Below are 144,179 nucleotides of genomic sequence, written 5' to 3'. Positions count from 1 at the left end.
GGTGTAACAGGTGCTACAGGTATAATGTAACACTAATTTGCTAAAGTTTATTTATGAGATTATCAATGCACTAAGAATACAGATCTAAATTACTTACCTTTAAAAGTAAGTCTGATGTATAGTTGTTCATATTCCTTATGCAGACAATCATAATCTCCCTCATCTTCCTCAGTCAGGTGTGATATGAGTAGAGAGAGATTTCCTGGAGAGTGAACAATACCCAGCTGAACTCTGTTTCTGTACTGTTCACTCTCACTGGAGATCACTTCCCATGTTTTACTGTTTGGGTTGTATTTCTTCCAGGTGAAATTTACAGGTTTGGCGTGTAGGTCTGTGCAGCTGTAGGGTAGCAGTACTGAGTCTCCTGTGTGTGCAGTGATGTGTTTTGTCTCCCTGTTGTGTTCCAATACTCAACCTGTAGAAACACACCCCACTGTCAGACTCCACCACATTTGCTTGTTAGATTAATAAATATTTACTTTAATATTATATGATTTTAGCATTGTTCTAATGACATTGACTATCCTTATAACAATGATAGTTATAGAAACATTTATTACATAAATGACAGCGGCACTCACACGTATTACAAACGATAATATGAACATGAAACGAGTGACATTTAAACAAACACGATGAACACGCATACGCTTTCACAATGACGAAGAAACATTAACACATTACATCAACATGTTACATAGACAATGATCAACAACGCCGCACACCCTGACGTGAGTTTGAATACACACAGATGGTGCGAAGTACAGGTGTGTGTAGGCGTGGCCACAAATGAAAGTCCTCCCACTGCACGTGGCTGGCCAAACCACGTGCCTCGCGGGAGGCGAGCGTTCCGTGACACTAAATACACATTAATAAAGGCTGATTCTGTCAGACAGCTGTCATACAGTCTCTTTATAACACAATACTGTCAGTTGGTTAGTTGACATAACACTTCATTCAAGAACTATAGGTTGGGGTTTTTTTTGTTCGTTTTTTTTTACATAAGTTTTAAATATGTTTGCAGTTAAAATAACATAACTAGACCCCCCCAGGAGACAGAGTCGGCTGAGAATGAGTACTGCCACTATAACCACCCCAATACCCCCAGAGGAAAATCGGGGCTGATGACCAATACCGTCACGGCATCAGACCGTGGAGGCAGAACTGGTTGAAATATCATATAACTTTATAACTGCTGACTTTGTAGCTCAGTGTATTTCAGGCATGTCCAGCATATAACATTAATGATCAGATGTTGCTTACCAAGTGAGGTGTGACATCTTAGAACAGGCCAGATGCTTGCGGACAGCCGAGTTTTATTTGTAGCGGATTAAGCAACAATTGTAAAGTGAAACAGGCAGGGTAATAGCCAGATATAAACACACCAGGGAATTGCTCAGTACATGCGATAGAACAGTGATAATACTTGACAGGGAATTAATGGAACCAGAAAGAATAAATAGTGTAGCAAAGATGAGACATAGGAAACACTAGTAAACTGGTGATGAGGGAGTTGCAAACACAGACTGAGGGCGGTTGCGGTACATGAGATTACTAGGAAACCTGAACAGATGTGAGCACCTCAAACCATGTAGTACCTTCCTGTTCTTGACACTGGCTTGGGAGGCTGAAATAAAAAACCATATGACTCTGTTATAAATGAACGCTTTGACAATGACACTGTGTTGAAAGTGTTCTGGCCTGGTCCTTAAATAGAGTGTTTTATTTTGTTACTAATAAAATGGTGATTGATCTCTAATGCCACGCCAGTCTACCAGTCAAAGAAAGATCAGACAATATATGTATAACTCTGTGATAGAGCGTCAGTGTGGAAGCACTAGAATTCTTTATTTCAAGCCATTGATCAAGTACCACATCCAACACATGATACTGATCACATTATTGAAGTGCTCGTCTTTGTTCACTTTTCCACCTCGCCTCCCTGAGTTTGTCTGTGTGTTTAGTGAGGGGTTTGCCATTGTGTCTATACAGGCAAAGGTCTGAGTAGGAACAATTTTAACAGAAATGGAAACTTGTAGAGATGATCCAGTTAGATTCCCATTCCATATAGATTCCCATTTGTCATGATCAGTCCCTTCCATGTTCCGTGTTTTCCATGTCGTTTGGTTCCGTTCCATAGTTTCATTTTGTCCTCACAGTGATTGCGTACACCTGTCCCTCATTTCTAAGTTCATGTATTTAAACCCTGCTGTGTGCCTTGGTCGTTGTTGTTTATTGTTTGTTTGTTCAGAGGTTTGACTGTTTGTTTCATTTTGAATTAATGTTTGAATGTTTGATCCTTGTTTCTTTGTACTCCGTGTCTGTGTTTCCTAGCTTTAGTTCCTAGTTAGCCTTTGTGTGTTTTTGTTTTGTAATGTTTCCCAGTACTCTCCATGTCAGCTCTGTGACCCTGGACTGCTTTAATGACCCTGATTTTGGATTTTCCCCTATTAAATCTCGCCCCTCTTAGCACATGCGTCCGCCTCCTTACCGCTCAACGTTACACCATTCTCATCTTTTTGAAGACTTAAGCGTCTGTCACATCTAACTGCCACATCACTCCTTTTTTGCCTGAGTGGAGCAAAATCCGGTGATTGTGGGCGGTCTTGATATTGTGTAATTTTGGAGGTAACATAAGATAGGTGGTTAAGGTACTTGACATGTAATTGGAAAGTTGTTGGTTCAAACCCCACCCTGCTAAGTAGCCACTGTTGGGCTCCAGGCACTCAATTATTCAAGTTGTACTTGGTTATAGTTGTAAGTTGCTTTGGATGGAAGCATCAGTTAAGTCTAAATGTTTATTGTAATCAGCTTGTTGTTTTGAATATTTTAACATTCTGTTTCTAATGTTTGATCATTCATGATCACCCATCTAATTTTTACATTAGGCTACTTATGTTAGTTATGGGACAATGTTGTGCTAAGTTAACAATTACAATACAATACAATAGTCGCCTACAATAAAATACAATATTATAACTTGGAGTTCCAAATTTAAAAAAAAAAGGTTTTTATCAACAGAACTGGGGGGGGGGGGGGGGGTCAAGCCTGTCACACACACAGTTGATTGATACATGTTTATGTGTCATCACAGTAAAAGATCCAATACTGCCTCTTGCCTCATGATCGTAACACTGCCAGAATGCAATGTAGACAGAAAAGGTGGGTTACATAAAGTATCCAGTCTCTGCACCACACATTTAGTAGGTTAAACCCAAAGTTAGGCTGACTGAATGGAAAAGCTGTGAGAAAGCAGGATATATTAGGACTAAGGAACCTAGTTACACATTTGAACATAACACATGTTAGGCTTTACATAAGAGGATGCTCTTCATAATATAAATTGTATTTACAGGCTTAATTTGAAAGCAGATCATTTTTTTTAAGTTTTATGTGCATTAAACCTTTGTCTTCACCTCTGCCCTTGGTTTTAAGTACGATGCAGTAAATAATTACATTAACAAAAACTCTAAATATGTCACTTCATATATCAACTTGACATCAGAGTTGACTGTCAAACTTTTGTGTATGTCTATTTGCAACTTGTCATAGCAGAGCATTACCTACTTTTCAAATCAAAAATCTAAAATAAAACACATTAGTGATTTTGATCCAGCTGGTCCACCTACATTAATGATCTGCACACTGTGCAGTTTTCAGAATGATGAGCTGAAACCTGCCTAGGCGACAATTTACAGAGTAAGTGTGTTAAAGTAATGAAACTCTTACTTACACAGGACAAGATATTTTTACCATTTGGTAACGCCAAACATGACTTGGCAATAAGTCTACAAGTAACTCAGACAACCAAGACTTTGCTAGTGTATATCTAAGAAAACCCTAGAGCTGGATTTATTGAGATACATTTATTCATACAACCATTATTACAGTTGGATTTGGATAAAAAGTGTTTCACCTTTAATGGTGAGTTTGATGTTTTTATATTTCCACTGGTTAATATAACACCTGTAGACTCCCTCATCCTCTTCAGTCAGGTGTGATATGTGTAGAGAGAGATTTCCTGGAGAGTGAGCAGTACCCAGCTGAACTCTGTTTCTGTACTGTTCACTCTCACTGGAGATCACATCCCATGAGTTTCTGTTTGTGTTGTGTTTCTTCCAGGTGAAACTCTCAGGTTTGGTGTGTCCGTCAGTACAGGAGCAGGGCAGCAGTACTGAGTCTCCTGTGCATGCAGTGATGTAGTCTGTCTTCTTTTTCTCTACCAACATGCAGCCTGCAGAAACACACATGATAAAGGCCTTCAGTATTAAACATGGCTGCACATGTAAATCTCAAATGGTTATTATTATATATGACATGCTTAACTATTATTATAATGTATGACATAATTATTACATATGACATACTTTAATGGTTATTATTATATATTATAAACATCTGCTGAAAAATATTTACTACACTCCTTCAAACCCGGGATCTTATGGAGGGGTCGAGAGTCTGCAAAGGTCCGTGGTGGATGAAAGCGGTAAACGGGTTGGTGAGGTGATAAGGAAATAAAAAACTGGTTAGCAGATCAGGATGCATACACACTACATAAACCAATCTGTATAAAATTGAAAAGAAACAGAGTCATTGTAAAAAAAAAAAACATAGATGAACAATGGCAGGCCGATTTGCTGGACATGACCAACATAACGGGAACATGAAAGTTAGGCTAACGTGCTAACTTTCCAAGTATGCTTGGGTACGCGTGATGAAAAACAAAACTGGTGCCGAGGTTACCAAAGCCTTTGTATCGATTCTAAAAGAAGGCAGAGTTCCTAAAAAACTTCAGCCTGATGAAGGGAAATAATTTTTAATAAAAGCTTCAAAACATTAATGAAAAAAACATAACGTCAATCACTTTGCTACCGGGACGGGACAAAAAGATTAAAGTTTAGAGTCGGCGATACCGTCAGAATTTCACGATTAAAAAGACATTGTGAGAAAGGGTACGAGCAGAACTTTACGGATGAATATTTGAATATTTTACCGTTTTTGAATGTCTAAGGAAAGACCCTCCCATATCAAATTACGGAATTTCGATGGGGAAAATGTAGATGGGACCTTTTATGAACAGGAGCTGCAAAATATTTTAGTGGGAAAAGATAAAGCCTTTAAAATAGAAAAAAATATATCTGAAAAAACTAGGAACCGATAAAAGATGTGCTTGATCAGGTGGGTTGGGTGGCCCAATAAATTTAACTCCTGGATTCCGGCCGAGGACGTCCTTAACATTGTGAAAGGTTAAAAGGTGGGGTGCTAAATCAAAATGAAATTATAATCCAATCACCATGGAAGAGAGCGGATTCTACGTGACTCTACTGAGCAACGCCTCCAAAGACATTTACCCCGATAATAAGATTTCGTGCTACACAACCAAATTTCTGAAGCCTATAGAGTTGGTGGGGGGATGGGAGGTCGCACTCACCGAGGTACAATACCCACACACGGTACTCGCTGAAGGAGCTAGACATTTTCACATTACCTTACACCCAAACAAGTATCAAAAAGTACACATACGTAGAAATCCCACTGCTTTCAGCCATTTCCGACAATTCTCCGATCGAATTTTATGTGGCAGGCAATGGTGATGATTATCTGGAGTTGAATAACACCGTTTTGCATCTAAGATGTAAAATCACAAACCTCGACGGGAGTAACATTGCTAACGATACTAAGGTCGGCGTGGTAAACTATCCTATAGCGTCTCTGTTTTCACAAGTGGATGTTATGTTGGGTGACCGTTTCATCAGCCAAGCGAGTAACACGTACCCCTACAGAGCCGTCATTGAATGTCTTGAATTATAGTAGGGACACCCTGGAAACACAATTTTCTGCCGGGTTGTTTTACAGAGACACAGGACATATGGAGGCTACGGACCCGACGGGGCATAACCTTGGACTCAGGACCAGAGACGCTTTCAGCGCCGAAAGTAAAACCTTTGAATTTATCGGACACATTCATTCTGACATATTTTTTCAGGATAAACTTTTACTGAACGGCGTTGATATGAAAATTAAAATGGTGTGGAGTAAAGATGAGTTTTGTCTAATGAAAGAAGGAGCCGGTGATTATGTTCTAAAAATACTCATGGCTTCTCTGTTTGTGAAAAAAAGTGTCCGTTTCACCAGCTGTTAAATTAGGTCACGCACTGGCTCTTTTAAGCGCCACCGCCAAATACCCCATCGACAGAGTTTGTATGAAAACCAACCTTCAGTTTACCATCCGGGGGTCGTGTGTGCACCCAAGAAAACCTCTTCCTCGGACTGCTCCCTAAAACTCTTATTATTGGGATGCTTGACAATGAGGCTTACAGTGGAGCCTACCATAAAAATCCTTTTAATTGTGGCCACAAATGAAAGTCCTCCCACTGCACGTGGCGGGAGGCGAGCGTACCGTGACAGTGAGTAGCTTCTCATTTGTTAAACAACCATGTGGAAAGACACATCCTGTGGTCGTGGAAAAAATGTTAAAACCCAGTGACAGAGCAGTGCAAGAACAGGTGACTCGAGCACTAGATAATGCTTCATATCAAAAAGTCAAAAATGAATGCTCATTGGGGGTGTGATTTTGTGCAGTAATACATTTAATCTGTTTTGTGAAAATAAGATAAGGCATTAAAAAACAAAAGTAATAAATCAGCGAAGGTTTAACAAGGATACACATTGTCACTGATGCAAAATGCCACCGTCACAGTATCCCTCCTGTATTTCTTTCTCAGTAGCTCCACCTAGTGGAGAATTTAGTGCTGGGTAACCTTGAATGAGTATGTGCAAATACAAATACAAGATTTTTATAATCCATTCATATTTTAATAAAACTGATGAAGATCTTAAACTGAACCGCTGGCCGAGCCAAAGACTGTCAGATGGAGTTTTTTAATTTTTTTATTTTATTTTTATAAAGAATCTAAAGTCATCTAGTCAATTGACCAGACAAACCGTTACACTGATAGAATTCAGCTGGTTGCTGCTCCAGGAAATTTCTCTCTATTCATATCTGGTCTGACTAAAGAGGACGGGGGACAGTACAGGTGTAGCATCAGCAGTCATCATCTTATAGAGGTCAAACTCCAAGTAACAGGTAAACCAACCTCTTGTATATTTATAGTATGCATGAAATGTTGACTACCCTTAGTGATTGGTCTGTACCAATGACTATCGTACTATGAATAAAAATACAGTCAACTAGACAAATATGGAATGCTATTCTCATCTAAAATATGAATCTGAACCCACTGATGCAACACTAATAGATCACAGACCTGAAACACTCAGAAATAAAATATGACATTCTGTTTGTGCTTTATTTTAATCTCTCCATATTTAGTCCAAGGTGCCTGGGTCATGTGGTCAGAAACTGACCAGTGATAAAATAGTGGATCTCTAACACAAAATATTCATGGCCACAGATAGGCTGTACTTTCTAACTGTGGACATACTAGGTGTTTCTATTAGAGTATAAACACCCTGGAATTGTGGCTGACATGAGGCATATAAAGACATTTAGATTTCTGGTTGTTTGAGCACCAAGTTTCAAGAATCATTGAGAAAATAAACTGCCTGACCAAAAAAAAGGTCACACACTCTAATATTTCATTGGGCCGCCTTTAGCTTTGATTATGGCATGTGTTCGCTGTGACATCATTTCCACAAGCAAGTCACAACATTTATTTCTGTCCAGAGTTGCATCAATTTTTCCCCAAGATCTTGTATTGATGATGGGAGATTTGGACCACTGTGCAAAGTCTTCTCCAGCACATCCCAAAAATTCTCAATGGGGTTCAGGGCTGGACTCTGTGGTGGCCAATCCATGTGTGAAAATGATGTCTCATGCTGGTGAACCACTCTTTTACAATTTGAGCCTGATGAATCCTGGCATTGTCATCTTGGAATATGCCCATGCCATCAGGGAAGAAAAAAATCCATTGATGGAATAACCTGGTCATTCAGTATATTCAGATAGTCAGATGACCTCATTCTTTGGGCACATAACGTTGTTGAACCTAGACCTGACCAACTGCAGCAACCCCAGATCATAGCACTGCCCCCACAGGCTTGTACGGTAGGCACTAGGCACGATGGATGCATCATTTCAGCCGCCTCTCTTCTTATCCTGATGCACCCATCACTCTGGAACAGGGTAAATCTAGACTCATCAGACCAAATGACCTTCTTCCATTGCTCCAGAGTCCAATATTTATGCTCCCTAGCAAACTGAAGCCATTTTTGCCGGTTAGCCTCACTGACAAGTGGTCTTCTTAAGGTTACACAGCTGTTTAGTCCCAATCCCTTGAGTTCACTTCACATTGTGCGTGTGTAAATGCTCCTACTTTCACTATTAAACATGTCCATGAGTTCTACTGTTGTTTTTCTTTGATTTGATTTCACTACACGTTTAAGTGATCGCCGAGCACAATCATTCAAGATTTCTTTCCGACCACATTCCTTCTTCGAAGATGATGTTTCCCCGCTGTCCTTCCACTTTTTAATAAGGCATTGGCCAGTTCTTAACCTGATTCTAGTAGTTTCAGCATCTCCTTAGATGTTTTCTCTGCTTGATGTATGCCAATAATTTGACACTTCGGAAACAGATTAACATCTTTTCCACGACCACAGGATGTGTCTTTCGACATGGTTGTTTAACAACTGAGAAGGTACTCACTGCATCAGTTAGGGTTAAATAACTTGTTTCCAGCTGAAACATAATCACCTATGCAGTAAGTATCCAATGGGAGGCTCTTACCTATTTGCTTAGTTAAATCCAGGTGGTGACCTTTTTTTTTGGACATGTAGTGTATGATTCACAGTATTAAGTCCCACCTCTTTGATATCTGCAATTATTTGATTCTTTCACAGAAAATGATTGATTTGTATTTAAAAGAAAAGGCAATTTGCTTGCTTCAGAAAGGAAACACTGCACCTACAGAGCCCTGTAGCCTCAGACTAAGCTGTTGTATTACCAACACTGACACACAGCAAACTGACACACAGGAAACTGAACATTTCTGCTTGTACAAATTGTAAATCCATCAGTTCTGTAGTATAAAATCTAAAGCTAAATGTACAAAATACATAACAGCCCTGAACCCTCATTAAAGTAAATAAAACTTCCGAGTCTTAAACGAATACGTACCACCCAGTCTTTAATGTCCGCTCCGCTGCCGGTCATGTAGTCATACTCAAACTTGCGTATGGGTCTCGGGTGTGTGTGTGTGTGTGTGTGTGTGTGTGTGTGTGTGTGTGTGTGTGTGTCTCTCTCTCTCTCACTCACCCACTCATTCACCCCTCCCACTCCCTCCCATTGGTTGATTCTCTAGAGGTTACACCGCCTCACCCCCCCCCCCCTCCCCCCAACATGCAGGAAAAACTTTCTGACAAAATATGATATAAGGTGGAAAAAAAACCTCCTCCCAGGGTCAGAAATACACTCCTCATTTGACTCCTCAATTTTGCCGCCTTTTCTTTCTACCCAACCACCCGGTCTGACCAATCCCGTGCAGCGTGCAACTCCTCCCACAAAACCAGACCCTCGTACCCGCTCATTTAAATTTAGCTGTACCCCAGATGTTTGAGTAGGAATCATTGAAATAATTCTTTAATAGTGAAATAATGTGATTAAAGAAAATAACATTTTTTAGTCTCATACTACACCAGTTTGTCTCCACTTTCTCTATCTGTTCAGTGTCCTCTCTGACACACACTCTGCAGTCAGAGGTCATTGACTCTCTCTCTCTCTCTCACACACACACACACACACACACACACACACACACATCTCTCCCACGACACCTCTTCACATCTTATTTGCCAGATGTATTCAAACAAGGCAATAAGCAAACTTTTCAGAAAACATCACAAAGTTTTAATTAATTAATTTTTTGTCTGATCTCTAACCATTGTGGTTACTCTATAAGTTTTATCACACAAGGTTTTTGTCCGTTATCACACGTTGTACTCTTACCACTTTCAGTGCATTCCACAACTGAGAGCGGTGTTGGGGGAGGGACGTAATTTACAACTTCTATCCGAAAACCATTTCTATCCCCACCGACTTTTTCTTAAAGCCGTGTTTTCGGTATTTCACTCCTTTAGTTCACAACAGGTAAGCAATTCAGTAATGCTTAACTAATTCATGCTATACCTTATATTAGTATAAGTTACCAAAAAGGCTGACGTGTATTTAGCTATTTATTTAGCTAATGGATGAAATACTTTATCGTGCGTTGTATGATTTAACTCAGTGGGGCTTAGCGTCGTAATTAATTTCAGGTCTAGATAAAACATACATTTTAACAATCAATGCGTATTATCTACAAGCTATCGTAAGTATTCTTTTGCGAGCTATCTAGGAAAGGATATTGTCAATGTCTTTATTCTGATGATTAATGGTCAATATGTAATATGACCGCTATGCCATAGAGTACGTGAAACATTTTGATCGACTAAAACTCTTTTGATCGACGGCTATTCTTATTCTCAGGGCTAGCTAAATAGAAAAACTTTAGCTTCGAAGTGGGTGAATCTATTTACTTAAATTAACCAGTACATGACCTGACATAAATGCGGTTTTGGTATAAAGGATATCATTATGGTGATCTTTTCTACTCATGGTCTATAATTCTGTTCTATGTATTTCCATAGTTTCCGACGTTCACGACTTCCTTGACTCTGGAGAGAATTGCCGACCAAGGTAATTTCTTATTTGTGAACTTTTATACATTTTAATTGTATATATTTTATTTTGTTTACATTTTTGTTACTTTTATTTGCAGATATAAGGAAACAAGCTGATGAAACAGTTCATATATTGAATGAGTTGTTACAAGGTAATCTTTTCTAGAGTGCGTCTACCATATGATAAAAGATCGCTTTATGTCTAAAAGTTTATGCAGTGCGTTAATTTGTCACACAGGCAGAGGGGGTGAATCCCTCTACTGTCATCCACTATTCATCGAGCCCTCTGGCGGAGCTCACAAATATTTCACCTGTTACAACCGGCAACGTCTACAGAAACGTATACAGGTCACTGTGGCTTATAACATACATCTAAATAATTCTAGGCCTATTCACGGTGTTCAACCACACTAACCTGTAGGCCACCATCTCCACGTAAGTATATTTTTAAAAGCATGTTTATTAATCATATTTATACTAGAATAATTGGATCAACTTTCTTTTCTAAGATGACTCGGACGACGAGGATGATTGACAGCTGTCAAATCAACCAATCAAATCAAGCAATAAATCATTTTGACGGTTAGTAAATACCATTACTCTCTCTGTTCACAAATAGCTGCCATTTTATGCAAATTTCGTGGGTATGTTGGATAGCCTAAAATGGGTTTTACGAGCAGATGTACTTAAAATTTAAATGGTTTACAATTCTAATTTTTCAGAAATATCTGATTCAAAGTTGCAGAAAAAAATGCTGCTTTCCAGCATTTGCTCATTTTTGGGGCTTGAAAATCATAGTTTTAAATCTGGCTAAGCAGTATGACTTCTCAAGCATTAGGATGCAAAATTCAGACAACCCCACCAAAGTTCTCTTGTTTCTTACCCTTCGAGAAACAGACTGTTGCTAACTGGGCATAATATGAAGAGTTTTACTTTATCTCTGTAGTTCTCTCATTGGCATTTAGAGCATAACCTATTGCACAAATTCTGTATGCTTGACATTGCCTTGCAAGGATTTTTTCTTTGCCATAGACTTGATGAAAGTAACTTTTAAAATTGAGCTAATCAGCATAAACCTTTTTAGGAAACAAAATAAGGACACACTCACTAAAGTTTATACTTCCTGTACTAATGTTTGAAAGTCTTGAATTAGCATAGACATTATGCTACGAGTTTTAATTAATCAGTTTGGCGATTAGTTAAGGAGCCTGACTTTGCTCTGTGAAGAACAGCCCTCCATTCAACTGTAAGGACAGCAGTTACACATTTACCAAGAAAAGTGTTTCAGCCTGGTATTGAACCAGGTACTTTCTGCCTGTAAAACAAACATGATAACCACTACACTACAGAAACCATACAGCAAGGGGACTTCTGGATCCATCCAGCATTTCCTCCTTTTTGGTGCCTGAAAGGCATAGTTTAAAAACTGGCTTGAATTGTCTTCTCCCCATTAGGATGCAAAATTCAATCCCACAAACCAACGTTTTCTTGTTTCATTGCCTTTGAGGGACAGAATGTTACTCTCTAGGAATAATATGATGAGCTTTACGTGATCACTGTAGGCTGTTGCCTGCAGTGTTTACTCTGCTCAGTAAAGCCATACATTTCTAGCGGCATGCGACTCCCATCTTGCCTGCTTCTCAAAACTAACATTATGGTTTAATATATATTTGAAGTACAGTTGTTTTCTATTGATTTTGATTAATCAGCATTTCAAGAAACGTCAGTTGTACTGCGTTTATTTCACCATCGTCTCAACAACATATCAGCAAGAATGTGTTCTGATTGTCATTAAGAACATAATATGATTCGATTTATAGATCAAAACAACAATTAATCAAATTATATTTATCAAATGGAGCAAAATGAAGCTTGTGAAGAAAATACTAATATTTTCTTAATACACTTTCAAGAAGTAGTGGGGACAATGTAACGCAGTTCAGAAATTGATGGGGACAGGGTAAATTGCATCTGGCAGTTGTCTCGGGTATTTCCAATGCTGTGCCTCATGAGCTGAAAACTAACTTTGTGGTGTACCATGTTACGCAGGTTTTAAACTAACATGGATTTTCGCTGAAACAGAATCCATCCTTATAACCAACGACATAGACATCGGCACCATTCCCCCACATCACAGTGTCACCCCTTTCCACATGGACACCACAAGGCGGCAGATGAGGAGATGATGGGAGAGTGGCTGAGGAAGATGAGGGAGGAGCAGCAGACACTGAAGGAGGAGAGAGACATGGCAGGTTCTCCTGCAGATGTGAGTAAATGTATCTATTTTCATCCAGCATTCATTTTATGCATCATCTATAGGTTTTCTGTTTATCTGTCTGGAGTTGGTATTCTCAAAGCATTCCATTCTTAATATCATGGTAACCAGAATGAAGTCATTTTAATGACTTAAGATGTCAGAATAATCTTGGCTCTGCAATGGGAAGCACTCATTTTTGTGTTAGATATGCAGGTAGCAGTCTATAGCAGACTATAAACTTAAGAGAACTCGAATGAATAGTGAATCTGAGAAGATATGGTAGTAGGAATAACACACTTTAATAGCAAAAGCAAATCCATTCACAGCCACTTATAAAAACATCTGTTTTCCTCAACACACAATCAGCTTTTTCATTCATGAAGCAAAGTGATGGAAATCAGGAACCAGTTCCAAATTGCCCGATCCATCAGAATTATACGACTCCGAGATGAAGACTTCTTTTTGTGCATTTTTCTGAATTAGGCATTGTGCAAAACTAACACTGAGTGTCATGATTTCAATCTCTTACAAACATGCAAGAAGGTGTCATGGAGGAGAGGCGTGGCTTCTTTTCATGAAAAAAAGATAACAGAGGTGCATGGATTGTCTGGAATATGACCATTTCAAGTAAGAGTGGAATCACAAGACGTATGTCGAAACATCTTTCGATGCAACTTGGTCCAACATTCCAGAAATACCATGTGCTGCTGCTTCCCAGTCGAGCAGGATGTCCCATCCCCCAGATAAATATGCTGCATTAGAATAAAGTTAACACTATGCTGCCAGGCTTAGCAGGTTATTTCTTTGATTAAATGAAAATGAACACTGTACAAACCTCCTCTACTTTCATGCATATTAGATGAGGATGGACACACTGTTGCTCCAGCCAGCTGGAAGACTCAACATCAGCCCCCAGCTGAAAGCTCCATCTCATGCTTGCTGCACAGTGATGGAGAGTGAACATAGCAGGGGTGAATGCATCACTGTGCCAGACAGGCAGGCAGGGAGGCAGACAGGCAAGTAAACTGGGCAGGCAGGTGGGCAGGTGGCAGGGTAAGCAGAGAGGCTGGGGAGGCAGGGAGGCAGGGAGGGAGGGTGCACAGGCAGGCAGGCAGGGAGGGTGGTAGGCTGGGAAGACAAGCAGGCTGGCAGACAAGCAGGGAGAGATGGAGGGAGGGAGGGGGCTGAGGAGTGAGGGAGACAGGCAAACAGGGAGGGAGGCAGACTGGCACATAAGCTGGGCAGGCAGGCAAGTGGGTGGGCAGGAGGGTAAGCAGAGAGGCTGGGGAGGCAGGTGGGGAAGGCAGAAAGGGAGGGAGGCTTTGGAGGTAAGCAGGTAGGCAGGCAGGCAAGCTGGGTGGGCAGAGAGGCTGGAGTGAGGCTGGGGAGTCAGGCAAGCAGGCTTGGATGGAGGGAGGCAGGGAGGGTGGGGAGGCAAGCAGGCAGGGAGAGAGCAAGAACACTGGGTACACTGGGGAGGAAAGGAGGGAGGCAGGAAGGGAGGGAGGGAGACTGGGATTACATGTGGCCAGATGAACAGAATGTATTCCAAACCTCCCCCAGGAGTCTGCGTCTCCATTCAGATCTACCGGCCATGGGTAGCCCCAGCCTCCCCTCGGTGTCTGGGTCTCGATTCTAATCATGTGGCCACATGTATTCTCAGCCTCCCCTGGAGTATGGGTCACATGCTGCTTGTCTGGCCTCATGTATCCCCAGCCTCCCTCCCGCCTACCTGCCTCACTGCCTCCTGAGCCTCCCTCACTCCCTGTCAGCCTCCCTGCCTCCTTCTCTCCCCAGCCTCCCTCCCTCCGTGCCTGCCTGCCTCCCCAGCCTTTTTCTCTCTGGCCTGCCTGCCTACGCTCCTCCCAGTGCCGCGCCTGCAAACCTCCCACGCCTTCCATCGCTGAGTGCAGCCGCACCTCCAGACCTCCTGAGCCTGCCATCGCTGAACGCAACCATGACTCGGCACCCACATCGGACATGCAGGTGGACGCTCAGGACACGTCAGACGTGCTCGTGAACGCTCAGCTCATGCTCCACTGGTGCCCACGCCCTACGACACTTCTGTAACTGCATCTACATAATGTATCTATACCTGTTTGTGTGAACTTGGTAAAAACCTGTTACCCTGCCTTGTGGCATCGGTGTTCCTTTACCTGTTCCAGTAGCTGCACTCATGCCTGTTGTTTATTTTGTTGCTGTGCCTGTCTCAGTTTTGTTTAACATAATTACGTCTGCCTTTGCTTCTGTGCCTGTCCCTGTTCCCGCAGCTATCCCAGTATTTCTCCTCTCCTGTCTCTGTGCTCGCCTCCTGTTCTAGCCATGTTGCCAGTCCCACTCCTTTTCCCTCAGTCTGTCCCAATTCCTGTGCCTGTCCATGGTTTACAGTCTCGTCTAGCATAAGTAACCTGGTTCTGTGCTTCATCGTTGTTCTCCTGTTAGCCGTTCCTTAGTGTTAAGTTTCCTTAGTTGCCTTGTTATCAGCCTCGCCCTGTTAGCCTGCTTAGTCTTCTGATTCTTTCCCTCATTCTATTCTGTGTTGTTTTTCTTGTTCATTTTTTTATATTAAACTTGTTATTTATTTGTTAATCCTGTCTGTTCGTTTACTCATTCTCATTAGGGTTTGCCTAGTCATTGTTCCAGTTCACTCTCACATCCGAGGCATTGTTACTTTGTATATGTGTTCACCCTCAGCCTCCCAACCATTACACTCATGTGGTTCCTTATTTCCCAAAATCCAGATGTATTATTAAGTACATTTTAAATAGAAAAATAAAGATGCAAACTCGAGAATTAATTGAAGAGAATAGCAGGCCCTGTGTTTTTGCTGTTCGATATAACATAAAAACAAGGCATATGGTAAATATGCTGCGTTAGAGTAATGTGAACGCCACACAGGCAGGTTTAGCAGGTTATTTCTTTGACTAAATTAAAATGAACGCTGTGCAAACATTCTCTGCTTTCATCCATTTTAGATGAGGATGGACAGACGGTTGTTCCAGCCAGCTGCAAGACTCACCGTCCCCCGCCAGCTGAAAGCTCCATCTCATGCTTGCTGTGAGTGTGGCAATGGTGAACACGTCACTGTGCCCATCACTGCATCACGGAAGAGACACTGAGACACTGTGATGAAGAGGAGGAAGAGGACTACACTCAGATCATTATTATGATCATGTGGCATGGTTTAAAACATGAAGCTTCAATAAAGCCATTAAACTAAACCATTTGGTGGTACTAATATAATAATAATAATAGTAAACTTTAGTTGTATACAACTTTTTAAAATTATAGAACAAGATAAGAGTACACACAATCAAGATTAAAAAAAAAACAGTTCAAACAACGATAAAACACTGGATAATAAAATCATAGAACATAAAATATGTTCAATATAAACAGTGTATAATATAAACAGTGAAATAAATTTGGTAACAGAGATAAAACTAGACAGATTTACAATATAATTTTTTTTTTTACGTTCCATGTAATTTTCATACGCCCAAACTGTGATGGAGTTTGCAGATCGGTGCCCTTCAAAACTATTTAGAAGGAAAGAGCTCAATAGCATTTATGGCAGACCCCACCCACCAGGCCCCACCCCACAATCTTTACATTCACTGTATATAAAAGATAAATAATATTAGATTCTATGTTATATATGTAAAGTATAATAATGCTATAAGGATGGATGAAATAAAGGGTCAGTATCACTGCCCAGACAGAACACATATTGCATCTGAGAAAGAAAGGTCAGACTACATCAGGAATCCACCAGAGCCAAACTGTAATGTGGACATTTTGTGGTCCAGCTGTGACCATGCAGATGATGGTCATGACTAAGGTAACTACTGTCATCCACTGCTTGAGGCTCACCTAACTTTGTGGTAAGCTACCATCAGAAAGTATGCTCACAAATATAAATGCAGCAATAAGCACAATACCAACAACCTGTATAACTGAAACCAACAAACTGGTATATACCACTGTAGTAGTGAAGCTCAAGATCCTAGCATACAGAATGCAAGCAACAGGCCACTTCCACTATGCCCCCTGGAAACAGAGGCTTGAAACCAATATAAAGCCAACTTGAAGTCAGCTAATTGACAGATCTTCAGAAGGAGATAAAGACCAAATATGTGGCCTGGTTACAGAAGAAATACAATGGGTGGCCCATAACTTAGGATCTAGAGTCTGGTAAACAGAGGTCAAGAGGCTTTTTATTGTCTTTCTCTGACGGCGGCGGGTGAATGGAAGCGAGAGGTGGGTCAGCAGCGAGGTAATCTTTATTCTCCATAGGTTGTCCGTGATGGAAGCATGGAACCTCAAATACAAATACAGAGGAGCTAGTCTTCCTCTAGACAATTGATCATGCATGGTTCGACTAATCTTAGTAGCACCGCTAATGTGCAGCTCCGTCTCCTCGGATCTGGGGGTTAAAATAGAGCAGGGAGTGAATGTGGAATGGGTGAAAGTAATGAGTAATCAGGGGATTGTGAACGGGGCAGGTGCGATGAGTAGTCCTTAGCAGGGGTGGGTGTGTCTCCCCTGCTAACTGGCTGACCAACCGTGACACTTTCTAGCTATAAACAGGTAATTAAATAATGCGCCTACAGTACCATGATGCAACACAAAAGGAGAACATGTGTAAACAATAAATATGAAATACAGCACAAATATTAACATATAGGCAACTCCAACCAGTGCACCACACTGTGACATATAAACAAATACGCTTATAGCATACAGCAGTCACTGAGGTAACAGTACATTCATTTAAGAACACAGTATTGTTAAATGGAATACAATTTTTATTGTAAGTCTCTGGGAGTTGAGGAATCTGATGGCATGGGGGAAGAAACTGTTGTGCAGTATGACTGAAAACAGACATGTTTTGTACCTCTACAGAGACAGTAAGATAGAGAAGAGTTTTTGTGAGTGGAGTGTGGGCTCATGTCTAAGGCTGGTAACTTTGCGAAAGCAGCGTGTGTTGTAAATGTCCATGATGGAGGGGAGAGAGACCCTGAGGACCTTTTCTGCTGTTCTTACTATTCTCCTCAGGGTTTTGCGGTCTGAGTCAGTTCCTAAACCAGGCAGTGAAGCAGCTGCTCAGGATGCTGTCTATTGTGGAACATGGTGAGGATAGTGGCAGGGGATGAGCTAGAAGTAGGAGTTACTGATGGGTTTTCTTGGCTATGGAGCTGGTATTGAGGGTCCAGGTGAGGTTCTCTGCTAGGTGGACACCAAAGAACTTGGTGCTTGTAATGATTTTCACAGAGGAGCTGTCGATATTGATCGGAGAGTGAAAACTACATACTTTCCTGAAGTTGACCACCATCTTTTTTGTTTTTTTCCACATTCAGTGACTGACAGGTTCTGAGACATCCTCTCTGAACGCTGACTCATCATCACTGCTGATGAGACCCCACAGTCTTGCCATTAGTGAATTTGATGTGGTTCAAGCTGTGCATTGCTGCACAATTTTGGGTCAGCAATGTGAACAACAGTGGACTGAGCACACAACACTGGGGAAGCTCAGTGCTCAGTGTGGTGGTGCTGGAGACAGTGATCCTGATCCAGACTGATGGGGCTTTCCCACCAAGAAAGTCCTGGATCCAGCTGCAGAGGGAGGAGTTCAGATCCAGCAGTCTCTTTTCAACCAGACACTGAGGAATGATGGTGTTGAATTCTGAGCTGCAGTCTATGAACAGAATTCTATCGTATGTGTCTTTGTTCAGCTTTATTCAGTTTGTTTTTGAACACAAACATTTTTTCAAAGCAGATTTGCATCTTTAACTGAATAATTAACTGATACACATTAATTTTATATTTATTTCATATTTCACTGCACACATGCATCTCACTGTAAATCACCATAATGCTAGTCCCTAAAAAATTACTAACAAACTAAAAATGCAAGAGAAGGGCTGTAGAATTTAGCTGTAACTCTAACAGGTAAAGGTTTGTAAAACAGTGCTGATGCGAGCTAACATTCCATGTTAATAAAGTGTGGAATAATTGAATACTGTCAAATTGAACTTACCAAGCATTAAAGAGATGAGTTTTCAGCAGTCTGGTCCTTTAGTTGTTGAGGTGCATTTTAACTACACTGTTCACTGCTGCTATCTGACAGCTCTGTCTCAGTATACTGCAGAAGTGCTGAAGGCTGTGTTTCAGTGAGGCTACATAGCAGAATTTCCTGTCCTTTTTTAACTTTCATTTCTTTATAGAGGGAAGAAATCAAAACAGCCAATAAGAAAACCACAACCAGTCTTATTGAAATCTACACTTGGTCATTTGTAATGGCCCGAGTGCCGCAGGGCAAGGAGCATGACTAACAGACTCCCTCGATGGAGACAGACATTTATTAAAGCACGCAAAAAACAATGGCACTCACATGTAACGTAAACAGCATACATGAATACAAACATGGCTAACGTGAACAACATGAACACACACATGAGCAAAGGCAACATGAACAGTGACCGACACCGATACACACACCAAGAGGGGTTTAAATACATACAGACATAACGAGACTAAGCCAGGTGCAGGTGTGTGATAAACAACATGGGTGTGGTTACAAACAAGACAAGTCACAGTCAACGAGAAACGCCCACTGCACGTAACGGGCTGTACCACGTGATCAGCAGGAAGGGGAGCGTTCCATGACATCATTCTAAAGTATGGAAATCCAGAAAGGCCATATGTGACATCTGGGGTTGGTTGCGTGACATCATAAGTTAACTATTGTTTGTCTCGCCTTATGAACTATCTAACCTAGGTTAAAATTACTCTTAACTAAAATAAGTAATTAAAGAGAAAATACAGTACTTAATTAATTAAAGAAAAATACTTTTGAATAAAATCAAGCAGTCAGACTTGATTATGGAAAAGTAATAAAATATTATGGAAGAACTGAGCGATGGGAAATGAATTATGTTTAAACCAAGAATAGGCCTACATAAGTTTGTGTTCCATGTTCGTAAGTTGAAGTAGAGGAGACTGAAGAACAGAATGCACATTTTGGCCATTAGGGTAAAAACAAATGAACAGTTAAATAGGAATCAGGCGTGCGCTAGAATTCCGGTGAGTCAGATCGGGGGGGGTGTGCAAGTGGGCGTGGCTGTGCGGAGCTGATGGTTGTTCCTGGGGTTCATAATAGGCTTTCGCATGTTGTCTCTATAACATTGAACTGAACCACTTAACTAACAATAACAACATTCTCACTGATGATGTGAGAATATCTGATAGATTACTGACTGCTAAGGAAGAAAGGAAGCTGTACCAAATGACAACTTACAGAAACATTTGGTGTGTGTGTTGGGGTTAGAGGTTTGTCAAAATTTCATTTGAATACACTTCCTCTCCACTGTAAGTGTAGAACATTCAGTAGAGTATACTTCTAAAGAGTGTGTCTTGTACTGTGGGTTACTATGGAGGTCAAGGCCTGTTTGATACTCAAAAAGGATGGCAGAGGCCCTCATCCTGGGAAATTTGAACTGTTTCCATCAGGTGTTTTTCATAGACTGCATATTAATTTGGGGAACCAAAAGGGTCATGTGGGAGGGTCTGTCTTACTGACCTGCTCCTGGACTGAACATCACATACCACACACTGTTAAATGGACCTTCAGAGAGAAAGAAATCTACCCCACTGACCAGACTCAGGGTTACACAGGCAAAGTTCAGCATCTTAAAGATTCTCCAGGAAATCTCTCTCTACTCATATCACCCCTGACTGAGGATGGGGGAGTGCCCACCATACCTGTGTAAACACTGCAGTCCACTTCCTCCCACTGACTGGACTCTGGCTATCAGGTGTTTCCCTCTGACTCATGTTGCTTTTATCACTCCAGGATGGCACTGCCATCCTGTGGGAGAAACTGACTTGGAAAACCGAGATGGATGATGCTTCTCCACAAACTCTACTACACTGTACAGTCTCAGCATGTCTAATAACTACTTCTTTGTGCTATATTCTGTGCAAATGACTTTTTGATTGGGGCAGATGTATAGAGAAAAACATTTTTTTTTTAAATTTCCATCACTCATTCAGTATGTTTTTGATTAAATCTTTCCAAGAGATGACATGGGGGTTTAATCATGAAGTTTGCACCTTGAGATGTAGATATCAGTAAAAGGACTGAATAAGGACAGCCTTTAGTATAACATGTTCAGAGCTGTTGACCAATTGCTGTGGCAAAACATATGGGAGGTGACAGGGATGCATGCTGGGAATTTTCACATTTGTAAACTCATTGCTTTGGCCACAGATACAAAAAAAAAAAAAAAAGACTAATTAAGAAAACTGTCTTTAAATTGGAGTCACTGGAGTGAATGTGACAGAAACCATGCTGCCATGGTGCCATGTGTGTGTGTGTGTGTGTGTGTGTGTGTGTGTGTGTGAGAGAGAGAGAGAGAGAGAGAGAGAGAGAGAGAGAGAGATCGAGATCACAGATAGTGGCATATCCAACTGCTGTCAGTGAACTGCACTCTACACATTCTGCTGTCAAACTGCATCACACACACACCTTCATGATGTGTGTGGTTATCAGTGGGTGTAAACAGAAACCACAACTCTCTGTCCTGCTTTGGCTCTTTATTTATGAAACAACAATAGATACACAGTGGAAGTGATGCGTACAGCCAACAGTTTGGCATTTGACTTTAAAAGGCATGATTAAGAACAGAAAAAAATATGCTGCTATTTAAAATTCAAATATCAAAAAATCCTTCAATAGACAAACACACATAAAATGCAGAAAAAAATATTCTTTGGGAAAAATACGATAATGTAATAATAAAACGCAATACATTTTTTACAGACACAATACATTTTTTTACAGACAAGCAAAATGATGCTTGTTGGAGTCAGAATTTAGTTCTAGATTGTCCTGCCCCTACAAGTCCTACTTTATGCTAGTATCTAATTAGCAATTAGCAAGTAATTAGCACCGGTTCCTCTCTACCGGACCGAACCACAACGCAGATTTCATTTCCACTTAACGCTGATCAGATGTGTGCGGCAGGTCTGTTAAACAGGTGTGTAGGTCTGTAGCTGGTCTGTTGATTTCTCTTGGTTTTCTTCTCTACTACAGACTAGCTGTTCCATCTCCACCAGCAGTGTTATAGTGAACTCTGCTCATTTCTGACACTGAAGCAGGTCACATGAACAAGAACAACTCAGTTCATTCAGGATCTGACTCTGCACATGGTAAAATGGATGTTAATGGACACAATGAGAAAACAATCTGATTATAACAGCTTGCTAATGAAATTTTTACCTTTGTTTCTCTTGGTGTAATAAACCACAGCCACGATAATGTGGAGGAAGATCACAGTGACCAAAGCAAAGGGGATGTAGGGCAGAGTCTGAGGAGAGACTGTAACAACACAACAAACACTGACCCCAGTCTTACACAGCAGCAGAATACATTTATTTAGCACAGCTGTGAACTGTTTACTCTTCCAAACACTCCCTCTTAAACTAAATGTTAAACTAAATGTCGTTTACTACTATTATTATTAGTAGTAGTAGTATTCGTAGTAGTAGTATATAGTGGGGAATCATTTTATGGAGTTGATGGGAGAATATTATTAAACAAATGCATCTTAAATTCAGTGGTAGTTGATGAACAGAATGAATGTGGGGCCTCTGCAAGAATAGAAAATATGATGAGTTGAAAGTACTGAAGGTTCTGTGCTTTCATGCGTTTTACATGTTTACATTTATATTTTGTACTACAAAACTGATGTATGTACAGTTTGTAAAAGCAAAAGTCTTCGGTTCACAGTGTTACTGGTGGTTAATAGGATGGCTAAGTGTGAGGTTACAGGTTCTGTAGCTGCAGTGTGTCCTTCAGTCATTTTCTGTGAGTGAATGAAACAGGGACTGCTGGGTCAAGTCCTCTTGGGGTGGATTAGTCTTCACCTGAGCAGAATAGCTGTCCCGGGGGGGGGTCTCTCTCTGTCTGTCTGTCTCTCTCTCGCTCTCTCTCTCTCTGAAGACATTCTCCCTCATTCCTGGCCTGGCCACCTCCTGTCACATCTCTGTTGTGCTTGGACTGACACGACTTTTCATTGTTACCCTACCAGTCCCAGTGTCTGCCTTTGTCTGTTCCCATTCCTGTCTTTGTAACTGTCCCAATCCCAGCTGTGGTTCGGGTTGCTGTTATCCCGTCTCCTGTCCTGCCCGTCTCCCGGTCCAGGCCTATGCAGGGTCCTGCTCCTACTCTCAGACGGGCTCCCATCCATCCCGCTGCCCAAGCTGGAACCCAGTCGTCTCCTGTCCAGCCTGCTGTCAGGTCTCTGGTTGTGGTACAAAGTCCTGTTTCCACCCCTCACCCGATGGACTTCCCCCTTTTTTTCCTCCTTTCCCACCTGTCCTTGTCCAGGTTCTCCAGACCCTGCTGTGTGACGCCGGGCTCGGGCTCCCTTGTCAACTGTTATGCACGTCAGGAGCCCCGTGTTAAGGAGGGTGTGGGTGCTACTGTAACACCCCTCACCACCATCACACAGGAGCCCCGTGTTAAGGGGGGTGTGGGTGCTACTGTAACACCTCTCACCACCATCCTCCTCCCCATGTGCTCCTTTGTTTGTTTTTATTCCTCCACATGCTTTGTGTTGTTCATGCCCTCACACAGGGGTCCTGTGTTTCCCCTTTCACTTACCTCCGTCGCCTGGGTCTAGTCTCACCCTCATTATTTACCCTATAAAGCCCAATCCTGTACAACCACTAATTTCAGTTATTTTGCCTTAATCGCTTGTATTACCTTGTGTATGCAACATTAGCACAGTATGTTCATGTGTGCTTTCATTTTCATTAAAAAAAACAAAAAAAACCACACACATCACACCAGGCTAACTCATGCTTGCATCCTGCCCCACACTCGTTAAACCAATGCATGTTACCGCCATTGGTAGTCGATGGACTGAATGTCTTATAACCATTTGGAGATGTCTGAAGCTGCAGGGTTCGCGCTCTCTCTCTCTCTCTCTCTCTCTCTCTCTCTCTCTCTCTCTCTCTCTCTGTCTCTGTCTCTCTCTCTCTCTCTCTCAGTGCATTTCAGTTCAGTAAGCTTTACTGGCATGACCATATACCACTATAGTATTGTAGTATTGCCAAAGCAGTATTATAACATGAACATTACACAACATTACAACCTTTGCAATTATGGAAATTAAGAATTCTGTTATGATAAAGAACTTGAAGAGAAACTGTAATTGGTCTGAAATAATAATAATTGGAAGAAGTAAAAGGTAAGAAGTGAAAAGAAAGAGAAATAAATAATAAGGATGGAAAATAATAAATAGTTAATAATAATAAATAGTTAATAATAATAAATAGTTAGGTAACTTTTATAAACTGGGTAATATAGTCTGTTTGTGTTTGTGTGTGTGTGTGTGTGTGTGTGTGTGTGTTTGGGTGGGTTAATCACTGTCCCTCATCTTATGGCAGGCAGATATGTATCACCCAGCTAAAGCGCTGCTTTCCTTCTTTTCGCCCAGTAGGATGGGCAGTTTCAGTGTTAGACAGACACTTAAAGTTGGGGTGGACCGTCTCAGATTTTGTAAAATAAATTTGCCATATTTGGATGAATTTTTCACATTCAGTGAGGAAGTGCGGCTCTGTCTCTACAGTGTCATATTTACATTGCTGACAGAGTCTCTGTTCTCTGGGCAGCCATGACATTTATATCGGCTGGTCTGGACGGCCAGGCTGTGTTCTCTGAGTCTGGACTTTGTCAACGTGGTTCTGTGTTTAATGTCAGTCACTGTGTACAGGTCGTCTGCTACAGTGTACTGACGTTTTAGGGCCAGATAACGTTGCATTTTGCTTTGTGCTTGTGTTTGTGTTCCAGTGGGTGATGTAGTTTAGTTTGTGAAGTGTAATAATTTGGTTTGGTCTGATTGTTTGTACTTCAGACTGGTCCTGATGTGTTAGTGTTAGTGTGTGTTAATGAACTCAGTGTCAGCACCAGCTGTGAGAGGAGACTCTTCTCTCTGCTCTTCTTTTTTTTTGTTCTCTCTCTCCCTCTCTGCCTCCCTCCTTCTCTCTCTCTCTGCTTCCCTCCTTCTCTCTCTCTTTATGCAATAGTTTATGCTCCATCACATTTGATAAATATGAATGGTTGAGAAAAATCTTGTATTTGTAGAGTCAGTGGTTCTAGCCCATCTGGACTATTACACAGTTAGTGTTAACGATCCTCCAACTCCAGTCATGATCAGTGTCTGACCACTGAAACACTGCTGGCTGGATATCTTTCACTGTCAGAACACTCTCAGCCTACCAGTAGCACTGAATCACCGCCTGCAGTTGAAGTCACTTTTTGTTTTGTAACCACGCCCCCATGATGGCACACACCTGCCCCTGGTTTAATGTTGTGTGTGTGTGTGTGTATTTAAACCCCTGTTGGTGCGTGCATTAGTGTTGGTCATTGTTTGTGTTGCTAGTCCTACGTGTATTCATGTTAAACGTATATGTTTGTGTTGCCGTCGTTAGTGTTCCTGCAGTGTTACGTGTATTCGTGTTATCCGTTTATGTTGTGTGAGTGCCGTCGTCGTAAGCATTAAGTATCAATAAATGTGTGTCAAAGTCGAGGGAGTCTGTGCGTCCTGCTCCGCGCTCTGCGGCACTCCAGCTGTTACAGCAATCAAGTGGCACATACAACAAATGCTACAGATTCTTGAAGTGCTGATGTTTGTTCAGTTTTCCACCTGATCTCACTGAGTTTGTCTGTGTGTCTAGTGAGGGGTCTGGTGTTGTTTGTACAGGCAAAGGTCTGAGTAACAGAAATGATCCAGTTAGATTCCCATTCTAATTAGATTTCCAATCCCATCATGTATGAAGACTTAAGCGTCGGTCACATCTAACTGCCACCTCGCTCATGTTTTCACATGGGTGGAGCAAAATGAGGGGATTACAGGCGGTCTTGGTATTGTGTAATTTTGGGGAACGTAGTCCTTCAGAAAACAGCTAACACTACTTGCGACATTGTTTTAATAATTAGTATAATAATAGCAGCTGCTTTCCTTTCAGAAAGAAGCAAGTAAAGCTCTTGCCCCTTCAAGTGAATGAGGTTTTTCACCAGGCAGATTTTTCTCGTGTTCGGTGTGAAAGATTATTTATACTGCAGATTTAGTGTCTGATGCTGCCTTTAAATTGAACCTAAATAAGATGCCTTAGCAGGCAGCATATGTCAGAGGGAGAACAGTGATCACACATTTATTCAACAGTCTTGGATCTGGAAGCATATTGGTCAGTATTTCCATAGACATTCCAGAAAATTCTAATTTAAAGCCTCAACCCAACCAGCTACAAAATTAAGATTAAAAAAGAGCAAAATTACAAGTCTTTGGACATAAATGCTTCATGAACTACAAATTCCATAATGCCCTCATACAGGTATCTGAGATATGTGTACACTGAGAGAGACTGAGCTACAACGTCATTTGTCATGGCATACTATGTCATTTCAACCAAGAAAATCATAACATATTGATATGTGTAGGCCAAACTCTCGATTATGAAGTCTTGTTCTTGTTTGCCCCAACTGCTGTGGTCATCTGTGGTCTCTTGCAGAGATATTGTTATTCATCAATTGTTATTCAGGACAGAAAATCACCCTACCAGCTGTGGGTTCCTCTCGGATGTGCTATGACAGGGATGCTGCTCGTATGTGGTCACTCTTTGATTAGTCAGTGTTGGACAAACTCTGCTGTTGATCAATCAAGATAAGACTAAAGAAATTGTGAACCATAAGGAGTTAATGCTGGAGCAGAGTTGGTGGACTGAAGACGTACATTTGGAGAAATCTCTCCCTTGGGCTTGTGCTCTCTCTCTCCCTCTCTCTCTCTGTCATGCTCTCTCTCAGTCACATTCTCTTTCTGTCTCTCCTTCTCTCTCTCTTTTTTCTGCTTGGATGCCCCAGCAGACATGCTCTACTGTTCCTGGCCTGGCCACCCACTTCACCTTCTTTAATGTCCATGTTGTCTTTCTCTCAATCTGGCACTTAGGTAACATTTAGAAAGTATTTTCTGTGCCACATTTCTGTAACTTATTTACAGAGTTTCATTGTAATATCTATTTTATTCTAATTGGTTTCATTATAATATCTATTCTCTTCTATTGTGTATCTACTTCTCTTCTATTATGATAATTAAGCCCTTGCTACACTGAACTCATGAAGCTCGGCTCTCCGTGTAGTATTTGTAATGAGACTGATGGAGTCCAGACACTCGCAGATGATGTTAATCACTGATAATTTATTAAGAGAGAGGAAATCTAAAGGTGTAGTCAAAATTCTCTGCACTGGTGGATTGAGGCCGAGTGAAGAGCCAGCTATATTTTTCTATATATGTAGAGTGCTGACACCGGTTTCCTGTAAAGTATCCAATCTCTGCACTATAAGTTTAGCAGGTCAAATCCTATGTTAGGTTGACAGAACCGCTGACAAAGCAGGATGTATTAAGACAGGAATTTCAGAAAGGTGGTTATGTATATTCTCATAACACGTTAGACAGTGCAGTAGGGCATTCTCTTCAGAATATAAATTGTAATTACAGGAATAATTTGGAATCAGATACATTTTGTAGTTTTATGTGCATTAAACCTTTGCCTGCACCTCTGCCTTTGGTTGTAGGTAAGTGGGACAGGGGTAAATAATTACAGTAACAGAAGCTCCAAATGTCACTTGTAATGTCAAGCTGACATCAACATTGACTAAATCAACTTTTATGACTGTTTGTTTATGCCCATTTGCAACTTTTCATAGCAAAGCCTTGCTTCTTATTTTAGATGTTTTAAATCAAAAATCTAAAATAAGAACACATTAGTGATTTTGATCCAGCTGGTCCACCAACATTACTGATTTGCACACTGTGCAGTTTTCAACACAATAATGTAACGCAGAGGCAGAGGCAGACAGGACTTGACGCATGTAAATGAAAGTTCTTCATTTGCAAAACAGGTGGACACAATGGCAAAATTAACAAAATGATGCAAACTAAGCACTGACTAAATGGAACACCAAAAAGGGAGAAAAACGATACAGGAACTGTGCAGAAACAATAAAATTGTGATGTAACATTTAATACTAAGTCATCGAAGTTCATATCACACAATGTACCGAAGCTTGTATCAGTTACTATTACCACTAAAGTTAATATTACCATTAATATTACCACTAAAGTTACTAACAACACGTGACTAATGATGGTCGGCGCTTCAGACGTCACTGAAGCACAGGATGAGGGTGAGACTGTTTCATAAGTTTGGCAGTGTCCTATAACTTGGAAGCTTTATCTTTTTACTAAAAAAAATTGGAAATGTGCTAATTATAGAAGTCAAAAGTGAGAGTAAACATTTCATAACGCCAACCTGTTGTTTTTACATAAAAGGGAAACAATGATTTTACACAAATTATTTCAGAATTTAATTACTAAACATCATTACTGATCATCCATTTTTTTTTAATGACATATGAAGGCGGTGCAGTGTTGTATTGTTTATAATGCTGCGCAGTTTTGAATCTTTTGCTGCTATAATTTCTGAACACCACTAGGTGTCGCTGTTTTGTCACCAGATTTCAATGCTCCAAAGCTTCGAATCATTTAGCAGTACAATACGGAAGAACCTCAAACGCTTCACAAGACTTCGTCTGCACATCATTACCAAGAAGGAAGTTAAACAGTAAACACTAGATTAACGAGCAGGCTAATAACGTTACCAAACAACAATAAACTCACGGGAGGACGAGAGAGCGCACATTCAGATACCCACAACCAAGACGATAAAACAAGGGATATTTATACAAAGATTAACGAATGCAAACTAGACAAAGATGAAAACAGTGACAGGAAAACCAAACGAGGGGTCGGAACAGAAAAACCAAAACAAAGAAGCATGTGTGTTAAAAACCTGAGAAATTCTTACTTGAACTGCCAAAGATATTTGTTACAATTAAAGGAGTATTTGACCATCACTGAACTAAACGTTACTGGTAATGGGCACAGATGACAGCACAACAACAAATATGACAGCAGAAAGTCTACAAGTAACTCAGACAACCAAGACTTTGCTAGTGTGGATACATAAGAAAACCTTAAAGCTGGATTTATCATTTGCAGTTGGATTTGGATCAAATACAGTGTTTTACCTTTAATGGTGAGTCTGATGTCTTTATAGTACTGGTTAAGATAACACCAGTATTCTCCCTCATCCTCTTCAGTCAGGTGTGATATGAGTAGGGAGAGATTTCCTGGAGAGTGAGCAGTACCCATCTGAACTCTGTTTCTGTACTGTTCACACTCAGTGGTGATCACGTCCCATGAGTTTCTGTTTGTGTTGTGTTTCTTCCAGGTGAAACTCTCAGGTTTGGCGTGTGGGTCAGTACAGGAGCAGGGCAGCAGTACTGAGTCTCCTGCGTATGCAGTGATGTCGTCTGTCCTCAGACTCCCTTGCAGCATGCAGCCTGCAGAAACACACGGGATAAAGGCCTTCAATATTAAACATGGCCGCACAAGTACATGTAAAATGGTTATTATTACATATGACATACTCCATTATTATTATTATATATGACATACTTAATTATTATATATGACATACTTAATTATTATTATATGACATACTCCATTATTATTATATATGACATACTTAATTGCTGCAGGTCCAGTCACCTGATGGTACTGATGGTACCAGCCAACTGATGATGGTACTGGAAATCACTAAGAGATTTCCCAATAGATGTTGGTATGATGGATGCATGACCATCAAGTTATAAGATGTAAATGTCTGATTATACTGATTATAGATTGTCTTTGCCTCCCTCTCACTCCCTCCCTCCTTCCTTCTCTCCCTCCCCACTAAAGTTATTACCACTAACATTACCACTAAAGTTACTAATAACATGTGACTAATCTTGTTTGAAGCTTCAAACATCACAGATACACAGGATGACGTTGAGACTGTTTCATAGGTTTGGCACTCTCCTATAACTTGGAAGCTTTATCTTTTTATTAAAAAATTGGAAATGTGCAAATTATAGAACCCAAAAGGGAGGGTAAATGTTTCATAACGTCAACCTGTTGTCTCCCAGTATAGTTTTGTACTATGTTTTCACATAAAAAGGGAAACAATGATTTTAAACAAATTACTGCAGAATTTAATTACTAAACATCATTACTGATCATTATTTTTTTGATGATGGAGTGTTGTATAGTTCATAGTTCTGCGCAGTTTTGAATCAATGGCTGCAGTAATTTCTGAAAACCACCAGGTGTCGCTGTTTTCTCACCAGCTTTCAATGCTCCAAAGCTTCGAATCATTTAGCAGTACAATAAGGAAGAACCTCAAACGCTTCACAGGACTTCGTCTGCACATCATTTCCAAAAAGGAAGTAAAAACACATCTGCAGATAAAAACACAGCTGCATTCTACAACACACTACACACAGCTACAGCAGTAACGCTGCTACACATCTTATACACTCTACAAAACTACAGTGTACTGAATGCTCTGAAAACTGCAGGTCAGACTACAGTCTGTCTGTGGGAATCACCATACAACTATGACCTGGAACTCTACAACTCTCTCAGTAGAACTCCACTGAAATTCTCCACCCACTAATATCCACAGTAGAGGAGACGCGTGTTCAAGTGCAAAATAAATTATTCCTCCACTTCTTTCTCTCTCACATACAGACTAAATCTAACAGTGAAACAGTGTCTTTCTAGTGTCATCACTTCCTCCTGAGCTGCCCAGTGTTCAGTCCCCATCCTCAGTAAAGTGATCCTGCAGTAAGAAGTAGTGCTACACAGTGATCCCCCTCAGCACTCTTTGGACACATCATTTCACTCCTGCACTTAGTGATCAGAGGACCAAACTGAATGTGTAGCTTAGCAAATATTAGACAGATCAGACAGGAAGAGCTCTAGACTACATGCTGATCAAAATAAAGATTGATCATTTAATCAGGTAAACATGAGGATGGTCTGATAACGTTCATATTATTAATGAAGTACAGGTGAATGCAGCAGTCTATGATCATGTTGTAGTTTTCATACTATTTTACTAAAAACTACTTAAGAGAAGCTATGAGAGCCACCACTGAGACAGAACCACTAAAGGAGTCAGCATGGGGTTGTGCTCCTTATGTCCAGCGTGGCTCTGTGACTCCTTTGTGACTGTGACTGTGAGGACCATCACTAAACACATTTGCTAATTACAACAGTTTCTGATAATGGCAGCCATCTAAAGACCACTTTGGAGGTGGACAGTACAATGTCCCCACAACCCAACAGTTATCACAGGAAGTATAAAGTTTTTCTCTCCTTTCTCTTTGGTATTTTGTCAAAATCTATTTAACAACTGTTTGATGATGGTGAATATCTGTAACATAACTAATTTAGGCTGTGGGCTAGTGTGCACTGCAGTGTAACAACAACAAAGTAAAATAAAAACTGGAAAAAATGACCAAAAACATCAAAATAGTAATAAATATATGTATAAATTAGAGAAAAATAGGGAGAGTGGGCATCCTTGCCTAGTGCCTTTGTGCTTTGTGACATTTTGTGATGTTATTATATTAGCACTGATCGTGACCTTTGGTGTATAAAGGATTTTACAGAATGCATTACATTAGTACTTACTGTGGCCTTAGGTGTGGTGTTAAAAGATTTTACGCACTGTGAGGAGAAAAACGTCCAGTTTCCTTTATCAAAGGCCTTCTCTGCATCCTATGACTACAGCATTTTGTAATATGTGGAGTGAAGTGTAATGCATTAAGTTAAGTAGTCTACCATATTAATGGTTGAATGAAACCTTTGATGAAACTGGTTTGATCAGGGTGTATCAGTGATGGAATAATATGTTCTAATCTAATGGCTAATACTTAGATTTTTTTTTCTCATTTTTTGTTTCCATCTTTCCAAGAGAGGATATAGAGGTTTACCTAGAGTTGGGTTTGTACTTAGACATGCAGATTTCATTAAAAGGACTGATTATGGACCGACTTTAGTAAAACGTGTTCAGAGCTGTAGACCAATACCACAGTCTGACTGCTGTCCAAGGTGCTGAACTGGCACCCTTCAGCCAGGTTCAGAACCTGTGCTGTACACAGCTGCCCTCTATATGGCTGCCCAGTGAGACCCAGACAGGAGCCCCTGGTGCTTCCTCAGCTGTAGCTGTAGCCACTCACCTTCCCATCTCACCAAATACACCAAAAGGTCTTTAGAGGGGGCGCATATCCTACATTTATCCTTTATTTTATAGTTTTCTTTGGTGTCCTCTTACAATGTTTGTTTGGCTTAATCTTCCAAAAAAAAGTCAGTTAATAATTCAGTTTTACACAACAATTTTCTAACCTCCCTTTATCCCTAAGAATTAAACAGACAGTTTCTGTTGCTGTGCCTTTAAGATGTAAGATAAATGAGCTCTGTTCTGATTGGCTGCCCTGTATTGTGCTTCATTTAAAAGCAATAAGAGCTGAAATATGTCTGAAAACTGCAATGTAAGTGGTAGAGGATAAACTGCTGTAGGCCGAAGAGGCGGAGATAAGTAAATGAGCTGGTTCTCATGACATCAGAGAAACAGGGATTTTCAAAACGGGATATTTTACAGATTAGATTCCATATATGGTCCATAAGGAATGGGAGCTGGACCAGTTGTCTTGCCAAACGTATTTATTCAACACTAGTCCAACTCTTTATCCTGTAGGTAGTGAGCTCTGCCCCTCATGAGGTCTCCATGGTCGTATAGAGTAGTACTGTCCTGGATTTGATGGATATGTTAGAATTCATGAGATCAGAACTCACTGTAGCCTCTCCACCAAATCCACCCCCACTTCCCACTTAGTAAAACACACAGAAGCACCAAACACATACATCATACACCACATGTAAAGGACTGTACCACATATACAATCAACCACAATGAGGTGTGACCTCTGTCACAGGCAGCTGGATACAGAAGTGGGTAGCAGACAAGAGATGCATCATACACAGAATGAACAAGTGAGGAATAAATAACACAAACACAAATAAACATGTGAGCACATTTCACATACCAAACCATAAATAAAACAACAACAACAAAAAATTGTTTTTATAAATGTAATGTCTTATAGAGCAAAATGATTCTTGTAAGAGTGACAATACTCTGTTTCTTAACTTTGTCAGTCTTAGTAATGTCCCTACAATTCCTACCTTATGCTGGTCTGAAGTAACTAATTAGCAATTAACAAGTAATTAGCACCGGTTCCTCTCTACCGGGCCGAACCACAGCGCAGATTTCAGTGCCAATTAACGGGAAAGATCGGCGAAGAAGCAAATTTACTTGCCAACAGCAAAGATAGCTAATAGGATTTGTAAATAAGTCAGATAGCGAGCTACATGTCCTCAAACCTCATCCAGGTCGCTTCCCGGTGACGTGTTTCTTCACTTGTCTAGTTCACAGTTATACGACCCACGGACTAGTCTGGGAGACATGTGGTTTGATCAGCTTGAGAAATGTTTGTGGTCATGTATTTACGAAGGCTATATTTGAGTTGCTGTTGACTTCCAGTGTTTGTTAGCAACATTAGGATTTAACAGCTTTTGTTCTAAACTAAAGAGGCAAAAATTTGATTTCAAACATTTCTTAGTCGATAGACCGAATCTGGGATAAGTGGTGAGCTGCTACTCTCAGCTGATCCCAGATATAAATACCTTTGTGCAAATGAACGTATGAGTATGACAACACCTGTAGAGAGAAGGTAACACTCACCATCAGCAGCGTGGAGCACAAGGAGCAGATAAACACACACCTGCATTCTTACTGAGTTACACGCACACTACACACAGCTACAGAAGGACTGCTGATACACACCGTACACTCTTCAATACAGTCTACTGAATGACTTCACAAGTACACTTATATTGGAGAGGAAGTGAATTCAAATGAAACTCTGACAAACTTCTATCCACAACACACACACACACGCGCACACACACACACACACACACAGACACACACACACACAAACACACACACACACACATGCTTCCTTTCTGGGTTTGTGAGTTTAATTAAAATTCCGCTGTGCTGTTCCTCTGAGTGGTGTGTGAATGACATATTTACGTCTTTCACTCACCCATGAAGATTGTCAAACAGTCTCCAAATCCTCATCAGTGTCAATTATCCAGTTCTAAACTTCATGGTTTAATCAGTCAATCACTAAATGACTCTAGCAGCATAAATTCACTCCAGTGACTCCAGGTTAAATACTGTTTTCTTATTTAGTCCTAAGTTATTCTGATGTCACTGTAGTCATGGCTACCAGTTTACAGATGTGAGAATTCCCAGCATGCACCTCTTCCTCCTCATATATGTATTGCTAATCTGGGTGCACTGGGTACTATGTGTGAAATGTGCTCACTTGTTTATTTCTGTTTGTGTTATTTATTCCTCATTTGTACGTAACACACACACACACACACACACACACACACACACACACACACACACACACACACACATAAACATGCACAGCTTCTGCAGGATGGCCAGACCCACATTTGAAGGACCTGGATAAAGACATAATTTTACAAACATAGTAAATGTACATTCAAAGTGATAAACCTGCTAAAGTGATACACCCCTACCCACCACAAAATATATATATATATATATATATATATATATATATATATATATATATATATATATACACACAAGCACCCACACACACCACTGTGGCAACAGCTACCAGTTTACCGATGTGAGTGTTCCCAGCATGCATCTCTTCCTCCTCACATATATATTGCTAATCTGGGTGCACTTTGGTGAGATGTGTGAAATGTGCTCACTTGTTTATTTCTGTTTGTGTTATTTATTCCTCACTTGTTCATTCTGTATATGATGCAGCTCTTGGTCCACTTGGTCAGGAAAACTGGACAGCTCATGCAGATACACACACACATACACATGACCATGCTACTTTTTGAAATTCATGGGCTTTAAGCTCTGCTGTGATCCAACTCTGAACTTCATGGTGTAATCAGTCAATCACTAACTGGCTCAGTAGGGATTTTGAGGAACAATGTCACATTCACTCCAGTGACACTGTGATGTTTCAGAGAAATCCAGATGCTCGAGGATAAAATTAAACATGGTTTTTTAATCTGAAAAGGATAATCCACCATGGTCAAAACACAGGCAAGGGTCAGAGCCTGTACTATAGGATAAACAGAGCCAGGGAGCATCACAGAGATGAGCTACAGTCCAGGTCAAAATCTAGAGAGACAAAATATCCAGGCAGACAAATCCAAGAGGGGCAAAAAATAGAAGTAAGAAATCAGAAATGGTTCAGAGATCCAATCAGATAAAACATTTACCTGATGTTTTTATCCAAAGCAATTTACAGTTATGACAATTTGAGCTATTGTAGGTTAAGGGCCTTGCTCAGGGGCCCAACAGTGGCAACATAGCAGCATAGACAATGCACAGACAATACAAGTGGCAATATTTCCCAAAATGTCTCTCACAGGCAGTACTACTCTATCCTCATTCGTGTTGTCCTTCTGCTGCTGGGACTCATCCTACTGGACGGAAAGAGGTATTTACATATACCAGTACACACACACAAACACACAAATACATGTATACACATCAATAACTAGACCCACACACCTTATAAAATCAAAGCCCATCCTCCTCTGGCCAACAACGGTCACCACAATGATAATTTAGTAACAATTTTATGAGAAAAATAAATAAATAATAATAAAATGAAAAAATAAGCAGTTAATGTCTAGTCTGGTTCTCTAGAGGTCTTAGTCTTGTCCAAATGTGTGCACATGTCCGAAACCCATCCCACAAGAGAATGTCCATCAAAGGCAACGGAGAATTAGTTGGCTGGGGTGGAGGTGTGGTGGGCTACAACAGGGGACATCAGTGGGTGGAGGGAGTAGCCATGGCAGATGAGACGGGTGTAGGCTCAATAACATCATGACATCAGGGGTAGGTGAACCTCAGCAGAAAGAGAGACTAAATTATTAGGCATGTCCACGTACAAGGGTGTGTATATTAGGGAACTATAATGATCATACCATCCCGTGTCGAACAGAAGAGGATGAGCCTGGATTCTCGATCTCTTAAAGCTGATTTATGTAATTGTTGCCTTGTGATAACACCTGCTGAGAAACCCATTATAAAAATACATTTCTATGGAATTGAATAATGCAAGGCTACAATATAATTTCTAAGGATGGAGTTCCTCATAAAAACACTGTTATTGAACTGATTAAGAATAGCATGGTACTAGGGTTTTGGTTGAGATTATCTGAGGTTATCTGACGTTATCCGGCCAACCCTCGATGGAGACACTGAGCATGTGGTAGGCAAAACTCACATCCTTTTTCTCTTGATGATAAGCCAGTGAAAACATAGTCACTGTGTGAGTAAGTATGTGTGTGTAATGCGAAAACCCACTGGGAAAGCAGTACACAGTCAGGCTAGTCATGCTCTGCACATATGGCTTTATTAAATATGTTTATTTATTTAATTTAATTGGGGGGGTGGGGGTCGGCGGCTCAGGAATGATCTCTCAACAGTGGCCTGGTAGCAGAGGCCTGACACATGTGACCTCAGACTCTTTGTCACGTACATAGTCATACATGCTATAACTGGCAGTGAAATGCTTTATGTAACTGCTCTGTCCATGGCTGAGGAGAGATACAGGGTAATGGAGAGTGGTTTAATGAATAAATAAATATGTTATGATGAATGAAGACAGGATGTATACTATGCATATATACAATGTACAATTTCCAGTTTTTACAATTTACAATTCACAGTTTTTTTTTTGTTTGTTTGTTTTGTTTTGTTTTATGATGTTTGTGGACATCATACACAGAGTAGTCCCTTCAGTTCCATCAGTTGGCCTGATTCAGGGCCCAAATGGCCTGCGAGAAGAAGCTCCTCTTCAGTCTCTCTGTGTTGGTCTTCAGGGAGCAAAAGCGCTTCCCTGACCTCAACAGAGAGAAGAGCCTATTGTTGGGATGGGTGGATTCCTTCACAATCCTCCTAGCCTTGGTCTGGCACCACTTGTATTAGGTGGTCCACAGGTCAGGAAGTTCCATATGAAGTTCCGCTCTGCTGAACGCACCATGCTCTGGAGTGCTTGTCTGTTTTGCTTGGTGCAGTTCCCAAACCAGACTCATGTGAGGATGCTCTCAATAGTGCATGCCAGGGAGTTGGTGTGGTGGGACCAGGACAGGTCCTGCGAGATGTGAACTCCAAGGTACCTGAAACTGTCTACTCTCTCCACCGTGGTTCCATTAATCCTAACAGGTTGGTAGTGCCGCTCCTGCTTCTTGCTGCAGTCCACAATCAACTCCTTTGTCTTGCTGACGTTTAGGAGGAGATTATTTTCCTGGCACCAGTTTTCCAGGTGTTTAATCTCCTCCAGGTAGGCCCTCTCATCGTTGTCCGAGATCAGACCCATGACGACAGTATCGTCAGCAAACTTGGCATTGATGGTAGAGCTGGAAGTGGCCACACAGCGTAGGTGTACAGTGAGTAGAGCATGGGGCTTAGGACACAACCCTGGGGAGCTAAAGTGCTGAGGGTGAGGGTGGATGAAACATAGTTGCCCACCCGTACTGATTATGGTGTCTCATGTGAGTTTTGTCTCTTACCCCTCCCAGTAATTGTTCCCAGATATTTCCTGTTTGTCTCCTGCTGTATAAATACCCTAATGCTAATGTCTGCAGTCATAGTCAGTGTATGACCCTACTTTCATGTAAATACTTGTGTCATGAAATAACTCAGCTTAATGAATACATCAAATATAACATCCAGGCTCCACTTTTACAGCAGTGTTCTTAATCTATTAGTGGTGTGAGAAAAATATGGTTTGTGGACTAAATTGTGGTAGAAAAGTATTAGAAATGTGTATGCATTTTAATGTGAATATGTGCAGTTTTTAAAGTCAATAAACATTTTGGTCTCAAAACACCTTATGAACACCCCAGAAAAAGGAGGAGACTGTTCTGGTCTGAGAGCTCAGGATGTCTGACGTCTGCTGCAGTTTCATTTCTCACAGTTCCAACCAGTGGGCAGTGGGTACCGGATCAGAGTCTAAAGCCCATTTTAGACCAGAAGTGACAACCGTGTTGCTTCTGTCCCTCTGCAGCTAAACTGTGGTCACACACTCACAAGCTCAGTTTCCTTCTAGTCTATTTCTTGCCTTATGCCATGACAGGCTTATCAGTGGTTTCTAGCTAGAAATAGTACAAAATACTACTTTTATTCGGTAAAGTGTAGTTTAATAATCAAAACAGCACAACTCTGACTGCTGGGTCTATTCTAACGTGAAATTGGGATAAAGGATGATGTTTTAAACACAGACTAAAACTAGAACTAGGCTCCAGTGTGTTCTCAATGGCAGGTCTAGTTTGAATTTAATTTAGTACAAAACAGGTTTAGTATGTGTAGGACTGGTATGGTTACTGATAATTTGGGGAATATTGTGTACTGTGAGAAGAGATGTCAGTACTTCACTGAGAAAAGGGACTGCTCATGTACTACCCAAACCATGTCTATGTTCAAAGGCTGATTAACAGAGTTTATCAAAGTTCAAATAGGTTCTTATTGTGTCTTATTGTTTTTGACTCATTCAGTAAATTCAGAACTTCATATTACTCACAAAAAATCTTAAAGAACTTTTCTATATAAGCAATGGTCAAAAGAAATTATTGTGATGTGGAAACTGAAAAACCAAACAAAAAGCAGGTCCTCTCACTATCTATAAATTCTTAAATGTGTGTGTGTGTGTGTGTATGTTTGCATGCTTATAGACTCTGAAGACAAAGCACACAGCATTCTGTAGTGACAGTGCATAATAGTTCAAAGTATATTTACCAATAAAACAAATTTGATACAATGAATAAAATATTAAGTACACAGGACAACATAAGACAGTGCAAACCTAAAATATATCAAGCTATGAAAAAGTAGTGCAAAAATTTGTATATGCGCAAGCTTTGAGGTGATTAACTCTATAAACTGCATTTTAAAACTATAAACTTAGAAAGAGGAGTTTGAGAATAAGAGCGATGGGATAATATATGTCTGTTTGTTTCTCTCCTCTACATCAGACTCCACCCCCTTTGCTTTATAATGAGCATGTGTGTCTCCTATATGGTTTCACAGATGCAGCATCATGGTCAGTGTGGGATTGTAGGATACATCACAAAGGAAGAAACAACCAGAGACCTCACAGGTCAAAGGACATGATGGCACTGTGTGTGGTTTTGTATGTCTCCGTAAAGCTGGTGATGTGAACTTGAAAATAAACATAAGAGCTCTGGCCAAGTTCATTTGTTCCCAGTTCCTCTCTGCTGGGTGGACATTAGGGTCTGGAGTAATGAAGTAATGCTGTGAGAATTCTGGAGTCAGTGTATGTCCACAGTGGTAGTGGAGATCTAGGTGTAGAGTTGTCAGTGTGTGCTGGGAGTTCAGTGGTGTTTCCATAGAGACAAGGATGCTAAGTTTGTGTTTTCTCTTTACTGTACTTCCTCTCACTAAAGGTGAGTGTGAAATTTTCTCTTAATGCTGAGTGACATGAAACTGTACATATATGTGATAATCTAAAAATGTTATTAAAGTGAGTTGAATCATTCAAGATTTATTTGGCTGAATTAGAATCATAACCTGGCTGGTTTTAGAATGAAAATATGATTAAAAGGTCCAGAATGCAAACAAACAAAATATTTGCATTAAGTAAAATTTATTAATCAGAAATAAATCAAAAAGTCAAAAGATGTTCAGAAAATGAAAAGACAGGTTGGGGAAAATGAAGGGAAAAAAGAAATACAAAATAAATTGGTAAAAAGACCTGGGAAAAGTTAAAGAGTAGGGCTAATTTTGTTGGAGCGCTTGGCACAGGACAAGGTGCTTTTTATAGCCTGCCATGCTCGTCTGAAGAAGATGCGTACTCTCTTCAACTTCTTGCATTCTGAGCCTTTATATTTGAAATAAAAGTAGAATTTTTAAACTGGTGTCCATGGAGTGGATGTATGTAAACTCTGATTATTGATGTGGTGCTTTGATGCTACTCACCAGCTGGGGTGTTCTCCACTTTGACTGCCTCTGTAATAGATTCCCCTACTCCATCCAGATCCTCTCTTACATCTACAGATGTTGTTTTTTTCCCCAAAAAATCAATAAAAATGCAATTACATAACAAAGTACAGGAACATATTTAAAGTGAGCAAACATCATGTCCTACTGTGTGTTCTTAATGTAAAGCTAGATTTATGCAAGAAAGTACATCTGCACCTTCTACATGTACACTGTGGTCCAAAGAGCAAATCTCTCCCGTTGACTCTATGATCATAATGTGTTCAGCAGTTATGCTCCGGATGGTACGAACCTCCTTACAGTCCTCCTGTTTCTTGAGTGAGAAATGAGAAATAATCAGTGATGAATTGTAAAGGAAATGAATCATCCATTGACCCCACCTGGGCAGTGGAAACTCCACTAATGGACAGCATATTTTGGATTGCCATCTGTACAAGTCAGGAAAATGTGAAGGCAAAATAAATAAAACCGTGGATGCAGTAAAAAAGATGTAGACACTTACACTTTCTCCCAGATTGGCACAGTAATGTTGCTTAAACCAAGCAATGGGAGCAGGGTCTCTATGACTCTTCTGGCTTCTGGTAATAATATTAATAATGAAGTTGTCCCTTGGCATCTAGAAAGGGCAGAAGAAAGCTCTACTGCACTGAATGATAATAAAGCTGTTTAGTTTCTTTTAAAAAGTTGAAACAGTTTGCATGTGTTTTTGGATATTTAAAAAAAAACCTTTAATTTTTAAGAATTAAAGATTTAGTCCTAAGAAGTAATTAAATTTGAAATGAAAATTAGGCTTTGATTACAACACAGTTTTCTACAAAACAAGGCTTATTTTACATGCATTTGTGCACAGGATTACCTTTGTACCCCAGTTTCATATCTCTATATGGAAATGAGAAATCAAAGCCTGTAGACTTTATATATTTATATACAGTTATTATGTAACCGAACAAATGGCCACCCGTAGCTCAATTTCTTCTACAAATGTTAATAAATGTGAAACAAAGGTTGTCTGTTGTGCGACAGTGCATAATGGCCACACTCGTGGTCTTACAAAGGCTTTTTTAAAACAAGCGCAGAAGTCACTTTCCCTTGTCTCAGTCAACGCATTTCATCTAATGGAGTTCAGTTACGCGAATATTTTCAGCTACGTCTCCTTTTATTCATCAACGTTTCCTTTTAGTTAGTTCATTCTCTACTCACTTATGCCGCATTTTAAAATATTTGTGTGGTCCGTTAAATTAAACAGCTGAGACGGCCCGAGTGCCGCAGGTCCCAAACTCCCTTGACGTAGACAGACGTTTATTAGACGAACACGAATAACGAACACAGTGGCGCTCACACGAAACGGGCAAGATGAACATGAGCAACGTTGAACACAGCTTACAAACATAAAGTGCACCACGTACGTGAACATTAGCGAGAACACAGACCGACAGGGATACACACACCAACCGGGGGATAAACACACACAGACATTAGGAGAATAACCCGCTGCAGGTGTGTGTGACTACATAGTCGTGGTTTCACACAAGACCATGAACTCCCACTGCAGGCGGCGGGCCGTACCACGTGACTAGTGGGGCGGGGAGCTCACTATCAGCCCACTAATTAGTTCTCCGTTCAGTCAAAAGTTCTCTATCATTAAAATGTGTGTTCTCATTTTAAATTCGCATATTGGCTACTTGTTTATAATACGATTCCGTTATCAAATATTTAGTATCTGCCTTTGTAAATAAAACTAAATTCTACTTACGTTTTGTTTTCGCTTCTCAGTATCTCTTATGCGTGAAGAATTGTTTGTAGTCTCTGTTGATGTTTTGTCTAAAATGATCGTCATCGGCAAATCCACTCAATAAACTGATCTGGGGTCAGAAATAGAATGACACACATTATGACATAATGGAGCGCTAAATTCTGTTCAGTGGCTGTTTAGAACAATGAAAAAAGTGCAGCTGAAATGACATTATAGTCTCATATTATAAATCACATTTTAAAATCATTTCCCCCTCTTTACGCTATCATTTTGTTATCAGGCTCAGATTAAAAAATCTAAATAAATAAAGTAAATATAACCTATACATGTAAACTTTATATTAATTAATTAGTAATCATTCCACATAGGTACAATTCACTCACTCTGTATTCGTTATAATCCAAAGTCATTTGAACACTCATTAAGGATCAAAATGCAACCTAAACAACAACTATAATAATAAATTCTTAAGAAATTATACAATTTTAACTGAAAATTAGGCTTATTGATCACAATACAATGTTCAACAAAACAAGGCTCATCTTTCTCGGGTGTTTCAGTACCAAGGCTATGCAGTTAGGCAAACACTTTCTTGCATAATATATGCTTATATTATGAAATTGAGCCACTAGACAAACAGAATTAAATGCTCCGTTCATTACCGCTTCAAATGGTTTATTATTTTTTAAAAGTGCAGGATTGTAGCCCCAGGCACAAAGAGCACGAAGTGTGCCCTGGGTCAGCACTAATTTGCTGGGCATGACCGTGTGACATCTTGGGCCTGGAAGTCTGTTTCTAGTTTTATTTAAAGGGTCAAACTGCATGAAGTGTGCCCAGGCCCAGAGCTACTTTGCTGGGCATGACTGTGTGACCTCTTGGGACAGGAAATCTGATTGTAGTATTATTTAAAGGGTCAAACTGCGTGAAGTGTGCCAAGGCCCAGAGCTACTTTGCTGGGCATGACTGTGTGACCTCTTGGGCCTGGAAGTCTGGTTGTAGTATTACTTAAAGGGTCAAACTGTATGGTCTGCCCAGTCCCAGAGCTACTTTGCTGGGCATGACTGTATGACCTCTTGGGCTTGGAAATCTGGTTGTAGTATTATTTAAAGGCACAAAGTGCATGAAGTGTGCCCTAGCCCAGCACTACTTTGCTGGGCACGACTGTGTGACCTCTTGGGCCTGGAGGTCTGGTGATTCCATTATATAAAACGTCAAATGGCCTGAAGTGTGCCCAGGCCCAGAGCTACTTTACTGGGTATGATTCTGTGACCTCTTGGGCTTGGAGGTCTGTTTCTAGTTTTGCTTAAAGGGTCAAACTGCGTGAAGTGTGCCAAGGCCCAGCGCTACTTTGCTGGACATGACCGTATGACATCTTGGGCCTGGAAGTCTGTTTCTAGTTTTATTTAAAGGGTCAAACTGCATGGTCTGCCCAGGCCCAGAGCTACTTTGCTGGGCATGACTCTGTGACCTCTTGAGCCTTGAAATGTGGTGCTTTGAATGATTTAAAGAGTGAAACAGTCTGAAGTGTGCCCAGGTTTAAAGCAACCTTGCTGGGCTTGACTGTGTGACCTCTTGGGCCAGGAAGTCTGTTTCTAGTTTTATTTAAAGGGTCAAACTGCTTGAAGTGTGCCCAGGCCCAGAGCTACTTTGCTGGCTATGATTCTGTGACCTCTTGGGTCTGGAAAGATTTACAGAGTGAAACGGTCTGAAGTGTGCTCAGGTTTAAAGCAACCTTGCTGGGCATGACACTTTGAACTCTTGGGCCAGGAAGTCTGTTTCTAGTTTTAATTTAATTAAGATTTAATTAAGAGGCAAAAAGCAAAAGTAAAAATAATGTATATGTAACATGCTGCAACCGTCCCTGATCTGTGCTGAGACCGTCCCCAGGATTGAGGTCAGTTGCAACATCTGACTTCTTCTATTCAACTAAATAAGTGGATGTCATGTGTAATCATTTTTAAATGGCATGACTAATTAGAAGACAGATGTAAGCTTTATATGTAAAGAAGTGGTTGGTCTAGTCCAAACAGTCTCTGAGTAACTGAGAGAAAAAAGTGTTGCACTCATCTCATTCTACCTGTACATGCAATGACAAGAAATGACGAGAAACACTATTCATTAGAAAAAGTCCTTGAAGTCCACAGGTAAGAGTGCTTATGTTTATTATGATAAGTAAAACTTTTCTTCAAATAAATTGAACCAAATGCACTTTGACCTTTGCTGGGAGGTACGGGAGGATTTTCTGAAGAGCTAAGAGACTTTAAAAGTATTACCTCTGAACTTACATCTGCAAAGTGTTACATCTGAACTTGCAACAAGTTGATCTAATAAAGACATTTTTACAACAAAGTAGGCCTTAAGCCCATTTCACACCAGAAGCAGTGCATCGAGTGTTAAAATGAAAGCTAAACTGGCTAAGTTATAAGTATATAAGTCTATAGACTACTAACAAAATGTCTACAAAGACAGACTGAATTGTCTGAATAAATTTAAAGAGGCAGTATGTTCCAGGTGACTATGTTGTCCTCTACACTCTGTCAGAAACCTTGGCCTCACCATGGAGAAACAATTCCATCTGGAGGACTAAAAGAGAATTTCATTTTGATGGACTATTAATCTAACAATGATTAATACATGTTTAAAAATAGTGTATAAACAGTGTATATAAAAAAGAGGAACTATCAAAACAGTACTTTACTGGAGAAGGTAAAAATGTTAATAAATATAATACCCCTCAGAAACTGCAATGTCTCATTTATATGCACTGTAGTGTAACTGAACTTTAAATTTCAATAAAAATGAATTGAACAGTTGTTCATCTATACAGTGCAGGCTATACAATCTCTAGAGATACTTTGATGGTTATTCGCAACATCTATTCACCTATCCTATCTATACTATAATTCCTTGCTTTTAGTTGATGAGGAACATGCAGTCTATTGGTGAAATATAAGACATGCTGAAAGATAGATAAGCCTCTACTCACATGTTGTTGAGAATTGGTTAATAAGATATTCATAACTTTGAACAGTCAATAGTCTAGAGATGGTCTGTTGAATGTCTAAATGCAGACAATCCAAATAAAGGGTTACCCAGATAGGATCAGTTGTGTAGCTCTTTGGCTGTCCTTCTGATCAAGTATTTAGGTCCATAGACGGTACATTGAGAAAGTGTGTAGGTCTGTAGTGGGCCTGTTAATGTCTGTTGTCTGTTCCATCTCCATCAGTGTGGCAGGAACTGATGCTGAGGTAAAATGGATGATAAATTCTTAATTTCAGGAGGCATGGTGATACTACAACAGCTTGTTTATGTTGTTTGTAGCTTTGGTCCTCTTGACCAAAGCAAAGAGGGATGTAGGGCAGAGTCTGAGGAGAGACTGTAACAACAGTGAGGAGTGAGGGGTGGTGCAGCGCAAAGACCACTCTGAATGTTGAAAATGAAGATGAAATAATCCTTTTGCTCATTTAGGAGACAGTTGGCCCTGAGCCATATTGCACACATTATCTCTAGTCATTATTTAAAAGCTATGCTATGTTTAAAAAGTTTTTTTTTATGGGCATTTTTAAACATACAAGCCCACTGATATATATATTATGTAATGTTTTATGTTGTACATTGAGCCTAATGTATCTGTTTTGAGCTCCTTTATGATTGCATAAGTACAGCCCGCCATCCTCCTCAGTCAGGTGTGATATGAGTAGAGAGAGATTTCCTGGAGAGTGAGCAGTACAGGTGAATTCTGTTTCTGTACTGTTCACTTTCACTCCACGTGTTTCTGGTTGAATTGTGCCTGGCACAGTGTAACCTCCCAGGTCTGGCGTGTGGGTCAGTGCAGGAGCAGGGCAGCAGGACCGAGTCAGGAGCAGGGCTGCAGGACCGAGTAAGCAGTGATGTTCTCCATCTCCACATTCCCTGCCAAACTGCAGACTAAACCACCACAGACACCCTCCATAAGCTCATGTAGACCCAACAGGAGGCCTTGCTAGTTTGGGGTAGGTTTTCGATTTCAAATAAAAAGCTAAATGACACCACCTAAATGCTTTGACCCAGATGCTTCATCTGGAGTGATTTTCTGCAGTGATCACTACACTCTCAGAATGGAGAAGTGAGAGAAGCTTGTTCAGAGAGAGTTTTATGTATTACGTGTGTTAACGGCTCAAGTAAGTTCATAGCTGCAGTTTTAATCTAAAATTAAAATTGCCATCTACTACCTCAGTGCTGACTGCTTGCAACCCTAATGGCATTCATTACAACATGGTGGTGCATTTGAGTAACATCTGGATAAAGTACTGCTCTAAACATGGCTTAACACAGAAGGTCTGGAACAGTCAAAGGTTGTGGGTTCAGTCTAATGATGACATTATCACTGTGCTTGATAGAGATTTAACGGTGAGTACGGTGTCTTTATATTCTCTCCTTTTAAGATGACACCTTACCATCCCCAAACCCCTTCAGTCAGGTGTGATATGAGGAGAGAGAGATTTCCTGGAGAGTGAGCAGTACCCAGCTGAACTCTGTTTCTGTACTGTTCACTCTCAATGGAGATCATGTCCCATGTGTTTCTCTTAGTGTTGTGTTTCTTCAAGGTGAAACTCAGATTTTGTGTGTAGGTCAGTGCAGGAACATGGCAGCAGTACTGAATCTCCTGTGTAAGCATTGATATTTGATCTCCCTTGTGCTGTCCAGTGTGTAGCCAGCAGAAACACATTAATTTATGCAACTAATGAGAGAGTTTTGCTTTAACCACAGTAGTACATAAACACATCATTGACTAATTTAGGTTCAGTTTCAATGTACAGCATTATATTGTTAGGAGTATTTAAAGTGGCACTCTGCTCTTTTATGTTATTGCATCACTCTGTTGGGAAACTGACTCCAATTTGTAGAATTAGGACAAGCCTATGTACAAAATATCCCTGATAAACATAAGTAAATACCAGCAAAATTACCAATAAATTTGATGGCAGTTGGTTAACTGAACCAAATAATTCTAATGTATTCTCATAAACCAGATTGCATCATGTATTTTTAAAGTTTAGCTCATTTTGGACGGCTTAACACACTACTTAAAGTGATGCATCACAGTCACATGTAATCAGCTCTTGCCAAATTATATTGTCAAAGTCTATCTATCTATCTATCTATCTATCTATCTATCTATCTATCTATCTATCATTTCACTGACAGTGTTGCCATCCTGTACCTTGTGTACATGGTGTCCTTTTTATTAGCATCTTTCATATTATTTTAATGGTTTTTTTCTTTGTTGCTACTATATATTTGTGCAAAGCACTTTGAATTGCTATTGTGGATGAAAGGTGCTGTACCAAATTACATTGTCTTGCTTTTCATAAGTGATGTGTGTTTGACCAAAGGGGAAGTGTTATCTAGATACTTCTAATATACATTTATTCTGGAAACTTGAAGCACTTCTGCACTTGAAGATTCTTGGGAAGCAGCTGCAAGGTACTGTAGTTAAAGATGTCGAGTGGATATCTATAGAAAAATATACAACTTCTTAAGCACTTTGCTTGCACAGCTTATGAAGGGTCGCTGTCTGAAATATATATATGTGTGTGTGTGTGTGTATAATCACTACAGTTAGTAAACTAACAAACAGGCATGCCTTTAAAGACAGGTAAATGACCCGTTGAATAATAATAATAATAATAACTGGTACTGTAGCCTGCTCTAGATGTGCTTCATAAAACCTTATTAACAAAGACAATAAAATAACTAGAACAAAAGGATCCGTTTTTATCACCTATTCCTCCTCATGCATTACTACACGAGTGGTCTATTTTATCTTTTGCAAGAGATGTATTCATCTGTATATTGGAGGAACCAAGAGAATGTTTGCTGATTGTTTTGTTCAACACCTTTGGACCATCAGAATTAAGGATTTGTCATTTCCAGTGGCAAGACATTTTAATGCTAATGGAATTTGCAATAATTTAGGTAATTTGATGAAAAACATCCCACCTACACTTTCAGAGATTTAGAAACCCATGAAACAGTGTCATGTCTTATAGCCTAAACTAATTCTACAGTCATAGCTATGGAGCAGGTGTACATATAGACTGGTAACTCAGTACACAGTCTAAACTCATTTTAGTGCCTCACCTCTATAAAGGTGTAATGTGTCATTTTAAGCAGGTAAAAATCGAAACCACACTCATCTGGCTTTTGCTCTTTATTTTTAAAACAGAAATAAATTCTCACAGTGAAGTAATGGCTACAGTCAACAATAAAGCACTTGACAAAATGATATGCACATTTATGTAACGACGGAGGCTAGGCAGGACACACGAATGAGCCGACAAAAGTTACGTTTATTAACACCAGACAACAGACAATGTAGCACATAGGCTAATACATGGTCAATCAATAACAACATACACTACTAAACAGGAGAGTTATACTCACGCACAGTAATGACACAAAATGAGGAGCAGGTGTGAAACACAGGGCGACACACACAGAGAAAGACGTCTGGGAGGAGGGGCCGTACCGTGAACATTTACACATCATTTTTTATTTCATTAAAGCCAAAAGCACTACTACTAATAAATTACATGCAAAAAAGCTAATAATTCACAGAAGTATTCAAATCATCTTTCAGCAGATTAACCCCTAATGAGGCATTTACAGTGAAGAAACAAATAAAATACTTGCTATTTACTGGCTACCATATATGTTTTTGTATGTTTATTTTTTGTCCATTTGCTTGATTGCATTTGTTTGTGTGTGTGTGTGTGTGTGTGTGTGTGTGTGTGTGTGTGTGTGTGTGTGTGAGAGAGAGAGAGAGTGTGTGCTTAATTTGAATTTAATTTGATGGTGGCATATTCTGTATAATCTGCATTATCCATTGGAGTGGATGCTAGTTTGGTTTTCTGACTGTGTACTACAGTGGAGTAAGTGACATCATCCTGTAGGAATAACACATTAACAATTGTTACATAACACACATGTTTACAAAACACACATTCAGTATGATGCACACCTGTTCTTGTGTTGTTTTGCATTTCGCTTTTCGATTTACAGTTGCGTATAGGACACACGAATCTTCCTGTAGAAACACAGAAATGGAAAATTAGCAAACTTGTGTAAACACTAAAGCACACTTTCGAAAAAATACTGTATATAAGAGTCTATACATACACACAAATGCACAATTCAAATGCACCAATAACCTTTATGCACCTATGACCATCATGCAAAGGGCAACAACAATATGCTATATGTGGTGTGAAATCACTGGTACATGTCCAGAAGACCCGTTTTCATATGAATGCAGTGATAAGAGCTGTGCTCCATAAGGGCACAGGTGAAGTGAAACACATGTAGAATTTAATGGTAAATAATCCTTGTCCAAAGAAGGACAATATAACCAGCCTTAATACCTACAGGTCAGAAGCTTTAACATCAGTAGTCATGAAATGCTTCGAGAAGCTGGTTCTGTTTTATGTCAAGTCCATCACTCCCACCTCCTTGGACTGATATAGTTTGCATACAGAGCAATCTGCACTATGCACAGTCACAATCAACACTATGTCTGTACTCATCTGGACCTTCTAGGATCCTATGACAGAGTCATGTTTGTAGACTTCAGCTCTGCTTTCAACACAACTGAGAGTGGAACCCTGTGTCTGTCAGGGTATTTTCAACTACCTGTGAGATAGAAGGTAGCTTGTGTGCCTGGAACCTTATCTGTCAGAGCCCCTATCCATCAGCACTGGGGTTCCTCAAGGCTGGACACTCTCAGTCCTCCTCTTCTCCTGCTACACCAACAAGTGCATCTCCAGCTATCATCAAGCAAATGACCCTAACAGGACTCGTTAGCAACACTGACGGGACTGCTAGTGGAGTCAAGTGGCTCGTCTGGCTTTGTGGTGCACTGAAAACAACTTGGAGGTCAACATGCAAAAAGCAGTAGAGATGGATGATACATTTCTGAAATAAGACAACTGTCCATCTCCCTTTGTAACTCAGTACAGTAAGTGATGTGGAGTCTGAGCTTCCTACACACCACCATCTCCACTGATTTCAAACTGGAGATCACAACAGCCATCATCAAAAATGTTCATCAAGAGCTGCTTTGTATCAGAAACTCACCATGGACCCCACACAACTAGGGAAGCCCACACACTATCTGTATAAAACCCTCTGCTCAGGTATTTGGTACTGCTTCAACAAAACCTGAACTTCACAACCTGTGTTTTCTCAAAGATGGTTTTCCTTTAAAAAATAAAAAAACCATGAAAAAGGTGCTGTATGTGATATATGTGATCCCTTATTTGAACTGTATTGTACTAATTGTATTGTATCATCTGAACCCCCAGGATTCAGATACAAAGTAGCACTCACCTGAACAGGTGAACAAAGCACAGCAAAACAATCCTGTAAAAACACACACACACACACACACACACACACCATGGAAGATTTGACCTTGAAGGACATGTGCCAGTAATGATGTGGAGGTTGTTTTTCTTATGTTACAGTGGATGGTATGTGAGCATTCACCTGTGTCTCCTGCTCTCTCTTCTCTTCTGTTTGCCCCTTTCTTAGCCTCGTTTGTCCATGTCTCTGGACTACATTAGAAAACCAGACAGTGTGACCCACAACTTGTATGCATGCATGCATGCATGTGTGTGTGTGTGTGTGTGTGTGTGTGTGTGTGTGTGTGTGTACGTACCTTTGTATCTCCAGCACAAGACCCCCACGAGACCCAGCAGCAGGAGGAGGACAGCTCCCACAGCAGTAGTCATGAGGATATATAATAGATCACCAGCAGGGTTTTGGACATCTGAAGGCAAACGTTATACAAATGTTATGTGTATTTGTGTGCGTGTTAGTGTTTATGTTTTTACACAGCATGCATTTTAATTGCTTTTTAAGATATTAGGAGACCATGTTGATATGCAGTAAATGCATGTTACCGTCAGTCAGAGTCTTTGCACTGTCAGTAGTGGAAGCGTCAGCTGGAGCCTTTGCACTTGTTTTGCCATCAAACCTTGATGTAAATTCTGTTGTTGAAATTCCTGGAGAGGAACATGTGTTTGTTAGCATAAGATGGTGTACTGCTTTAGTACTACTTGTGTTTGCAAGTATGGCTACAGTACTGACCCATTATAAATGTGTATAGGAACATTCAGGGTGGTTTACATTCGTGACACTAGTAGACATGTGACTGTGCCTGACTGGGGGGCAGGTGAACAAGCTCATCAGCGCATGTTTAAAAGTTGTTTAAATCTAATTATAATGAAGCCTTGACTTTCCAAGTAATGATGTTATATTAGAGTCAGCACTAATGCAATGGAATTATCCCTCTTGAGCATCGTGATATGGCCACAAAACAAATGAAATTATGTCAAAATATAATTCACAATGAAGTATTAAAAGTATTTAAAATATATATTTTAAATTTGTTTTGTATGTTGACCAAAAAGCTGTCAATGTGGTTGTATAGCCTGTAATTAGACTTCTGTGGTTGGGAAATACAGTTTTGCACTGTCACTTTATTGACAGTGTCATAGTCAGGACACATGAAGAAAAATGCCATTTTCAGGTAAAACGTGTCTTTGGACAATTGGGAATACATCCAATACTGGGTGAGATGAGTCAAAAACAGATCACTTCTGTCATTTTCAGTAAAGCCTTTGGTCAAACTAGTGTGACTGAGAAATAGCTTGATGCTGGTAGTTTCTTAGGACACATGAAACTTTCTGAAAAATACAATTTTGAGGTAAAACTGTCATTTTTCAATTTTCTTAAAGTATTGTGAAAACATTTTACATCACAATTGTATTTTTCATAAATGTTGACATGTCCTGACTATGACAATATCAAAGTGCCAGTGCAAAACAGTATTTCCCCAACCACAGTAGTTTGAGGTTTCAGTTCACACAGTTCCTACTTACTGTTTGTGGATGGTCATAGTTAGGATGCATGACTCTTTAAGAAAAATGTCATCATGAGGTAAAATAGATAAAATAGTTCTTTGGACAACTGAACACATCTAGTACTAAGCAATGAATCAAAAACAATACATTTCTGTCACTTTGGGTGTATAAGATGTAGTGTGGCTGGGGAACAATTTTACACTGGAAGTTTATTGATACTGTCATAGTCCAACTATACACTTTAGAAATAACATGAAAGACAAAATGAGGCTCAGTGACATTATGAATTGTTTCCAGAAGATTAAGTCATAATTTGTCATTGTCTTTGTCTTAGAGTGGCTCGCATGGTTTCTGGTCAGTTCTCGTTTGGTCGCTATCATTGCGTTTCTAGTTCGATCTCATTTGTTCTCCGTGTTTAGTCCGATCTGCTGCATGTTGCTTTCCTTGTTTAGTTCTGTATCTTCGTTGTCAATATTGTTTGTTCATCTTACATAGCCCGGTTCTGTGTTGTTCCCGTTTGTCTGTCTTTATGCTCACTGTTATGTTTCATTATTGTTGTTCTCCGTTAGTTTTCCCTTAATGTTGTATTCCCTTGTTGTTCATTTCTCGCCCTCACCCTGTTATCATATTATTATTCTTCTGTTAGCCTGTTTGTTCTTCATTCTATAATGTGTTGTTAGTCTTTGTCGATTATTAAACGTATTATTTATTTATTCTATGCAATCAGTTTGGTTCGTTATGGCGTCGTCACTTCACACGAGTGTTCGCTCTCCACCCCTCCCGCGTTACAATTAGTTGTTGCTTACCAAGTGAGGGGTGACATCTTAGAACAGGCCAGAAGCTTGTGGACAGCCGAGTTTTATTTGTAGCGGAATAAGCAACAATTGTAAAGTGAAACAGGCGAGAGTAATGGCCAGATGTACACACACCAGGGAATTGCTCAGTACATGCTGATAGACCAGCGATAATACTTTGCAGGGAGTGAACGAAACCAGAGAGAATAAATAGTGTAGCAAAGATGAGACACAGGTGATACTAGTAAACTGGTGATGAGGATCTGGTGAGGTTGTGCCGGGGAAGACGGGAGTTGCAATCACGGACTGAGGGCAGTTGTGGGAGGTTACTAGGAAAACTGAGCAGATGTGAACACCTCAAACCACGTAGTACCTTCCTGTTCTTGACACTGGCTGGAGAGGCTGAAATGAAAACTCCCATATGACTTTATAAATGAACGCTTTGACAATGATTGTCCTGACACTGTATTGAAAGAGTTCTGGCCTGGTCTATAAATAAGGTGTTTTATTTTATTACTAATAAAATGTAGGTTGATCTCTAATGCCACACCATTCTACCAGTCACAGAAAGATCAGACAATATATGTATAACTCTGTGATAGAGCATCAGTGTGGAAGCACTAGAAATCTTTATATCAAGCCAAGTGCCACATACAACACATGCGACTGATCACATTCTTGCAGTGCTCGTCTTTGTTCAGTTTTCCACCTCGTCTCATTGAGTGTCTGTGTTTAGTGAGGGGTTTGGTGTTGTCTATACAGGCAAAGGTCTGAGTAGGAACCATTCTAACAGAAATGGGACCTTACAGAGATGATCCAGTTAGATTCATGTTCTAATTAGATTCCTGTTCCCATCTTTTTGAAGACTTAAGCGTCTGTCACATCTAACTGCTACATCACTCCTTTTTCGCCTGAGTAGAGCAAAATCTGGTGTTTATGGGCAGTCTTGATATTGTTTAATTTTGGAGGTAACGTAGTATTACAGAAATCAGCTAACACTATCTGACTCATTAGTCTGGTTTTTGTGACTTTGTGTGAACGGATGAGCAAAATAAATAAATAAATAAATAGATAGATAAATAAATACCTAGTAAAATGATTGCAGCTATTTTTTTATCTCAGAAAGAAGCAAGTACAGCACCATCCTCTGGTTTTATATTAGCTCTCACTTCCAAACTGCATTAAATCAGAAGGTTTCAGCTAGATGAACTCAGTACGAACACGGATCTTTAATGTAGATATATAGGCCTCCATTATAGATCATTAAGCGAGATTACTCGCTACCAGAAGCGAATTTCCACAGCGTCTCCCATCACCGAGCAGATTTTACTCGCGTTTGGTGTGAACACCAATTTATACTGCAAATTTAGTCTCTGATGTAGCCAAATATTTAACCAAAATAAGATTTCTTAACAGGCAGCATGCGGCATGGGGTGAACAGTGACCACACACTATTCAGCAGTCCTGGATCTGGAAGCAAGTTAGTCATTACCTTCATAGACATTCCATACATTTCTTTACAAATTTAAAGGCTCAACCAAACCAGCTACAAGATTAAGAAAAAAAGAAAATTGGAAAGAAAACAAAACTACAAGACTTTGTACATAAATGCTTCATTAGAATTATAAATTCTATAATGCCCTCATGCAGGTAGCTGGCTATACACTGAAATACACTGAGCTACAAAGTCAGTTGTCATGACTATGTCATTTAATCTAGAAAGTTAGAACATATTCATACATGTAGGCCAAACTCTCATCTATAAAGTTTTTGTTCTTGTGTAAACTTAATCCTGTGGTCATCTCTGGTCTCTTGCAGAGATGTTGTTATTAAAACTACATAATACACCTAACAGCTCCAAATGTGTCCGCACACACAAACCGCATAATACACACAGGTAAGAGATACAGATCGCAAAATTAATGAAATATTTAATTGTTTGGGTGAAATTCATGAGACAAATATTCACATGTTTATGTTAATGTGTTACATTTACAGGAAACTGCTGTCAGCAGTTTATAAAAAATAGAGTTCTTCACTCTAGTTACCTAATACTACCTAAAAAGCTGAGTTTCATATAAGTTCAAGGTAACAAAGGGTTAAACCTTTGCCTGCATGTCTGCCATTGGTTGTAGGTAAGTGGGACAGGGGTAAATAATTACAGTAACAGAAACTTGTATTGTCAAACTGACATCAACATGGACTAAATCAACTTTTATGACTGTTTGCTTTACGCCTATTTGCAACTTATCCTAGCAAAGCATTACCTTTTATTTTAGATGTTTTAAATCTAAAATCTAAAATAAGAACACATTAGTGATTTTGATCCAGCTGATCCACCTACATTAATGATCTGCATACTGCAGTTTTCAGAACGATAATGTAAAGCGGAGGCAGACAGGGCTTGATGCACATGTATAAACAAAAGTTCTTTATTTCCAAAACAAGTAGACATAACTTCAGAAGTAACAAAATGATGCAAACTAAACACTAACTAAACAGAACACCAAAAAAGGGAGAAGAACGATACAGGAACTGTGCAGAAACAATAAAATTGTGATGGAACGTTTGATACTAAGACATCGAAGCTCATATCACACAGTGTACTGAAGCTTGTATCAGTTACTGTTACCACTAATATTACCACTAAAGTTACTAATAACGCGTGACTAATGATGTTTGAAGCGTCAAACGTCACCGAACCACAGGATGAGGGTGAGACTGTTTCATAAGTTTGGCACTGTCCTATAATGTATCTTTTTAATAAAAAATTGGAAATGTGCAAATTATAGAAGCTAAAAGGGAGAGTAAACATTTCATAACATCACCCTGTTGTCTCCCAGTATAGTTTTGTATCAAGTTTTCACATAAAAATGGATACAATTATTTTAAACAAATTATTGCAGAATTTAATTACTAAACATCATTACTGATCATCCTTTTTTTTATGACATATAAAAGCGGTGCAGTGTTGTATTGTTTATAATGCCGTGCAGTTTTGAATCTATAGCTGCTATAATTTCTGAACACCACCAGGTGTCGCTGTTTTGTCACCAGCTTTCAATTCTCCAAAGCTTCGAATCCTTTAGCAGTACAATAAGGAAGAACCTCAAACGCTTCACAGGACTTCGTCTGCACATCATTACCAAGAAGGAAGTTAAACAGTAAACACTAGAATAACGAGCAGGCTAATAACATTACCAAACAACAATAAACTCACAGGAGGACGAGAGAGCGCACATTCAAAGACCCACAGCCAAGATGATAAAACCAGGGATATTTATACAAAGATTAACGAATGCAAACTAGACAAAGATGAAAACAACGACAGAAAAACCAAACCAAAACAAAGAAGCACCAGACACGAGCGAACAAAACCAAGAACACCTAAACAAAGCATGCGGAAAAGAATCACCCAATTTAGATTACATCAAGGTTATGAAATAAGCTGTAAATCAGTCTATGTTGGTGCCCCACATTCCTGCATATGGTGTATCTATATAACTGATTACGTACAATAGCAGACAAAATGAAACACTCAGCTTCACTAAACCTGCATTCTTCCACAAAACACTACACACAGCTACAGCAGTAACGCTGCTACACATCTTATACACTCTACAAAACTACAGTGTACTGAACACTGAAAACTGCAGCCCAGAATACAGTCTGTCTAGTGGAACCACCATACAACTATGACCTGGAACTCTACAACTCTCTCAGTAGAACTCCACTGAAATTCTTCACCCACTAATATCCACAGTAGAGGGGAAGTGTGTTCAAGTGCAAAATAAATTATTCCTCCACTTCTTTCTCTCTCACATACAGACTAAATGTAACAGTGAAACAGTGTCTTTCTAGTGTCATCACTTCCTCCTGAGCTTCCCAGTGTTCAGTCCCCATCCTCAGTAAAGTGATCCTGCAGTAAGAAGTAGTGCTACACAGTGATCCCCCTCAGCACTGTTTGGTCACATCATTTCACTCCTGCACTTAGTGATCAGAGGACCAAACTGAATGTGTAGCTTAGCAAATATTAGAGAGATCAGACAGGAAGAGCTTTAGACTACATGCTGATCAAAATAAAAACATTGATCATTTAATCAGGTAAACATGAGGATGGTCTGATAACATTCATATTATTCATAAAGTACAGGTGGAATGCAGCAGTCTATGATCATGTTGTAGTTTTCATACTATTAAGAAAAAAACTACTTAATTGAAGCTGTGAAATCCACCCACTGACATAGAACCACTAAAGGAGTCACCAAAGTAAAGACCACTTTGGATGTAGACAGTACAATGTCATCACAACCCAACAGTTATCACAGGAAACCCTGTTAATGGTTGAGTGTCTCCTTTGATGAAACCAGTTTGATCAGGGTGCATCAGTGATGGAATAACATTTTCTAATCTAATGATTAATGCTTTGCTAATTTTTTTTTCCCCCCATTTTTTATTTCAATGTTTCCAAGAGATGATATAGAGTTTTACTTAGAGATGGGGTTTGTACTTAGAGATGTAGATTTCATTAAAAGGACCAAATAAGGACAGACTTTAGTAAAACGTGTTCAGAGTTGTAGACCAATACCACAGACCAAACATCTTTCAGCTCCAAGACAGTCTGACTGCTGTCCAAGGTGCTGAAACTGCACCCTTCAGCCAAGTTCAGAGTTTGTGCTGTACACAGCTGCCCTGTATATGGCTGCCCAGTGAGACCCAGACAGGAGCCCCTGGTGCTTTCTCAGCTGTAGCTGTAGCCACTCACCTTCCCATCTCACCAAATACTAAACGTCTTTAGAGGGGGCGCATATCCTACATTTATCCTTTCTTTTATAGTTTTCTTTGGTGTCCTCTTACAATGTTTGTGTGGCTTGATCTTCCAGCAAAAGTCAGATAATAATTCAGCTTTACACAACTATTTTCTAACGTCTCCTTATCCCTAAGAATTAAACAGGCCATTTCTGTTGCTGTACCTTTAGAATGCAAGATAAATGAGCTCTGTTCTGATTGGCTACCCTGTGCTTCATTTAAAAAGCACTAAGATCTGAAATATGTCTGAGAACTGCAATGTAGGTGGTAGGGGTTAAACTGCTGTAGGCCGAAGAGGTGGATTCTATAAGCAGAGTCAGTCTGCACCATTTGTATTTGGTACCTTTTGTGGTGCTGTGATTGTTAAGGTGCAGTTCCATCTCTGAATCAGCGTCTCACCTACTTCACCTTCAGTCTTGTTGCTACACTTGTATTCCACATTATGTTTGATTTACTGTTTCTTTTGAAGAACACAGAAGGGAAACGTGTGCTACAGTTTACAAACTTGATGCAAATTCCTGAACGCTATACAAATTCAGAAAACACTTTATTCAAAATGACATGTGTGCTATATTTTGGAAATGTGAGGCAACTTCAGAAAACACTTCCATTGTATTGTGACTGAGTTTGCAGCATTTCTGAAGTTGCACTGCATTTCGGAACTGTAGCGCACGTGTTTCCATTCTAATGAATTTGCTTTTTTTAATTTATGCATTTTCTGCAGAATGGGTCTTCACACCCACCGTAGAGCTGGACCTGGATACCTCACTTGTCTTGCCAAATGTATTTATTCAACACTAGTCCAACTCTTTATCCTGTAGGTAGTGAGTTCTGCCCCTCCTCAGGTCTCCATGGTAAGACAGAGTAGTATCGTCTTGGATATGATGAGTATGTCAGAATTCATGAGATCAGAACTCACTGTAGCCTCTCCCTGAAACCCACCCCCACGCCCCACTTAGTAAAACACACACAAGCACCAAACACATACATCATACAGCACATGTAAAGGACTGCACCAAATATACAATCAACCACAATGAGGTGTGACCTCTGTCAGAGGCAGCTGGATACAGAAGTGGGTAGTGGACAAGAGCTGCATCATATACAGAATGAACAAGTGAGGAAAAAATACCACTAACAGAAACAGTGTGTGTGTGTGTGTCTGTTTGTGTGCGTGCAGCAGCATGGGCTGTCCAAGCCTCCTGACCAATTGATGAACAAATGAGGAATAAATAACACAAAACAGAAATAAACAAGTGAGTACATTTCACACGTAGCACCCAGTGCACCCAGATTAGCAATACATATGTGAGGGGGAAGCGGTGCATGCTGGGAATTCTCACATCTGTAAACTGGTAGCTATGACTATGGTGACATCAGAATAACTTGGGACTAAATAAGAAAACAGTCTTTAAACTGGAGTCACTTGAGTGAATGTATGCTGCCAGAGTCAGTGATTGACTGATTAAACTATGCGGTTCAGAGCTGAATCTGTCACTGATGAGGATTTGGAGACTGTTTTACAGTCTTCATGGGTGAGTGAAAGAAGTAAACATGTCGTTCACGCACCACTCAGAGGAACAGCACAGCAGATTTTTAAGCTCACGAACCCAAAAAGGAAGCATGCGCATATGCATGTCTGTGTGCGTGTTATTTATGTATTGCTCAAGTGCACCAAGTTTAGCAATACATATGTGAGGAGGAAGAGGTGCATGCTGTACTGTACTTTATGGTTTTATTTTTTATTTGTTCATTTTTTATTTGTAAATTTTTCTAAACCTCTAAGATAAGAGGAAGAACATAGGAGAACTTGAAGCCCAAACACCCAACAAGAAAAGAGAGAGAGAGATATAGAGTGTGTGTGTGTGTGTGTGTGTGTGTGAGAGTGAGAGAGAGAGAGAGAGCAGGGCACGAAGGTATCCCTTTGAATGTACATTTACTGTGTGTGTAAAATTGTCTTTCTCCAAGTCCTTCAGATGTGGGTCTGGCCATCCTGCAGCAGCTGTGCATGTTTTTGTGTGTGTGTATACGTGTGTGTGTGCGTGAGAGAGAGAGAGTTAGTTATTTAGTTATGTATTGTTAAATTGTTAAAAAGTGCTCCAAGTTTGGTAGGAGGAAGAGGTGCTTGCTGGGAAACTGTACTGTTTTTGTGATATTACAGTTTTTTGCAAGACACAAAAACAGGGACATGTGACACAATAATTAAAACCACTAACTCATGTAGCCCATCTCCTGACCTTTTATACTAAACCAAAAGCACCTTCTGATTTACACTCTTTTTGTATTCCTAAAACACATTTTTTCAATACGCTAAACACAATTCTCTATATTGGACACATCATTCAACAGAAATACCTGTTTCTTATGGAAAACCCTCAAATACAAATGATGCATCCATTTATCAATTAACCAAACCCAGTACTCATTGACCAATTTGACTAATGGCACTTAGAAATCAGAACCTGAGCACTATAAAGAGGCCACAGGCTCGATATCTTGGTTGGATATCAATGGAGGTCAGTATTGGAGAGTGAGGATGAGGAAGAGGATGAGGGGGAGGAAGAGCAACCATCACGGATGAGATCTGGGCCACTTTGGTTGACCATGTAGTTAAGCATGGGTTGTGTTTCAGGAAAGCTGAGCAGGGGTCCAGCGTAATCTGGGTCACTACACTGTAGGAAGTGTCAGCAAGTACTATAGTCAGTGTCGCTGAGCAACGTGGGGGTAAACCATATAAATAGGCTAAAACAAACAAACAAACACTGTCTAAATGTGGGAGACAGCTGTCTGGATGAAACCCTCTGGGAAGTCCTGATAGCTGAGACCTCTTGACTGAAATGGATTTATTCAGTACCAGTCCAGCTCTTTAACCTGCAGGTAGTGACCTCTGCCCCTCCTCTGGTCTCCATGGTAATATAGAGTAGTACTGTCTTGGTTGACTGCTAGCTCAATAAGAGATACGATGGGCATGTCAAAATTCATGTGATCAGAAACCTCTGTACTCTTTCCCCCAAACCCACCCATACTCAGGAAAACACACAGAAGCACCAAACACATACATCACACACCACATGGAAAGGACTGTACCACATATACAGTCAACCACAATGAGGTGTGACCTCTGCCACAGGCAGCTGGATACAGAAGTGGGTAGTGGACAAGAGCTGAATTATACACAGAATGAACAAGTGAGGAATAAATAACACAAACAGAAATAAACAAGTGAGCACATTTCACATACCACACCATAATAAAAAACGTTTTTTATAAATGTACAGATTTATAGAGCAAAATGAGCCTTCTAAGAGTCACATTACTCATGTACTCTTCCTGTTTCTCAATTCCATCAGTCTTAGTAATGTCCCTACAATTCCTACCTTATGCTGGTCTGAAGTAACTAATTAGCAAGTAATTAGCACCGGTTCCTCTCTACCGGACCGAACCACAGCGCAGATTTCAGTGGCACTTAAAGGAACAAGTCGGCGAAGAAGCAAATTTACTTTATTCTCCCTTAACTCGGGTGGACAAGACATGTTTGGAGTCCATATTTCGCTCCATTAGAACAAAAAGCTGCTAACATTGCTAACAAACACTGGAAGCCAACAGCAACGATAGCTAATAGGATTTGTAAATAAGTCAGATATCGAGCTACATGTCCTCAAACCTCATCCAGGTCGCTTCCCGGTGACGTGTTTCTTGACTTGTCTAGTTCACAGTGAGTTATACGACACACCGACTAGTCTGGGAGACATTTATTAACACTTGGATGCCGTTTGACCGGCTTGAGAGAAGTTTGTGGGCATGTATTTACGAAGGCTATATTTAAGTTGCTGTTGACCTCCAGTGTTTGCTAGCAACGTTAGCATTTAACAGCTTTTGTTCTAAACTAAAGAGGCAAAATTTGGACTTCAAACATATCTTGGTCGATAGACAGAATCTGGGGTAAGTGGTGAGCTGCTGCTCTCTGCTGCTCCCAGATATAAATACCTTTGTGCAAATGAATGTATGAGGATGACAACACCTGTAGAGAGAAGGTAACACTCACCATCAGCAGCGTGGAGCACAAGGAGCAGATAAACACACACCTGCATTCTTACTGAGTTACACACACAGCTACAGCAGGACTGCTGATACACACCGTACACACTCTTCAATACAGTCTACTGAATGACTTCACAAGAATAATTATAGTGGAGAGGAAGTGTATTCAGATGAAACTCTGACAAACTAAGCTCAACACACACACACCAAATATAGAGATGCGGTAGGTTTTGTAAGTTGTCATGTGGTACGTCCTCTTTCTTTTTTATCAGTCAGTGATCTATCAGATATTCTCACATTGTCAGTGAGGACGGTCTCATTCTTAGTTAAGCGGCTCTGTCCTTTGTCATAGAGACACGATGTAGAAGCTCAGGGGGTGAGACCCAACATAACCTCCCTCACTGCTGTTTGGTCAGTTCATTTCACTACGACACCCAAAGTACTTCAAAGGCTTATTAATGAAAACAGTGTAACGCTTCTTACCTGGAGTGAGGAACAGGTGCTACGGGGTAACCGCGATGCGTGGAGTTAACATGGAGTGACACACACACACTGCTGTGGGCAATCTGAAAGACTTTTATTCTCTCCTGGATCACTTCAAGCCAGGTCACACGGCTACCATCATTGTATTTACACGTAAAGAAAACAGTAAAAAGCACCGTACAGCGTTACCAAAGAAAAAGGAGTGTTGAGAAGGCGAGCAGAAAGGTGACGGTTCTCCCCTCAGACTCACTCTCTCTCCATAACCATGAAGCTCCCTCTTAAAGGCGCAGTACAACTGTGTCTGTTACAACAGCAGGTGGAATTACAGCAGCCACAGAACTGGCTACCTGAGACTTTAAAAAAGTTTGAACAGATGTTTAAAGGAGTATTTAATTTCAAAACATTATTTTTTTTATTTTTTTATACATAATGCAGTGCATGAAACATAAGTCAGGGTGTATTTTAATTGCACATGTTCAGTTTGAGTAGTGTGGTTCAGTTTCAGATTTGATATGGAATTTGTTTGCAGGAGTAACGTGTTTGTTGGCCAAAAAACTGGTCCTCCTTCTGTAAGAATGTCACTCCACCACTAGAGATGTGAACTCTACTCACACCACAAATGTACTGTGGCTTTCACACTGGACTGTCCAATTAAAATGAAAGCTAAAATAACCAAGTTGACCGTCTATAGACTATTAAATAAATGTCTACAATCATGGACTTAATTCTCCAAATAAAGTGAAAGCTGCACTATGTAGAATGTATGTTGTCCATTACACTCTCTCACCAGGAAGATACAATGTCATTGTGAGGACTTACTGTGCCCTGGGCCTACGTGGCACTGTGTTTACGTCCCCTCTGCCCTGGTGGCACAATGTTTACCATGCCCTGGGCCCTGGGTGGTGCTGTGTTTACTGTGCACAAACTCAGGCATCTGAATGGTAATAAAGGTTTTGAGTGAGACCTGAATCGGTCTTCATTTGTTTTGACAGACCAATCATAGCAGTCTCTAACACACAAATCAGGGGCAGTTATAACATTAGGCATGTTGGTGATATTTGTCATTGTTTCATACACATATTACTTAAATTATGGAAACTATGTAATTCTAAAACAAATGTGGCAATGTGACAAATATACATTAACCTCGAAACTCTCTGACTTACCTGTGACTCATTTATAAATGAGTTCTTTCAAATCAAAGTGTATTTATATAACGCTTTTTACAACAGATGTTGTCACAAAACAGCTTTACAAATGATCAAGTCCAAGCTCTCAGGGAGCAAGCCAAGGGCAACAGTTCTAGACAAATCTCCCTAGAGGAAGAAATAAGAGGAAGAAACTTTGAGAGGAAGCAAGACTCAAAAGGGGGGCCCATCCTCCTCTGCTCAACAATGGTCACCACAATAATAACAATTTAAAAAGAAAAATAAATGTAACAAATTTAAAAATAAGCAATTAATGTCTAGTCCAACTTTCTAGAGGTCCTGTTCTTGTCCCGAGGTGTGCATTCCTGGTGTGTTGTCTTGTATGTTAATTCACTATGATGATCTTATCACAGCAATTGGTGCAACATCCAGGCCCCTCTGAGTCTGTCAGTGTTCAAAATCAGATTTATCACCTCTGGTTTGGTGTCAGATAAAGTAATAAGAATCACAGTAACACTGCTTCTAAGCCAGTAAGTGGAGGGGCCATAATTGTAAAAATATGTATACAGTTCTGGTTTGACCATTTGAACAGTAACTGAGTCAGAAATCAGACTTCAAAATGCTGTTCTCAATTTAAAGAATGTACGATGTATGGTAGCTAGGTCTGACATTGAGGATTTTAGAGGGGATCTCTTTTTTTTAAGATGGTGAATTAGAGAGTAAGAATTTTAGTTCTTTTTTCAAATGTATTTGATCTTATAGGATTTAATGTCTGTACTGGATCTGAAAACCCCCTTGTCCTGTAACAGATAACTTTATTATATATCTCTAGGATTAGGTAAAACCATGCAAATTAAATGCAATATGTTTTAAACCATTTTATTCTTAGATTTAGTGCTTAGATTTTTACCAAGACCCAATCCCCTCTCATTTTTCCTCCTACTCCTTGTTTTCAAGTGTCATCTTGCCCCTTGGGACTGAGTTACAAAGGGTAGTGGTTGAAATCTTCCCCCTTGCTTCTGCATCCATTTTATCAATGATTCACAAGGGATTCTGAGACCTTTCACACTCAATTTGGAGTGTGACTCTGAAAACCTTCAGTTTGGAGGGCCATTTAGCACTAACAGTGCACCCTAGCCCTCTATCGGACACCCAACCCTTACTTATGAGCACCGCATATAGAGGGCCAGGGTTAAGTGGTAGGGTTGAGGAGTGATATGTGATTGGGCCCAAGTGAATGTGTATGAGGCACAGGAACATGATAAATAATGATGTTTCTGTGGACCACAATGACTGGATTTAGAACATCTGTGCTAGCTGAGCTGTTTTTGAAAAGAAACACGTGGCCTGAGCGAACTGTTAGTCGTGGTTTTGGTCCTTGTGGTTTTAACCAGCGCTTTTTAGTATTAAGTGTAACGGCTCATAGCAAAGGCAGAGTCTAATTATAACTGATCACCCAGGCTCTCTTTAACTGGCTTGTCAAATATCTTTCAAATACATAATAAATAGAATAATACAAATATTTACACTTTATTACAAGAAAATATGATTTGTGGTGGAGGGGACATCCATAGTTTGAAACACCATTCATTACCGAAAAAACAACCCGCTCTATTGCTGATTTTATATATTTATGCTGTATGATATTTGCTGTATTTATGTATTTTATGTTTATAAAGTGTTATGGCTACACTATAAGTAGCCTATGCAGTTTTTGTCCACCAGTAGACTGGCTGTGTTATATGGCTGCTTTAACGGCAAGGTGTCAACAAGCAGCCTTTTCCAGCCTTCTGGTGGTTTCTCAAGCTTCGTCTTTCTTCCCCCACAGACACCCCCACACTGAAACCACAACATGCATGTCTAGTTCACAGAGGCACCAGGGGCCCTGTGGGCTCTGTGAAACTACACAATGAAAAAACAGACCTCAGGTGTTCTCAGGACTCACAAGACACTACATTACTGTATTGACATCCTTGTGGACGTCAGTGAAGTACTGCTGAGAGTTCTGGACTGATCTCTGGAGTCAGTGTGTGTCTACAGTGGTAGTGGAGTTCTGGGTGTAGAGTTGTCAGTGTGTGCTGCTGTTTCCATAGTGATAAAGCTGCTGAGTTTGTCTTCTCTTCACTAAAGGTGAGTGTGAAATTCTCTTTTAATGCTGAATTGCATTAAATTGTACATTTATTTGTTAATATAAAAATGTTATTTAAGCAAGCTGACTTTTTTCAGGTAGAACTGGAAAAATATTTTGCTTAACAAATAATTATTAAATATTTCTGCATATCTTATGATTCCATCTTATGAAGTCTGTGTACTTTTTAATATAGTTAAAATATAATTGTCCTATATTTCCTGGTATATGTTTCTATAGGCTACACTGTAGTAAAGAGTAGAAGACAATTGCATGTTATTGCTTTAGTACGTCTTTGTCTCCATGTGCTTTTGTATGTTTTAGTTTGTAGCTCCTCCCCTGCTCTGCCGCTTGACATGTGTCTCATGTGAGTTTTGTCTCTTACCCCTCCCAGTAATTGTTCCCAGATATTCCCTGTTTGTCTCCTGCTGTATAAATACCCTAATGCTAATGTCTGCAGTCATGGTCAGCGCATGACCCTACTTTCATGTAAATACTTGTGTCATGAAATAACTCAGCTCAGTGAATACATCAAATATAATATACAGGCTCCACTTTTACAGCAGTGTTCTTAATCTATTAGTGGTGTGAGAAAAATATGGTTTGTGGACTAAATTGTGGTAGAAAAGTATTTGATATGTGTATGGCATCTTAATGTGAATATGTGCAGTTTTTAAAGTCAATAAACATTTTGCTCTCAAAACACCTTATAAACACCCCAGAAGAAGGAGGAGACTGTTCTGGTCTGAGAGCTCAGGATGTCTCACGTCTGCTGTGGTTTCATTTCTCACAGTTCCAAGCAGTGGGCAGTGGGTACCAGATCAGAATCTAAAGCCCTTTTTAGACTAGAAGTGACAACTCTGTTGCTTCTGCACCTCTGCAGCTAAGCTGTGGTCACACACTCACAAGCTCAATTTTGTTCTAGTGTATTTTTTGCCTTATGCCATGACAGGTGGTTTCTAGCTAGAAATAGTACAAAATACTACATTTATTCTGTAATGTGTAGTTTAATAATCAAAACAGCACAACTCTGACTGCTGGGTCTATACTAGTGTAAAATTGGGATAAAGGTTCTAAGATGGCGCCGGTGAGGTCGGCTGCCGTCACGACTGCTCCGTCCACACCTGGCACTTTTTTCGCTCTTTTCGCTCTTCCCGCTACCCCTGACTTCTCCGCAGCCCTTCTCTACACACCACGGCACGTATCTCGTACAGCAGAGACGCCATTATTTCTCTTAATCTACATAGCACTCACCTCAAACCGTCTGTAACCCCGGACCCAAGATGGCCGACGGAGATCCTGAGGGAAAACAGAAGACGCGGCGCGAGGAAAAGGCCGCGAGTACATGTTCGAGTACAAGTCCGCACGAGTACGAGTACCTCACGAGTACAAGTCCGCACGAGTACGAGTACCTCACGAGTACAAGTCCGCAGCATACGGAGTGCGCAGGGCGGTGAGGGAGGCGAAGCGGCGCTACGGGAAGAAACTAGAGACACAGTTCCAGCAGAGTGGCTCTAGATCCCTGTGGCAGGGACTACGGATGATCACGGACTACAGGAACCCACCCTCTGGACTGATGAGTGCGGATGAGTCTGGCGAACGAGCTGAATACATTCTTTGCTCGCTTCGAGGCTACATCTAGCAGCGCCAATGCTAACAGCGCTAGTGCTAATGGCACTATTGGCGCAGCCAATGGCACATGCGCGGGGCCCACCATAGAATAGCGCCCTCTCATCATCACTGAGAGTGACGTGAGGAGAGTGTTTAAAAGGGTGAATACCAGGAAGGCGACGGGACCAGACGGTATCTGCGGGAGGGTCCTCAAAGCCTGCGCAGATCAGCTAGCCCCGGTATTCACAGACATCTTCAATCTCTCCCTGACGCTCGGTATCGCCCCGTCCAGCTTCAAGCGGTCCACCATCGTCCCCGTGCCGAAGAAACCTCGATCCTCCGACCTCAATGACTACCGCCCTGTCGCCCTCACATCAGTCGTGATGAAGTGCTTTGAAAAGCTAGTCAGAGACTTCATCACATCTTCACTGCCAGCCTCCATGGACCCACTGCAGTTTGCATACCGCCACAACTGCTCCACTGACGATGCAATTGCACATCTGCTCCACACTACACTGACTCACCTGGACGAAGGGAGGGGAAATTATGTTAAAATGCTATTTGTCGACTACAGTTCAGCATTTAACACTATCATCCCCTCCCTACTCACTACTAAGTTGGGAGATCTAGGACTGCATACATCCCTGTGCGACTGGATCTCCAACTTCCTAACAGACAGACCACAATCAGTACGGGTAGGCAACTGCGCCTCATCCACCCTCACCCTTAGCACTGGAGCTCCTCAGGGTTGTGTCCTAAGCCCCCTGCTCTACTCACTGTACACCTACGACTGCACAGCCACTTCCAGCTCTAACATCATTGTCAAGTTTGCTGACGACACCGTTGTCGTGGGTCTGATCTCGGACAACGACGAGAGGGCCTACCTGGAGGAGATTAAACACCTGGAAAACTGGTGCCAGGAAAATAATCTATGTATAATAATAATAATAATAATAATAATAATAATAATAATAATAATAATAATTGTATAAATTATTATTTATACAAAATAATAATTTTGTATAATAACATATCTACAGTTGTTGTGTAACAAGGTAATTGAGTATAAATCTATATATACAGATGTACAGATATACAGTCATGTTACATGGTGATGGTGGTCCCCACAGTTTATTCAGTTTCCCTGATTCAGGGCCCGAATGGCCTGTGGGAAGAAGCTCCTCTTCAGCCTCTCTGTCTTGGCCTTCAGGGAGCGGAAGCGCCTCCCTGACCTCAACAGAGAGAAGAGTCTATTGTTGGGATGGGTGGGGTCCTTCACAATTTTCCTGGCCTTGGTCTGGCACCGCTTGTAGTAGATGGTCTGCAGGTCAGGAAGTTCCGTGTGAGTGATGCGCTCTGCTGAACGCACTACCCTTTGGAGTGCTTGTCTGTCCTGCTTGGTGCTTTTCCCAAACCAGACTGTGATGTTCCCCGTGAGGATGCTCTCTATAGTGCAGGTGTAGAAGTTCCGCAGTACTTTGGAGGGCAGTCTGAAGTCTCTTAGGCGTCTGAGGTGGTAAAGACGCTGACGCGCCTATGTTCAAAGGCTGATTAACAGAGTTTATCAAAGTTCAAATAGGTTCTTATTGTGAGTAATGCAGGTTTTTGTTGTTTGTTTTTGACTCATTCAGTAAATTCAGAACTTCATATTACTCACAAAAAATCTTAAAGAACCTTTCTACATAATGGTCCACAACAAATTATTGTGAAGCAGAAACTGAAAAATCACCAAACAAAAAGCAGGTCTGTAAACTACATTTTAAAACTATAAACTTAGAAATAGGAGTTTGAGAATAGAGTGACAGGATAATACTGTTTGTTTCTCTCCTCTACATCAGACTCCACCCCCTTTGCTTTATAATGAGCATGTGTGTCTCCTATATGGTTTCACAGATGTAGCATCATGGTTAGTGTGGGGTTGCAAGTAAGTAAGTTAAGCTCATTTCACACATTGCACCCAGTGTACCCAGATTAGCAATACATATGTGAGGAGGAGGAGATGTTTGCTAGGAACTCTCACATCTGTAAACTGGTAGCTGTTGCCACAGTGACATCAGTGACACTGTGTGTCTGTGTGTATGAGAGCATGTATTTGTGAGTGTGGGTGCATGTGTGTGTGTGTCCTTCAAATGTGGTTCTGGCCATCACACAGCAGTGTGTGTGTGTGTTGCGGACAGAAGTTCATCAGAGTTTCATTTGAATACGCTTCCTCTCCACTATAAGTGTTATTGTGAAGTCATTCAGTAGACTGTATTGAAGAGTGTGTACGGTGTGTATCAGCTGTCCTGCTGTAGCTGTGTGTAGCATGTGTGTAACTCAGTAAGAATGCAGGTGTGTGTTTATCTGCTCCTTGTGTTTCACGCTGCTGATGGTGAGTGTTACCTTTTCTCTACAGGTGTTGTCATCCTCATACATTCATTTGCACAAAGGTATTTATATCTGGGATCAGAAGAGAGCAGCAGCTCACCACTTACCCCAGATTTGGTCTATCGACCAAGACATGTTTTAAGTCCAAATTTTGCCTCTTTAGTTTAGAACAAAAGCTGTTAAATGCGAACGTTGCTAACAAACACTGTCGGTCAACAGCAACTCAAATATAGCCTTCGTAAATCCATGCCCACGAACTTCTCTCAAGTTGGTCAAACCGCATCCAAGTGTTAATAAATGTCTCCCAGATTAGTCGGTGTGTCGTATAACTCACTGTGAACTAGACAAGTGAAGAAACACCTCACCGGGAAGCGACCTGGATGAGGTTTGAGGACATGTAGCTCGATATCTGACTTATTTACAAATCCTATTAGCTATCGTTGCTGGTGGCTTCCAGTGTTTGTTAGCAATGTTAGCAGCGTTTTGTTCTAAAGGAGCGAAATATGGACTCCAAACATGTCTTGTCCACCTGGGTTAAGGGAGAATAAAGTAAATTTGCTTCTTCGCCGACTTGTTCCGTTAAGTGGCACTGAAATCTACGCTGTGATTCAGTCCGGTAGAGAGGAGCCGGTGCTAATTACTTACTAATTGCTGATTAGTTACTTCAGACCAGCATAAGCTAGGAATTGTAGGGACATTAGTAAGACTGATGGAATTGAGAAACAGGAAGAGTACAAGAGTAATGTGACTCTTACAAGGATCATTTTGCTCTATAAATCTACATTTAAAAATAACGTTTTTTATTATGGTGTGGTATGTGAAATGTGCTCACTTGGAGAAAGACAATTTTACACACACAGTAAATGTACATTCAAAGGGATACTTGTAGATGCAAAAACACCTTCCTGCCCTGCTCTCTCTCTCTCTCTCTCTCTCTCTCTCTCTCTCTCTCTCTCTCTCTCTCTCTCTCTCTCACACACACATACACACACTCTCTCTCTCTCTCTCTCTATCTCTCTCTTCTTGTTGGGTGTTTGGGCTTCAAGTTCTCCTATGTTGTTCCTCTTATCTTAGAGGTTTAGAAAAATTTACAAATAAAAAATGAACAAATAAAAAATAAAACCATAAAGTACAGTAGAGCATGCACCTCTTCCTCCTCACATATGTATTGCTAAACTTGGTGCACTTTAGCAATACATAACACACACAGACATGCATATGCGCATGCTTCCTTTTTGGGTTCGTGAGCTTAAAATGCTGCTGCGCTGTTCTCTGGTGTGTGAACGACATGTTTACTTCTTTCACTCACCCATGAAGACTGTAAAACAGTCTACAAATCCTCATCAGTGACAAAGTTTCAGCTCTGAACCTCATGGTTTAATCAGTCAATCACTGACTGGCAGCATAAATTCACTCAAGTGATTCCAGTTTAAAGACTGTTTTCTTATTTAGTCCCAAGTTATTCTGATGTCACCATAGTCATAGCTACCAGTTTACAGATGTGAGAATTGCCAGCATGCACCGCTTGCCCCTCACATATGTATTGCTAATCTGGGTGCACTGGGTGCTACGTGTGAAATGTGCTCACTTGTTTATTTCTGTTTGTGTTATTTATTCCTCATTTGTTCATCAATTGGTCAGGAGGCTTGGACAGCCCATGCTGCTGCGTGCGCACACACACACACACACACACACACACACACACAGTTTCTGTTAGTGTTATTTATTCCTCACTTGTTCATTCTGTGTATGATGCAGCTCTTGTCCACTACCCACTTCTGTATCCAGCTGCCTGTGACAGAGGTCACACCTCATTGTGGTTGACTGTATATGTGGTGCAGTCCTTTACGTGTGGTGTATGATGTGTGTGTTTGGTGCTTCTGTGTGTTTTACTAAGTGGGGAGTGGGGGTGGGTTTCAGGGAGAGGCTACAGTGAGTTCTGATCTCATGAATTCTGACAAGCTCATCATATCCAAGACAATACTACTCTGTGTTACCATGGAGACCTGAGGAGTGGCAGAGCTCACTACCTACAGGATAAAGAGTTGGACTAGTGATGAATAAATACATTTGGCAAGACAAGTGAGGTATCCACGTCCAGCTCTACGGTGGGTGTGAAGACCCATTGTGCAGAAAATGTAAAAATAAAAAAAGCAAATTCATTAGAATGTAAATATGTGCGCTACAGTTCCGAAATGCAGAGCAACTTCAGAAATGCTGCAAACTCAGTCACAACACAACAGAACTGTTTTCTGAAGTTGCCTCGCATTTCCAAAATATAGCACATGTCATTTTGAATAAAGTGTTTTCTGAATTTGTATAATGTTCAGGAATTTTCATCAAGTTTGTAAACTGTAGCATGTGTGTTTAGCTTCTGTGTTCTTGAAAAGAAACAGTAACTCAAACATAATGTGGAATACAAGTGTAGCAACAAGAGTGAAGGGGAAGTAGGTGAGACGTTGATTCAGAGATGGAACTGCACCTTAACAACCACAGCACCACAAAAGGTACCAAATACAAACAGTGCAGACTGACTGCTTATTGGTTTTGACAAAGTCATATCTGGGCCCCTACCATGGAAAACTGAATGTCACTCACTTTATTGAAATAAAAATGTTTTAAGTAATATGTAAATATTGTTACATTTTCAAAACACATTGTTTACTCTCTCATTCCTTATGGTCTATATATGGAATATAATCTGTAAAAATAGCCTGTTTTGAAATCACTGTTTCTCTGATGTCATGAGAACCAGCTCATTTACTTATCTCTGCCTCTTTGGCCTGCAGCAGTTTAACCCCCAACACCTACATTGCAGTTCTCAGACATATTTCAGCTCTTAGTGCTTTTTAAATGAAGCACAATACAGGGCAGCCAATCAGAACAGAGCTCATTTATCTTACATCTTAAAGTCACAGCAACATAAACTGCCTGTTTAATTCCAAGGGATAAAGAGAGGATGGAAAATAGTTGTGTAAAACTGTATTATGACTCTTTGGAAGATTAAACCACACAAACATTGTAAGAGGACACAAAAGCAAACTATAAAATAAAGGATAAATGTAGGTTTTATGCCCTCTAAAGGCCTTTTGGTGTATTTGGTGAGGTGGGAAGGTGAGTGGCTACAGCTACAGCTGAGGAAGCACCAGGGGCTTCTGTCTGGGTCCCACTGGGCAGCCATATACAGGGCAGCTGTGTACAGCATAGGTTCTGAACTTGGCTGAAGGGTGCAGCTTCAGCACCTTGGACAGCAGTCAGGCTGCCTTGGAGATGAAAGATGTTTGGTCTGTGGTACTGGTCTACAACTATAAACACGTTTTACTAAAGTAAGTCCTCATTTGGTCCTTTTAATGAAATCTACATCTTTAAGTACAAACCCCATCTCTAAGTAAAACTCTATATCATCTCTTGGAAACATTGAAATAAAAAAAAAAAAAAAGAAAAAGCAAAGCATTAGCCATTAGAACATATTATTCCATCACTGATCAAACTGGTTTCATCAAAGGAGACACTCAGCCATTAACAGGGTAGACTACTTAACCTAATACTGTGACGGTGGCAGTTCAGAGGAAGTGAGAGGCAAGGTTGCACCAAAGTGCTCTTTATTTTCCACTCAATATGTGACGATACCACCAGTAACGACAAACACTACTCTGTTCCAATAGTCCTTGTAGCGATGTACACGTTGGGAGTGAGCAGTCCGATGGGCCACTAATGTGCTGCACTCTCTCTTGACCTGTGAGTTTAAATAGAGAGAACGAACAAGGAACAGGTGAAGGTGATTAGTAGGCAGGAGACTGGGAATGAGGCAGGTGTTTAGTGTGATCCCTAGCAGGAGTGGGTGTGTCCCTCCCTCTGGCTGCCCGGCCAACCGTGACAAATACAGTACACCTCACTCCACATATTAGAAACTCCTATGCAGAGAAGGCCTTCAATAAAAAAACTGGAAGTTTTTCTCCTCACATTTTATCTGTAACACCACACCTAAGGCCACAGTCAGTATTAATGTAATAACATCACAAAATGTGCATAGAGGTACTAGGCAAGGAAACCCACTCTCTCTATTGCTGTTCTCAGTTCTTATATTTATACATTTTTTATTACCATTTTTGCTTTTTTTGGGGGGGGGGGGGGGGTTGTCTTTTTACAGTTTTTATTTGTTGTTGTTGTTGTTGTTGTTGTGACACCGCAGTGCACACTAGCCTACAGTCTCAATTAGTTACTTTACAGCTATTCACCATTTAGCATTTATACATTTTTTATTACAATTTTTGTTTTCTGGGGTTTTTGTCTTTAACTTTTTATTTTATTTTATTTGTGTTATTACAGTGCAGTGCACACTAGCCTATAGCCTCAATTAGTTACTTTACAGATATTCAGCATTTAGCAAACAGTTGTTAAACAGCTTTTGACAGCTTTAACAACAAAAAGAACAAAGTAACAAAGAGAAAAGTAGAGAAAATGTTTCTACTTCCTGTGATAACTGTTGGGTTGTGATGACATTGTACTGTCTACATCCAAAGTGGTCTTTACTTTGGTGACTCCTTTAGTGGTTCTGTGTCAGTGGGTGGATTTCACAGCTTCAATTAAGTAGTTTTTTTCTCAATAGTATGAAAACTACATCATGATCATAGACTGCTGCATTCCACCTGTACTTTATGAATAATATGAATGTTATCAGACAATGCTCATGTTTACCTGATTAAATGATCAATGTTTATTTTGATCAGCATGTAGTCTAGAGCTCTTCCTGTCTGATCTCTCTAATATTTGCTAAGATACACATTCAGTTTGGTCCTCTGATCACTAAGTGCAGGAGTGAAATGATGTGACCAAACAGTGCTGAGGGGGATCACTGTGTAGCACTACTTCTTACTGCAGGATCACTTTACTGAGGATGGGGACTGAACACTGGGAAGCTCAGGAGGAAGTGATGACACTAGAAAGACACTGTTTCACTGTTATATTTAGTCTGTGAGAGAGAAAGAACTGGAGGAATAATTTGTTTTGCACTTGAACACACTTCCCCTCTACTGTGGATATTAGTGGGTGGAGAATTTCAGTGGAGTTCTACTGAGAGAGTTGTAGAGTTCCAGGTCATAGTTGTGTGGTGATTCCCACTAGACAGACTGTAGTCTGGGCTACAGTTTTCAGTGTTCAGTACACTGTAGTTTTGTAGAGTGTATAAGATGTGTAGCAGTGTTACTGCTGTAGCTGTGTGTAGTGTGTTGTGGAATGCAGGTGTGTTTTTATCTGCAGATGTGTTTTTACTTCCTTTTTGGAAATGATGTGCAGACGATGTCCTGTGAAGCGTTTGAGGTGCTTCATTAGTGTACTGCTAAACGATTCGAAGCTTTGGAGCATTGAAAGCTGGTGACAAAACAGCGACACCTGGTGGTTTTCAGAAATTATAGCAGCCATAGATTCAAAACAATACAACACTCCACCGCTTTCATATTTCATTAAAAAAAAAAAAAAAAAAAAAAAAAAAAAAGATGATCAGTAATGATGTTTAGTAATTCAATTCTGCAATAATTTGTTTAAAATCATTGTTTCCCTTTTTATGTGAAAACATAGTACAAAACTATACTGGGAGACAACAAGGTGACGTTATGAAACATTTACTCTCCCCTTTGGCTTCTATAATTTGCACATTTCAAATGTTTTAGTAAAAAGATAAAGCTTCCAAGTTATAGGAGAGTGCCAAACCTATGAAACAGTCTCAACCTCATCCTGTGTATCTGTGATGTTTGAAGCTTCAAACAAGATTAGTCACATGTTATCAGTAACTTTAGTGGTAATGTTAGTGGTAATAACTTTAGTGGGAGTGGAGAGGGAGAGAAGGAAGGAGGGAGGGAGGGAGAGAGAGAGATGAAGGGAGGGATGGAGGGAGCCGGAGCGAGGGAGAGAGAGGGAGGGAGAGAGACAATCTATAATCAATATAATCAGACATTTACATCTTATAACTTGATGGTCATGCATCCATCATACCAACATCTATTGGGAAATCTCTTAGTGATTTCCAGTACCATCATCAGTTGGCTGGTACCATCAGTACCATCAGTTGACTGGACCTGGAGCAATTAAGTATGCCATATATAATAATAATAATAATTAATTATGCCATATGTAATAATAACCATTTTACATGTACTTGTGCGGCCATGTTTAATATTGAAGGCCTTTATCTCGTGTGTTTCTGCAGGCTGCATGCTGCAAGGGAATCTGAGGAGAGACAACATCACTGCATACGCAGGAGACTCAGTACTGCTGCCCTGCTCCTGTACTGACCCACACGCCAAACCTGAGAGTTTCACCTGGAGGAAACACAACACAAACAATAAAAGCAGAGACACATGGGACGTGATCACCAGTGAGAGTGAACAGTACAGAAACAGAGTTCAGATGGGTACTGCTCACTCTCCAGGAAATCTCTTTCTACTCATATCACACCTGACTGAAGAGGATGAGGGAGTCTACCGGTGTTATCTTAACCAGTACTATAAATAGATCAAACTCACCATTAAAGGTAAAACACGGTATTTGATCCAAATCCAACTGCAAATGATAAATCCAGCTTTAAGGTTTTCTTATGTATCCACACTAGCAAAGTCTTGGTTGTCTGTGTTACTTGTAGACTTTCTGCTGTCATATTTGTTGTTGTGCTGTCATCTGTGCACATTACCAGTAACGTTTAGTTCAGTGATGGTCAAATACTCCTTTAACTGTAACAAATATCTTGTGCAGTTCAAGTAAGAATGTCTCAGGTTTTTAACACACATGCTTCTTTGTTTTGGTTTTTCTGTTCCAACCCCTCGTTTGGTTTTCCTGTCACTGTTTTCATCTTTGTCTAGTTTGCCTTCGTTAATCTTTGTATAAATATCCCTTGTTTTATCGTCTTGGTTGTGGGTCTTTGAACGTGCGCGGTCTCGTCCTCCCGTGAGTTTATTGTTGTTTGGTAACGTTATTAGCCTGCTCGTTATTCTAGTGTTTACTGTTTAACTTCCTTCTAGGTAATGATGTGCAGACGAAGTCCTGTGAAGCGTTTGAGGTTCTTCCTTATTGTACTGCTAAATAATTCGAAGCTTTGGAGCATTGAAATCTGGTGACAAAACAGCGACACCTGGTGGTTCTCAGAAATTATAGCAGCCATAGATTCAAAAGTGCGCAGCATTATAAACAATACAACACTGCACCGCCTTCATATGTCATTAAAAAAAATGGATGATCAGTAATGATGTTTAGTAATTAAATTCTGAAATAATTTGTGTAAAATCCTTGTTTCCCTTTTATGTAAAAACAACAGGTTGGCGTTATGAAATGTTTACTCTCACTTTTGACTTCTATAATTAGCACATTTCCAATTTTTTTTAGTAAAAAGATAAAGCTTCCAAGTTATAGGATACTGCCAAACTTATGAAACAGTCTCACCCTCATCCTGTGTTTCAGTGACGTCTGAATCGCCGACCATCATTAGTCACGTGTTGTTAGTAACTTTAGTGGTAATATTAATGGTAATATTAACTTTAGTGGTAATAGTAACTGATACAAGCTTCAGTACACTGTGTGATACAAGCTTCGATGCCTTAGTATCAAATGTTACATCACAATTTTATTGTTTCTGCACAGTTCCTGTATCGTTTTTCTCCCTTTTTGGTGTTCCATTTAGTCAGTGCTTAGTTTGCATCATTTTGTTAATTTTGCCGTTGTGTCCACCTGTTTTGCAAATGAAGAACTTTCGTTTACACATGTGCGTCAAGTCCTGTCTGCCTCTGCGTTACATTATCGTTCTGAAAACTGCACAATGTGCAGATCATTAATGTAGGTGGACCAGCTGGATCAAAATCACTAATGTGTTCTTATTTTAGATTTTTGATTTGAAATATCTAAAATAAGAGGCAAGGCTTTGCTATGACCAGTTGTCAGTGTTGATGTCAGTTTGATATTACAAGTGACATATTTTGAGTTTTTGTTACTACAATTATTTACCCCTGTCCCACTTACCTACAACCAACAGCAGAGGTGCAGGCAAAGGTTTAATGCACATAAAACTACAAAATGTATCTGATTCCAAATTATTCCTGTAATTACAATTTATATTCTGAAGAGAATGCTCTACTGCATTGTCTAATGTGTTATGAGAATATGCATAACCACCTTTCTAAAATTCCTCAGTCTTAATGCATCCTGCTTTTTCAGCGGTTCTGTCAAACTAACATAGGATTTGATCTACTAAACGTGCAGTGCAGAGATTGGATACTTTACAGGAAACTGGTGTCAGCACTCTACATATATATAAAAATATAGCTGGCTCTTCACTCAGCCTCAATCCACCAGTGCAGAGAATTTTGACTATACCTTTTGGATTTCCTCTCTCTTAATAAATTATCAGTGATTAACATCATCTGCGAGTGTCTGGACTCCATCAGTCTCATTACAAATACTACACGGAGAGCTGAGCTTCATGAGTTCAATGTAGCAAAGAGTTAATTAGCATAACAGAAGAGAAGTTTATATAGAATAGAATAGATATTATAATGAAACAATTAGAATAAAATAGATATTATAATGAAACCAATTAGAATAAAATAGATATTATAATGAAACTCTGTAAATAAGTTACAGAAATGTGGCACAGAAAATACTTTCTAAATGTTACCTAAGTGCCAGATAGATTGAGAGAAAGACAACATGGACATTAAAGAAGGTGAACTGGGTGGCCAGGAACAGTAGAGCATGTCTGCTGGGGCTTCCAGGCAGAAAAAAGAGAGAGAAGGAGAGACAGAAAGAGAATGTGACTCAGAGAGAGCATGACAGAGAGAGAGAGAGGGAGAGAGGGAGAGCACAAGCCCAAGGGAGAGATTTCTCCAAATGTACGTCTTCAGTCCACCAACTCTGCTCCAGCTCCACTCTCAGCTCTGCTCCAGCATTAAATCCATATGGTTCAGAATTTCTTTAGTCTGATCTTGATTGATCAACAGCAGAGTTTGTCCAACACTGACTGATCAAAGAGTGACCACATACGAGCAGCATCCCTGTCATAGCACATCCGAGAGGAACCCACAGCTGGTAGAGTGATTTACTGTCCTGAATAACAATTGATGAATAACAATATTTCTGCAAGAGACCACAGATGACCACAGCAGTTGGGGCAAGCAAGAATAAGACTTCATAGTCGAGAGTTTGGCCTACATATATCAATGTGTTACGATTTTCTTGGTTGAAATGACATAGTATGCCATGACAAATGACGTTGTAGCTCAGTCTCTCTCAATGTACACATATCTCAGCTACCTGTATGAGGGCATTATGGAATTTGTAGTTCATGAAGCATTTATGTACAAAGTCTTGTAATTTTGCTCTTTTATTAGCTTAATTTTGTAGCTGGTTGGGTTGAGGCTTTAAATTAGAATTTTCTGGAATGTCTATGGAAATAGTGACCAATATGCTTCCAGATCCAAGACTGTTGAATAAATGTGTGATCACTGTTCTCCCTCTGACATATGCTGCCTGCTAAGGCATCTTATTTAGGTTCAATTTAAAGGCAGCATCAGACACTAAATCTGCAGTATAAATAATCTTTCACACCGAACACGAGAAAAATCTGCCTGGTGAAAAACCTCATTCACTTGAAGGGGCAAGAGCTTTACTTACTTCTTTCTGAAAGAAAAGCAGCTGCTATTATTATACTAATTATTAGAACAATGTCACAAATAGTGTTAGCTGTTTTCTGAAGGACTACGTTCCCCAAAATTACACGATACCAAGACCGCCCATAATCCCCTCATTTTGCTCCACCCATGTGAAAACATGAGCGAGGTGGCAGTTAGATGTGACCGACGCTTAAGTCTTCATACATGATGGGAATGTAATTAGAATGGGAATCTAACTGGATCATTTCTGTTACTCAGACCTGTACAGACAACACCAGACCCCTCACTAGACACACAGACAAACTCAGTTAGATCAGGTGGAAAACTGAACAAACATCAGCACTTCAAGAATCTGTAGCATTTGTTGTATGTACCACTTGATTGCTGTAACAGCTGGAGTGCCGCAGGGCGCGGAGCAGGACGCACAGACTCCCTCGACTTTGACACACATTTATTAACACGTAACGCTTACGACGACGGCACTCACAAAACATAAACGGATAACAGGAATACACGTAACACTGCAGGAACACTAACGACAGCAACACAAACATATACGTTTAACATGAATACACGTAGGACTAGCAACACAAACAATGACCAACACTAATGCACACACCAACAGGGGTTTAACTACACACAGACACACACACAACATTAAACCAGGGGCAGGTGTGTGCCATCATGGGGGCGTGGTTACAAAACAAAAAATCACTTCAACTGCACGCGGTGGGCCGTACCACGTGACCAGTGGCGAGGGGAGCGTTCCGTGACAATTGCTGACTTAATATAAAGAATTCTAGTGAAGGCTTCCACACTGATGCTCTATCAGAGTTACATATATTGTGTCTGACCTTTATTTAACTGTTAGTTTTGTGGCATTACTTAAGACATTCACAATCATTTAATAGTGAAGGCCTTTATCTCTTGTGTTTCTGCAGGCTGCATGCTGGTAGGGAATCTGAGGACAGACGTCATCACTGCATACACAGGAGACTCAGTACTGCTGCCCTGCTCCTGTACTGAAGCACACGCCAAACCTGAGAGTTTCACCTGGCAGAAACACAACACAAACAGAAACTCATGGGACGTGATCTCCAGTGAGAGTGAACAGTACAGAAACAGAGTTCTGCTGGGTACTGTTCACTCTCCAGGAAATCTCTCTCTACTCATATCACACCTGACTGAAGAGGATGAGGGAGACTACAGGTGTTATATTAAAGACAATGAATACACATACATAAGACTTAATATTTCAGGTAAAACATTATTAGCAACCACATTCCTAATATCAATGAAAACCTCATAAGTCGATTTAGTCTCTCCACCATGAACTTACTTTTTAAATATACAAATAAATGTAATATAAATACATTCACCACACACTTTATTAGACACACATACATCAGATATTACTAAAATTCAAAAACAGGACATTTAAAAGTAGAGAAACACCATTACATATTGATGTATCTAACATGTGGACCACATTATCCTCAGATATTAGTCACCAGACACCCTCTGTCACCAGTCTAGAAGAGTTAAACACAACTAACATACATTTCACCTGCCCTCACTGAACACTTTCAGTACCTCTAATAAGTGAATGTGTAGGTATAATTATAGACTGTGTCCACCTGGTGTCTTACACAGTTTGTGTGTCACCCTGCACCCAGGACATCACTGGTCAGTTTCTGACCACAGATGTCCCAGTATATGTGGATACTGAACCATTATCCATACATCAGTCCCACTACAGTGCTGAGGCTTGGTAATGGGTGTTGTGCTGGTATGAGTGGTTCAGTTACAGCAGTGTTACTGGATTCATTGCTACTGGTAGGTTGAGAGTGTTCTGACAGTGAAAGATATCCAGCCAGCAGTGTTTCAGTGGTCAGACACTGATCATGACTGGAGTTGGAGGATGGTTAACACTAACTGTGTAATAGACCAGATGGGCTAGAACCACTGACTCTACAAATACAACATTTTTCTCATCCATTCATATTTATCAAATGTGATGGAGCATAAACTATTGCATAAAGAGAGAGAGAAGGAGGGAAGCAGAGAGAGAGAGAAGGAGGGAGGCAGAGAGGGAGAGAGAGACGAAAAAAAAAAAAGAAGGAGAGAGAAAGAGTCTCCTGTCACAGCTGGTGCTGACACTGAGTTCATTAACACACACTAAACACTAACACATCAGGACCAGTCTGAAGTACAAACAATCAGACCAAACCAAATTATTACACTTCACAAACTAAACTACATCACCCACTGGAACACAAACACAAGCACAAAGCAAAATGCAACGGTATCTGGCCCTAAAACGTCAGTACACTGTAGCAGACGACCTGTACACAGTGACTGACATTAAACACAGAACCACGTTGACATAGTCCAGACTCAGATAACACAGTCTGGCCCGTCCAGACCAGCCGATATAAATGTCATGGCTGCCCAGAGAACAGAGACTCTGTCAGCAATGTAAATATGACACTGTAGAGACAGAGCTGCACTTCCTCACTGAATGTGAAAAATTCATCCAAATATGGCAAATTTATTTTACAAAATCTGAGACGATCCACCCCAACTTTAAGTGTCTGTCTAACACTGAAACTGCCCATCCTACTGGGCGAAAAGAAGGAAAGCAGCGCTTTAGCTGGGTGATACATATCTGCCTCCCATAAGATGAGGGACAGTGATTAACCCACCCAAACACAACACACACGCACACACACACACACACACACACACACACACACACACACACACAAACAGACTATATTACCCAGTTTATAAAAGTTACCTAACTATTTATTATTATTAACTATTTTATTATTATTAACTATTTATTATTTTCCATCCTTATTATTTATTTCTCTTTCTTTTCACTTCTTCCCTTTTACTTCTTCCAATTATTATTATTTCAGACCAATTACAGTTTCTCTTCAAGTTCTTTATCATAACAGAATTCTTAATTTGCATAATTACAAAGGTTCTAATGTTGTGTAATGTTCATGTTATAATACTGCTTTGGCAATACTACAATACTATAGTGGTATATGGTCACGCCAGTAAAGCTTACTGAACTGAAATGCACTGAGAGAGAGAGAGAGAGAGCGAGCCCTGCAGCTTCAGACGTCTCCAAATGGTTATAAGACCTTCAGTCCATCAACTACCAATGGCGGTAACACGCATTGGTTTAAATTAAAGAGTGTGGGGCAGGATGCAAGCATGACTTAGCCTGGTTTGATGTGTTTTTTTTTTGTTTTTTGTTTTTTTAATGAAAATGAAAGCAAACATGAACATACTGTGCTAATGTTGCATACACAATGTAATACAAGCGATTAAAGCAAAATAACTGACATTAGTGGTTGTACAGGATTGGGCTTTATAGGGTAAATAATGAGGGTGAGACTAGACCCAGGTGACGGGGGTAAGTGAAAGGGGAAACACAGGACCCCTGTGTGAGGGCATGAACAACACAAAGCATGTGGAGGAACAAAAGCAAACAAAGGAGCACATGGGGAGGAGGATGGTGGTGAGAGGTGTTACAGTAGCACCCACACCCCCCTTAACACGGGGCTCCTGTGTGATGGTGGTGAGGGGTGTTACAGTAGCACCCACACCCCCCTTAACACGGGGCTCCTGTGTGATGGTGGTGAGGGGTGTTACAGTAGCACCCACACCCCCCTTAACACGGGGCTCCTGTGTGATGGTGGTGAGGGGTGTTACAGTAGCACCCACACCCCCCTTAACACGGGGCTCCTGTGTGATGGTGGTGAGGGGTGTTACAGTAGCACCCACACCCTCCTTAACACGGGGCTCCTGACGTGCATAACAGTTGACAAGGGAGCCCGAGCCCGGCGTCACACAGCAGGGTCTGGAGAACCTGGACAAGGACAGGTGGGAAAGGAGGAAAAAAAGGGGAAAGTCCATCGGGTGAGGGGTGGAAACAGGACTTTGTACCACAACCAGAGACCTGACAGCAGGCTGGACAGGAGACGACTGGGTTCCAGCTTGGGCAGTGGGATGGACGGGAGCCCGGCTGAGAGTAGGAGCACGGGATACGGGATAACAGGAACCGAACCACAGCTGGGATTGGGACAGTTACAAAGATATGAATGGGAACAGACAAAGGCAGACACTGGGACTGGTAGGGTAACAATGAAAAGTCGTGTCAGTCCAAGCACAACAGAGATGTGACAGGAGGTAGCCAGGCCAGGAATGAGGGAGCATGTCTGCAGAGAGAGAGAGAGAGAGAGAGAGCGAGAGAGAGAGAGAGACTCCCCCCGGGACAGCTATTCTGCTCAGGTGAAGACTAATCCACTCCATGAGGACTTGACCCAGCAGTCCCTGTTTCATTCACTCACAGAAAATGACTGAAGGACACACTGCACCTACAGAACCTGTAACCTCACACTTAGCCATCCTATTAACCACCAGTAACACAGTGAACCGAAGACTTTTGCTTTTACAAACTGTACATACATCAGTTTTGTAGTACAAAATATAAATGTAAACATGTAAAACGCATGAAAGCACAGAACCTTCAGTACTTTCAACTCATCATATTTTCTATTCTTGCAGAGGCCCCACATTCATTCTGTTCATCAACTACCACTGAATTTAAGATGCATTTGTTTAATAATATTCTCCCATCAACTCCATAAAATGATTCCCCACTATATACTACTACTACGAATACTAATAATAATAATAGTAGTAAACGACATTTAGTTTAACATTTAGTTTAAGAGGGAGTGTTTGGAAGAGTAAACAGTTCACAGCTGTGCTAAATAAATATATTCTGCTGCTGTGTAAGACTGGGGTCAGTGTTTGTTGTGTTGTTACAGTCTCTCCTCAGACTCTGCCCTACATCCCCTTTGCTTTGGTCACTGTGATCTTCCTCCACATTATCGTGGCTGTGGTTTATTACACCAAAAGAAACAAAGGTAAAAATCTCATTAGCAAGCTGTTATAATCAGATTGTTTTCTCATTGTGTCCATTAACATCCATTTTACCATGTGCAGAGTCAGATCCTGAATGAATTGAGTTGTTCTTGTTCATGTGACCTGCTTCAGTGTCAGAAATGAGCAGAGTTCACTATAACACTGCTGGTGGAGATGAAACAGCTAGTCTGCAGTAGAGAAGAAAACCAAGAGAAATCAACAGACCAGCTACAGACCTACACACCTGTTTAACAGACCTGCCACACACATCTGATCAGCGTTAAGTGGCACTGAAATCTGCGTTGTGGTTCGGTCCGGTAGAGAGGAACCGGTGCTAATTACTTGCTAATTGCTAATTAGATACTAGCATAAAGTAGGACTTGTAGGGGCAGGACAATCTAGAACTAAATTCTGACTCCAACAAGCATCATTTTGCTTGTCTGTAAAAAATGTATTGCGTCTGTAAAAAATGTATTGCGTTTTATTATTACATTATCGTATTTTTCCCCAAAAATATTTTTTTTCTCCATTTTATGTGTGTATTTCTATTGAAGGATTTTTTGAAATTTGAATTTTAAATAGCATCATATTTTTTTTATGTTCTTAATCATGTCATTTAAAGTCAAATGCCAAACTGTTGGCTGTACGCATCACTTCCACTGTGTATCTATTGTTGTTTCATAAATAAAGAGCCAAAGCAGGACAGAGAGTTGTGGTTTCTGTTTACACCCACTGATAACCACACACATCATGAAGGTGTGTGTGGTGCAGTTTGACAGCAGAATGTGTGTAGAGTGCAGTTCACTGACAGCAGTTGGATATGCCACTGTCTGTTGGACATCACTATCTGTGATGTGTCTAGCTGGGGGGGAATTGGCACACACACATACATACACACACATAAAAACACATGCACACATTCATACAAACAAAAACATACACACACATACACACACACACATACAGCTGCTTCAGGATGGCCAGACCCACATTTGAAGGACCTGGAGAAAAAAACATAATTTTACACACACACTAAATGTACAAAGTGATACACACCTACCCCCCCCCCCACACACACACACACACTCACAAATATATGCCTGCTCCCATAGATGCGTATGTAGCTACCAGTTTACAGTTGTGAGAATTGTACTCACTTCTTTATTTCTGTTTGTGTTATTTATTCCTCACTTTATTTCTCACACATAAAAACACATGCACACATTCATACAAACAAAAACACACACACACACAAACACACACAGACACAGACCCAGACACACATGTCCATGCTTCTTTTTTGGTTTTGTGGGCTTTAGGTTCTGCTTTGATCCAAATATCAACTTCATGTTTTAATCAGTCAATCACTAACTGACTGGCAGCATGGATTCTGTCACATTCACTCCAGTGACTCCAGTTTAAAGACTGGTTTTCTTAATTAGTCTTTTTTTGTTGTTTTTGTCTTTGTGCTCAAGGCAATTAGTTTACAAATGTGAAAATTCCCAAACTTCATGATTAAACCCCCATGTCATCTCTTGGAAAGATTGAAACAAAAACACTGAATGACTGATGGAAATTTAAAAAAAAAAATGTTATTCTCTATACATATGTCCCAGTCAAAAAGTCATCTGCACAGAATATAACACTACTACACAGTGTAGTAGAGTTTGTGGACAAGCATCATCCATCTCGGTTCTCCAAGTCAGTTTCTCCCACAGGATGGCAGTGCCGTCCTGGAGTGATAAAGGCAACATGAGTCAGAGGGAAACACCTGATAGCCAGAGTCCAGTCAGTGGGAGGAAGTGGACTGCAGTGTTTACACAGGTATGGTGGACACTCCCCCATCCTCCTCAGTGGGGGGTGATATGAGTAGAGAGATATTTCCTGGAGTATCTTTAAGATGCTGAACTCTGCCTGTGTAACCCTGAGTCTGGTCAGTGGGTACGATTTCTTTTTCTCTGAAGATTCGTTTAAGAGTGTGTGGTATGTGATGTTCAGTCTAGGAGCAGGTCAGTAGAACAGACCCTCCCACATGAACCTTTTGGTTCCCCAAATTAATGTGCAGTCTGTGAAAAACACCTGATGGAAACAGTTCAAATTTCCCAGGATGAGGACCTCTGCCATCCTTTTTGAGTATCAAACAGGCCTTGACCTCCATAGTAACCCACAGTAACATAAACACTCTTTAGAAACATAGTCTACTGAATGTTCTACACTTACAGTGGAGAGGAAATATATTCAAATGAACTTTTGACAAACATCTAACCCCAACACACACACCAAATATTTTTACCACCATGTGTGGTCAGTTCATTTTACTATCGGTTCAAAGGGATCTTTTCTTCTTATTAAAGAAAATAGCACATGCAATTAGAGCAGCTAAAGAATTGGCTACCTGAGACTTTTAAAAAGTGTTGAACGGATGTTAAGGAGCATTTTAAATTCAGAACATTCTTATTACCCGCAATGCAGTGTGTTAAGCATTTGGATGGTCAACCCTCAGTGAGGAGACCGGTTTCATCTTTGTGAACCTCAGGTGCCTGGAGAGAAGTCCTGAGTTGCACACAGGACACTGAGTCAGCAAGCACTCAGAAGTGCTCCAGCTTATTCTCACACAGGGCTTAGAATATATAGACAGCATGAGTGACAAAAAAGAGGAAGAATGTAGTTTTGGCAGACTGCTATCACAACAAACGTAGAAAACCTGCTTGGCAACAATATAAAGTGACTAAAACAACTATAGAATCTCTGCTTGGCAACAGAGCAAAGATAAATGATTTAAAAATAGCTATTATACTGTTTTTAAATGGAACCGTTTGTCAGAGGATATTTGAAGAGTGCTGACAACGGTGTGCAGCTTAGCATTGAAAAGTCATGGAAATACCAACCTGTTCATTGAACAGTTGTGGCATCCTCCAGTGTTGATAATTGAGGTGATGTTGGTTAAGTAACGTGTGGCTTACAACGCAAGTTCACGGCTACCAGAGGGAGGCCACAAGCCGGGAGCTAGTCAGGGTTGGTTAGCCTGATCTCCTTCAGGTGGCATCACCCTACATAACAGCTTCGTAAAGGCCCCTCTTAGAAAATCTTGTTGTGACACACGTGTTACGTCTGTCATGGTGCCTCACCCCTGATCAACCTGACAGTCACAGGTTACATATTGAAATTGTGATTGGTGGGTTGTGGGAGTTGTGCATGCAGACAAAACCAGACCGGGGCATGTGGTGCATTGCATTGCTCCTCCATGTTTTCCTCAGTGTCAGTTGGCTGTTGGTTTATGGGGCAGAGTTGGTGGCTCTTAATGAGGGTACAACCTAATCAGAGTGTGCCAAACAGCTAGCAGGAGGCCTGGTTGGCTCAAATGGTCTTCCCATCAAAACTTCGAAAGGGGACACTTTTGTGGTTGCACTAGGAGTCATATGCATTTCACAAAGAACTGCAGCTAGCAGTTTTTTGATCATGTAGTCTGTTCATTCCACTATGCCTGACGACCGAGGGTAATAGTGGATGTGAAACTTTGATGCTCAGATATTTACAGAGCTGATGAGTCATGCAAAACATCAAAGCACTCAAACAGGCAATGTTCAGGATGGTAGAGAAAAACAGAAGATGTCTTTATTGACACCAGTATGGTTTACAACAAAGGAGTTGCCTCAAGAACAACTGCAGACCTTACATTTGGGATCTTCTTTTATCCTTCTTGCTACACCACCCCACCAAAGTAGAGTGTCACCCTCCAAGAATGCCATTTCTTATTGTCTTATGTCTCAGTGAAATGTCGTCTCTCCAGTCTTAGCACTCCATTAACTTTTCACACTTATCTGTACCATCTTTGCATTAGAAAAATCATCATTGTGTGTTAATATCTGCTTTGGTCATTATTTACATTCCAACATTGAGTCCATATGTGTCATATCACCCAATTCCTCATCACAGTACAGCACCCAGCAGGCTGTTTGTCACCCAACCCAGGACTCCACCAATCATGAACTTCACGTCAGATCGTCATTACCGGAATATTGAACTCCCCTGTGTACTTGATTATTTAAGCCTGTCTCGAACATTAGGACACTGTGAAGTATTGCCTCTAGAGTCCTATGCATACCGAACGTGCTTTGGATTGTTTTCCTGTGTACCGAACCTTGACTTAATGTTTCCCGTTTCGGATTTTTGCCTGCTCCTTTTGGATTCTGATGCCTGGATTATTGGTTGGTCTTTATGATTTTTTGACACGGACTGTTTTCCCTACTTTCGAGTTACTAATTTATTTCTGTGACCGTTTCCACTACCTGTTACTACAATAAATCCCTATTTTTTTTATCTGCATGTGATTTTTGCCTGGCCCATACTTCACCTCCATGCAGATGGTGGACTCAGATGCTTTGAAGGAAGCTTTGAACAACCAGGGTCAACTAATCCACCAACAGCACCAGTTGTTTGAGGGTTTCACACAGTCAATGGATTATAGGCAAGCAACAAGCAGACCAACAAACTCAAATGTTGGAACTAGGACAAAGTCTCAGAGAACTTACATCCCAGCTACAAATGATGACTACTCCTTCTCAGTTCAGTCCCACACCTGCACCTACTACCGCCACAAGCAGTATCCAACCAACCCTCCCTCTGAGAAACCTGAAAAATATTATGGCTACCCAAGTGTCAACGTTTTTTGTTGCAATATTCATTGTATTTCAATAGTCTTACAACCTGTTCCAATCAAGATAAAATTACCTTCATTACCTCTCGTCTAACTGACAAAGCTCTTAACTGGGCGACAGCCATTTGGGCTAACGTACAACTGGCGTCTTATGACGACTTTATTGAGCAATTCAAGGCTGTGTTCGATCACCCACATGAGGGAAGAGCCTGTGTGGAGATACTTACCAAATTACACCAATGCAATCATTCTGTGGCCGACTACCCATGAGAATTCCGTACAGTCACTGCTGGCAGTGGATGAAATTAGGTGGCGTTGATCGTCACTTTCTGGAATGGTTTCAATGCAGAGATTTTACATGAACTGGCTTGCCGAGATGATAAGTTATATTTGAATCGGCTTATAGCTCTTTCTATACATCTGGATCACTTCATCCAGGAACGAAAACCACGTAGAACTAGTAGTTCTCACCATAGCTATCCCTCTCCCAGTTATAGACCAGTGGAACCAGTGCAATATGATTCTTCATGCTTCACTGAAGAGGAGAGGCAGCACCGATTCCAATATGGTCTCTGTTTTTACTATGGATCCTCAGAACATTTTATCAGGGGTTGTTGTCTTCGACCTATTCGAGCATCACTGAGCCATAGACAGATCAGGCCACCCATGTCAGAAAACAAGGTAGAGATCTTGCCAGAGAAAGAAAGATGATCACTAAGACATTTTAAAGTGTTTTTATTGGGTCTCTTACACCATCTTCTACATTTACAGCCTTAGTTGATTCAGGAGCTGAGGGACACTTCATACATGAATCTTTTATGGGAAATGGACATCCCAGCTATTAACCAAGTCTCTTCACCTGGCGGGTCTGGGAGGATCACCAGTAGGAGCCGGTTATATTACACTCCGCACTACACTCATAAAACTTACCACAAGCACACTCCACTCAGAGATCATCTAATTTCTCACCATAGAAGATGCCTCATTACCAGTCATTTTAAGTCTACCTTGGCTAGAACAACATGACCCAATTATAACATGGTCACGTAAGGAAATCACTCAGTGGTCATCTCAATGCCTAAGAAATTGTTTGACATTACCAGTTGTCCAGTTATGTTCCACCACTGTTGAGAGCCCTGCTGATACACAAGCCTTTTCCCTCCCTCCGGAATATCAGGATCTCACTTTGGTCTTTAGTCAGAAAAAAGCAACCCTGTTACTTCCCCATCATCCCTACAACTGTGCTATTGAGCTCCTGGAAGTATCCGTGTTTCCCAAGGATCGTATTTATCCTCTCTCCCAAGAAGAAGAGAGGAATATATAGATGAAGTATTAAATCAAGGTTTTATTCAGCCATCCACTTCCCCCATGGGGAATACAGGAGGCACAGAAGTTGCTTTGCCTGTCTCTGGGGTGGGCACTGGTGACACCTCCCCCTTGCCTCTACGAAACTTAGGTACCAGCGCATGAATTCCGGGGCTGTATGCCCTAGTGGAGGGAGTTTCCTCCTCGAACGAGGTCGCCCCTCTTTGTGCCGCACCGGATGGTTTGCTCGATCCCGAGTGGCACCTCCTAGGTGGAGCATTGGGCGGTATCTTAAGTGCTGGAGGCTCATCGCTCTCAGAGTCTGCAGACTCTACGTCACTGATGTTGGGACGATCCCCACCTCCATAGACAGGTCCTCCCCATAGTCGAATCCCAAGTCTGACTGTAGACTAACGTCGCTGCACTCCCCGTTGTTTCCATAATCCGCCTAACCCTCGTAGAAGTCCATCTAGGGGTTGTAGGACCCAGAGAAGTCCACTTCCGCATGCCAATCCTCAGAGTCCGGATGCGGTCTGTAGGACTCTGCAGAGTCCGATCCTGGACCACACTCAGGACCCCCCCAAAATTGTCCAATGTCATATATCAGACTCTATATATATCAGACAATGTCATATATCAGACTCTGACTTTCTATACTCTCTCATACGAGATAATTATACTCCGCACGTGTGTTTGCCCTCAAGCTCACAAACATTACACACATATGCACATGCATCCCCTGTAGCTACAGCAACACAATGAATTAGTCAATTGCAATTGTTGAAGCATGGATGAAACTTAAAAGGGGTAATTTATGAAAAACATTTTTTTTTAGACATATTTAATGACTTTAGCTTCATATATACTGCAGCCGAGTATGTGTAGGGCTAGGACACCATTCCTAATCACCTTTTTACTTTCATTATCTAACTGTTCCTTTGTTTTTACCCTAATGGCCAAAATGTGTATTCTGTTCTTCAGTCTCCTCCACTTCAACTTAGGAACATGGAACACAAACTTATGTAGGCCTATTCTTGGTTTAAACATTATTTATTTCCCATCACTCAGTTCTTCCGTAATCTTTTATTACTTTTCCATAATCAAGTCTGACTTCTTGATTTTATTCAAAAGTATTTTTTCTTTAATTAATTAAGTACTGTACTTTGTCTTTAATTACTTATTTTAGTTAAGAGTAATTTTAACCTAGGTTAGATAGTTCATAAGGCGAGACAAACAATAGTTAACTTATGATGTCACGCAACCAACCCCAGATGTCACATATGGCCTTTCTAGATTTCCATACAGTACTTTGGAATGATGTCACGGAACGCTCTCCTTCCTGCTGATCACGTGCTACGGCCCATTGTGTTCAGTGGGCGTTTCTCGTTTACTGTGACTTAACTTGTTTGTAACCACACCCATGTTGTTTAGCACACACCTGCACCTGATTTAGTGTCGTTATGTCAGTATGTATTTAAACCCCTGTTGGTGTGTGCTAAATGAATTCTACAAGACCAGCTGTTTGGCAAATGCTTTGACTCAGTCATCTTGCCATCTCAGTTTGGCCCATGTCACTCAGAGAACTGACTGTTCACTTGCTGCTTAAGTGACAGTCATATGTATTTTCATACTTAGCATTCATACCTAACATTCACACATAACATCCCCCCACCCTATTTTTTAAATATATTTTTTTTATAGAACCAGTACTAACTGCAGGCTGGGAGCGCCACGCTCATATTAGACCACTCATGAGAACACTTGATGATTTGCAAATGTTTTATTATTTCAATATGCATAATCTTTTCTTCAGTTTTCCTGATTGAAGAAAATTAAAATCTCTGCCCAAATCCATATGGGGAACATTGTTTCTGAAAGCATCTTTGAACACAAGTATCTGAATAATAAGAATAATAATTAATTAATTACTAATTGAGATTGTGGCTTGGAAATTAAGCTATATCATGTGCTGGTAGGCATCCAGCCATGCCAGCTCCCACACATCCTCCAATCATGTGAAGTTAGTGTGACCATGAACAGCTGTGACTTATCATGGGTTTAGTAACAAATATCTTTCTTTCAGTAGCCAGTAACTTTAGTGTTTTCATGCTTGCTGGTACGTTTCTGGTTCAGATATAAATATTGGCTTGATATGAGCCAATTCATATGCCAATGAATGGCTATAGTATCTCCTATATATCAACATGCATCTTTATTCTTCAGACATCCTTTGCAGAAATGTTTTGCAAGACACATTAGGATACACAGAAAATGCTTTGCTTAGTTCTACAGAAATATGTGACTATTAGTAGCCTATAGTTAATAAAACAGTTTATTATGTTTCTTTCCTAATAGAGGGCCTTAACATTGGGGGCAGTAACGCCTGCTGTGGTAGAGTGGAGATCTACCGTAATGGTCAGTGGGGAACAGTGTGTGATGATCACTGGGACATGAAGAGGTGGTGTGCAGACATCTGCGATGTGGCCCAGCTCTCACTGGCCACTGTGGTCAGGGACAAGAACCAGCATGGCTGGAAGATGTTCAGTGTTTAGGAACTGAGAAATATATAAATCAGTGTTCACACAGAGGATTTGGGAAGGAGGACTGTGGGCATATCGTTATTAAATAAATCATAAATAGTATTGTTATTATATAAAATGTTTTACAAACATCTTAACTTATCTCTTTAACAGATGACATGCAGAGTGTTACATTGATCGAAATCTCATCATGCTCTGCTATCTCACCTGCAGTGGCAACTGCAGGCAGACATTTATTAAATAAGATGAAACATGGATTAACAATAAACACTAAAGGCACTCACGCATAACAAACAGGGCAGCGCGATATTAACACATAGACATAAACACAATTAATGACAGGATCAAATACTATGAACTCTGAAAATACGCATGAATATTAACACTAACAATGACCGACAACTAACTCTCAAACACAGGGGTTTAAATACATATATACATAAACGATGTGTGTAACAAGGATCAGGTGTGATGACTTATGATGAAATCAAGGTGGGTGTGGTTACAAACAAAGGCATTACTTTTGGCTGCTTCTTCTTTTGTGTAGCTCTGCAGACTGGACACCAGTGCTTTTTACCTACAGTTCACATATCGTCCCAACCATTCAATAGATGATGCAATTGCCCCCACTCTTCATCTGACCCTTATCCAGCTGAACAAAGACACATACGATAGAATTCTCTTCATAGACTGCAGCTCAGAATTCAACACCATCATTCCTCAGTGTCTGGTTGAAAAGAGACTGCTGGGTCTGAACTCCTCTCTCTGCAGCTGGATCCAGGACTTTCTTGGTGGGAAAGCCCCATCAGTCTAGATCAGGATCACTGTCTCCAGCACCACCACACTGAGCACTGAGCTTCCCCAGTGTTGTGTGCTCAGTCCACTGTTGTTCACATTGCTGACCCAAAATTGTGCAGCAATGCACAGCTTGAACCACATCAAATTCACTAATGGCAAGACTGTGGGGTCTCATCAGCAGTGATGATGAGTCAGCGTTCAGAGAGGATGTCTCAGAACCTGTCAGTCACTAAATGTGGAAAAAAACAAAAAAGATGGTGGTTGACTTCAGGAAAGTATGTAGTTTTCACTCTCCGATCAATATCGACAGCTCCTCTGTGAAAAATCATTACAAGCACCAAGTTCTTTGGTGTCCACCTAGCAGAGAACCTCACCTGGACCCTCAATACCAGCTCCATAGCCAAGAAAACCCATCAGTAACTCCTACTTCTAGCTCATCCCCCTGCCACTATCCTCACCATGTTCTACAATAGACAGCATCCTGAGCAGCTGCTTCACTGCCTGGTTTAGGAACTGACTCAGACCGCAAAACCCTGAGGAGAATAGTAAGAACAGCAGTTAGGTACTGTTACCTCAGTAACTGCTGTATACTATAAGCGTATTTGTTTATATGTCACAGTATGGTGCACTGGTTGAAGTTGCCTATATGTTAATATTTGTGCTGTATTTCATATTTATTGTTTACACATGTTCTCCTTTTGTGTTGCATCATGGTACTGTAGGAGCATTATTTAATTACCTGTTTATAGCTAGAAAGTTTCACGGTTGGTCAGCCAGTTAGCAGGGGAGACACACCCACCCCTGCTAAGGACTACTCATCGCACCTGCCCCGTTCACAATCCCCTGATTACTAATTACTTTCACCCATTCCACATTCACTCCCTGCTCTATTTTAACCCCCAGATCCGCGGAGACGGAGCTGCACATTAGCGGTCCTATTACGTGTGGGTCGAACAATGCATGATCAATTGTCTAGAGGAAGACTAGCTCCTCTGTATTTGTATTTGAGGTTCCATGCTTCTATCACGGACAACCTATGGAGAATAAAGATTACCTCGCTGCTGACCCACCTCTCGCTTCCATTCACCCGCCGCCATCACAGAAAGACAATAAAAAGCCTCTTGACCACTCTTTTGACCTCTGTTTACCAGACTCTAGATCCTAAGTTATGGGCCACCCATTATATTTATTCTGTAACCAGGCCACATATTTGGTCTTTATCTCCTTCTGAAGATCTGTCAATTAGCTGACTTCAAGTTGGCTTTATATTGGTTTCAAACCTCTGTTTCCAGGGGGCATAGTGGAAGTGGCCTGTTGCTTGCATTCTGTATGCTAGGATCTTGAGCTTAACTACTACAGTGGTATATACCAGTTTGTTGGTTTCAGTTATACAGGTTGTTGGTATTGTGCTTATTGCTGCATTTACATTTGTGAGCATACTGTCTGATGGTAGCTTACCACGAAGTTAGGTGAGCCTGAAGCAGTGGATGACAGTAGTTACCTTAGTCATGACCATCATCTGCATGGCCACAGCTGGACCACACAATGTCCACATTACAGTTTGGCTCTGGTGGATTCCTGATGTAGTCTGACCTTTCTTTCTCAGATGCAATATGTGTTCGGTCTGGGCAGTGATACTGACCCTTTATTTCATCCATCTTTATAGCATTATTATACTTTACATATATAACATAGAATCTAATATTATTTATCTTTTATATACAGTGAATGGAAAGATTGTGGGGTGGGGCCTGGTGGTTGGGGTCTGCCATAAATGCTATTGAGCTCTTTCTTTCTAAATAGTTTTGAAGGGCACCGATCTGCAAACTCCATCATAGTTTGGGCGTATGAAAATTACATGGAACGTAAAAAAAAAAAATTATATTGTAAATCTGTCTAGTTTTATCTCTCTTACCAAATTTATTTCACTGTTTATATTATACAGTTTATATTGAACAGATTTTATGTTCTATGATTTTATTATCCAGGTTTTTATCATTGGTTTTTTTTAATCTTGATTGTGTGTACTCTTATCTTGTGCTATAATTTTAAAAAGTTGTATACAACTAAAGTTTACTATTATTATTACTATATTAGTCCCACCAAATGGTTTAGTTTAATGGCTTTATTGAAGCTTCATGTTTTAAACCATGCCACATGATCATAATAATGATCTGAGTGTAGTCATCTTCCTCCTCTTCATCACAGTGTCTCATTGTCTCTTCCGTGATGCAGTGATGGGCACAGTGACGTGTTCACCGTTGCCACACTCACAGCAAGCATGAGATGGAGCTTTCAGCTGGGGGGGGACGGTGAGTCTTGCAGCTGGCTGGAACAACCGTCTGTCCATCCTCATCTAAAATGGATGAAAGCGGAGAATGTTTGCACAGCGTTCATTTTAATTTAGTCAAAGAAATAACCTGCTAAACCTGCCTGTGTGGTGTTCACATTACTCTAACGCAGCATATTTACCATATGCCTTGTTTGTATGTTATATTGAACAGCAAAAACACAGGGCCTGCTATTCTCTTCAATTAATTCTCAAGTCTGCACCTTTATTTTTCTATTTAAAATGTACTTAATAATACATCTGGATTTTGGGAAATAAGGAACCACATGAGTGTAATGGTTGGGAGGCTGAGGGTGAACACATATACAAAGTAACAATGCCTCGGATGTGAGAGTGAACTGGAACAATGACTAGGCAAACCCTAATGAGAATGAGTAAACGAACAGACAGGATTAACAAATAAATAACAAGTTTAATATAAAAAAAATGAACAAGAAAAACAACACAATAGAATGAGGGAAAGAATCAGAAGACTAAGCAGGCTAACAGGGCGAGGCTGATAACAAGGCAACTAAGGAAACTTAACACTAAGGAACGGCTAACAGGAGAACAACGATGAAGCACAGAACCAGGTTACTTATGCTAGACGAGACTGTAAACCATGGACAGGCACAGGAATTGGGACAGACTGAGGGAAAAGGAGTGGGACTGGCAACATGGCTAGAACAGGAGGCGAGCACAGAGACAGGAGAGGAGAAATACTGGGATAGCTGCGGGAACAGGGACAGGCACAGAAGCAAAGGCAGACGTAATTATGTTAAACAAAACTGAGACAGGCACAGCAACAAAATAAACAACAGGCATGAGTGCAGCTACTGGAACAGGTAAAGGAACACCGATGCCACAAGGCAGGGTAACAGGTTTTTACCAAGTTCACACAAACAGGTATAGATACATTATGTAGATGCAGTTACAGAAGTGTCGTAGGGCGTGGGCACCAGTGGAGCATGAGCTGAGCGTTCACGAGCAGGTCTGACGTGTCCTGAGCGTCCACCTGCATGTCCGATGTGGGTGCCGAGTCATGGTTGCGTTCAGCGATGGCAGGCTCAGGAGGTCTGGAGGTGCGGCTGCACTCAGCGATGGAAGGCGTGGGAGGTTTGCAGGCGCGGCACTGGGAGGAGCGTAGGCAAGCAGGCCAGAGAGAAAAAGGCTGGGGAGGCAGGCAGGCATGGAGGGAGGGAGGCTGGGGAGAGAAGGAGGCAGGGAGGCTCAGGAGGCAGTGAGGCAGGTAGGCAGCCAGGCTGGGAGGGAGGGAGGCTGGGGATACATGAGGCCAGACAAGCAGCATGTGACCCATACTCCAGGGGAGGCTGGGAATACATGTGGCCACATGATTAGAATCGAGACCCAGACACCGAGGGGAGGCTGGGGCTACCCATGGCCGGTAGATCTGAATGGAGACCCAGACTCCTGGGGGAGGTTTGGAATACATTCTGTTCATCTGGCCACATGTAACCCCAGACTCCCTCCCTCCCTTCCTGCCTCCCTCCTTTCCTCCCCAGTGTACCCAGTGTTCTTGCTCTCTCCCTGCCTGCTTGCCTCCCCACCCTCCCTGCCTCCCTCCATCCAGGCCTGCTTGCCTGACTCCCCAGCCTCACTCCAGCCTCTCTGCCCACCCAGCTTGCCTGCCTGCCTACCTGCTTACCTCCAAAGCCTCCCTCCCTTCCTGCCTTCCCCACCTGCCTCCCCAGTGCCTCTCTCTCCCTCCCTGCCTGCCTGCCTCCCCAGCCTCTCTGCTTACCCTCCTGCCCACCCACTTGCCTGCCTGCCCAGCTTATGTGCCAGTCTGCCACCCTCCCTGTTTGCCTGTCTCCCTCACTCCTCAGCCCCCTCCCTCCCTCCATCTCTCCCTGCTTGTCTGCCAGCCTGCTTGTCTTCCCAGACTCCCTCCCTCCCTCCCTCCCTCCCTGCCTCCCCAGCCTACCACCCTCCCTGCCTGCCTGCCTGTGCACCCTCCCTCCCTCCCTGCCTCCCTGCCTCCCCAGCCTCTCTGCTTACCCTGCCACCTGCCCACCTGCCTGCCCAGTTTACTTGCCTGTCTGCCTCCCTGCCTGCCTGTCTGGCACAGTGATGCATTCACCCCTGCTATGCTCACTCTCCATCACTGTGCAGCAAGCATGAGATGGAGCTTTCAGCTGGGGGCTGATGTTGAGTCTTCCAGCTGGCTGGAGCAACAGTCTGTCCATCCTCATCTAATATGCATGAAAGTAGAGGAAGTTTGTACAGTGTTCATTTTCATTTAATCAAAGAAATAACCTGCTAAGCCTGGCAGCATAGTGTTAACTTTATTCTAATGCAGCATATTTATCTGGGGGATGGGACATCCTGCTCGACTGGGAAGCAGCAGCACATGGTATTTCTGGAATGTTGGACCAAGTTGCATCGAAAGATGTTTCGACATACGTCTTGTGATTCCACTCTTACTTGAAATGGTCATATTCCAGACAATCCATGCACCTCTGTTATCTTTTTTTCATGAAAAGAAGCCACGCCTCTCCTCCATGACACCTTCTTGCATGTTTGTAAGAGATTGAAATCATGACACTCAATGTTAGTTTTGCACAATGCCAAATTCAGAAAAATGCACAAGCAATGCTAAAAAGAAGTCTTCATCTCGGAGTCGTATAATTCTGATGGATCGGGCAATTTGGAACTGGTTCCTGATTCCCATCACTTTGCTTCATGAATGAAAAAGCTGATTGTGTGTTGAGGAAAACAGATGTTTTTATAAGTGGCTGTGAATGGATTTGCTTTTGCTATTAAAGTGTGTTATTCCTACTACCATATCTTCTCAGATTCACTATTCATTCGAGTTCTCTTAAGTTTATAGTCTGCTATAGACTGCTACCTGCATATCTAACACAAAAATTAGTGCTTCCCATTGCAGAGCCAAGATTATTCTGACATGTTAAGTCATTAAAATGACTTCATTCTGGTTACCATGATATTAAGAATGGAATGCTTTGAGAATACCAACTCCAGACAGATAAACAGAAAACCTATAGATGATGCATAAAATGAATGCTGGATGAAAATAGCTACATTTACTCACATCTGCAGGAGAACCTGCCATGTCTCTCTCCTCCTTCAGTGTCTGCTGCTCCTCCCTCATCTTCCTCAGCCACTCTCCCATCATCTCCTCATCTGCCGCCTTGTGGTGTCCATGTGGAAAGGGGTGAAACTGTGATGTGGGGGAATGGTGCCGATGTCTATGTCGTTGGTTATAAGGATGGATTCTGTTTCAGCGAAAATCCATGTTAGTTTAAAACCTGCGTAACATGGTACACCACAAAGTTAGTTTTCAGCTCATGAGGCACAGCATTGGAAATACCCGAGACAACTGCCAGATGCAATTTACCCTGTCCCCATCAATTTCTGAACTGCGTTACATTGTCCCCACTACTTCTTGAAAGTGTATTAAGAAAATATTAGTATTTTCTTCACAAGCTTCATTTTGCTCCATTTGATAAATATAATTTGATTAATTGTTGTTTTGATCTATAAATCTAATCATATTATGTTCTTAATGACAATCAGAACACATTCTTGCTGATATGTTGTTGAGACGATGGTGAAATAAACGCAGTACAACTGACGTTTCTTGAAATGCTGATTAATCAAAATCAATAGAAAACAACTGTACTTCAAATATATATTAAACCATAATGTGAGTTTTGAGAAGCAGGCAAGATGGGAGTCGCATGCAGCTAGAAATGTATGGCTTTACTGAGCAGAGTAAACACTGCAGGCAACAGCCTACAGTGATCACGTAAAGCTCATCATATTATTCCTAGAGAGTAACATTCTGTCCCTCAAAGGCAATGAAACAAGAAAACGTTGGTTGGTGGGATTGAATTTTGCATCCTAATGGGGAGAAGACAATTCAAGCCAGTTTTTAAACTATGCCTTTCAGGCACCAAAAGGGAGGAAATGCTGGATGGATCCAGAAGTCCCCTTGCTGTATGGTTTCTGTAGTGTAGTGGTTATCATGTTTGCTTTACAGGCAGAAAGTACCTGGTTCAATACCAGGCTGAAACACTTTTCTTGGTAAATGTGTAACTGCTGTCCTTACAGTTGAATGGAGGGCTGTTCTTCACAGAGCAAAGTCAGGCTCCTTAACTAATCGCCAAACTGATGAATTAAAACTCGTAGCATAATGTCTATGCTAATTCAAGTCTTTCAAACATTAGTACAGGAAGTATAAACTTTAGTGAGTGTGTCCTTATTTTGTTTCCTAAAAAGGTTTATGCTAATTAGCTCAATTTTAAAAGTTACTTTCATCAAATCTATGGCAAAGAAAAAATCCTTGCAAGGCAATGTCAAGCATACAGAATTTGTGCAATAGGTTATGCTCTAAATGCCAATGAGAGAACTACAGAGATAAAGTAAAACTCTTCATATTATGCCCAGTTAGCAACAGTCTGTTTCTCGAAGGGTAAGAAACAAGAGAACTTTGTGGGGTTGTCTGAATTTTGCATCCTAATGCTTGAGAAGCCATACTGCTTAGCCAGATTTAAAACTATGATTTTCAAGCCCCAAAAATGAGCAAATGCTGGAAAGCAGCATTTTTTTCTGCAACTTTGAATCAGATATTTCTGAAAAATTAGAATTGTAAACCATTTAAATTTTAAGTACATCTGCTCGTAAAACGCATTTTAGGCCATCCAACATACCCACGAAATTTGCATAAAATGGCAGCTATTTGTGAACAGAGAGAGTAATGGTATTTACTAACCGTGAAAATGATTTATTGCTTGATTTGATTTCTTGATTTGACAGCTGTCAATCATCCTCGTCGTCCGAGTCATCTTAGAAAAGAAAGTTGATCCAATTATTCTAGTATAAATGTGATTAATAAAAATGCTTTTAAAAATATACTTACGTGGAGATGGTGGCCTACAGGTTAGTGTGGTTGAACAGCGTGAATAGGCCTAGAATTATTTAGATGTATGTTATAAGCCACAGTGACCTGTATACGTTTCTGTAAACGTTGCCGGTTGTATGAGGTGAAATATTTGTGAGCTCCGCCAGAAGGCTCGATGAATAGTGGATGACAGTAGAGGGATTCACCCCCTCTGCCTGTGTGACAAATTAACGCACTGCATAAACTTTTAGACATAAAGCGATCTTTTAACATATGGTAGACGCACTCTAGAAAAGATTACCTTGTAACAACTCTTTCAATATATGAACTGTTTCATCAGCTTGTGTCCTTATATCTGCAAATAAAAGTAACAAAAATGTAAACAAAACAAATACATAAAATTAACATTTATAAAAGTTCACAAATAAGAAATTACCTTGGTCGGCAATTCTCTCCACAGAGTCAAGGAAGTCGTGAACGTCGGAAACTATGGAAATACATAGAACAGAATTATACACCATGAGTAGAAAAGATCACCATAATGATATCCTTTATACCAAAACCGCATTTATGTCAGGTCATGTACTGGTTAATTTAAGTAAATAGATTCACCCACTTCGAAGCTAAAGTTTTTTTCTATTTAGCTAGCCCTGAGAATAAGAATAGCCGTCGATCAAAAGAGTTTTAGTCGATCAAAATGTTTCACGTACTCTATGGCATAGCGGTCATATTACATATTGACCATTAATCATCAGAATAAAGACATTGACAATATCCTTTCCTAGATAGCTCGCAAAAGAATACTTACGATAGCTTGTAGATACTACGTATTGATTGTTAAAATGTATGTTTTGTCTAGACCTGAAATTAATTACGACGCTAAGCCCCACTGAGTTAAATCATACAACGCACGATAAAGTATTTCATCCATTAGCTAAATAAATAGCTAAATACACGTCAGCCTTTTTAGTAACTTATACGAATATAAGGTATAGCATGAATTAGTTAAGCATTACTGAATTGCTTACCTGTTGTGAACTAAAGGAGTGAAATACCGAAAACACGGCTTTAAGAAAAAGTCGGTGGGGATAGAAATGGTTTTCGGATAGAAGTTGTAAATTACGTCCCTCCCCCAACACCTCTCTCAGTTGTGGAATGCACTGAAAGTGGTAGGAGTACAACGTGTGATAACGGACAAAAACCTTGTGTGATAAAACGTATAGAGCAACCACAATGGTTAGAGATCAGACAAAAAATAAATTAATTAAAACTTTGTGATGTTTTCTGAAAAGTTTGCTTATTGCCTTGTTTGAGTACATCTGGCAAATAAGATGTGAAGAGGTGTCGTGGGAGATGTGTGTGTGTGTGTGTGTGAGAGAGAGAGAGAGAGAGAGAGAGAGAGAGAGAGACAGAGAGACAGAGAGAGAGAGAGAGAGAGAGAGAGAGAGAGAGAGAGTGTCAATGTCAATGACCTCTGACTGCAGAGTGTGTGTCAGAGAGGACACTGAACAGATAGAGAAAGTGGAGACAAACTGGTGTAGTATGAGACTAAAAAATGTTATTTTCTTTAATCACATTATTTCACTATTAAATAATTATTTAAATTATTTCTACTCAAACATCTGGGGTACAACTAAATTTAAATGAGCGGGTCTGGTTTTGTGGGAGGAGTTGCACGCTGCACGGGATTGGTCAGACCGGGTGGCGGCAAAATTGAGGAGTCAAATGAGGAGTGTATTTCTGACCCTGGGAGGAGTTTTTTTTTTTTTTCACCTTATATCATATTTTGTCAGAAAGTTTTTCCTGCATGTTGGGGGGCGCGGGGGGGGGGGGGTGGTGAGGAGGTGTAACCTCTAGAGAATCAACCAATGGGAGGGAGTGGGAGGGGTGAATGAGTGGGTGAGTGAGAGAGAGAGAGAGAGAGAGAGACACACACACACACTCACACACACACACACACACACACACACACTCAGTATGACTACATGACCGGCAGCAGAGCGGAGCGGACATTAAAGACTGGGTGGTACGTATTCGTTTAAGACTCGGAAGTTTTATTTACTTTAATATATATATATATATATATATATATATATATATATATATATATATATATATATATATATATATATGGAGGGTCAAAACAAATCAAGCAATAAATCATTTTTTTTGACAGTTTGTAAATTCCATTACTCTCTCTTAGGCTTTCTAGGTTTATATGGAGGCTGTGCAAGAATTGCAAAGTGTGATCAGTTATAAGTAATGAGGGTTCAGGGCTGTTATGTATTTTGTACATTTAGCTTTAGATTTTATACTACAGAACTGATGGATTTACAATTTGTACAAGCAGAAATGTTCAGTTTCCTGTGTGTCAGTTTGCTGTGTGTCAGTGGTGGTAATACAACAGCTTATTCTGAGGCTACAGGGCTCTGTAGGTGCAGTGTTTCCTTTCTGAAGCAAGCAAATTGCCTTTTCTTTTAAATACAAATCAATCATTTTCTGTGAGATAATCAAATAATTGCAGATACAAAGAGGTGGGTCTTAATACTGTGAATCATACACTACATGTCCAAAAAAAAAAAGGTCACCACCGGGATTTAACTAAGCAAATAGGTAAGAGCCTCCCATTGGATAATTACTGCATAGGTGATTATGTTTCAGCTGGAAACAAGTTATTTAACCCTAATTGATGCAGTGAGTACCTTCTCAGTTGTTAAACAACCATGTCGAAAGACACATCCTGTGGTCGTGGAAAAGATGTTAATCTGTTTCAGAAGTGTCAAATTATTGGCAAACATCAAGCAGAGAAAACATCTAAGGAGATGCTGAAACTACTAGAATCAGGTGAAGAACTGGCCAATGCCTTATTAAAAAGTGAAAGGACAGTGGGGAAACATCATCTTCAGAGAAGGAATGTGGTCGGAAAGAAATCTTGAATGATCATGCTCGGCGATCACTTAAACGTGTAGTGAAATCAAATCATAGAAAAACAACAGTAGAACTCATGGATATGTTTAATAGTGAAAGTAGGAGCATTTACACACGCACAATGCGAAGTGAACTCAAGGGATTGGGACTAAACAGCTGTGTAGCCTTAAGAAAACCACTTGTCAGTGAGGATAACCGGCAAAAATGGCTTCAGTTTGCTAGGGAGCATAAATATTGGACTCTGGAGCAATGGAAGAAGGTCATTTGGTCTGATGAGTCCAGAGTGATGGATGCATCAGGATAAGAAGAGAGGCGGCTGAAATGATGCATCCATCATGCCTAGTGCCTACCGTAAAAGCCTATGGGGGCAGTGCTATGATCTGGGGTTGCTGCAGTTGGTCAGGTCTAGGTTCAACAACGTTATGTGCCCAAAGAATGAGGTCAGTTGACTATCTGAATATACTGAATGACCAGGTTATTCCATCAATGGATTTTTTTTCTTCCCTGATGGCATGGGCATATTCTAAGATGACAATGCCAGGATTCATCAGGCTCAAATTGTGAAAGAGTGGTTCACCAGCATGAGACATCATTTTCACACATGGATTGGCCACCACAGAGTCCAGACCTGAACCCCATTGAGAATTTTTGGGATGTGCTGGAGAAGACTTTGTACAGTGGTCCAAATCTCCCATCATCAATATAAGATCTTGGGAAAAAATTGATGCAACTCTGGACACAAATAAATGTTGTGACTTACTTGTGGAAATGATGTCACAGCGAACGCATGCCGTAATCAAAGCTAAAGGCGGCCCAATGAAATATTAGAGTGTGTGACCTTTTTTTGGTCAGGCAGTGTATTTTCTCAATGATTCTTGAAACTTGGTGCTCAAACAACCAGAGCTGAAATCTAAATGTCTTTATATGCCTCATGTCAGCCACAAATCCAGGGTGTTTATACTCTAAAAGAAACACCTAGTATGTCCACAGTTAGAAAGTACAGCCTATCTGTTGCCATGAATATTTTGTGTTAGAGATCCACTATTTTATCACTGGTCAGTTTCTGACCACATGACCCAGGCACCTTGGACTAAATATGGGGAGATTAAAATAAAGCACAAACAGAATGTCATATTTTATTTCTGAGTGTTTCAGGTCTGTGATCTATTAGTGTTGCATCAGTGGGTTCAGATTCATATTTTAGATGAGAATAGCATTCCATATTTGTCTAGTTGACTGTATTTTTATTCATAGTACGATAGTTATTGGTACAGACCAGTCACTAAGGGTAGTCAACATTTCATACTATAAATATACAAGAGGTTGGTTTACCTGTTACTTGGAGTTGGACCTCTATAAGATGATGACTGCTGATGCTACACCTGTACTGTCTCCAGTCCTCTTTAGTCAGACCAGATATGAACAGAGAGAAATTTCCTGGAGCAGTAACCAGCTGAATTCTATCAGTGTAACGCTTTGTCTGGTCAGTTGGGTAGATGACTTTAGATTCTTTATAAAAAATGTTAAAAAAAAATCTGTATCCTTGTTAAACCTTCGCTGATTTATTACTTTTGTTTTTTAATGCCTTATCTTATTTTCACAAAACAGATTAAATGTATTACTGCACAAAATCACACCACCAATGAGCATTCATCTTTGACTTTTTGATATGAAGCATTATCTAGTGCTCGAGTCACCTGTTCTTGCACTGCTCTGTCACTGGGTTTTAATATTACAGACGAGTGCAGCACATCAGAGCGATCCTGGAGAAACGCTGGCATGTGAACTCATGCAGGGTTTATCCTTAAAGAGCAGCTCTGACCCAGACAGAGTGAGACACTGAAGCTTCAAATCAGAACCTTTAACCTTTTAATCCTTTAAATCATGTACTCAAAGTAGACTACAAAATCTTTTTTAAATAATGCTATAAGGTATTACAAGTGCCCATAAAGACTTGATGGATGCAAAATGTTCTGAACATTCATAATGCGTTAAGTGCTTTGTGTGTAAGGTCTTCCCTTTTCTTATTTATAATGTGCTATGTCTATTTATAATCACTTAATCATGTAAATTGCCTTTTACTTTAAATTATTAATTCCTTTAATGTTTCTTTTAATTTTGCATTGTATTATTTAAATTGTTCAACTTTCATTTATATTTCTTTTTAATTTTTGCAAATAAGATGAGAGATCTCAGAATGTAATAAGCTTTATTATTCATTCTATTCCCTGTAAAGCTCTTTATAAACTGGGTTTAAGAAAGTGCTGTACAAGTTTACAGTTTACAGTTTTTGTGCACAGTTTACATTTTCTGACTACCATATTTGTGTAAGTGGGTTCATTGTAAATCTGCAAGTGATTTGAACTACACTAATGTTATAACTCTAATTCTTGGTTTGCCCAGATAAACACTTCCTGCGTCCTGCCTCCTTCCTGGGATTGGTGAAACTTTGTTAGGAAAGCTGTCATAGTACGGCCCCTCCCCCCAAACGTGTGTGTGTGTGTGTGTGTGTGTGTGTGTTTATCCGTATGGCTATGCCCTCCCTGTGTTTCACACCTGCTCCTTATTGTGTGTCATTAGTATGCATGTATATAAGTCTTGTGTCTGAGTATAAGTGTTGTCGATGTTTAAACCCGGTTAGCCTGCTAACCACTTAGATGTCTTTTGTGTATCACAATAAATGTTTGTTGTGTGTAACATGACTCTTCCTCACATCCTGCTTTACCTCCTCGCATCACAAAAGCAGGCCTTAAAAAATGGAGCTCTGCAGCCATCACTTGTTGAAGCAGTGGGAACTGAAACTGTGACTAACAGCTCAAAGAAAACTAATCATTCACCATTCTATGAATTTCACAAAACAAACGTACATAAATTAGCTATAAACTTATGGAGTTTCTAACTGAGACTCCAGCACCTGCCATACCTACATAATCTCCATCTTAAACAGACATAAGCAGTGTGCAGATAATACATTAGCATTTATCAAACTCCGCCCACCAATGACATCACCTCTCCACACTGCATCCACTACCTTCATCGGCCCATGCTGTGTCCTACACCATCATCATAGACACGTGCGAAGCCTCTTCTTGTGCTAAACTACACCGTGTGCTTGGATTGGTCGTTAAACACTTTGAAGCCGTGTGTAAGAAAATTGCCAGGAAACTATCAGTAATCAAAAAACACACTGAGTTAATTCAGAACTTTTGTTTATTTGTTTATTTTAAATTTAAATGAATAACAAAGGAAAACTATGTAGAAATAATGACTTTGTGTGTGTGTGTGTGTGTGTATTAGTTAAGTTTGATGGTGGTATATTCTCTTTTATCTGCAGTGTCTTCGACCTTTGCTGTTCTGGTTGTGTTACTGTGCGCTAGAGTGGAGTACATTACATCATCCTGCAGAGAAAATATAAACATTAATACACACACACACACACACACACACACACACACACACACACACACACACACACACACACACACACACACACACACATATATATTTCTATACAAGTTCACAATTATAACAGGTCTCAGTGTGAAGTTCTCTGTACAATATCCAGTAATCCATCTCCTGCTTATCTGCTCACCTGGTAGACAGGTAGTTCACGGTGCTGGTAACACGAGAGTCATGGGTTTGATTGAGAACACACATACTGTCATACTGATAAACATGTGAGATGATATCGATAACAACATCTGCCTTATACTGTACATGTAAACCTGGACTGTGGGTGTGATAAAGTCTGACAGAATAGACCATTTGTGCCTTCAGAATGAAGGAAGAAAGCTGAAAAGACCCTTTAAAATGGGACAGTGTTCAGTGATGTAACAGCTGAGAAAAGCATGCTACCCTGCCTGCGTCCTGCATTTTGAGGTGGCTTTTGTGTGCAAGCATGTTAATGAACCATATGGGTTCAGCTAGAATAGCGCGAACACAGCGTGCTGTCAGTCTTAAGGGGTAGTGTGTACTCACCTGTGTCCTCACGTCTCTGCTCTCCCTCTGCCCACATCTCTGAACTACAGAATGAAACCAGACAGAATGAGGCACAGTAAGCACAACATGTGTGTGTGTGTGTGTGTGTGTGTGTGTGTACCTCTGTATCTCCAGTAGATAACTCCAATTCCTAACAGCAGCAGAACAGGAATGAGGATGAATTAATACATTCTGGCAGAATCTGAATCTGTAAATGGGAAAATATAAATAAGGAGGGAACGTGTGTGTGTGTGTGTGTGTGTGAGAGAGAGAGAGAGAGAGAGAGAGAGAGAAAGAGAGAGAGAGAATGTGTGCATGTGTAACAAATAAAATGTGAATAAATGTTACTATTTCACTAAAGACACAGCCGAGCTTTCACATTGTATCTTCACGTCTTATCAAAACACATCAGAACTATGACCTCTTACCTTTATCTGGGGTCTCTGTGTTGTGTGTTCCAGTAGGTGCTTGATATGATGTGGTTGAAGGTATTGGTCTAGTCTGGACTTTGGTCACTGGAGTAGAGTTTGTAGTGAAAGTGGGGAGAGAGAGAGAGAGAGAGAGAGAGAGAGAGAGAGAGAGAGAGAGAGAGAGAGAAAGAGAGAGAACATTAAATCTCTGTTCATCTCAAAACTGCATATGGACTAAATGAAAACAGCAGCAGGTTCATTTACCTGTAATATCAAGTAACACTCTCCTGACAACATTACTGTTCAGGGAACACAGATACACTCCTTTATCCTCCTCAGTCAGTTGTGATACGAGTAGAGACACATTTCCTGGAGAATAACTGAGCCGCTGAACTCTGCCTGTGTAATGCTGAGTCTGGTCAGTGGGGTAGATTTCTTTGTCTCTGGAAGGTCCCTTTAAGAGTGTGTGGTTTGGTGTGTAGTCCAGTCCAGGAGCAGGGCAGTAGAACAGACCCTCCCACATGACCCTGTAGATTCGTCTGTCCAGCTGTGGATTTGCAGTCAGTGGAACACACAGGAACCAAAGCAAATCATTATAGACACACAGTTCAAATAAACTGTCATGTAATCATAATAATCATGTGTTTAAGAAGTACAACTCCATGGTGATCTTTAGTATGTTAATAGTGTTGACCTACAATGAGATGGCAAAGACATTTGCAGTGTATGTTTAAAAAAGCAACATACAGTTTAGTATAAAATGAGTTTTGTTAAGTCAGTAGAAATAGAGATGTGATGCCTTTTACCTGTAACAGTGAGTTGCATGTCTGTGTATTCACTCCCATTAATAAAACACCTGTAGTCTCCCTCATCCTCTTCAGTCAGGTGTGATATGAGTAGAGAGAGATTTCCTGGAGAGTGAGCAGTAGCCAGCTGAACTCTGTTTCTGTACTGTTCAGTCTCACTGGAGATCTCAGTATAACTGGAGTTTTGGTGTTTATATCAGGTAAAACTCTCAGGTCTGCTGTGTGGTTCAGTGCAGGAAAAGGGCAGCTGTACTGAGTCTCCTACATGTGCTCGGATATGTAATGTTCTTCTACTCTTTACCAGAGTGCAGCCTGCAGAAACATAAATTAAACAGTAAATTAAACAGTAAATTAAGGTAATCAGGGTAATCCTTTTGAAGCTTTATTGTGTATTTAAAATTAAGTCACAAAATGCAGGAGTGACCAATGATTATTTGTGAAGCAAACATTGAATCAAATTTTGTTGAGAGGAAAGACGAGAAAGATTCACCGACTCACACATAAATGTTCAGTTTCATATAAAATGTAGTTTCATATCACTCTGCATTAAGAAAGAATTTCACACTCACCTTCAGTGAGATGAAGCACAGTGAAGAGAAAACACAAACTGAAAACACCACTGACCTCCCAGCACACACTGACAACTCTACACCCAGAACTCCACCACCACTTTGGACACACACTGACTCCAGAACACTCTCAGCAGTACTTCAGTCCAACAGACCCTAATGTCCACCCAGCAGAGAGGAACTGGGAACAAATGAGCTTGGCCAGACCTCTTCTGTTCTTTAATGTTCTCATCAGCAATTTCACAAAACCAAACACATTATTGTTTATTTAATGTTTATTTAATGACATTTTGCACTATATTGGACTGTTTGCACTTGTGTAGCATGTTGTCTGTTGCACTGTTGTTTTTATGTTGCACCATGGTCCTGGAGGAACATTGTCTCGTTTTTGTTGTGTACTTGTATATAGCTGAAATGACAATAAAACCTCTTGAACTTGCTACGTGGGTCCTGAGAAGACTTGCTGTTACTCTGTTATAACTTCACTTCACAGCGCACACACCCACTCTGACCCAGCTGCTGTCCCTGTGAAATGCACATGCATGGTGTGGCTACAGGGTGGAGCTGTTTCCTGCACAAACCTGTTTCCTACTCACACTGTGTTTTCTCTGTTTAGACTGACAGACTAGAAAGCACACACAGGCTTTCACTGGTAGTCCATAAACATGATTTGCTAGGGGTTCACACATTTTTCCCAAATTTCCAAATACAAATATTGTCATTTGCAGAACATAACATCTGGTCAAAATAACAAAAATTATGCAATGTTTACAGACCTCAAAAATGCAAAGAAAACAATTTTACATTAATTTTTAAACAACACTAATAAAAATAATAATTCCAAAATCAATATTTAGTGGAATAACCCTGATTTTTCAACCACAGCTTTTGTGTGTTGGTTTACTCTCCACCAGTCTCTCATTGCTCATTAAATTAGATTAAACAAGAGGTGATGACCCAGTCAGAACCTCATTAATTATATATGAACGTACGTGTGTGTGTGTGTGTGTGTGTGTGTGTGTGTGTGTGTGTGTGTGTGTGTGTGTGTGTGTGTGTGTGTGTGTGTGTGTGAATGTGTGTGTGTGTGTGTGTGTGTTTCTAAGTGTGTGACCAAAAACATTTTTTGCAAAGTCACCTTTTGTGAACAAAACAAAGTGGAGAGAAAATTAAATCTCACAAGCATTCTCGTTAAGAAACACTGCATTCTCACTAAGAAACAGTCCCTAATTTACACACTCTCGTACCTGGACATGCCTAATAATTTAGTCTCTCTTTTTGCCGAGGTTCACCTACCCCTGATGTCATGATGTTATTGAGCCTACACCCGTCTCAGCTGCCATGGCTACTCCCTCCACGCACTGATGTCCCTTGCTGTAGCCCACCACACCTCCATCCCAGCCAACTACTTGATGGATGTTGATGGACGTTCTCTTGCGGGAGAACATTATTATTAGTTTTTTACTTTTCTCTTAAAATTGTTATTATTGTGGTGACTGTTGTCGGCCAGAGGAGGATGGGCCCCACTTTTGAGTCTTGGTTCCTCTCAAGGTTTCTTCTTCATGCTCTAGGGAGTTTTTCCTTGCCACTGGGGGCTTGGACTCAGACATTTGTAACACTGCTTTTTAAAAAGCGCTACATAAATAAATTTGATTTGATTTATTATGATACACCATTCAAAAATGTCATATTCATGTGACACTCTGTTTAGGAAGTTGCAGTTATATGGACTTAATCCCCCTGTGCTGCTGAACGGATGGCTTTAATGCAGCTAGTGAGTCATTAATATGTCAACAAAAGAATAAATAAATTAATTGAACATTTGATATCAGTCTGTTCAGAGTATGACGTACCTGAGTGTGTGCTGCGTTCCCAGTGCCTTTACAGATTACAGCGGAGTATCTCATTTCTTGATAATCCTGCGGAAACCCAAATGTTTGGTTAAATGAAGAAAGCTGCTGAGGTCATTAGAGTGGAAGTAATGTCTGTGCATATGGAGTGATATGCAGTGTTAGCTCAGTGGTTAAGGTACTCAGCTAGTAATTAGAAAGTTGCTGTAAGTTGCTTTAGATAAAAGTGTGAGTTAAATGTTGTAAATGTTATATATTGGCTTTCTGTATTTCTGAACTATTTCTGATTGCTTACTTCTGTTTTTTGCCCCTCCTGGATTTGTCTGCCTGGATATTTTGTCTCTCTGGATTTCAACCTGGACTTTAGTTCCTCTCTGTGATGCTCCCTGGCTCTGTTTATCCTATAGTACTGGTTCTGATCCTTGCCTGAGTTTGACTGTGTTGGATTATCCTTTTCTGATTAAAATCACATTTCATTTTATCCTCGAGCATCTGGCTTTCTCTGAAACATCAGTGTCACTGGAGTGAATGTGACATTGTTCCTCAGAATCCCTGCTGAGTCAATCAGTGATTGATTAAACCATGAAGTTCAGAGCTGGATCACAGCAGAACTTAAAGCCCATGAATCTCAACAAGTAGCATGGTCGTGTGTGTGTGTGTGTGTGTGTGTGTGTGTGTGTGTGTGTGTGTGTGGGCTGTCCAGCCTTCCTGATCAAGTGTGTAGTGACCAAGAGCTGAATCATACACAGAATAACCAAGTGAGGAATAAATAAACAGAAATAAACAAGTGAGCACATTTCCACTCATTACTAATAACCACCTGGGAAATAAATATAACTTCTTCAGATATTATATATACATATACGAAGAAGATTCCAAATTCCACATCCTGAAAAGCACCTTACTTGTAAGAGATCTTCTTCACACTCCATTTAGGCATCACTGTTTGGTACAACAGGACAAAAGCAACAAACACAACTGGCACATCTGGGTGATGCTGTTGAATGTGCGTGTTCATGTGTTTTAGCACACACACCCTACAACACCAACACACTGTCCTCGTCCACCACTCAGGTTGCTGGGAAACTTTCCCACACAGGTGATTTGAAAGAAACAGCTCATAGTGTTAATGATTCAGTAAATGTCGCTAACGAGCTTGAGCTACATTTAGCCTAGCATGTTGCTAACTTGCTAATAGATTACAGTTTAAGGTTTGGAGTGGAAATTGCAGATGTGAAGTTTGATTCCACATTATGTTCATCAGCCTTCACACTTAGGCTACCGTGTACTCTCCGTATGACTGCATACAGTGAACTGTAATGTGTATGGGGTGATTTGGGATGAAAACCATTACACTCCTAATATTTATATTTTAGTATAACTATATAGGTAATAATGTCATATAAAGCTGTAGCAAGCCAACTGCCTCAGCTACAACAGCAAAATAAATTCACTTTGCAGAACCTTTTCAACGCAGCTCTACTGCCCTAAGCAACCACCTCCTATGACCAGCCTACATATGAACCCTTCCCCCCAAGAACTGGACCAGAGTCGCCTGTTTGGAATAAAAGGTGATTTTCACATTTGGTGTTTTTGCTCGAGTCTGAGTGAAACTGTTTCCATGTCACTGATCTGGTTTCACACTGGGTATAATTCTGCAGAACCATCTGCTCTACTTTGGAGTTCAACCCCGGTCCTAAAGAGAAAGTAACAGACAGTGACATCCAACTGCTGTCAGTGAACTGCACCACACACACCTTCATGATGTATGTGGTTATCAGTGGGTATAAACAGAAACCACAACTCTCTGTCCTGCTTTGGCTCTTTATTTATGAAACAGCAATAGACTCTCACAGTGGAAGTGATGCGTACAGACAATGGATGGCATTTGACTATAAAATGACCTGCTTAACATAAAAATGTGCTACAATTTAAAGATTAAATATCCAAAAATGCTTCAACAGAGATTCACAAAATGAAGAAAAACCATTCTGCTGAAAAAATCCATAATGTAATAAAACATAATAAATTGTTTTTATTATTGTACAGACATATGATACTTGTAGGAAATGATACTTGTAGGAGTCACAATTATAGTTGCAGACTGAGAAAATTTTAATTGACGTTTACAGCGTTTAACATATAGATTTAGCAGTTAGCCTCCTTTCCCAAGTAGAAGATGAAATCAAGAGGAATAAAACCCAAGTACTCTGGTTTTTGGAGTGGCTACACTGTAATGTTATCAGTCTTAGTCCTGCCCCTGTCACTGTTAGTCCTCCCCCTACAATTCCTAACTTATGCCAGTCTGAAACCACACCTGGAGTAACTAATTAGCAGTTAATTAGTAATTACCAATAGATACAGCAAATTATACAAAGACAGCACTGAAACCAAGACAGAAGAACATAACTACACTTCACTGGCTAGATACCATACAATAAAAGTCTGTGTGTGTGTGTGTGTGTGTGTGTGTTCAGGTTTGTTAATTTAGTTTGATATTGACATATTCTGTATTATCTCCATTATCCATTGCTCTGGGTGCTGGTCTGGTGGTGTTTATATGGGCTAGAGTAGAATACATCACATCATCCTGCAGAAAATATCACAATTACAAAATATTAGCACACATACATAGAGAATAATGCACATACTGTTGAGTGGATTAATACAAGTGTTATTATAATAAATGTATTGTATTGCAGAGGTGTTAATTTTAATATACATTTAATCCATAAATGCACATGTAAATATAATTTATGCAAGCATGTGTGTAATCTGTTTTATACATTTACAAACATTTAAACACTCACCAGCCACTTTAATAAAGACCTGCAGTCTGTAATTTAATATGTGCACATGTCTTACAGGTGTGCACCACTGTTTAGTGTGTGACCACAGGAGCACTGCTGAATGGATCCTACCTGGATGGTAGGCCACTCTCAACAAACAAGTGTATCTGCAGTGGTAGTGTCTTTAGGGCATGTATGAGTGTGTAACAAGAAAAGCAGTGTGTCTGATGTTTATACACAAGCCTGTGGAACTGCACACAGGTATATAATGCAGCTAGCAGATAACGATGTAGTGTAAAGGTGATCCTAATAAAGTGGCTGAGGAGAGTAACCACATACATACATCACCTGCCCTTTTTAATACAAATGATAAATGTGTGTTGATCAATTTTTCTTTAGTTAATGAGTGCTTACTGAAGAGATCTTGAAAACTAATCTGACCAAAATTAATTTTTCCAGTACGCAAAATATACCCAGATGACGTACTGCTACGGCCAAATAATCCAGTACGTGACCAGGCCTGTCTCCGTGGTGTACTGCATCTCATCATGCAACGGTGGTGGTAAATCACAAGTGGGTAGAACTTCATACGTTCGCGTGACCTCTTAGTATGGTTTGTGTTTTTTACACACTGGATATTATGCATCATACTACTAAAGGGAACAGTAAACAGTATACAGTATATAATGAGTCCAGTATGCAGCATACAGTATGTAGTAAGCTATTTTGTATATAGCCCAAAGGTTTCTTGCCTCATGTAGGTGTTACATGAAGGGATTGGCCAGCAATTACATTATTTTCCTTTTTCCCGGATGGCCGAGACATGTTTTGCTCCTTTAGTTTAAAACAAAAGCTGCTAATGTTACTAACAAACTCTGGAAGCCAACAGCAACAGCAGGTAACAGTCGTTGTAATTAAGTTGGACACTGGAGGTCAACAGCAACCCAAGTATAACCTTAGTACATAATGGTCTTCATACATAAGTTAGATCACTACATGTCCACAAAGCTTTCTTAACCTGCTCAAACCTCATCCAGATTGTAGTGATGAGTTTATTCACTTTTGTAGTTCACAGTGAGTCATACTGCACATTGACTAGTCTGTGAGACCTTTATTAAGACCTGGATGCAGTTTGAGCTGGTTGAGAGTCATCTGTGGGCATGTATTTATGAAGGTTGGATTTGGGTTGCTGATGAGCTCCAATGTTTGTTAGCAAAAAAACAGAATTGCGGAAAAATAATGTCAATTAGACTTTTCACCTAAATACTCCTTTAAATGCCTGAGCTGTCTATTAAAATATTTCCCCCCTGGTGCTCTGAAACAGACACTACAGGTAACAGAAGCGTTACTGCATGTCACGTGGTCATCACTAGTTAAAGGCCAGCAGACAACTACTGTTAGCTAGTAGGTAGTGAATAGTCAAATAAAAAAGAAATACAATTAAAAAACTTTAGTCGACTTTAGTTTTTTAGCACTGATTCAGGCACCATTTAGGTACTTGCTCAATTTTAAAAGTATTGTTTTAGCAATGACATCAGAAAAAAATCCAAATGATACACAATCCTACTTGCAGAAAGTATGAAACGTGACATATGCCGTTTATCAGTCAGCAGATTCATTTTCCAGACTGTTTGTTCACACCTTTTTATATGGTATGTCACAGAGACGTGTATCTGCATGGCTGTTTCTTCTGTGCATGTTGTTCATGGATTCTAATAAAATGACACCTTTTTGATAAACCATTTTGCATGACGCTGATATGACCTGTTAGGATGTTTATCTCCTGTCCCTCTCATCCCTCTAACCTTTCTGGCACTTTTCTGCTACTTTGGTTGATTCAGAAGTTACGTCTGAGTGCAGTGAGGTGTCTAAAAAGGCCCAGTAGCATAAAGGTACTGCTATAGAGCAGGTGATCATAATAAAGTTATCATCAAGCATATAGCGTACACACACACACACACACACACACACACACACACACACACACACACACACACACACACACAATGCTTAACATCTCTAGCTGCAACAGTCATAAGTGAATGACTGCTGAAAAGTCACTGGTAAACTACAGCACATTAGGCAAATAAAACTACTCTGTGAAACTACAGAATATTAAACAATTAACTGCTCTGCTAAACTACAGCATATTAGATGATGTCATACTGTCTGTCATAATTTAGCAATCAGAATCGACTGTGTGCACTGCAGTAAAGACTGTAGTGAAGTTCTCTGTGCACACAAGAATAAGGTCCTTAAAGTTTTTCCATACTTTCAGAAACACATGACCTCTCACCAGTACCTGCATGACTTTCACTGGGTCTTAAGGTGCAGAAACTAATCACTAATCCAAGCTCTCACACTGTAGAACAGATCTGTGCACTGAATTCACTGATATTATAACATGGATGTGTGACACCCACCTGTGTCTGCTGATCTCTCCTCTGTCCTGTTTGTCCCTCTCTGTTCACCGTCTGTTCACGTCTCTGAACTACAAAATTAACTCAGTGTGAGATGGACAGATATGTATGTATTTATTTATATACAGATTATATTATCAAGAGCATCTCACATGTTTATCAGTATGTGTGCTCTCTGGGAAGCAAACCCATGACAGTGTGTTATCAGCACTGTGCACTACCTGTCTACCAGGTGAGCAGAGGTCTCTATTACTGGATAATATTGTACAGAGAACTTCACACTGAGACCTGTTATAATTGTCTGTGAACTTGAATAGGAGTGTGTTTGTGTGTGTGTGTGTGTGTGTGTGTGTGTGTGTGTGTGTGTGTGTGTGTGTGTGTGTGTGTGTGTGTGTGTGTGTACCTCTGTATCTCCAGCAGATGACTCCTCCTCCCATCAACAGCAGTAAACCCCCCGCACCAGCTAAGATGACATGACGTGTGTATACTGGAGAATTGTCTGCATTTCCTGCATGTGGGAATGTAGGAAGCAGAATTAAAATGTGATGTATTATTTGTCACTTTTAATATTATATTGTATGATTTTTATAACAAGCATTCAATATACATTTTTTTGGCACAAAAACAAAGAGGATGGAGCATGAATGAGTCTGTGTATCTCTACAATCTGAAATTACAAATTTTGGCATTATACTTGATTGAGAGCTGACAATATTGATATTGATTAATATTGATAATATTATTAGTAATTAATAAAAGTTGACATTGTCAATGTCATTAAGACTACATTTGTAGTCCTTTAACCATTTTCAGATGTTTTTGTAGTAGTAGGTTGAGAATGAAGCTGTTGGATTTGTTTTGTCAGTGTGCACTGGAGTTCCAGGCATTTGTTACTCTCTCTCTCTCTCTCTCTCTCTCTCTCTCTCTCTCTCTCTCTCTCTCTCTCTCTCTCTCTGTCTCTCTCTCTCTCTCTCTCTCTCTCTCTCGGCATAGCCGCCCACTTCACCTCCTGTAACATCTCTGTTGTACTGGAACTGACAATCTTTCATTGTTATTCTACCAATCCCAGTGTCTGCCTTTGTTTGTCCCCATTCCTGTCTTTGTAACTGTCCCAATCCCAGCTGTGGTTCGGGTTCCTGTTATCCCGTATCCTGTGCTCCTACTCTCAGCCGGGCTCCCGTCCATCCCGCTGCCCAAGCTGGAACCCACTCGTCTCCTGTCCAGCCTGCTGTCAGGTCTCTGGTTGTGGTACAAAGTCCTGTTTCCACCCCTCACCCGATGGACTTTCCCCTTTTTTTCCTCCTTTCCCACCTGTCCTTGTCCAGGTTTTCCAGACCCTGCTGTGTGACGCCGGGCTCAGGCTCCCTTGTCAACTGTTAGGCATGTCAGGAGCCCCGTGTTAAGGAGGGTGTGGGTGCTACTGTAACACCCCTCACCACCATCACACAGGAGCCCCGTGTTAAGGAGGGTGTGGGTGCTACTGTAACACCCCTCACCACCATCACACAGGAGCCCCGTGTTAAGGGGGGTGTGGGTGCTACTGTAACACCCCTCACCACCATCACACAGGAGCCCCGTGTTAAGGAGGGTGTGGGTGCTACTGTAACACCCCTCACCACCATCACACAGGAGCCCCGTGTTAAGGAGGGTGTGGGTGCTACTGTAACACCCCTCACCACCATCACACAGGAGCCCCGTGTTAAGGAGGGTGTGGGTGCTACTGTAACACCCCTCACCACCATCACACAGGAGCCCTGTGTTAAGGGGGGTGTGGGTGCTACTGTAACACCCCTCACCACCATCACACAGGAGCCCCGTGTTAAGGGGGGTGTGGGTGCTACTGTAACACCTCTCACCACCATCCTCCTCCCCATGTGCTCCTTTGTTTGTTTTTGTTCCTCCACATGCTTTGTGTTGTTCATGCCCTCACACAGGGGTCCTGTGTTTCCCCTTTCACTTACCCCCGTCACCTGGGTCTAGTCTCACCCTCATTATTTACCCTATAAAGCCCAATCCTGTACAATGACTATGTCAGTTATTTTGCCTTAATGGCTTGTATTACCTTGTGTATGCAACATTAGCACAGTATGTTCATGTGTGCTTTCATTTTCATTAAAAAAAAACAAACAAAAAAAACACATCACACCAGGCTAACTCATGCTTGCATCCTGCCCCACACTCGTTAAACCAATGCGTGTTACCGCCATTGGTAGTTGATGGACTGAATGTCTTATAACCATTTGGAGACGTCTGAAGCTGCAGGGCTCTCTCTCTCTCTGTCTCGCGCTCCCTCCTTCTCTCTCTCTCTCTCTCTCTCTCTCTCTCTCTCTCTCTCTCTCTCTCTCTCTCTCTCAGTGCATTTCAGTTCAGTAAGCTTTACTGGCGTGACCATATACAACTATAGTATTCTAGTATTGCCAAAGCAGTATTATAACATGAACATTACACAACATTACAACCTTTGCAATTATGGAAATTAAGAATTCTGTTATGATAAAGAACTTGAAGAGAAACTGTAATTGGTCTGAAATAATAATAATTGGAAGAAGTAAAAGGGAAGAAGTGAAAAGAAAGAGAAATAAATAATAAGGATGGAAAATAATAAATAGTTAATAATAATAAATAGTTAATAATAATAAATAGTTAGGTAACTTTTATAAACTGGGTAATATAGTTTGTGTGTGTGTGTGTGTGTGTGTGTGTGTGTGTGTGTGTGTGTGTGTGTGTGTGTGTTTGGGTGGGTTAATCACTGTCCCTCATCTTATGGCAGGCAGATATGCATCACCCAGCTAAAGTGCTGCTTTCCTTCTTTTCGCCCAGTAGGATGGGCAGTTTGTCAGTGTTAGACAGACACTTAAAGTTGGGGTGGATCGTCTCAGATTTTGTAAAGTAAATTTGCCGTATTCGGATGAATTTTTCACATTCAGTGAGGAAGTGCAGCTCTGTCTCTACAGTATCATATTTACATTGCTGACAGAGTCTCTGTTCTCTGGGCAGCCATGACATTTATATCGGCTGGTCTGGACGGCCAGGCTGTGTTCTCTGAGTCTGGACTTTGTCAACGTGGTTCTGTGTTTAATGTCAGTCACTGTGTACAGGTCGTCTGCTACAGTGTACTGACGTTTTAGGGCCAGATAATGTTGCATTTTGCTTTGTGCTTGTGTTTGTGTTTTCAGTGGGTGATGTAGTTTAGTTTGTGAAGTGTAATAATTTGGTTTGGTCTGATTGTTTGTACTTCAGACTGGTCCTGATGTGTTAGTGTTAGTGTGTGTTAATGAACTCAGTGTCAGCACCAGCTGTGAGAGGAGACTCTTCTCTCTGCTCTTCTTTTTTTTTTTGTTCTCTCTCTCCCTCTCTGCCTCCCTCCTTCTGTCTCTCTCTGCCTCCCTCCTTCTCTCTCTCTCTGCCTCCCTCCTTCTCTCTCTCTTTATGCAATAGTTTATGCTCCATCACATTTGATAAATATGAATGGTTGAGAAAAATCTTGTATTTGTAGAGTCAGTGGTTCTAGCCCATCTGGTCTATTACACAGTTAGTGTTAACCATCCTCCAACTCCAGTCATGATCAGTGTCTGACCACTGAAACACTGCTGGCTGGATATCTTTCACTGTCAGAACACTCTCAGCCTACCAGTAGCACTGAATCCAGTAACACTGCTGTACCTGAACCACTCATACCAGCACAACAACCACTACCAAGCCTCCAGCACTGTAGTGGGACTGATGTATGGAGAATGGTTCAGTATCCACATATACTGGGACATCTGTGGTCAGAAACTGACCAGTGATGTCCTGGGTGCAGGGTGACACACAAACTGTGTAAGACACCAGGTGGACACAGTCTGTAATTATACCTACACATTCACTTATTAGAGGTACTGAAAGTGTTCAGTGAGGGCAGGTGAAATGAATGTTAGTTGTGTTCAACTCTTCTAGACTGGTGACAGAGGGTGTCTGGTGACTAATATCTGAGGATAATGTGGTCCACATGTTAGATACATAAATATGTAATGGTGTTTCTCTACTTTTAAATGTCCTGTTTTTGAATTGTAGTAATATCTGATGTATGTGTGTCTAATAAAGTGTGTGGTGAATGTATTTATATTACATTTATTTGTATGTTTAAAAAGTAAGTTCATGGTGGAAAGACTAAATCGACTTATGAGGTTTTCATTGGTATTAGGAATGTGGTTGCTAATAATGTTTTACCTGAAATATAAAGTCTTATGTATGTGTATTCATTGTCTTTAATATAACACCTGTAGTCTCCCTCATCCTCTTCAGTCAGGTGTGACATGAATAGAGAGAGATTTCCTGGAGAGTGAGCAGTACCCAGCTGAACTCTGTTTCTATACTGTTCACTCTCACTGGAGATCACATCCCATGAGTTTCTGTTTGTGTTGCGTTTCCTCCAGGTGAAATTCTCAGGTTTGGTGTGTAGGTCAGTGCAGGAACAAGGCAGCAGTACTGAGTCTCCTGTGTATGCAGTGATTTCGGAGATCCTGTGATGTTCCAGTATACAGCCTACAGAAACACACCAATAGAAGACCTTCAGTATGTGATAATAATGATTAGATGTCACTTACCAAGTGAGGCAACTAGTAAATCTGAACAGATGTGAGCACCTCAAACCATGTAGTACCTTCCTGTTCTTGAAACTGGGTGATGAAGCTGAAATGAAACTCCCATATGACTCTGTTGTAAATTACTTTGTACTGAAAGTGATGCATTTGCCCTGGTCCTGAAATAAAGTGTTCCATTTTGATGTTTATATGATTGTGAATGTCTTAAGTAATGCCACAAAACTAACAGTTAAATAAAGGTCAGAGACAATATATGTAACTCTGTGATAGAGCATCAGTGTGGAAGCCTTCACTAGAATTCTTTATATTAAGCCAGAAATTGTCACTGAACGCTCCCCTCACCACTGGTCACGTGGTACGGCCCACCGCCTGCAGTTGAAGTCACTTTTTGTTTTGTAACCACGCCCCTATGATGGCACACACCTGCCCCTGGTTTAATGTTGTGTGTGTCTGTGTGTATTTAAACCCCTGTTGGTGTGTGCATTAGTGTTGGTCATTGTTTGTGTTGCTAGTCCTACGTGTATTCATGTTAAACGTATATGTTTGTGTTGCCGTCGTTAAGTGTTCCTGCAGTGTTACGTGTATTCGTGTTATCCGTTTATGTTGTGTGAGTGCCGTCATCGTAAGCGTTAAGTATCAATAAATGTCTGTCAAAGTCAAGGGAGTCTGTGCGTCCTGCTCCGCGCCCTGCGGCACTCCAGCTGTTACAGCAATCAAGTGGCACATACAACAAATGCTACAGATTCTTGAAGTGCTGATGTTTGTTCAGTTTTCCACCTGATCTCACTGAGTTTGTCTGTGTGTCTAGTGAGGGGTCTGGTGTTGTCTGTACAGGCAAAGGTCTGAGTAACAGAAATGATCCAGTTAGATTCCCATTCTAATTACATTCCCATCATGTATGAAGACTTAAGCGTCGGTCACATCTAACTGCCACCTCGCTCATGTTTTCACATGGGTGGAGCAAAATGAGGGGATTACAGGCGGTCTTGGTATTGTGTAATTTTGGGGAACGTAGTCCTTCAGAAACCAGCTAACACTACTTGTGACATTGTTTTAATAATTAGTATAAGAATAGCAGCTGCTTTTCTTTCAGAAAGAAGCAAGTAAAGCTCTTGCCCCTTCAAGTGAATGAGGTTTTTCACCAGGCAGATTTTTCTCGTGTTCGGTGTGAAAGATTATTTATACTGCAGATTTAGTGTCTGATGCTGCCTTTAAATTGAACCTAAATAAGATGCCTTAGCAGGCAGCATGTCAGAGGGAGAACAGTGATCACACATTTATTCAACAGTCTTGGATCTGGAAGCCTATTGGTCATTATTTCCATAGACATTCCAGAAAATTCTAATCTAAAGCCTCAACCCAAGCAGCTACAAAATTAAGATAAAAAAAGAGCAAACTTACAAGACTTTGTACATAAATGCTTCATGAACTACAAATTCCATAATGCCCTCATACAGGTAGCTGAGATGTGTGTACACTGAGAGAGACTGAGCTACAGCGTCATTTGTCATGGCATACTATGTCATTTCAACCAAGAAAATTGTAACATATTTATATGTGTAGGCCAAACTCTCAACTATGAAGTCTTGTTCTTGTTAACCCCAACTGCTGTGGTCATCTGTGGTCTCTTGCAGAGATATTGTTATTCATCAATTGTTATTCAGGACAGTAAATCACTTTACCAGTTGTGGGTTGCTCTTGGATGTGGTATAACAGGGATGCTGCTCGTATGTGGTCACTCTTTGATTAGTCAGTGTTGGACAAACTCTGCTGTTGATCAATCAAGATAAGAATAAAGAAATTCTGAACCATACGGAGTTAATGCTGGAGCAGAGCTGAGAGTGGAGCTGGAGCAGAGTTGGTGGACTGAAGACGTACATTTGGAGAAACTCTCCCTTGGGCTTGTTCTCTCTGTCTCTGTCTCTCTCTCTCTCTGCCTGGATGCCCCAGCAGACATGCTCTACTGTTCCCAGCCTGGTCACCCACTTCACCTTCTTTAACTCTTTGCTACATTGAACTCATGAAGCTCGGCTCTCCGTGTAGTATTTGCAATGAGACTGATGGAGTCCAGACACTCGCAGATGATGTTAATCACTGATAATTTATTAAGAGAGGGGAAATCCAAAGGTGTAGTCAAAATTGTCTACACTGGTAGATTGAGGCCGAGTGAAGAGCCAACTATATTTTTATATATATTTAGAGTGCTGACACCAGTTTCCTGTAAAGTATCCAATCTCTGCACTATAAGTTTAGTAGGTCAAATCCTATGTTAGGCTGACAGAACCGCTGAAAAAGCAGGATGCATTAAGACAGGAATTTTAGAAAGGTGCTTATGCATATTCTCATAACACATGCTAACACAATCTAGTAGAGCATTCTCTTCAGAATATAAATTGTAATTACAGGAATAATTTGGAATCAGATACATTTTGTAGTTTTATGTGCATTAAACCTTTGCCTGCACCTCTGCCTTTGGTTGTAGGCGAGTGGGACAGGGGTAAATAATTACAGTAACAAGCTCCAAATATGTCACTTGTAATATCAATCTGACATCAACATTGACTAAATCAACTTTTATGACTCTTTGGTTATGCCCATTTGCAACTTGTAATAGCAAAGCCTTGCCTCTTATTTTAGATGTTTTAAATCTAAAATCTAAAATAAGAACACACTAGTGATTTTGATCCAGCTGGTCCACCTACATTAATGATCTGCACACTGTGCAGTTTTCAGAACGATAATGTAATGCAGAGGCAGACAGGACTTGATGCACATGTGTAAACAAAAGTTCTTCATTTGCAAAACAGGTGGACACAACGGCAAAATTAACAAAATGATGAAAAATAAACACTGACTAAATGGAACACCAAAAAGGGAGAAAAATGATACAGGAACTGTGCAGAAACAATAAAATTATGATGTAACATTTAATACTAAGGCATCAAAGCTCGTATCAAACAGTGTACTGAAGCTTGTATCAGTTACTATTACCACTAAAGTTAATATTACCATTAATATTACCACTAAAGTTACTAACAACACATGACTAATGATGGTCGAAGCTTCAGACGTCACTGAAGCACAGGATGAGAGTGAGACTGTTTCATAAGTTTGGCAGTGTCCTATAACTTGGAAGCTTTTTTTTTTTTACTAAAAAAAATTGAAAATGTGCTAATTATAGAAGTCAAAAGTGAGAGTAAACATTTCATAACGCCAACCTGTTGTTTTTACATAAAAGGGAAACAATGATTTTACACAAATTATTTCAGAATTTAATTACTAAACATCATTACTGATCATCCTTTTTTTTTTTTAATGACATATGAAGGCGGTGCAGTGTTGTATTGTTTATAGTGCTGCACAGTTTTGAATCTTTAGCTGCTATAATTTCTGAACACCACCAGGTGTCGCTGTTTTGTCACCAGCTTTCAATGCTCCAAAGCTTCGAATCCTTTAGCAGTACAATAAGGAAGAACCTCAAACGCTTCACAGGACTTCGTCTGCACATCATTACCAAGAAGGAAGTTAAACAGTAAACACTAGAATAACGAGCAGGCTAATAACGTTACCAAACAACAATAAACTCACGGGAGGACGAGAGCGAACATTCAGATACCCACAACCAAGACGATAAAACAAGGGATATTTATACAAAGATTAACGAATGCAAACTAGACAAAGATGAAAACAGTGACAGAAAAACCAAACGAGGGGTCGGAACAGAAAAACCAAAACAAAGAAGCATGTGTGTTAAAAACCTGAGAAATTCTTACTTGAACTGCCCAAGATATTTGTTACAATTAAAGGAGTATTTGACCATCACTGAACTAAACGTTACTGGTAATGTGCACAGATGACAGCACAACAACAAATATGACAGCAGAAAGTCTACAAGTAACTCAGACAACAAAGACTTTGCTAGTGTGGATACATAAGAAAACCTTAAAGCTGGATTTATCATTTGCAGTTGGATTTGGATCAAATACAGTGTTTTACCTTTAATGGTGAGTCTGATGGCTTTATAGATGTATTTATAGTACTGGTTAAAATAACACCTGTAGACTCCCTCATCCTCTTCAGTCAGGTGTGATATGAGTAGAGAGAGATTTCCTGGAGAGTGAGCAGTACCCAGCTGAACTCTGTTTCTATACTGTTCACTCTCACTGGTGATCACGTCCCATGAGTTTCTGTTTGTGTTGCGTTTCTTCCAGGTGAAACTCTTAGGTTTGGCGTGTGGGTCAGTACAGGAGCAGGGCAGCAGTACTGAGTCTCCTGTGTATGCAGTGACTTCGTCTGTCCTCAGAATCCCTACCAACATGCAGCCTGCAGAAACACACAGGATAAAGGCCTTCACTATTAAACATGGCTGCACATGTACATGTAAAATGGCCATTATTACATATGACATAATTAATTATTATTATATATGACATACTCCATTATTATTATATATGACATACTTAATTGCTCCAGGTCCAGTCACCTGATGGTACTGATGGTACCAGCCAAATGATGATGGTACTGGAAATAACTAAGATTTCCCAATAGATGTTGGTATGATGTATGCATGACCATCAAGTTATAAGATGTAAATGTCTGATTATATTGATTATAGATTGTCTTTGCCTCCCTCTCCACTCCCTCCCTCCTTCCTTCTCTCCCTCTCCCTTCCCACTAAAGTTATTACCACTAACATTACCACTAAAGTTACTATTACCACTAACATTACCACTAAAGTTACTAATAACATGTGACTAATCTTGTTTGAAGCTTCAAACATCACAGATACACAGGATGACGTTAAGACTGTTTCATAAGTTTGGCACTGTCCTATAACTTAGAAGCTTTATCTTTTTACTAAAAAATTGGAAATGTGCAAATTATAGAACCCAAAAGGGAGGGTAAATGTTTCATTACATCAACCTGTTGTCTCCCAGTACAGTTTTGTATTATGTTTTCACATAAAAAGGGAAACAATGATTTTAAACTAATTATTGTAGAATATAATTACTAAACATCATTACTGATCATTTTTTTTTTAATGAAATATGAAGGAGGTGCAGTGTTGTATTGTTTATAGTGCTGCGCAGTTTTGAATCTATGCCTGCTATAATTTCTGAAAACCACCAGGTTGGTGTTTTGTCACCAGCTTTCAATGCTCCAATGCTTCGAATCCTTCAGCAGTACAATAAGGAAGAACCTCAAACGCTTCACAGGACTTCGTCTGCACATCATTACCAAAAAGGAAGTAAAAACACATCTGCAGATAAAAACACACCTGCATTCCACAACACACTACACACAGCTACAGCAGTAACGCTGCTACACATCTTATACACTCTACAAAACTACAGTGTACTCAACACTGAAAACTGCACCCCAGACTACAGTCTGTCTAGTGGAACCACCATACGACTATGACCTGGAACTCTACAACTCTCAGTAGAACTCCACTGAAATTCTTCACCCACTAATATCCACAGTAGAGGGGAAGTGTGTTCAAGTGCAAAATAAATTATTCCTCCACTTCTTTCTCTCTCACATACAGACTAAATCTAACAGTGAAACAGTGTCTTTCTAGTGTCATCACTTCCTCCTGAGCTGCCAGTGTTCAGTCCCCATCCTCAGTAAAGTGATCCTGCAGTAAGAAGTAGTGCTACACAGTGATCCCCCTCAGCACTGTTTGGTCACATCATTTCACTCCTGCACTTAGTGATCAGAGGGCCAAACTGAATGTGTAGCTTAGCAAATATTAGACAGATCAGACAGGAAGAGCTCTAGAGTACATGCTGATCAAAATAATCATTGATCATTTAATCAGGTAAACAGGAAGGTCTGATAACATTCATATTATTCATAAAGTACAGGGGGACTGCAGCAGTCTATGATCATGTTGTAGTTTGTCATACTATTAAGAAAAAACTACTTAAGAGAAGCTGTGAAATCCACCCACTGACACAGAACCACTAAAGGAGTCACCAAAGTAAAGACCACTTTGGCTGTAGATAGTACAATGTCATCACAACCCAACAGTTATCACAGGAAGTAGAAACATGTTTTCTCACATTTTCTCTTTGTTACTTTGTTCTTTTTGTTGTTAAAGCTGTTAAAAGCTGTTTAACAACTGTTTGCTAAATGGTGAATATCTGTAAAGTAACTAATTGAGGCTGTAGGCTAGTGTGCACTGCACTGTAACAACAACAACAACAACAACAAGAAAATAAAATAAAAACTGTACAAAGACAAACCCCCTAAAAAGCAAAAATAGTAATAAATAAATGTATAAATAAAAGAACTGAGAACAGCAATAGAGAGAGTGGGCTTCCTTGGCTAGTACCTCTATGCACATTTTGTGATGATATTACATTAGTACTGACTGTGGCCTTAGGTGTGGTGTTAAAGATAAAATGTGAGGAGAAAAACTTCCATTTACTTTATTGAAGGCCTTCTCTGCATAGCAGTTTCTAATATGTGGAGTGAGGTGTAACGTATTTGTCACGGTTGGCCGGGCAGCCAGAGGGAGGGACATGCCCACTCCTGCTAGGGATCACACTAAACACCTGCCTCATTCCCAGTCTCCTGACTACTAATCACCTTCACCTGTTCTTGTTCGTTCTCTCTATTTAAACTCACAGGTCAAGAGAGAGTGCAGCACATTAGTGGCCAGTCGGACTGCTCACTCCCAACGTGTACATCGCTACAAGGACTATTGGAACAGAGTAGTGTTTGTCGTTAGTAGTGGTATCGTCACATATTGACAATGGAAAATAAAGAGCACTTTGGCGCAACCTTGCCTCTCGCTCCCTCTGAACTGCCACCGTCACAGTATTAGGTTAAGTAGTCTACCATGTTAATGGCTGTGTGTCTTCTTTGATGAAACCAGTTTGATCAGGGTGTATCAGTGATGGAATAATATGTTCTAATCTAATGGCTAATGTTTTTTTTTTGTTTTTTTTTTTTCATTTTTTATTTCAATGTTTCCAAGAGATGATATAGAGTTTTACTTAGAGATGGGGTTTGTACTTAGATATGTAGATTTCATTAAAAGGACCAAATAAGGACGGACATGTGTTCAGAGTTGTAGACCAATACCACAGACCAAACATCTTTCAGCTCCAAGGCAGCCTGACTGCTGTCCAAGGTGCTGAAACTACACCCTTCAGCCAAGTTCAGAACCTGTGCTGTACACAGCTGCCCTGCATATGGCTGCCCAGTGGGACCCAGACAGGAGCCCCTGGTGCTTCCTCAGCTGTAGCTGTAGCCACTCACCTTCCCATCTCACCAACTACACCAAAAGGTCTTTAGAGGTCGCATATCCTACATTTTTCCTTTATTTTATAGTTTTCTTAGGTGTCTTCTTACAATGTTTTTGTGGCGTTATCTTCCAAAAAGAGTCATAATTCAATTTTACACAACTATTTTCCATCCTCTCTTTATCCCTTGGAATTAAACAGGCAGATTCTGTTGCTGTGCCTTTGCGATGTAAGATAAATGAGCTCTGTTCTGATTGGCTGCCCTGTATTGTGCTTCATTTAAAAAGCACTAAGAGCTGAAATATGCCTGAGAACTGCAATGTAGGTGTTAGGGGTTAAACTGCTGTAGGCCAAAGAGGCAGAGATAAGTAAATGAGCTGGTTCTAATGACATCAGAGAAACAGTGATTTCAAAACAGCCTATTTTTACAGATTATATTCCATATATGGACTGTAAGAAATAGGAGAGTAAACAATGTGTTTTGAAAATGTAACAATATTTACATATTACTTAAAAATTATTTATTTCAATAAAGTGAGTGACATTCAGTTTTCCATGGTAGGGGCCCTTTAAGGACATGGGCCCAGATATGACTTTGTCAAAACCAATAAGCAGAGTCAGTCTGCACTGTTTGTATTTGGTACCTTTTGTGGTTCTGTGGTTGTTAAGGTGCAGTTCCATCTCTGAATCAGTGTCTCACCTACTTCACCTTCACTCTTGTTGCTACACTTGTATTCCACATTATGTTTGAATTACTGTTTCTTTTCAAGAACACAGAAGGTAAACACATGTGCTACAGTTTACAAACTTAATGCAAATTCCTGAACTTTATACAAATTCAGAAAACACTTTATTCAAAATGACGTGTGCTATATTTTGGAAATGCGAGGCAACTTCCGAAAACAGTTCCGTTGTGTTGTGACTGAGGTTGCAGCATTTCTGAAGTTGCTCTGTATTTCGGAACTGTAGCGCACATATTTCCATTCTAATGAATTTGCTTTTTTTATTTTTACATTTTCTGCACAGTGGGTCTTCACACCCACCGTAGAGCTGGACCTGGATACCTCACTTGTCTTGCCAAATGTATTTATTCATCACTAGTCCAACTCTTTATCCTGTAGGTAGTGAGCTCTGCCACTCCTCAGGTCTCCATGGTAACACAGAGTAGTATCGTCTTGGATATGATGAGCTTGTCAGAATTCATGAGATCAGAACTCACTGTAGCCTCTCCCTGAAACCCACCCCCACTCCCCACTTAGTAAAACACACAGAAGCACCAAACACATACATCATACACCACACGTAAAGGACTGCACCACATATACAATCAACCACAATGAGGTGTGACCTCTGTCACAGGCAGCTGGATACAGAAGTGGGTAGTGGACAAGAGCTGCATCATAAACAGAATGAACAAGTGAGGAAAAAATAGCACTAACAGAAACAGTGTGTGTTTTGTGTGTGTGTGTGCAGCAGCAGCATGGGCTATCCAAGCCTCATGACGAATTGATGAACAAATGAGGAACAAATAACACAAACAGAAATAAACAAGTGAGCACATTTCACACGTAGCACCCAGTGCACCCAGATTAGCAATACATATGTGAGGAGGAAGCAGTGCATGCTGGGAATTCTCACATCTGTAAACTGGTAGCTATGACTATGGTGACAGAATAACTTAGGACTAAATAAGAAAAGTCTTTAAACTGGAGTCACTGGAGTGAATTTCTGCTGCCAGAGTCAGTTAGTGTTTGACTGATTAAACCTTGAAGTTTAGAACTGGATAACTGACACTGATGAGGATTTGGAGACTGTTTGACAGTCTTCATGGGTGAGTGAAAGAAGTAAACATGTCGTTCACACACCACTCAGAGAACAGCGCAGCAGCATTTTAAGCTCACGAACCCAAAAAGGAAGCATGCACATATGCATGTCTGTGTGTGTGTGTGTGTGTGTTATTTATGTATTGCTAAAGTGCACCAACTTTAGTAATACATATGTGAGGAGGAAGAAATGCATGCTGGGAAACTGTATTGTCTTTATGGTTTTATTTTTTTTCTCATTTGTTCATTTTTTATTTGTAAATTTTTCTAAGCATCTAAGATAAGAGGAACAACATAGGAGAACTTGAAGCCCAAACACCCAACAAGAAAAGAGAGAGAGAGAGAGAGAGAGAGAGAGAGAGAGAGAGAGTGTGAGTGTGTGAGTGAGTGAGTGAGTGAGTGTGTGTGTATGTGTGTGAGAGAGAGAGAGAGAGCAGGGCAGGGTGGGGGAGGGGGTGTTTTTGCATCTACAAGTATCACTTTGAATGTACATTTACTGTGTGTGTAGAATTGTCTTTCTCCAAGTCCTTCAGATGTGGGTCTGGCCATCCTGCAGCAGCTGTGCATGTTTTTGTGTGTGTGTGTGTGTGTGTGTTTGTGAGAGAGAGTGTTAGTTATGTATTGTTAAATTGTTAAACAGTGCTCCAAGTTTGGTAGGAGGAAGAGGTGCTTGCTGGGAAACTGTACTGTTTTTGTGATATTACAGTTTTTTGCAAGACACCAAAATGGGGACATGTGACACAATAATTGAAACCACTAACTCATGTAGCCCATCTCCTGACCTGTTATACTAAACCAAAAGCACCTTCTCTGATTTACACTCATTTTGTATATCTAAAACACATTTTTTTTCAATACGCTAAACACAATTCTCTATATTGGACACATCATTCAACAGAAATATCTGTTTCTTATGGAAAACCCTCAAATGCAAATGATACATCCATTTATCAATTAACCAAACCCAGTACTCATAGGTGAAGACACTTGACTAATTTTACTAATGACACTTAGAAATCAGAACCTGAACACTATAAAGAGGCCACAGGCTCGGTATCTTGGTTGGATATCAATGGAGGTCAGTATTGGAGAGTGAGGATGAGGAAGAGGATGAGGGGGAGGAAGAGCAACCATCACGGATGAGATCTGGGCCACTTTAGTTGACCATGTCGTTAAGCATGGGTTGTGTTTCAGGAAAGCTGAGTAGGGCTCTAGCCTAATTGGAGTCACTACACTGTAGGAAGTGTCAGCAAGTACTATAGTCAGTGTCCCTGAGCAGCACGGGGGTAAACCATAATAAACAGGTAAAAAACTGTCTTCACAGTGGGAGACAGCTGTCTGGCTGAAACCCTCTGGGAAGTCCTGATAGCTGAGACCTGCTAATGGAAATGGATTTATTCAGTACCAGTCCAACTCTTTAACCTGCAGGTAGTGAGCTCTGCCCCTCCTCTGGTCTCCACAGTAAAATAGAGTAATACCATCTTGTTTGACTGCTAGCTCAATAAGGGATATTATCGGTACGTCAAAATTCATGAGATCAGAATTCTCTTTAGTCTCTCCCCCAAACCCACCCACACTCCCCACTTGGGCAAACACACAGAAGCACCAAACACATACATCACATACCACATGTACAGGACTGCACCACATATTCAATCAACCACAATGAGGTGTGACCTCTGTCACAGGCAGCTGGATACAGAAGTGGGTAGTGGACAAGAACTGCATCATACACAGAATGAGCAAGAGGAATAAATAACACACACAGAAATAAACAAGTGAGCACATTTCACATACCACACCATGATAAAAAAAAAAAAAAGAAATTGTTTTTGTAAATGTATAGACTTATAGGGCAAAATGATGCTTGTAAGAGTCACAATACTCTTTTTCTTAATTTCATCAGTCTTACTAATGTCCCTGCAATTCCTACCTTACGCTGGTCTGAAGTAACTAATTAGCAATTAGCAAGTAATTAGCACCGGTTACTCTCTACCGGACCGAACCACAGCGCAGATTTCAGTGCCACTTAACAAATAAAGTCAACAAATTTACTTAATTTTCCCTTAACCCGGGTGGACAAGACATGTTTGGAGTCCATATTTCGCTCCTTTAGAACAGAAAGCTGCTAACATTGCTAACAAACACTGGGAGCCAACAGCAACGATAGCTAATAGGATTTGTAAATAAGTCAGATATCGAGCTACATGTCCTCAAACCTCATCCAGGTCGCTTCCCGGTGACGTGTTTCTTCACTTGTCTAGTTCACAGTGAGTTATACGACACACCGACTAGTCTGGGAGACATTTATTAACACTTGGATGCGGTTTGACCGGCTCGAGAGAAGTTTGTGGGCATGGATTTATGAAGGCTATATTTGAGTTTCTGTTGACTTCCAATGTTTGTTAGCAACGTTAGCATTTAACAGCTTTTGTTCTAAACTAAAGAGGCAAAATTTCTTGGTCGATAGACAGAATCTGGGGTAAGTGGTGAGCTGCTGCTCTCTGCTGCTCCCAGATATAAATACCTTTGTGCACATGAATGTACACCTGTAGAGAGAAGGTAACACTCACCATCAGCAGTGTGGAGCACAAGGAGCAGATAAACACACACTTGCATTCTTACTGAGTTACACACACACACTACACACAGATACAGCAGGACTGCTGATACACACCGTACACACTCTTCAATAAAGTCTACTGAATGACTTCACAGCTACACTTATAGTGGAGAGGAAGTATATTCAGATGAAACTCTGACAAACTAAGCTCAAGACAATACACACCAAATATAGAGATGAGGTAGGTTTTGTAAGATGTCATGTGGTACGTCCTCTTTCTTCCTTATCATTCAGTGATCTATCAGATATTCTCACATTGTCAGTGAGGACGGTCTCATTCTTAGTTAAGCGGCTCCGTCCTTTGTCACAGAGACACGATGTAGAAGCTCAGGGGGTGAGACCCAACATAACCTCCCTCACTGCTGTTTGGTCAGTTCATTTCACTACGACACCCAAAGTACTACAAAGGCTTATTAATGAAAAAAGTGTAACGCTTCTTACCTGGAGTGAGGAACAGGTGCTACGGGGTAACCGCGATGCGTGGAGTTAACATGGAGTGACACACACAGTGGTGTGGACAATCTGAAAGACTTTTATTCTCTCCTGGACCACTTCAAGCCAGGTCACACGGCTACCTTCATTGTATTTACACGTAAAGGAAACAGAGAAGGCGAGCAGAAAGGTGACGGTTCTCCCCTCACACAAACACACACACACACTCTCTCTCTGTTACTCAATTCACATTACCATAAAGCTCCCTCTTAAAGGCGCAGTACAACTGTGTCTGTTACAAGAGCATGTGGAATTACAGCAGCCACAGTACTGGCTACCTGAGACTTTCAAAAAGTTTGAACAGATATTTAAAGGAGCATTTAATTTCAGAGCATTATTTTTTATTTATTTATACATAATGCAGTGCATGAAACATAGGTCAGGGTGTATTTTAATTGCACATGTTCAGTTTGATTAGTGTTGTTCAGTTTCAAATTTGATATGGAATTTGTTTGCAGGAGTAATGCCAAAAAACTGGTCCTCCTGTAAGAATGTCACTCCACCACTAGAGATGTGAACTCTACTCACACCACAAATGTACTGTTGCTTTCAGACTGGACTGTCCAATTAAAATGAAAGCTAAAATAACCAATTTGACAGTCTATAGACTATTAAATAAATGTCTACAATCATGGACTTAATTCTCCAAATAAAGTGAAAGCTGCACTATGTAGAATGTATGTTGTCCACTACACTATCTGACAGAAACCTTGGCCTCACCATTAAAAAACAATGTCATCGTGAGGACTTACTGTGCCCTGGGCCTACATGGCACTGTGTTTACCGTCCCCTCTGCCCTGGTGGCACAACGTTTACCATGCCCTGGGCCCTGGGTGGTGCTGTGTTTACTGTCCACAAACTCAGGCATCTGAATGGTAATAAAGGATTTGAGTGAGACCTGAATCGGTCTTCATTTGTTTTGACAGACCAATCATAGCAGTCTCTAACACACAAATCAGGGGCAGTTATAACATTAGGCATGTTGGTGATATTTGTCATTGTTTCACACACATATTACTTAAATTATGGAAACTATGTAATTCTAAAACAAATGTAGCAATGTGACAAATATACATTAACCTCGAAACTCTCTGACTTACCTGTGACTCATTTATAAATGAGTTCTTTCAAATCAAAGTGTATTTATATAATGCTTTTTACAACAGATGTTGTCACAAAACAGCTTTACAAATGATCAAGTCCAAGCTCTCAGGGAGAAAGCCAAGGGCTACAGTTCTAGATAAATCTCCCTAGAAGAAGAAATAAGAGGAAGAAACTTTGAGAGGAAGCAAGACTCAAAAGGGGGGCCCATCCTCCTCTGCTCAACAATGGTCACCACAATAATAACAATTTAAAAAGAAAAATAAATGTAACAAATTAAAAAATACGCAATTAATGTCTAGTCCAACTTTCTAGAGGTCCTGTTCTTGTCCCAAGGTGTGCATTCCTGGTGTGTTGTCTTGTATGTTGATTCACCATGATGATCTGATCACAGCAGTTGGTGCAACATCCAGGCCCCTCTGAGTCTGTCAGCGTTCAAAATCAGATTTATCACCTCTGGTTTGGTGTCAGATAAAGTAATAAGAATCACAGTAACACTGCTTCTAAGCCAGTAAGTGGAGGGGCCATAATTGTAAAAATATGTTTACAGTTCTGGTTTGACCATTTGAGCAGTAACTGAGTCAGAAATCAGACTTCAAAATGCTGTTCTCAATTTAAAGAATCTACAATGTATGGTAGCTAGGTCTGACATTGAGGATTTTAGAGGGGATCTCATTTTTTTAAGATGGTGAATTAGAGAGTAAGAATTTTAGTTCTTTTTTTCAAATGTATTTGATCTGATAGGATTTAATGTCTGTACTGGATCTGAAAACCCCCTTGTCCTGTAACAGATAACTTTATTATATATCTCTAGGATTAGGTAAAACCATGCGTATTAAATGTAATATGTTTTAAACCATTTTATTCTTAGATTTAGTGCTTAGATTTTTGCCAAGGCCCAATCCCCAATTTTTCCTCTTACCCCTTGTTTTCAAGTGTCATCTTGCCCCTTGGGACTGAGTTACAAAGGGTAGTGGTTGAAATCTTCCCCCTTGCTTCTGCATCCATTTATCAATGATTCACAAGGAATTCTGAGACCTTTCACACTCAATTTGGAGTGTGACTCTGAAAACCTTCAGTTTGGAGGCCCATTTAGCACTAACAGTGCACCCTAGCCCTCTATCGGACACCCAACCCTTACTTATGAGCACCGCATATAGAGGGCCAGGGTTAAGTGGTAGGGTCAAGGGGTGAAATGTGATTGGGCCCAAGTGAATGTGTATGAGGCACAGAAACATGGGAAATAATGATGTTTCTGTGGACCACAATGAGTGGATTTAGAACATCTGTGCTAGCTGAGCTGTTTTTAAAAAGAAACACACGTGGCCTGAGCGAGCTGTTAGTCGTGGTTTTGGTCCTTGTGGTTTTAACCAGCGCTTTTTAGTATTAAGTGTAACGGCTCCTAGCAAAGGCAGAGTCTAATTATAACTGATCACCCAGGCTCTGTTTAACTGGCTTGTCAAATGTCTTTCAAATACATAATAAATAGAATAATACAAATATTTACACTTTATTACAAGAAAAAAGGATTTGTGCTGGAGGGACATCCATAGTTTAAAACACCATTCATTACCAAAAAAACAGCCCACTCTATTGCTGATTTTATGTATTTATGCTGTATGATGTTTGCTGTATTTATGTATTTTATGTTTATAAAGTGTTATGGCTACACTATAAGTAGTGTATTCAGTTTTTGTCCACCAGTAGACTGGCTGTGTTACATGACTGCTTTAACGGCAAGTTGTCAACAAGGAGGCTTTTTCAGCCTTCAGGTGGCTTCTCAAGCCTCCTCTTTCTTCCCCCACAGACACCCCCACACTGAAACCACAACATGCATGTCTGGTTCACAGCGGCACCAGGGGCCCTGTGGGCTCTGTGAAACTACACAATGAAAAAACAGACCTCAGGTGTTCTCAGGACTCACAAGACACCACATTACTGTAGTGAAGTCCTTGTGTACTTCAGTGAAATACAGCTGAGGGTTCTGGACTGAGCTCTGGAGTCAGTGTGTGTCCACAGTGGTAGTGGAGTTCTGGGTGTAGAGTTGTCAGTGTGTGCTGGGAGGTTAGTGGTGTTTCCATGATGACAATGCTGCTGAGTTTATGTCTTCTCTTCACTAAAGGTGAGTGTGAAATTCTCTTTTAATGCTGAATTCCATTAAATTTTACATTTATTTGTTAATATAAAAATGTTATTTAAGTGAGCTGACTTTTTTCAGGTAACTGGAAAAATGTTTGCTTAACAAATAATTATTAAATATTTCTGCATATCTTATGATTCCATCTTATGAAGACTGTGTACTTTTTAATATAGTTAAAATGTAATTATATTATATTTTCTGGTATACGTTTTGTTGTGGAATTTTGAACAAACAGCAAGTCAGACGTGATTAAGAGAGTAATTTAATAAGAAAAAAGAATAAAATAAATGTTTGACTCTCCTCAGGTAGGGAGCCCCGAGTATACAAAACCGTGGCTAGTTATACTACTCCTGTGCTGTCTTTAACCAATCATCTTTTCTTAAGCAGCTCTTCTTTCCTTTGTTGCTGTGGCTATAAGCCAATCAGCTCTCGGCTTGGTTTTTTCCACAAACCAACCCAAACTGACTCCAAACAGTGTGGGTTGTGTGTCAAGTTGACCTTGATGTTAACAGTTCCTGATACATGTTCAACTTAATCAGCAACAGGTGGATACAAATGTGCAAACAGCATTATTAATTTACGAACAAAAGGATCAGTGTGATTTTATATGAATCACATAATGCATAGTTTCGTATCATTTTCCATCACATTTCCCCCCTTTGATTCTTATACAATCATTTGTTAATTATCAGAGAATACGGTGTGCAGGTACAGGGTGTTATCCTCATCCAGGTCCTCTTTAGTGACCTGAATAAGTTGGTATCTGGTATCCATATTCATGCGAATAGTACTAAGCATACATTGACATAACAAGGGTCCACAACATATAATCAAGGCAAGTAGTAAAATGGATGGAAAATCATAATTACAATACTTTTCCACATTGAGAATAGAGATCCCCGTTTCCAGTCCCAAGGTCTCACTCCGGCTTCTTCAGCACGAAGTTGGTCAGCAATCTTACTCATGTGGTCCAAGGCCATGGAGATATTACCTCCAGGTGCATCACTGGGCGGTATGTACGTGCAACAATGGTCGCCTATCATCGAGCACACTCCCCCTTCCTTAGCGAGGAGCATGTCCAAGGCCATGCGGTTTTGTGTCATCAGTAGTACTTGGAATGGTCCTCTCCACCTGGGTTGGCTGCACCGCTTCCTCCTGAAGTCCTTAATCAGCACCCAATCGCCTGGCTGATGTGTATGGAGGGGATTGTCCGTCACCTCAGGAAGGACTGCCTTCACCTGCTTAGACACATGGAAAAGAGATTTGTGCAGAGACACACAATACTGCAAAAGCGATTCATTGATCAGGTTAGTATCCCAGTCGGGCGGACCTATCCCCGTGTTGGGAGGCCGTCCAAACACTCTCTCAAAAGCTGATAAGCCTGTTCGTGCCTGCGACCTGGTTTGACATTGCCACAGGACGAGGGGAAGGCATTTTACCCAATTCATGCCCGTTTCCTGCATTAATTTAGCTAGACCCCCTTTAATGGTACCATTTGCCCGTTCTACTGCCCCTGCACTAGCAGGGTGATAACTGCAGTGTTTTCTCATATCCACCCCTAGGTATTTAGTCAGAGCCTTTAGCCCTTCATGTACGAAGGGTGTCCCATTGTCAATGGACACTCGTTGTGGTAACCCCCATCTGGGAATTATTTCTCTCAGTAGCGCTTTTGCTACTGCATCACTATCTTGTTTCCCTGTTGGGAAGGCCTCCACCCACTTACTGAACACACATATACATGTACCTCTTCCCTTTGGCTGGTGTTAGTTCTACAAAATCTATTTGCCAATGTTGAAATGGCTCACTAGGCGGCGGGTGTCCGGCGGGTGCGTGTTTGGCATGATTGTCTCCGTGTGGTGTGTTTTGTGCACATACCAAGCATCGGGAACAAAATTTTTTGGGTATGTGTGTTTATTCCCGGTGCATACCAATGTCTCGTTATACTCTCCACTATCCCCCCCCCTTTGCTCATGTGACTTCTTCCATGAGCAATCTCAATTGGTCCTTTCATATAAGAAGTGGGGAGACATGGTTTGTTCAAATGATTTATTGGGATCTGGAATGCCTAAAGCAGGCATGACCTGTAATAACTGCTTCAGTGCTGTAAAGGCCGCTTCAGCTTCTGGCACCCATTCTAACTGGGAGGAATTCGATCCCTTGGTCCGTATTATATTTCTGAGTGGCCCCTCATGCTCTGCATAAGATGGTATGAATGTTCTACAATAGGAACACATGCCTAAGAAGGACAGCAGTTGTTTTTTCGTCGTGGGTCTTGGTATAGTCAAGATGGCATTCACTCGGTCTTTAGTCAGCATGCGCGTTTGCTCAGTGATGTCATGTCCTAAAAAATGCACTTGCTGTTTACAAAACTGTAATTTGGATTTGGATGCCTTGTGGCCTTCCCCTGCTAAATGATATAGCAGTGCCACCGTGGCTTGTTTACACGCTTCTCGTGTTTTCCCACAAATCAAAAGATCGTCAACGTACTGCAGCAAGGCTGTTCCTTCGAGGAGCTCTAAAGCTTCTAGGCTTCAGTGTAAGGCCGCATTGTAAATGGTTGGTGATTCACAATACCCCTGACACAGTCTTGTAAATATGTATGGCTTTCCTTCAAACGTGAAAGCAAACCAAAATTGGCTATCCTTGTGCACAGGTACGCTAAAGAAAGCGTTGGCCAAATCAACTACACTGAACCACTTACTGTCTGGTGGGATCTGAGAGAGAATGGTGTGCGGGTTTGGAACTTCTGGGGCTCTAGGGTGTACTGCCGTGTTGACAGCCTGCAAATCCTGCACAAATCTCCATTCATCTCTCCCTGGCTTCTTAACTGGGAAAATTGGAGTACGTACTGGTGAATCTGGGCATGGTATGATAACTCCTGCTTGTTTTAAAGGTTGGAACACAGGCCTGATACCCTCCACTGCCTCTGGTTTCAGAGGGTATTGGTGCTGGTGTGGTCTATAATCAGATTTTGGGGTGATGTGGACGGGCTCACATCCTTTTATTAAGCCCACATCATTTTTTCCCTGTGCCCATAACCCTGCAGGAACTGTTTTCAATTCCTCCTCCTCTTCCTCTGAGAGGGTAACAGAGGCTGCCATAATTACTATATTAGGACTTACAAGCTCAACCCCCCTTTTACAATTTAGCCTATACGGGGTTGGCATTTTCCACACATCTATGCTTGGGCTGTACATAATTTTACACTGGGGTTCTTTTATCCAATCAGTTGCGCTCAACACGCGTTTTGTCCACAACCCTACTCTCTGCCAGTCTGGGTCAACATGTGCGCTAGCCAGCGACACATGAGGTGCTGCATGTGAGATCGAATATAAAGATTTTTGTTTAGCTGAGAGCTGCACCACTCCCGCAGCCCACTCGCAGTCCCACGCTATAGCTGTGATAATCCAACTGTCACTGCCCCCTAAGTCAAATTTCTGTTCAAAATCAACATCAGATCCCTCATGGACCTTCATTGTACAGTGAATAGAGTCACTTTGTTTAACTGTCAGCTCACCAGGTAGCGTGTTAGTAACTTCAGTCATAAAATGTGTTAGTACTTCCCCAGCAGTGCACTGCAATTCATACACGTACAAAGGGACTCCTGCCTCTAGCTGGACTCCCTGTGTAGGTGTTTCCCACATAACAAATAACCCCTCTGGGTTGCTGCTAATTGTGCACCCAAGTTTACACATTAAATCTCTAGCTAACAAATTAATTGGACAGGTTTCTGACACCAAAAAGCTGTGTTTGAATTGGCTGTTTCCTAAACTACATTGGAGAGGCTCAGACAGCCTTTCATCAATGGGATGACCTCCCACTCCAATTACTGTTATCCCATATCCTTGTCTCATTCTACATTCTATTAATCCTTCTTTTAACACTGAGTGGGTGGCACCACTGTCAACCAAAAACCTAACATTTTTTCCCTCTACTTTCACAGTTACCTCAGGAAGGCCTCTTGGCCCTTTACTAATCTGCTGCAATAGTTGGTAATTTAAATTCGTCACTTCCCTTTTGCCGTCTTCACTCAGTGGTCCGCTGCTGTCCTGCCTCTCCACCGCCCGTCACTCGTGGATTGTGGGATTCTGATCTGTGCCCCCGTCATATGAGTTATCCTCCTCCGGACAGTTTCTGGCAAAATGTCCAAGCTTTCCACAGTTGTAGCATTCCTGTTCTTTCATCCAATCAATTTTCCCTCCTTTTCCTCTTCCTCTTCCTCTGCCTCTTCCGCATCATCAACAACCGTCTCAGTTCAGCCTGTGTTGGTCTGCAGGACTGCACGAATGCCATCAGTTCTTGTCCGAAGCGTCGTCCGCCGATATCACCTGGCTTGCTCAGTCCGTCGGCCGCTTTCATGATGTCGTCTGCAGTCCAGTGACGGTGGACCATAATCACTCCCTCAGGTCCAGATACCTCCACCATCGGGAACTGCGGGGCATAGCCTCTGTCAGGCCCTGCGGATGGCTTTATAGTGGCGTGACTTCGAGTGTGATGAGCCACTGGTGAGGTTATTGCCTCCAGTTGCCGTCTTGGTTCGTCATATGGAGACGGCTTTGATGTTAGCGATGAAGTCCCTGGTTCGGGATAAGGAGGTGGGTTTCCTGATGCTTGTGGTTGTTGAATCAGCTGGGGGCTCTCGGCGGGGCGGCATCGAGGTCAGGATCAGCTAAGGAAACACACTGAGACACTTCATTATTACCTTTTCTATGCCCTACCTGCTGCTTCCCTCCACCCTTTTTTTTTTTTTTTTTGTGGGTAAGGGCGATAAACAAATAAAATAAACAAACAAATAAACCCAAATATGATAGAAACAAACAAAAACTCTTTTCTCTTTCTCCCTTTTTTTATGAGGGTAAAGGGGGTACTAATATTTTTATTTAAAATTTCCCCCCCCCCTTTTTTTTTTTTTTTTTTTTTTTTTCCCCCCCTTCTGTTAATCACGTCTCCGACGTTGCTTTAATTTAGTTCTGCTCCAGCAATCCGTGCTGGTTCATTGAGTCCACTCCGTTCCCTGCGGGGTGTTCTGTCGGCCCGGGCCTATTTCTTACACTAGTACGTCTACTCAGTGTGCCTATTCTCTTAGGCTGGCGGAGTCCCAGACTCCGGAGTCCTCTTGACCCTATTTTTAAGCCCTAGTATCTCATATACTATGCTACATTACAGACCAACCCCAGGGTAGACTCAGGCGGATCACTACGTCACTTTCTTCTAGGATTGAATTACTGAACTTCACCACTTACTTTCTGTTAGTTGGATCAGGCGGAGTACACCACCGGAGTCTAGCAGGACGTCACTCCCTGGTTAGGTACTTTCCCGTATTCTTGTGGGTTTCCCTCTTTCTCCAGCTCAGTTTTCTCTCTGAGGAGCGTCCTCGAAGTTCAGTCACCGCTGCTCCGCGTGGTGCCTCTCGCTGATCCTGCCGACTACGCCAATTTCTGTTGTGGAATTTTGAACAAACAGCAAGTCAGACGTGATTAAGAGAGTAATTTAATAAGAAAAAGAATAAAATAAATGTTTGGCTCTCCTCAGGTAGGGAGCCCCGAGTATACAAAACCGTGGCTAGTTATACTACTCCTGTGCTGTCTTTAACCAATCATCTTTTCTTAAGCAGCTCTTCTTTCCTTTGTTGCTGTGGCTATAAGCCAATCAGCTCTCGGCTTGGTTTTTTCCACAAACCAACCCAAACTGACTCCAAACAGTGTGGGTTGTGTGTCAAGTTGACCTTGATGTTAACAGTTCCTGATACATGTTCAACTTAATCAGCAACAGGCGGATACAAATGTGCAAACAGCATTATTAATTTACGAGCAAAAGGATCAGCGTGATTTTATATGAATCACATAATACATAGTTTCGTATCATTTTCCATCACACTTTCCACTGTAAGTGTAGAACATTCAGTAGACTATGTTTCTAAAGAGTGTGTATGTTACTGTAGGTTACTATGGAGGTCAAGGCCTGTTTGATACTCAAAAAGGATGGCAGAGGTCCTCATCCTGGGAAATTTGAACTGTTTCCATCAGGTGATTTTCACAGACTGCACATTAACTGGAGGAACCAAAAGGGTCATGTGGGAGGGTCTGTTCTACTGACCTGCTCCTGGACTGAACGTCACATACCACACACTCTTAAATGGATCTTCAGAGAGGAAGAAATCTACCTCACTGACCAGACTCAGGGTTACACAGGCAGAGTTCAGCATCTTAAAGATACTCCAGGAAATATCTCTCTACTCATATCACCCCCGACTGTGGAGGTTGGGGGAGTGTCCACCATACCTGTGTAAACACTGCAGTCCACTTCCTCCCACTGACTGGACTCTGGCTATCAGGTGTTTCCCTCTGACTCATGTTGCCTTTATCACTCCAGGACGGCACTGCCATCCTGTGGGAGAAACTGACTTGGAGAACTGAGATGGATGATGCTTCTCCACAAACTCTACTACACTGTACCATCTCAACATGTCTAATTCCTACTTCTTTGTGTTATATTCTGTGCAGATGACTTTTTGACTGGGGCAAATGTATAGAGAATAACATTTTAAAAAAAAGTTCCATCATTCATTCAGTGTTTTTGTTTCAGTCTTTCCAAGAGATGACATGGAGGTTTAATCATGAAGTTTGCACCTTGAGATGTAGATATCAGTAAAAGGACTGAATAAGGATGGCCTTTAGTAAAACATGTTCAGAGTTGTTGACCAATTGCTGTGGCAATACTTATGGGAGGTGAAAGACATGCATGCTGGGAATTTTCACATTTGTAAACTCATTGCTTTGAAAACAGAGACAAAAGAAAAAAAAAATTAAGACTGCTTAAGAAAACTTTAAACTGGAGTGAATGTGACAGAAACCATACTGCCTGAGACAGTTAGTGATTGATTGATTATAACACAAAGTTCATAGCTGGATCACAACAGAACCTAAAGCCCACAAAACCAAAAAAGAAGCATGGACGTGTGTGTGTGTGTGTGTGTGTGTGTGTGTGTGTGTGTGTGTGTGTGTGTGTGTGTGTGTGTGTGTGTGTGTGTGTGTGTGCAAGCATGCATGACTGTGTTAGAATAGGCATGAATGTGTGTATGTGTTTGTGTGCATCAGCATTGGAGGAGCCTATGTGAGGAGGAAGCATATGTGAGGAAGAAGAGATGCATGCTGGGAATTTTCACATCTGTCAACTGGTAGCTATATAGGCATATATGCGTATACAAGAGCATGCATGTATTTGTGAGTGTGGGTGTGTGTGGGTGGGGTAGTAGTTGTGTATCACTTTGTATATTTAGGGTGTGTGTAAAATTATGTTTTTTCTCCAGGTCCTTCAATGTGGGTCTGGCCATCCTGAAGCATCCGTGTGTGTGTGTGTGTGTGTGCGCGCCAATTCCCCCCAGCTAGACACATCACCGATAGTGATGTCCAACAGACAGTGGCATCCAACTGCTGTCAGTGAACTGCACTCTACACACATTCTGCTGTCAAACTGCACCACACACCTTCATGATGTTCTTGGTTATCAGTGGGTATAAACAGAAACCACAACTCTCTGTCCTGCTTTGGCTCTTTACTCATGAAACAGCAATAGACTCTCACAGTGGAAGTGATGCGTACAGACAACGGTTAGCATTTGACTTTAAAAGACATGATTAATAACAGAAATAATATGCTGCTATTTAAAGGTCAAATATCAAAAAATCCTTCAACAGAGATATACACATAAAATGCAGAAAAATGATTCCTTGGGAAAAATACATAAACGTAATAATAAAACACAATTAATTTTTTAGATCAGCAGAGAGCAGCAGCACCCAGCCATCAAAAATCACAACACCTAAAAAACATTCTGATTGGTGTTAAACTTATTTATTATGACGGTACAGTGCGGTCACAGCTGTCAGAAATGGTGATCTGTGTGCTACAGTGACAGAATTCAGTGGTCACAGATTTTGGTGTAACACCATCATTTAAAAATCTGATGGCTCAGAGCAATGTCTGTTTCTGCATATATTCCTAAATTCACCTTAAAGGTAATAACATGTTTGATATCATAGTGTTCAGAGCAATCTCAGCTATCTTCCTAATGAGGTAGAATCTGACATAGATCACTGTATAAAGTAATATTATGGAATATGGACATTTTTCATCTCATGTGAAAAAATCCCTTTACTAATTGGGAACTGTTTTGGTGTTTGAAATAGGTTTACCAAATTCCAT

The sequence above is a fragment of the Electrophorus electricus genome, chromosome 2 (genome assembly GCF_041902795.1).
Source record: "Electrophorus electricus isolate QZ-2024a chromosome 2, ASM4190279v1, whole genome shotgun sequence".
In the NCBI taxonomy this organism is placed as follows: Eukaryota; Metazoa; Chordata; class Actinopteri; order Gymnotiformes; family Gymnotidae; genus Electrophorus; species Electrophorus electricus.
Note: the sequence above shows the minus strand (reverse complement) of the source record.